Here is a 115767-nt window from a genome sequence, read left to right as displayed (position 1 = left end):
TATAGCAGATCAATAGATCTAGTGTCTAGTGACCAAAAGCCTGTTTCAGCATGATCACATAATTCCATCCAGGTCATCAAGAGGGATGAGCCAATGAACACACTCCAGATGGCAGTATGGCCCTTTTCAGCTTGTTAACAAACTCATAGAAGTAGTAGAGGAAAATGGACTACTTCAAAATGGAGATGGCCTCAATGGCGCTGCCCGTGTGCTCAGATGACATAATGGGACATAGGAATCCTTTATCATTCTCTATGGGCAGAGATCCAAGCTGCTCCTCTGTAGACTAACGTTGTTACTAGTTGTGAAGTCGTAAATACCAAATTGGATGCATTCATGTACTTTGAACTCGTTGAGAAACGCTGATTAGCTAATGGCCAACAAGCTGCGTCAACAATAAACTAAAAGTACAGCCATCATGCTTGGAAACAAATTCAAGTGTTCAAAAACCAAATGAATAGATTGCGTTTTATTAAAAAAAATTAATTTTTTGGCATTTAACTACCAAAAACGCTGTTAGAGGTTAGCGTGTGGAAGAAGCCTGAGCTCAGGGATGATAGTTGATGAACTGTAGATGGTTTTCAAACAGACTAAATAGATGTGTTGTAAATCAGTTCTGGCATATATTCATTAAGTTGTTGTAGTAATGACATTTATGAAGAAAGGGTAGGTTACATTCATTATGCATGCAGAGCTACATAAAATGGTAATACATTCCTGTTAATCATTACACAACCATTTAAAACTTGTTTTGCCTTATCCCTGATGAAATGCATAGCCACATGCGGCGGCAAAATACTGTAACTCTGCTTTCAAAAAACCTTTCCTGTTTAACCCCACCATTTCTTTTACTTTAAGGATGACATCCAATTTAAAGACTAAGGTAGCATTCATTTTATTAAAATTCAAACCCACATTACATAAAGCAGATAATTAAAAAAATATTTACAAAGTCTGAAAAACATTGGTGTATAAACATCTCAAAATAGAACACACAATGATTACACAATGATTACACCATAACATAAAAACAAAACTAAGTTTCATGTGGGAATCAGTTAATCTTTTATGACACACACACCTCCACTACTCTCCTTCCAACTCAGTCATTTCTATTCTGGCATGTTGCTTTGAGTTCCAAATGGCACCATATTCCCTTTACAGTGCACTACTTTTGACCAGGGCCCAAGTAGTGCACTATATAGGGAATATGGTGCCATTTGGGATGCATTTTTGGAGATGCCCCTCAGGGCTGCAGATCAGTGATCTTCCTCTTGCGGTAGTTGAGCACCAGGCTAGAGGCAGTGATGGTTGATGCGCGGCCCCTCTCCCAGTTCTGGAAGCTGTTGAGGCCGCTCTGCCCTGCCCTGAACAGTGCCCTCTCCAGGTAATCCAAGCGCTCCACCAGGGCTGACGTGTCTTCGTTGTAGGCATTCTGTGAGGAATCCATGGTCCGGCGGAAACGACCAATGAATGTCTGGAGGTGAAGAGGTTAAGCCAATGATTTATACTGAACAAAAATAAAAGGCAACATACAAAATGTCAAAGATTTTTTTGAGTTCTCGTTCATATAAGGAAATCAGTCAATTGAAATAAATGAATTAGGCCCTAATCTATAGGATTTCACATGACTGGGCAGCGGCGCAGCTATGGGTGGGCATAGGCCCACCCACTTGGGAGCCAGGCTTCACCAATAAATGTGTTTTTCCCCCACAAAAAGGCTTTATTAGACAGAAATACTACTCAGCACCCTGACTCCCCTCAGACGATCCCACAGGTGAAGAAGCCGGATGTGAGGGTCCTGGGCTTGAGTGGTTACAAGTGATCTGCGGTTGTAAAGCCAGTTGGACGTACTGCCAAATTATCTAAAAAGACGGAGGTGGCTTATGGTAGAGAAATCAACATTGAATTCTCTGGCAACAGATCTGGTGGACATTCCTGACAATTGTACACCACCTCAAAAGTTGAGAGATCTGTGGCATTTTAGATTGGCCTGTTACTGTCCACAGCACTGTCCACAGCACAAGGTGCACCCGTGTAATGATCAGGCTGTTTAATCAGCTTCTTGATATGCCACACCTGTCAGGTGGATGGATTATCTTGACAAAGGATAAAATGTTATCTAACGGGGATGTAAACAAATTTGTGCACAAAATTTGAGAGAAATAAGCTTTTTGTGCATATGGAACATTTCTGGGATCTTTTATTTCAGCTCACGAAACACTTTACATAGTGCGTTTCTATATTTTTGTTCAGTGTACACTACCATTCAAAAGTTTGGGGTCACTTAGAAATGTCCTTGTTTTTGAAAGAAAAGCTATTTTTTTGTCCATTAAAATAGAATAAAATTGACCAGAAACACAGTGTAGACATTGTTAATGTTGTAAATTACTATTGTAGCTGGAAACTGATTTTTTATAGAATATCTACAAAGGCGTACAAAGACCCATTATCAGCAACCATCACTGTGTTGCAATGGCACGTTGTGTTAGCTAATCCAAGTTTACCATTTTAAAAAGGCTAATTGATCATTAGAAAACCCTTTTGCAATTATGTTAGCACAGCTGAAACTGTTCTGATTTAAAGAAGCAATAAAATCTGGCCTTCTTTAAACTAGTTGAGTATCTGGAGCATCAGCATTTGTGTGTTCGATTACAGGCTCAAAAAGGCAAGAAACAAAGACCTTTCTTCTGAAACTTGTCAGTCTATTCTTGTTCTGAGAAATGAAGGCTATTCCATGCGAGAAATTGCCAAGAAACTGAAGATCTCGTACAACGCCATATACTACTCCCTTCACAGAACAGCGCAAACTGGCCCTAACCAGAATAGAAAGACGAGTGGGAGGTCCCGGTGCACAACTGAGTAAGAGGACAAGTACATTAGTGTCTAGTTTGAGAAACAGACACCTCACAAGTCCTCAACTGGCTCCAGATACTCAAGATACTCTAAAGAAGGACAGTTTTATTGCTTCTTTAAATCAAAACAGTTTTCAGCTGTGCTAACACAATTGCAAAAGGGTTTTCTACTGATCAATTACCCTTTTAAAATGATAAACTTGGATTAGCTAACACAACGTGCCATTGGAACACAGGAGTGATGGTTGCTGATAATGGGCCTATGTAGATATTCCATAAAAAAATAGTAATTTACGACAGTAACAATGTCTACACTGTATTTCTGATCAATTTGATGCTAATTTAAAATAGACAATTTTTTTTTGCTTTTCTTTCAAAAACAAGGACATTTCTAAGTGACTCCAAACTTTTGAACGGTGGTAGTCAGACAGACAAGAGACAGAGACAGAGACAGAGACAGAGACAGAGACAGAGACAGACAGAGACAGAGACAGAGACAGACAGACAGACAGACAGACAGACAGACAGACAGGTGACTGATAGGGGGAGCTGTGTTGAAGCAGTGACTCCATCTTGGCACTCACCCTCTATTGTAAAAATAAAACGAAATACAGCTACAGAATTGCATTTATCAATGTCTGTATTCGTTTTTGCCACATCTATTCTATTAGACACCTTAGAGCTGCAATATGTAACTTTTTGGACACCTGGACCAAATTCACAGAAATATAAGTTATAGGTCTGTCATTGAAAGTCTAAGACGCATTAGATCTGTTCTATTTGCGCCATTTCTATGCTTCCCGTTCTTACGTTGCATCTTTTACTTTCGGTTTTGTACACCAGCTTCAAACAGATGAAAATACAATAGTTTTGGTTAACGAAAAGACATTTAACAGTGGTTTAGATGGTACAATGGTTCTCTATGCTTGTTTTGTCAAAGTAAAATTGGGCAAACTGTTAGAATTTTAGCAACCAGGAAATGGCGACGCGATTCTTTTCAAATTGTACCTTTATTTTTTATTTTTTTTTACTTTTTACACCTTTTTTGTGATATCCAATTGGTAGTTACGGTCTTGCCCCATCACTGCAAGTCCCGTACAGACTCGGGAGAGGCAAAGGTCACGAGCCATGCTTCCTCCAAAATACGACCCTGCCAAGCCGCACTGCTTCTTGACAAATTGCTCGCTTAATCCGGAAGCCAGCCGCACCAATGTGTCGGAAGAAACACCGTACAACTGCCGACCGAAGTCAGCGTGCATGCGCACGGCCCGCCACAAGCAGTCGCTAGAGCACAATGGGACAAGGACATCCCGGCAGGCCAAACCCTCTGTAGTGATGTCTCTAGCACTGCAGTACCTTTGACCGCTGCGCCAATCGGGAGACTATTGCACATTTAAAGGCATACTTTAAAAAAATTATATTATGAGCTAAAAATAAACACATATAAAAAAAAATGGATGCCTAATGTTAGTCTCCCGACTACAAAAAATGTAAATACATGTCATTCTGTCCTTGAAACAATTAATTGAAATACTGTAGAATTCCATTGATTCCTATGGAAGGACAGCTCCTACTGGAGTGTGCCAATATGGCTGACTGGTGTCTTCAAAGCCTCTGAATGGCCAATACATAGCATCAGCAATCCAGGGTTTACAAACATCATTGGGTTAAGCCATGAGAATATAATGTTTCACATCAACACAACCAACGAGAAATACACACAACCATACCTAGAGCTCAAGAAAATACAAGAGGTGAATAAAGAGGGAGGTTAATATAAATACCACCAAAGAAAAATACACACAACCCGTATACATGCATGAAGGAGACAGAAGAGGTGAATAAAAACATTTGATGAAACTCAGTCATCCTTCATGGATGCAGTGAAGTCATTGTTTTTCAAAAGATGACTGATGTGATTTGTCAGTCTGCCCAGCAACAAAACAACACTACGCAGCCTTAGTCAATGATGACAATTCGATCATATGGCACCACCTAGTGGCTGACTATTCCCATAACACTGAATGGGTTTCTCAGCTTGTCCAACCATTTGACCTGGGTGGTGACTCACTCACAAACTTTCTACTGATATCATACATCTAAAAGGGTACAAATAGATAAAGATTAGTGAGAAATAATTTGGCTATGGTAGTAGCACCAATGAGGCAGGAGCTATGCTTAGAAGAGAGTTGGGTTTCTGCACAGGGCCAGTATGTTTAAAATTGTAGAGCCTTCAAAAACCTTTTCCCCAGAATCGGTTTGCACAATTCTCTATACGCTTCTCCCTTATATGAAATCAATGATGACGGTAAAAGAGTGATGGTACGATATCACCCCATGATTGATATGAAAGGAAAACTCCATTCAAAATCGATATTTTGGCATTTGCAAAATGCATCATACTGTGACACTTCCTGTATTTTGAAAGTTCTATATATTGAAAACTTGATTGCCAAACATTTTGGGACTGTATCAACAGCAGACTAATAAAACAATGAAGGTTAGTTGGGATATGCACAGTTTCTGGGGCTGAGTCAAAGGAAAGTTTCAGCTAGCAGCCAAAGTTAATAACACCTGAACTGCCGGCGGGGGTAGTGGAGTGAGCAGTGAGATAGTGATATCAGGGTATAAATGTTTGTGTGCTGTACTCACCTGAAGTACTGCTTGGGCAATCTCCGGATTCTCAGGGCTGTCAAAGTGCAGCAACTGGGAGCCGAGGCCATAGTAATAGGGTCCCATCTTGTGCAGGTCTACTACAGTGGGGTCTGCGTTGAACACAGTCCTCCAGCCCTCTTTGTAGACCTTAGGCAGCTCCACTGAGACAACACGCCTCTTCCTCTCATACAAACCCTTTGCCAGGAACAGGGGCATCTCCATCTTCGTACCCTGGAAAACCGGAAAAAAATATTATTTCGGTGATGGATCAAAATAACATAGCTAGCTAGATATACACTGCTCAAAAAAATAAAGGGAACACTTAAACAACACAATGTAACTCCAAGTCAATCACACTTCTGTGAAATCAAACTGTCCACTTAGGAAGCAACACTGATTGACAATAAATTTCACATGCTGTTGTGCAAATGGAATAGACAACAGGTGGAAATTATAGGCAATTAGCAAGACACCCCCAATAAAGGAGTGGTTCTGCAGGTGGTGACCACAGACCACTTCTCAGTTCCTATGCTTCCTGGCTGATGTTTTGGTCACTTTTGAATGCTGGCGGTGCTTTCACTCGTGGTAGCATGAGACGGAGTCTACAACCCACACAAGTGGCTCAGGTAGTGCAGCTCATCCAGGATGGCACATCAATGCGAGCTGTGGCAAGAAGGTTTGCTGTGTCTGTCAGCGTAGTGTCCAGAGCATGGAGGCGCTACCAGGAGACAGGCCAGTACATCAGGAGACGTGGAGGAGGCCGTAGGAGGGCAACAACCCAGCAGCAGGACCGCTACCTCCGCCTTTGTGCAAGGAGGAGCAGGAGGAGCACTGCCAGAGCCCTGCAAAATGACCTCCAGCAGGCCACAAATGTGCATGTGTCTGCTCAAACGGTCAGAAACAGACTCCATGAGGGTGGTATGAGGGCCTGACGTCCACAGGTGGGGGTTGTGCTTACAGCCCAACACCGTGCAGGACGTTTGGCATTTGCCAGAGAACACCAAGATTGGCAAATTCGCCACTGGCACCCTGTGCTCTTCACAGATGAAAGGAGGTTCACACTGAGCACATGTGACAGACGTGACAGAGTCTGGAGACGCCGTGGAGAATGTTCTGCTGCCTGCAACATCCTCCAGCATGACCGGTTTGGCGGTGGGTCAGTCATGGTGTGGGGTGGCATTTCTTTGGGGGGCCGCACAGCCCTCCATGTGCTCGCCAGAGGTAGCCTGACTGCCATTAGGTAACGAGATGAGATCCTCAGACCCCTTGTGAGACCATATGCTGGTGCGGTTGGCCCTGGGTTCCTCCTAATGCAAGACAATGCTAGACCTCATGTGGCTGGAGTGTGTCAGCAGTTTCTGCAAGAGGAAGGCATTGATGCTATGGACTGGCCCGCCCGTTCCCCAGACCTGAATCCAATTGAGCACATCATGTCTCGCTCCATCCACCAGCACCACAGACTGTCCAGGAGTTGGCGGATGCTTTAGTCCAGGTCTGGGAGGAGATCCCTCAGGAAACCATCCGCCACCTCATCAGGAGCATGCCCAGGCGTTGTAGGGAGGTCATACAGGCACGTGGAGGCCACACACACTACTGAGCCTCATTTTGAGTTGTTTTAAGGACATTACATCAAAGTTGGATCAGCCTGTAGTGTGGTTTTCCACTTTAATTTTGAGTATGACTCCAAATCCAGACCTCCATGGGTTGATAAATAGGATTTCCATTGATTATTTTTGTGTGATTTTGTTGTCAGCACATTCAACTATGTAAAGAAAAAAGTATTTAATAAGATTATTTCATTCAGATCTAGGATGTGTTATTTTAGTGTTCCCTTTATTTTTTTGAGCAGTGTATATACCCTTATTTAGGCACACCCATCAAGTACCGGGCCGGACCCACTTTGCCTCCAGAACAGACTGAATTCTTTGGGGCATGGACACATTGCTCAATTGATATCAAGAGACCTAACGTGTGCAGGAAAACAGTCCCCACACCATTACACCACCGCCACCAGCCTGTACCGTTGACAACAGGCAGGATGGGGCCATGGAGTCATGCTGCTTACGCTCAAAGTCACTCAGGTGATTGGTTCTCTAACTTCTTCTCGGGCACCCTCAGACATTTCACAATTTTGTAGTAACCCTCAACTAGCTCACCTGATTCACATAGTCAAGGGATTGATCATTAGTTGACAAGTTGAAACAGGTGTGCTAGCTCTGGAACAGATTAAATGTCTGGGCGTCCCCGAGGAGAGGTTTGAGAACCACTGGATTAGGTCACTCGTTGTGCCCATTCTGACATTCAATCGAACAGTAACTGAACTGCATCGGTGCCTGTCTGCCTGATTTATATAGCAAGCCACAGCCACATGACTCACTGTCTGTAGGAGCGAACCATTTGGTGTACCTAAAAAAACTGGCCCAGTGTATAGAGTCACAACAAACATCTCCCCAACATGCATTTCAGTTTGGCCACGCACAAGGCTCATGACTTTAACATTATATGGGTCTATAGCTACACAATTTGTGGGTGCTTATATTTGTCTCCTATTAATAATGAGAAATATAGCTGCAAGCAGCAATGCAGGGGTTCAAGCTGTGGGCCCACTGTGAGACCATTAGGAAAAAAATGGACACGTCACCCTAGAATTAGCTACTTCTGTAGTCTTTACCACGCTTGCCAAATACCAGAACATTCTTTTTTTGCTTTTGATACATCTTTGGACCATTTCTAATGATGCTAACCACTTTAAAACATCTTCTCCAGAACTGCTGGATCGCTCGCACCAAATTTGCAATATCGCGTCTATGGATGCACGTCTTCAAAACGCAATATTTTCCTAAACTCTTGCTCAAACAACAAGGCCACTACAAGCCAATGATATTGCATGAAATGTTTTCCTGTAAAACAGCTCCACCATACTTTACAACTTAGCTAGACTCATATCCCTGACAGGGTATCCATTAGCCGGCAATTGCCGGCTTTTGTCAGAAAAAATTAAAAGCTGATAAAAAAAAAAATTATCCTGTTACCGGCCAAAATGACTGGGATGAAAAAAATCCCATTGTAAAGTAATGCTTTTTATTTATTGACGGAAATACATTTGACCATCACGCTTATCGGCCTATAGGTTCATTTGCATAATTTTGTGGAATTCAATTGGCCTGTGTGTATTTGTTAGTCATCATGTATCTTATTCATCCAACACAACTATCACACACGCGCACAAAAAGCCTATTTTGAGCTGGATTTCTCCTGCAACACCTCAGCTGGTTGCTGCTGGAGTAGTTATGAGGCATGGCTTACCTTGCTTCAAAGTAGTCTATAGGCAATATCCGTTTACAATTTATCCAACCATTTCTACCATTCTGAGTGCCAGTTATGATTTTCATATGCATATTTTGTGGAATGGTTTTCATTTCAATAATAAAGCTGTAGTTTAAGTAATCATTTTCACATGGTTAATCATAAAAATAGTAATTAAAATGGGCTATGAGTTCCATGTGCTCATTTCTTTAGCCACCAATGGATCATGGTGTGTCAATGTGTCTATATGGCAGGGGCTGGTGATAGTCTTAGCTGACTTAAACATTTAAAAGTGATCATTTTATTTCCACATGACAATGATTTTGAGAAACTAAAACGTTATTATCATCATCAGCTAGGCCCATTGCCACACGCGCTGCCCAAATTGTGGGGCTTCCCAAATAGGCATAGGCCCACGTGCTTGTGATTTGGCCCAGCATCATCCGGGAGCGTCACCTGGGTTAGGATTTGGCTGGGGTAGGCCGTCATTGTAAATAAGAATTTGTTTTTAACTGACTTGCCTATTTAAATATAAGGTTAAATAAAAATGTAATAAATAAAATGTTTAGGTGAGGGCTGATGCCGCCCTGTGATAAGCAGTTCACACTTTGTCTAAGGTAGGGGCGCAAAATATTTTGCTTGTCCATTCCCAGCGCTCCTCTTCAGGGTGCTGTTCGAGAGACGCATTGCTGCGGCGCTCCACCACATAAAAATCATATAGCAGACATGGTACAGTGGTTCCTCCTTTAAAAGTTGCACCCTGTGTGCTGCTGCAGCATTCTGTGGCACGTCATTTAATTCTGTTTGACCACCAGAGGGCATCTTTGAGAAGCGTTTGATAGTATTCCATATTGGCATAGCAGAGAATTTAAAACTTTTAAAAAATAACATAGTATATGGGATTGATTTTAAGAAATTTGGCTTAATATCATGGGGTTTCCATTCAGAGAAAAATTGTCCGTTTGTAAATTCAGACCATTTCGCTCTGAGCGCGACCGGGGCGTTCGGGCCGAGGAGTAGGTTGATTTGAGCGTTCTGGCCTTATAAACGGCAGTCAAGCACCCAAGCTAACGTTGGCTAGCTACTTCCAGACACAAATGAGGCCACTGACCATTTTACTCACCCTAGCAGAGCTCCGTTTTCGTGTTAACCAGAGCGTTGGTGACTGTAAATGTGCAGCTGGAAACAATTTTGCAATGTGTATATTTAGATTTGTTTCAAGTCGGGTGTTACCGGTGTGAAATGGCTAGCTAGTTAGCGGGTGCGCGCTAATATTGTTTCAATCTGTGACGTCACTCACTCAGACCTTGAAGTAGTTGTTCCCCTTGCTCTGCAAGTCGTTTTTCCCCCCAGTTTCGTCTCACGTTAGAATAACTTACATCTGGTTCCACCGTAATGTTTTGTCAGCCATCTTTGTTGAAGGATGCCACAAGGCAAGGGTGGCTTGCGTCAAAATTCGTCATTGGAACCATTCGATATGATTGGTCATATAAAAACCTTGGGACCCAAATGCACAATGAGTGCTCTAACTCCTCCTTGTGGTGGTCTGGAGCAATGAAGCTGTGATGCTGGGTACCTCTAAGTCCCGCAGTGCAAGCTCACAACTTCTAAAGGAGGAACCACTGTAGAAAGAGTATTTGGCCTTTTCTGTAGCCTACAGGCTGGAGATATTACATTGTCATATATTTTGAGAAGGACACTTTTTACACCATGCAGGTTTCTCAGATCAAAAATAGCCTAACCTAAATGGCGTTCAACCAAAATAAAAATGCACTGGCATGTGAACAAACATCCTAAAAACAGGACAGGTCAAAGTAAAAGGGACAATTTGGAATGGACAATCACAACTGTTGTCCAGGAGTTTTACCCCATTGTTATTAGTGGTTTCAAGTTTGTATCTGTCCATTTTTGACAAATAAAATACTTTGTATTTCCCGCTGTTGTAAACACATTACAAATAGGCTCGCGATAATTCCTGATAAAGTTGGGTGGCTGATATTCGTAGCTTAAATAGGCAAATTGATTAGTCCCAGGAATCAGGACTAATAAAGCCAATGCATCGGCCTGTTATACAAATGGTGGGCATTCATAAAATTCCATTGCTGGCTACACCCCAGTGGGCTCCAGCCGATGTCTTTTGGCAATTTTTTGGTCCTGTCCGGATGTCTTTTTTTGTGTTTTCCAAATGGTAGACATACCACAGATGGGCATTTATAAAATAACATTTTAGGCAACACTGTAGGCACAGGCCTCAGTAAGCACAGATGTTTGTTTTTTTGTGTAGTCCAGACCGGCCTTGATTTCACATGCACAGACATTGTTTAAGGTGCGGTTCAGACCAAATCTGAACCAAACTACGCAGTGGCGAGCAGTAATTTTTTTTTTTTGGAGGGGGGGGTTCCTTTTTTGCATGCTATTTTGGCATTTATACGTGTCACATATCAGTTTGCAAACAATGCAAAAATATATATCATTGAGTTAAAAAAGACAAAAACATGGTCTCTTGTTTTCTTGAGGAAGGCAGCTCAAAAATCCAGGTGTTTCAGCCTAGCTCAGTGCTTTCTGTGGTGGTGGGGCAAGCCAGGAGAAAATACGGAGTGTTGCGCTGTGATCGGCTCAGTGTTCTGTCAGTCATGGGGACACCACGTCACTGCCAAGTCTAAGGGTAGAGCTAGAAAATTCGAGCCCCTTGGTTTCTGCCATAGAGTTCCATTAGAAGTGCCCAACCAAGAAGGCTCAAGGTTATTGGCCACAGATAAAATGACATCAAATCATGTTACGTGTACAGTAGCTTTGATTGGACTGATCATGTCAACATCATACTTTCAAAATCTTAGCTAGCAGTCATCATGAATCAAGTAGACAATCTACTGACAAATCCTTTTTAATCCTTGTTGCATGAAGAAAAATAATGAAAATAAATAGATAAAACGTATCGGTGCTCATCGGCCATTGGACATAAACATTCCACAAGTTACACATGGAAATCACATTACACAAGGAAATCTCAAATTCAACAATGAGTGGTTTGGAAGGATTCAGTGTGGCTAACTGTAAGTATTGCAAAGCAATGCTATTCTGTGGAGTGGCTGTGTGGTCCAACGTCTATTATTTTAAACTAGGAAAAGAGACCCTTAATCTTAAACATTCAACATTGGCCATGCTGTCAATGAAGCATGATTTGTGCTGCGCTCAAAACAACTAAGTTCGAACTGGAAAATCTGGCTTTAGTGAGTTTAAGACAACTGGAAACTCAGGAAAAACGAGCTACGACTGGGTAAATACGTTTTGAACTTTCATCCAACTTGGAATTGTAAATTCGAAACTCGGGCCTCTTTCTAGAGCTACGACCTGAAGATCACTGACGTCATCATGATTCAACCTTTTTTTCCCCCCTCTCAGAGTTCCCAGTTGTCTTGAAAGCACTATAAATTCAGAGAATTACAGACTTTGATGACAAAATTTGCCCACGAAGGACTGCTGCACCACCTTCCAGTTCAAGTGACCTGAACAAGGTGAGTCCAAAATTGTCTTGTATGCTGCTGCATAAATTATGTAGCATGCCAGGGAGATATGTATACTGTAGCTATGAAAGTAATACTAAGTGTATGTACGGAGAAAAAAAAAAGTATGGAATTAAATGTATGAAATGTATGCATTCACTAATGTAAGTTGCTCTGGATAAGAGCGTCTGCTAAATGACTAAAATGTAAATGCATGTTGTGTTGTAAGCTGTTAGTAACCCATGTGCCTCACCCTAATAATTTGGGTTATTTTCACATCTTAATTTTGCCTACTGTTCTGACTTGGTGGTGCACATGTAGCCTATAACCTGTTTGAGAAATAATTATTGAATATTGTAAGAGCTTTCATTGTCTGGTTATATGCCTCATTTATCCTACGGTTCTGACTTGGTGTACAGGCAGAACACTTTATGAACGGCCCATTTTCTGAATTCTGTCGCTGTACATTTCAAAAGTGCTAAAGAAATAGTTATATTGACTGCGTCCGTCCAAGCTTGCTCATTAATGTCTTAATCGAAATTACGGGTTCGTCGTCCCCTTATGCCATAGTTTGTACATCTAAACTGTCTGTAGAAACCACATTTGTTTAAGCAATTCAGCTAAATCAGCTGTTTTTTAAAAAGGCAGTAAATGAGGCTGAATGAACTGTTTCGCTGCCAGACAAGGCTCTGCTGGTAGCCAGGTGTAGCAGTGGTAAGAAGTTAGGACTGCTGTTGGGACAGCTTTATGTAGGCACCGTTTGTCACCGTTATAGTGCAATTAATGTATTGTTTAGTGTTTGTTGTACAGTGGCTTTGCTAGCATGCATCTCCCACTTTTTTTTTTGCCCCACCAAGATTTACATGCTAAAATCACCAGTGCACGTCTATGTTTGGTTCAGATTTTGTCGGGTATGGACGAGCCTTTTTGGCCCAAACTTAAAGGTCTATAAATTACTAATTTGTAACTTTCATTCAGAAAGTAAAATTAACCTTATTTCAACGTCCGGAAAAGACGCCTTTTCAACATCCTGGAAATATGCATTTTAAACATGAAATACCTTTCTTGCTTTCATTCAGCAACAAAATTGAAGTTAACTTCAACGCCTAGAAAATACGTATTTTTCATTTTGCTTTCCTCCAGTGACTTGTGTAATGGAACAGGGTCATGATCAAGGGCTAGTGAACGAGGTGACTGGATGACCAGCAGGAATTCCAAGCGGATGACTAAAACGATAACTAGTTAGCTAGCTAACAGCCACAGGTGACGAGATGAATGGCTACACAGTAACATTATCGGATGGATTTTTTTTTAGCTAACTCTACATTGTTTCACATGTTCGACTGACCTCTTGAATGTCTCGTGAGTCACTCGACTTCTCCAGGAATCCAAGTCGGGGAAATGTGCATTCTGTCCGACTAGGTAGCCTCTCGTGAGAAAGCAAAATGTCATCAAGAGATAAGAAATTCTCTTCCATCCCCACTCCGGGAGGCACGGGAAAGTACGAATGTGTTTCCATTAAAAACTCACAGTAGTTCAAAAGTAGATATCCGCCAAGTTTTTAGCGAGCTAGCTAACTTCTGCTGTGTGGGACTGTTTACACTTTGCTTCCCTGGTTTGGCGCGAAACTTCGAAATGACCCGACATGCGCAACAGTCCGCTTTTGAGTCAGGCGAGAGCAATCGATTTTCGTCAAAACAATCGGATAAAACAGAGCTTTTTAAACATTTAGCCTATAATTACGGTTCTTATGAGAAGAGTACATGAAAGACATATGCTTAATGCTTATTTTTCTTTGTTCTTAAAAAAAAAGAAATCTAATCTCCGTGCATTATTAGCAGACTAGCTATATGTTTCACTGATCATATAGGCTAAAATACTCTAACCTGGATCGCTGAAAACGCTAACGTTATTCAGTCTGAAGATAGACTGAACAGCATGGTTATCTGAGGTGGCATGTATTTCTTTGCAACAACAATGCAAGTTTAAGTGATGGTGAGTGATTAGTATCTTGCAATTACTAATTTAGCCAGTGGAGGTCCCAAGGTCGCCTTTGTATGAAGCAGTTAAAATATTTATCTAGTAGGTTGGTTGATGTGTATGTGTGTGTTTGGGGTGGGGTGGGGTGGGGTGGGTGGGGGGGGGGGGGGGGGGTGACAGACACCTGTCACTCCCATTTATGCCCCTGACTGTGCTGTCACTCAAACCCACACATTCAGACACATAGGCCAACCTGTATCACGTGTAGCCTAAATCAAAGAGATTGTTAACACACGCACACATTCGATGTGTGTTTCCTGGCACAGTGGCACACCCACACACAATAATAAAAGAAGGCAAAGTAAATACCTCTGACTCGTTCCGTAGGCCTATAGGCTATCCTTTGTCTTTCAACTGTGATTCCATGGAATGATACATCGTTTTCTCAGTCAGATTGCTTTTTAAGAAACACACAGTGGTCGTTTATTTTACATTCTGGCACCTTACAAATTCTTTACTGGGTTTATAAATGGTGAATAGTGTTCATTGTTTGTTTATTTATAGTTTATTTAACAGTAGGCTAATAAACAGTTTGGCAATAATTTATGCCAATAACAATTAGGACTATTTGGGGGGAAATACATCAAGGCTACCAATCATCAGGATGAGATTTAGTAGGCCTAATCCCATAATTACTCATGAGTCAATAATCTCAACAATGCAGTATATGGTGAGAAATATGAATGCTGTGCCATCTGCATGTTAACTTGGCTATGACATCAGGTCATATCTCGTCCTCTGCTCACACTGCGTTCTGATTTGGCAGCCGGGGGGCGAGCCAGACAAGAGCCATCGTTGGATTTCTAGAAGAGATAGATAACGAGGACAATCTGTTCATCAATTAATCGTGATTAAGAATATAGAGTACTGTGTATTCCCTCTTCACACTGTGTTTAAATTGATAATCCGAGTATGCGCACTGAACGTCATTGTCTGCCAGCAGCAAGAGTGAGAGCGAGCGCGCGGATATGATAGTGCAGGGGAGCGGCATACATTGACCCGAATCTCCGGGAACCGGAGAACAACTGGACTCGGACACACATCGTTGGAAAGACATACTGGCAGACAGACAGCAACAGTTGTCATTGCTATGATCAGCTGAGCCAGTCAAGGCAAAATAATAAATGTAAATGTGGTAGCCTATTGCGGAGAAGCGCGACTGTCGGATACGTTTGTTGCGCTTTGTGTTTGTCATCCCTGTTGTGATTTGGGGCAGGCTACCTGTCATTAGCTGTGAGGGAAAACGTGTTGCTTATCTTTATCGTTTTGTTTTTCTGTCATTCGTTTGACATCATACTATATATTCTAGTTTTTCTCGGTTGGTGTGAATCAAAGCATTCACTCGCTCATGTTGCGGTCAGGGAAATGGGCTGTTGCGTCTGTTAGTCAGACTTGACAACCCAGATTTTTTTTAGGTGCCGTTTTGTCTTTGGCAAAGGGCGAGAAGTCCACTGCAGACAGGCGTGTCGGGGGCGATTCCAGTGACGGCTCGACTCTCTGCGGAGCCCCCATTTCAACAACCCCCACCCATTTTGCTCGGGTGCTTTGGATGGGGGGCAAGCAAAGTACGGCAGGGCGGCCACGGGGTGCTTTTCCCGGTGTCTCGACGGATGACAGCGCAGTGCCGCCCTCGGCTCACTTTGGGCACTACCGACCGAGTGGCACTATGGGGCTACGCAGCCGCTCAGTGAGTTCAGTGGCTACGATGGGCATAGAACATAGTCCTGCGGTGCCCTTTGGGTTTTATACCCCCAGAGGAACTGACTCGGACAGGGCCGGAGGGGGTTCTGGAACTAACGCTGCCCATGGTAACGGCTACCAGGAAACAGGCGGCGGGCATCACACGGACGGTATGCTCTATCTGGGATCCCGAGGGTCGTTGGCAGACACCTTGCCCCTGCACATTGCACCCCGGTGGTTTAGCGCCCACAGTGGTAAGTGTCAACACATCCACCTCTGGCTGGCAGCATACATCACAGTTATCAGGGTGTACAGAGGGATGCATTGACATTAGGCTAGATGTCATCAGCAAACCTCCCTACCATCCATGGAACTTAGTTAATTAATTTGTGAAGTGTGTGCGACTGTGCAGTGCATGTATGTGTGTACAGCAGGCCAGTAAGTCAGGGTTTATTGAGTGTCTGACCTCCTGTATGGCAGGATGTCTCCAATACCTTGTTGTGAGAAATGACGCTAATAAGCCATGTTCCCAAATCTAGCTCAGTCAATTGGCCTATGATTAGAGAGGAAGAGGGAGGGCCCAGCATTATCATCCGCTTACCTCAGACCACAATATGTCTCACTGACTGGGCTTGTCAGGGCCTGAGCTGCAGAAAACTGAGGACACTGGCTCAGGCCCTCATTACCAAAGCCCAAACCAGCAGCCCACAGGAGGAAACAGAAAGTTAGGCATCATCCAGATTGTTTGCCTCCCTTTTATCGCTAGGCGACCCCTGATATTCATTATTATGTGACTGAGAAGCTTTCTGTGAGCAAGCCACTGGTCCAGCTTCAGGTACAGAATTTAGCCCTGTTTTCAGAACATGGACTCTTTCTTTGCTTTCTTCTGTCCACTCTGGCCGGGGGAGGGGTGTGGCTAGAGAAGGCCTAATGACAGAAAAGATAGTCAATGTATTCAGGTTTCAGATTCACAGGATATTAATGGGGATTGAAAAGTGAAGGCCATGCTAAGTAGACCAATGCCTTACACTGGTTTATTCTAGACCAACAGTATTAAAGATGTCCAATTACTCCATTCTGAGCTCCATGTCTCTGGTAGAGCATGTTTTGAGACAGAGACACCAAATCTTAAATTCTATCCATTTCAAACCCTCCAGTCTGTTGTGGTCACGCTCCTATCATAGTATGTAGTATTTTTCTGGATATTTCTTATCTCATTGGAGCATTTGTGAGACATCTTGTTGCCTTCAATTGATTAGTCAAGCTAGAAACAGTACTGGCAGTCTGCAAAGCATTTTAACACAGAGAGGCTTGAGTTGCCACCGTGGTAGACCGTTCTGCTGCAAAATAAACCATGTAATGACACAAAGTCACATTAGAGCTCTCCTATGACAATGGGATATATACTGTACTTCTCCAAGGGTTTGATCATTACAAATGGGCAATTCTATGGGAGCAGAATTACACTGGTCCAAGACAGCCCTTATCGCAATATCAAATCATTTCTGGGTAACAATTAAGTAACCTACTCTGATTGTTTTCAATTAAAATGGTCAAAAAGAATAAAATATGCTTCTTAGCAAATAGCAATTTCTCAAGCAATACTTTTGCTAGGACTGTCTGGGAGTGGTCTGAGTGGGGAGGCAGGTCACCAGGCAGGCCCAAACTCCAACCCACCAAAACACAATGTCATTATCATACATTTCACAGTATTATTCCAACCTCATAGTGTGGGAAAATCATGTTTTTGACTGCAGTGGGCCTTTACCAAACCGTACAACTTTATTCACCACGACTACTTTTAAACATTTCCACTGAAAATGTTTCAAAAACTGATTTACAGGATGAACTGTGCAGATATGTTTAGTAACAGAATAAAGCTGTGTTACCAATTCATTATGTCACCAAACTTTGCACAGTTTTTCCAGTGAATTGTTATTTTTTTACTGTGTAAATTGTTCAAAATAGTCATTTTGCATAGAGTTGTATGGTTTGTTAAACATTAAAATCAATGTTTTTTTTGTTTGGCATACATTTTAAATGGAAAAATCTGAATCTCAGTGTAATTCTGTTACAGTGGAATTGCCCAAATATCACAGAGGCCTCTGATCTTTACCAACTGGACTGTTTTGGCCTGTCCTTCTCCTCAGCCTCCGTGATACTGCATTGACACTCTATCAATAGTGTATGACAGTGCCGTAGCCATAAATTAATTTGTGGGTGGGCCAGCGGAAATTTGGGATGGACCAAAAACAGAACGGCTAACTTCCTGCATGACAAATAATGTCCCATTTGGACCACTGACAAGTAAATAGTTTGTTGTTGTTGCTCAATCTGATTGGTTGGGCCTGGCTTCCAGTGTGTCTCCGTGCCTACGCGGCTGGTGTATGACTGCCTGATAAGCTTGATCCTGGCAGGAAACCTCCTCCTGATATTCAACTGTTTGATCTAGATGCAAGCAGTGAACAACACTGAGACAATTCTCCCTCCACGGATGCAGTTCCTAAACAGAGTCCTATCTGCATTGTCACTTAGTGAGTTGTTCGTCTACTGTTGTTGTTGTTATGCACTTTCAGATGAAAGAACCCTTTAACAAGGGTCTGTGTAATATCTCCTGTGTTAGACCCACAGTGTTCAGTCACCTGTCACAGATAAGTAATCACTCACTCACCAATGTGAATGTGAGCTGAGCACTGACTGAACTCTCTTTTAGCGGAAGCCAATGTAATTGTTCTCAGATTAGAGCCATAAGCAGTCATTCACTTGTGTACACCGCCATTTTAATTGAAATGTAAATAATGACAATGATAACACACACACATGAACACACGCATTACTGTAGACCCACACACTGTTGTGGCTGGGTTTTAGTGGCAAGTCTTTTTGGAATGATGGGATTGTGGAACATATGTGCTAAACTGTCTGGCAGCGGGATTCAACAATATAGGTCACTCTCTCTCATTTTATTTCTGTTTTCCCATCCCCTCATACACTGTCTCTCTCCCTTCTCCCATTAGCTCAGCACAGTGTATACAGAGGAAGAGGGACACACACACACAGTCTACACTGGATTGCTGAGAGAGGATTTCTGTTGCTGTGACAACCATGGTGCTTGTCACTGCTGTTTTCAAGATGCACACTTGCTTGCTCCTTGCTATCCCCACAATATCCTCACACACTTGTTTCCTCAAGAGACAGAAGGCCAGGAAGGGAGAGAGGGATAGAGGGAGGAATAGAGGGAGGGAGAAAGGAAAGGAGAGAGGGAGGGAGAAAGGAAAGGAGGGAGAGAGGGATAGAGGGAGAAAGGAAGAGACTGAGGTGAGGGATAGAGGCTTGATAAGTTCCTCTAACAGACTTTCTGACACCTGTGTTTCACAGCCAGTATGTTGTTGAGTGACAGCCGACAGACCGTAGTAATAAAAGGACACCACAAATGGACGGAGCAAAGGCAAAGGCAGTGGCGACCGTTGCCATGGTGTAGGGACTAAATCCTGTCATCATACAGCAGAGACTTTCTAAAGATAAACCTTTGACATCAGTAGCAGGGGGCAATGACCCCTGTCAATCAACTACACTGATAATGCCAATGGCTAGCAAGCATCACTGATCACCGGATGCTTTCTATATCATTAAGCATCACAAACCTAAATCCCATTGTTTCTCATAACAGCCATTCTGTCTTATTCACTGTGTAATGATACCCCTTTCTCCCCGACACGATACACACCAGTGCCATTACACACCTCCCTCCTACCCAAACTCTACCCCCGTCTCACCTGTATCTAAGGCCACATTACTTCCTGCAATCAAAGAGTTTAGCTAAAACAACAATAGGTCAGTATGTCAGCTCTCACGGCCCCCTCCTCCCCCTTTCCCTCTCCAAGTCTTTGACTCTCTCATTCAGCTGTTTCCATGGAAACTGCTATTCTTTCCGGTAAGGTAAAGAGTTGTCTGAGTTGGGTTTGAGTTGGATGTGATGTAATCAAATGGCTACTATCCATGTATGGGCATAATGTCCTGTATTCTGAACATAATGTCCTGTATTCTGAACATAATGTCCTGTATTCTGGACTAAACAGGTCTCTAGACACGCTCATACACTCCTCATTTAGTACCATCATTAGAGGGACAACCAGCCCAGACACATGGAAAGAAGATGTACACAAACAAACAAGGTCACTGATTTAATAAGATAATCTATGTTGTCTTGTCTACTCTAATGACCTGTGTAGACAGTAAACAAGCTATGTCCTTGACTTGACGTTGAGAGGGCTTGAAATAGCAAGGTGTCTGCTCTCCTCAGAGACAGAGGCTTTCTGGACAGCAGGCCGGGCAGGGTATTACAAGGAGCTAGCTGTCACCTTGCCTGCTAGAGGGAGACAGACTTCCCATCTGTACCTTTTTTAATGGTGTCTTATCCCTCTCGCTGTCTGCATCCCAAACAGCACCCTATTCCCTATATAGTGCACTACTTTTGACCAGGGTCCCATCCCAAATGGCTCCCTATATAGTGCACTACTTTTGTAGGATCTTAGTTTGATCACCCTGTTGCAGGAGAACTTTTCTGCAATGCAGGAAATGTAAAACCTGTAGTATATTTGAAGTTTAATTTCCACTTTGAAATTTCAGACTTGATTTTCCCTTTAAAAATTTTTTTAGCAACCCCTACAAAAATGTCCATTAATTATAATCCACATAACAATTCACATTTCCTGTTACTGCAGGATGATTCTCCTGCTGTATCAAACTGGCTCAAATTTAAGATCCTACATCTGTATAAGGAATAGGGTGCCATTTGGGATGTGCACTCTGTCTGCTACTGTACCTCTCGGCTCTGTTCATAATGCTCCTCCTGAACCTCTGTGCTGTTTGTCTGGCTGGCTACCACAACTCCCCTGCTCCTCTCTTCCCTCCTCCATCTCTCCCTCTACATGATTCTCTGAGCAAAGACAGATTCGGTCGAATGTCATTTTGAAAACAACATGAATGTAGGGAGAGATCTACTCAGGAGAGTTCATTTTGTGTTATTTGTTTTGTGTTCATAAAATTTTACCAATGAACCAAGGGAATGCTATTAAAATATGAATCTAAATATTGATATTGTGACTTTGAAATCCAATGATCTGCTTCTGAGGTGGTCTTCTTGTTGTGAATACTCCCTTTAGATAATGTGTATGTTTGTGGAATGCTTAAGGGAACAGGTGGGTAGGCATCCTTGCATTTTAACCCCCTGAAACATACTTCTTACTTTGTTCTAATAATACACGTTGTTTAATGATATTCTGATCTATGTAAACCATCATGTATTATATACAGTGCATTCGGAAAGTATTCAGACCCCTTGACATTTTCCACATTTTGTTACGTTACAGCCTTATTCTAAAATGAATTAAATCGTTTTTCCCCCCTCATCAATCTGCACAGAATACCTCATAATGACAAAGCAAAAACACGTTTTTAGAAATGTTTGCAAATGTATAATTTTTCAAAACAGAAATCTCACATTTACAATGTATTCAGACTCTTTATTCAGTACTTTGTTGAAGCAAATTTTGGCAGCGACTACAGCCGCAAGTCTTATTGGGTATTGGCGTGACAAGCTTGGCACACGTGTATTTGGGGAGTTTCTCCCATTCTTCTCTGCAGATCCTCTCAAGCTCTGTCAGGTTGGATGGGTAGTGTCATTGCACAGCTATTTTCAGGTCTCTCCAGAGTCCGGGGTCTGGCTGGGCCACTCAGGGACATTGACACTTGTCCCAATGCCACTCCTGCATTGTCTTGGCTGTGTGCCTAGGGTCGTTGTCCTGTTTTTGAAGGTGAACCTTCGCTCCAGTCTAAGGTCCTGAGCGCCCTGGAGCAGGTTTTCATCAAGGATCTCTCTGTACTTTGCTCTGTTTATCTTTCCCGCAATCCTGACTAGTCTCCCAGTCCCTGCCGCTGAAAACATCCCCACAGCATGATGCTATCATCACCATGCTTCACCGTAGGGTTGGTGCCAGGTTTCCTCCAGACGTGACGCTTGGCATTCATCTTGGTTTCATCAGACCAGAGAATTTTGTTTTTCATTGTCTGAGAGTCCTTTAGGTGCCTTTTGGCAAACTCCAAGTGGGCTGTCATGTGCCTTTTACTGAGGAGTGGCTTCCATCTGGCGATTCTACCATAAAGGCCTGCTTGGTGGAGTGTTGCACAGATGGTAACCTTCCTTCTGGAAGGTTATACCATCTCCACAGAGGAACTCTGGAGCTCTGTCAGAGTGACCATCGGGTTCTTGGTCACCTCCCTTCTCCCCCGATTGCTCTGTTTGGCCAGGCGGCCAGCTCTAGGAAGAGTCTTGGTGGTTCCAAACTTCTTCCATTTAAGAATGATGGAAGCCGCTGTGTTTATGGAGACCTTCAATGCTGCAGAATTGTTTTGGTCCCCTTCCCCAGATCTGTGCCTTGACACAATCCTGTTTTGGAGCTCTATGGACAATTCCTTCGACCTCATGGCTTGGGTTTTGCACTGTCAACTGTGGCACCTTATATAGACAGGTGTGTGTGTGCCTTTTTCTAAATCATGTCCAATCAATTGAATTTACCAAAGGTGGACTCCAATCAAGTTATAGAAACATCTCAAGGATAATCAATGGAAACAGGATGCACCTGAGCTTAATTTTGAGTCTCCTAGCAAAGGGTCTGAATGTAAGTAAGGTATTTCTGTTTTTTATTTTTAATACATTTGCTTTAGGTTTTTAGAAATTGTCTTCGCTTTGTCATTGTGGAGTGATGAGGATTTAAAAAAGTATCTATTTTAGAATAAGGCTGTAACGTAACAATGTGGAAAAAGGCAGGGGGTCTGAATACTTAACGAATGCATTGTATAATTTATGCAGAACGCTTGAGGCGATGACAGGATTGCTTTAAGTAGAGATTAATGATTCATGAAGTGTTCAGATTCATGATTGCTTTAAAATCAATACAAGTTCAAGGTAGAAGCCAAACATTTGTCTAAATGAATTGCTACAATTTAATTAAAATAGTGGTTTGGTTTTGGGTGAGTCTTCAGAACATTTGGAAACTGAACTTTATTAATTCAAAACCAGATCTTTCCAAGTTCATCAAGCTCACAGTTTTGACCTGTGGAGGCAGGGCCGGTTCCAGGCGTAAGTGGTCGCTAGGGGGCCCCCAAGTGAAAAAATAAAAAATAATATACAGTACACTGAACAAAAACATAACCGCAACATGTAAAGTGTTGGTTTCATGAGCTGAAATAAAAGATCCCTGACATTTTCCATACGCTTATTTCTCTCAAATTTTGTACACAAATTTGTTTACATCTCTGTTAGTGAGTATTTTTTATTTGCCAAGATAGTCCATCCACCTGACAAGTGTGGCATATCAAGAAGCTGATTAAACAGCATGATCATTACATAGGTGCACCTCGTGCTGGGGACAGTAAATGTGCACTTATGTCACACAATACAATGCCACAAGTTTTGAGGGAGCGTGTAATTGACATGCTGACTGCAGGAATGTTCACCAGAGCTGTTGCCAGAGAATTTAAGGTTAATTTCTCTACCTTAAGCCGCCTCCAACATCATTTTAAAGAATTTGGCAGTATGTCCAACCGGCCTCACGACCGCAGACCACGTATAACCACGTCAGCTCAGGACCTCCACATCTGTCTTCTTCACCTCCAGGATCATCTGAGACCAGCCACCTGGACAGCTGATGAAACTGGGGTTTGCACACACAAAGAATTTCTGCACAAACTGTCAGAAACTGTCTCAGAGAAGCTCATCTGCGTGCTTGTCGACGTCACCAGGGTCTTTACCTGACCGCAGTTTGGCGTCGTAACCCACTTCAGTGGGCAAATGCTCACCTTCGATGGCCACTGGCACGCTGGAGAAGTTTTGTTCCTCACGGATGAATCCCTGTTTCAACTGTACTGGGCAGATTGCAGAGCATGTACGGCGTCGTGTGGGCGAACGGTTTGCTGATGTCAATGTTGTGAACAGGGATTATGGTATTGGCAGGCATAAGTAACGGACAACAAACACAGTTGCATTTTATCAATGGCAATTTGAATGCACAGTGATACAGTGACGAGATCCTGAGGCCCAGTGTCATGCCATTCATCCGCCGCCATCACCTCATATTTCACCATGATAATGCACGGCCCCATGTCGCAAGGAACTGTACACAATTCCTGGAAGCTGAAAATGTCCAAGTTCTTCCATGGGCTGCATACTTTCCAGACATGTCACCCATTTGAGCACGTTTGGGATGCTCTGGATCAACGTGTACGACATCCTGTTCCAGTTCCCGCCCTTATCCAGCAACTTCTCACAGCCACAATCGACAGCCTGATCAACTCTATGCGAAGGAGGTGTGTCACGCTGCAAGAGGCAAATGGTTGTCACACCAGATACGGACATGTGTTCTGATCCACACCCTACCTTTTATTTAAGGTATCTGTGACCAACAGACGCATATCTGATCTGTTTCACCTGTCCTTGTGCTTGTCTCCACCCCCCCCCTTCCAGGTGTTGCCCATTATCCCCTGGGTACTTATACCTGTGTTGCCAGTTTGTCTTGTTTGTCAAGTCAACTAGCGTTTTGGCTCAGCTCCTGCTTTTCCCCAGTCTCTCTTTTTCTCGCCCTGCTGGTTTTGACCCTTGCATGTCCTGTCTCTGAGCAAGCCTGCCTGCCTGACCTAACCCTGAGCCTGCCTGCTGTCCTGTTTCTTTGCCCCACTACTCTGGATTATCGACCCCTGCCTGCCTTGACCTGTCGTTTGCCTGCCCCTGTTGCTGTAATAAATATTGTTACTTCAACAGTCTGCATTTGGATCTTACCTGATACTGTATCTGTATTCCCAGTCGTGAAATCCATAGACTGATATTATTTCTGTTGTATTTTTATTTTTTTATTTTAGGAACTCAGTTGGGGTCTCAACTTACTATTAAGAGTAAGAATAGTAGAATACACCAAGTGCAATTTATAAATTTAGTTGTGCATTAGCAGTTTTTCTCGTTATGTCAGTCACTGACAGTCACTCAATTAGCCATGTCGGCTAACAATATCTGAATTGATAGGTAGTCTAGCCAGCGATCTAAACTTGTAGTAATCATGGCCGAATATAGACTGGGCATGCAGGGATACCCACCGGGCACATGCCTAGGGGCCCTGACCTCCAGGGGGCCCCCATTGATTTTGTTAGTCACTCTCACTCAGATATCATATTAACATGGCATAAGTCATGGGGAAATGTAGAATTGCTGGGATTTATCTTTAAAATGGCAAAAATCTTTCTCAATCCCATGGAAAAATAGGTAGATTTGCAGGAAATTAGCTGTAAAATTGCACATTTTGTGTCTCTGCTCTAGAATTGCATGACATTTTTTATAAAACTGCAACATGTTCTCTACGCCCCATCACAAAATGTGTACAATTGCAGGAAATAAACTTTAAAATGTTAGTTTTCTCTTCACCGTCAAGAGGGGGGTCACTAAAATGTTTTACTGCGAAGTGAGGGGCCCCCCAACCAAATCTCACTTATGGCCCCCAAAAGACCTGTGTGGAGGAAATTATTCTGAGGTATTTTAACTGTGCTTAAGCAGTGATGTTTGTACCACATGAGTGAAATATTGTCAGATGCATGGCCTTGCCTTTACCATCAGCATTTATCCAAAACATTTTTCTGTGTTTTTCGGTCTTCCATTTCAAACAGGCCTAGAGCCTAGATATTTATGTGAAGGTTGAATACACTTGTTACAACAATGTATTGATTCAGTCAGAGTGTGGTTTATGAAACAATTAACCTAACCGTTAATTTGATCTAAACTCATTTAGGGGGCTGATCCTATCTATCTACTTCTTTTTTTGTTTGGTGGTTTAAGTGATCCATTTCTTATGCCTAATGTTTACAATTGAGTCTTAAATCACAGTAATTCACATTTGAAGTGCTTCTTCAGAAGGGTAAATGCAGTTTGACATCATGTAAAAAACGAGATGGTTTTTCTTCTCTCACACACGGAGAGGTGGGGTTAGGTATCGAGAGGGTAATGATCCTGAGGAAGGAAGCTATCGTAATGCTGGTGGCCAGTCATGGACATTTTATGAGCTTCCGAGACATAGGTATTTTTGTAAGGTTTTGAATTCTTTATCATTGACGATGGGGAATGGGGCTGGACTGCAGCGGTATCATGAAAAATGCATGAAGCAGAGATTGAGTCAGTCGGCTCGGCTTGAGAAATGTGTCGGCTTTGTCGAGAGGCGCCTTGGGACACTTTAACAGAAGCGCAGTGTGACGGCTCTATTTCACCTACAGAAACATGGGGGCAGCACGCTGGTCAGCTTGGGCTTAGCATGCCCACTCCATAGTTACTTTAACAATGGCTTGATATCTATACAGTTGTGACAACATCTGTACTCTACATTGTTCAGGGTAAGTATACAGTGGCTGTACTATTACCTAGTAAGAATATCAAACCAAATACAATTTTAGTTGTCACATGCTTCGCAAACAACAGGTAGACTAACAGTGAAGTGCTTCCGGGTCCTTCCCAACAACGCAGAGAGAAGGAAAAACAAAAATCTATAACACAAGGAATAAATACTCAATGAGTAATGATACCTTGGCTGTATACACGGGGTATCAGTACCGAGTCAATGTGCAGCGGTACGAGGTAATTAAGGTAGATGTGTACATATACCACAGGAGATTGGTGTCACCTTAATTGGGGTGGACGGACTCATGGTAATGGTTGGAGTGGAATGGTATCAAATACATCGATGCTATTCCATTCGCTCCGTTCCGGCCATTATTATAAGCCGCCCTTCTCTCAGCAGCCTCCTGTGGCATATAATGTAGGCAGCGATAGTGACTAGGCAACAGGATAGATAATAAACAGTAACAGCAGTGTATGTGATGAGTCAAAATAGTTAGTGCCAAAAGGGTCTAGCAGTGTTATGGTTTGGGGGTAGAAGTTGTTCAGAGTCCTGTCAGTTCCAGATTTGGTGCACCGACCCGCGTAACGTGCAGTTGCAGAGAGAACAGTCTGACTTGGATGGTTGGAGTCTTTGACAATGTTTAGGGCCTTCCTCTGACACCGCCTGATATAGAGGTCCTGGATTGCAGAGAGCTTGGCCCCAGTGATGTACTGGGCCGTGCGCACTACCCTCTGTAGCGCCTTGCCAAGCATTTGCCATACCAAGCGGTGATGCATCCAGTCAAGATGCTCTCAATGGTGCAGCTGTAGAACCTTTTGAAGATCTGAGGGCCTGTGCCGAATATTTTCAGCCTCCTGAAGGGGATGAGGCATTGTCGTACCCTCTTCACGACTGTGTTGGTGTGTCTGGACCATGATAATTCATTAATGACGTGGACACAGGAACTTCAAGCTCTTGACATGCTCCACTACAGACCTGTGGATGGGGGTGTACTCGGCCATCCATTTCCTGTAGTCCACGATCAGTTCCTTTGTCTTGCGGACGTTGAGGGAGAGGTTGTTGTCATGGCACCACAATGCCAGGTCTCTGACCTCCCTGTAGGCTGTCTCGTTGTTGGTGATCAGGCCTACCACTGTGGTGTTAATGATGGTGTTGGAGTCGTGCGCGGCCACGCAGTCGTGGGTAAACAGGGAGTATAGGAGGGGACTAAGCACGCACCCCTGAGGGCCCCCTGTGTTGAGGATAAGCGTGGCGGATGTGTTGTTCCCTACCCTTACCACCTGGGGGCGACCCGTCAGGAAGGCCAGGATCCGGTTGCAGAGGGAGGTGTTTAGCCCCAGGGTCCTTAATTTAGTAATGGGCTCCCGTGTGGCGCAGCGGTCTAAGGCACTGCATCTCAGTGCTAGAGGCGTCACTACAAACACCCTGGTTTGAATCCAGGCTGTATCACAACCGGCTGGGATTGGGAGTCCTTTAGGGCGGCGCACAATTGGACCAGCGTTGTCCGGGTTTGGCCCGTGTAGGCCGTCATTGTAAATAAGAATTTGTTCTTAACTGACTTGCCTAGTTAAATAAAAAATTAGCTTGGAGGGCGCTATGGTGTTGAATGCTGAGATGTAGTCAATGAACAGCATTCTCACGTAGGTGTTCCTTTTGTCCAGGTGGGAAAGGGCAGTGTGGAGTGCAATAGAGATTGTCATCTGTGGATATGTTGGGGTGGTATGCGAATTGGAGTTGATTCAGGGTTTCTGGAATGATGGTGTTGATGTGAGCTATGACCAACATTTCAAAGCATTTCATGGCTACAGATGTGAGTGCTTTGGGGCGATAGTCATTTAGACAGGTTACATTGGTGTTCTTGGGCACAGGGACTATGGTGGTCTGCTTGTAATGTGTAGGTATTACCGACTGAGTCAGGAAGATGTTGGAAATGTCAGTGAAGACACTTGTCAGCGCATGCTCTGAGTACGCGTCCTGCTAATCCATTTGGCCCTGCGGCCTTGTGAATTTAACCTGTTTAAAGGTCTCACTTCCATTGGCTACGGAGAGCGTGATCACGCATAAGAAATCTGTTATGGTGTGCTGGTTAGTCTTAGTTTCATGTAGGTATTATTGTGTTGATTATTTGTGTTTTCTCTGCCAGTATGAAGTATGTCTTGTACGTGTGGTTTGATGAAGGGCCAGCTCTGTGTTCATGACACACACTGTGTTCACTGTAGGGAATATCTTTGTTTGCTTGTGTTTTGATGCAGTCTTGTGATTTTCTATTTGCCTCGATTTGACCTCACATTAGAGTGCTATTTCTCAGTTACAGTATGTTCTCAGAGGCTGATGTCGCCTCAGTGGATGGACACACACACTTATATTCAGTGAGAGAAAATGGGCGGAAGTCTGAACAAGATGGGGAAGGGTAAATTAGCATTGTTTCCATTCCATAATGAGGGTTGTCAAGTGAACTCTGTTTGAACACTTCTTTGATCATTGGAATGGTCATAGAGATGCTGCCATATAATGTCTGCTTTGCCATTTACAGATAGTTCCTCTCTGGCCTCTTGCCTTCTGGGAGGTGATTCATGGGCTTTCTCTGTCCATCAGATCCATCCAACCTCTGCAGAGCATCTCTCTTATAAAGTCCTCCTGCACCTCTCTTTTTTTCTCAAATTTCTTCCATCCTTCTCTCCGTCTGTCCCTAAGGAGGGGCTGAAAATAGCAGCCAGGGGAAAAGTGGGTCAGCTGCCGTGGGGGGCTGGTGGGTGGGGAGGGGGCCCTGGTTTACTGACTACATTTACTTCCCTTCTTAGTTTCTCCCTTCCTCTATCAATCCCACCTTCATCACTTTGTCATACTTATCTTCCAAGCTACTCCCTTACCTAGACTTCTACAGCTTGTCTTCATCTCTCCACCTCTTCTCCCGACTGTGCTGGTCCGTCTGCTTAATGCTTTATGCTCTCTAGGTAAATCCCAGACAGACTCATAGAAACCAGACAAGCCTCAAAGAAAGACTTTAGATCCTGACTTAACACTAAACACACATTCCGGTGCGGGAGCGTGGCGTAGCGGTAGTGCTGCAGTCTCCCAAGCACATATTGTCCATGGGCAATACGGTTACGAATCCCACCACTGACACATTTATGCTGTCCTTCCCTCTACTGAATAAAGAGAGAATACGGAAGGACATTCTGCCCACTGCTGTCCCAGCGGCATATATATATATATATATATATATATATATATATATATATATATATACCATCTCTATATATATATATATATATATATATCCATCTCTAAAACATTGCATGAATAACTAACTAGTAATGAAGAATAGCTCGGTCATATGCTACCAGTTTAAATGAATAGCAACATCTTCATGAGTGCATAGTTATAATTGTACCAAAAACACGCTGATTTTGGCACGGCTGAGCTCATTTCTGACCATGCACACACAGCACAGCGTGGTCCCTGTACCGAGGGGTTTCCTGGCCAACGTGATAATGGCCTGCTATTGTACATTTAAAACACTGGCAAGTCCAGCCCAGCGCTGTGGGATCTGGGATGGTAACTGTGTAAATAAATGTAAAGGGTTTGGTGCAGCAGCCAGCTAAACACTACTGGGTTGCGTCCCAAATGAGACCCTATATTCCAAAGTAGTGCACTATATAGGGAAAGGGTGCCATTTGGGACACTGCCCCGGTGTCTGTTTTATGGTTGCTGTGCACGTTTTAAGGTGTTGGGTGCAGCCAGCTGAACACTACTAGTGTCTGCGTTTAAGCGGTATTGAGAGCTCCTGATGCAAAACTTAACCCGTGGCTGGATAGAGAGCGACGCCAGGAATTGATATAATCTCCTGTTATGTGCTTTGCTAATGCTGTTGTATGCACAAAGCTGAAACCAAACATCGTAAGGGAGATAGCTAAAATAGGGCTTTGCAGTAAGTTATGTCTGTTATTTGAGATGGGATTTACAGTATGTGATTAATGACTCACTCTATGTGCCAGATTTGTATCAACACAGTTTGAAAAAGAGTTTAGTTTATTAGTCAGGGACAACATACTGTATATCTCACCAGATTTTCCAACACAGCTCATTTCCATCTGCAGTCCCTTTCCATATGCAGGTAAACATTCAACATTTTTACAGATGATAATTGTTGTATTACATGATTAATAGGGGACAGGTCTGTATCACATTGTCATGCAAAGGGGACTGACTAGAAAAGACAGTGATTCAGTGTGACTCCATGGTTGATGCCAATGTTTGTGGTGTCCCCATTTTAGTTTGGAACATTGGTTTGTAATAATCCAAGATCATTTGTTTCACTTATTCACTGTTGTAAATTGGATGGTTGCTTTGAGCGCCAGTGTAACTAACGTGTGTGTGTATATACTAAGGTCTAACCTCGTTCTCCACAGGGTTTAAGTGTCCTGTCTGCTCCAAGTCTGTGGCGTCCAATGAGATGGAGGTGCACTTCATCATGTGTCTAAGCAAGCCCCGCCTGTCCTATAATGGTGAGACACACTTCCTCGACCTCTCCCCAGACCCTATATCCTGCTCTTCATCTCTTCTTCTCTCCCCTCTTGTTTGTCACTTTTCCTCCTCTGAATCTTTGCATTCTTCTCATTATCCCTCTGTCTCTCTCTTGCTCACGTAGCCTCTCATCCCCGTCTCCTATGATGCTCTCTCCTCCCTATGTCGATGTTGGCTGTGACTGTGGGAATGTAGATGTGAACTCTATATGAGCCGTCTCTCTAGTACCAGAGCTGGGGGGTCACTGCGAGTGTTATTCCCTCCATCGATTCTCTCCATATTACTACTGTCTGTCTGTGGACATGCCTCGATATGAGAGTTCAGGATTGCAGACTGTAGCCATAGAATTAGAATCCTGTATTTCTATATCAATGGCTTGAGCTGCTTGTACTGAAGTAATCACAGTATCTAAACAAGAAAAACCTGATCGACATGTGCCATACATTACCCAAACACAGAGATGGTGTATGTATGCCATTAGCTCTGTAATTGGGTTTGGTTCATGTGAAGTCAGTATGCTCAAATTGTAGGAGAGACAGTTAAATGTTCAGAGTGTCAGCTAAGCACATATAAGTATGTTCAGGGAGTCAAGCCAGGTATATGTTCAGAGTCGATTCAGGTATACAATCAGCTTTCCCAGGGCATTATGGGTGCTTGTCTGCTGTTCTTTTCCCGTGACCCTGTGTGCCGGCCTGGCTCCAGGTTGTTTGATTGACAGCGTGACTAGCTGAGATGGCTGCCTGCAGCCTTGGTCAGCCCTGTGACTGACTGACTGCTACCTGTTTGAGTGACCGCTTTCCGTTCTGGTCTGGGGCTGAAGGTGACCCTGTGGGCAACGTGTCACGTATGACCAGTCTGTTTTCTGGGGCTCATTTAAAGCCAGATCTGTCAGGACGAGGATGGAGAAGGAGATAGATGAGGGGCTGAAAAAGAATGGGGGTAGAAAAAGATTGTAATTTTTATTAGGATCCCCATTAGCTAACGCCGTAACGATGGCTAATCTTCCTGGGTTCCAACACCAATTAACAAGACATTACAAACAACCGCGTTCAAGACTTCAAACATTCAACAAGTAGACAATACAGATCATCAAAATACCTGACAGGAAACACATTTAACATTCAGTTGATGCTTTCTATTTCCTGTCCAGTCATATGGTCTATCGCATAAGATGTTATTTTATTTTTTTCCTTGAAGGTGGGTTTATTTTTTTGCCTGAGAAATATGGATTGGTAAATTGTTCCATTCAGCTATGGCTCTATATAAAACTGTAGATTTAAGGCGATTTCTCCTTGGCTTGGGTTGTTTTAGCTGCCCTGAATTTGCCTGTCTGATTTGGTGGTTATGCGTGTTGCTAGTATGTACTAACTGGACTGAAAAATCTTTATTTTTATTTTTTAAATATAACATTTCTAAAGAAAATCAGACGACTAGATAGTAATTTGTTTTTAACGTGAACCCATGAGAGATTCTGACGCATTTGGATAATATTCATACGGATAGAGCAATGAAGAGGTAATCTACCAGCCCTGTTTTGAGCCATTTGGAGCTTTTTTATATCTTTCTTTGCTGCAGATGACCATATAACCGGACAGTACTCTAAGTGTGATAGAACCAGGGATTGAATCACCTGATTGAGTGTGCTAGATGTTACATACTCTGAACATTTTCTTGTGACAGCAATTCCCTTACCCATCTTAACAAAAATATTATCTATGTCATGATAAAGCTGCGTCCAACATGATGCCTAGTAGTTTAGTTTTTTTCACTTGCTCTACATGTGTTCTATTCATCAACACATTCAATTGGGGATCATCAGCAAGCATATATCTTCAACCAATTACGATACATTTAGTTTTAGAAATGTTCAACACCAATTTGTTCATATCAACCCACTGACACCATTCTTAGTTCACTGCTCAGTACATCTGTTAGCTCATTACATTCTGATGCTGCACTATACATTGTAGAGTCATCAGCATACATGACCACTCTTGCTTTGTTCATTACTGAAAGTAATGAGAAGTGGGCCTAGGCAACTTCCTTGAGGAACACCACAGTGTACATCTTTACTGGTTGAAAAGCTACCATTTAAAGAACAATTTTTGCCTTCTCCTGGATAGGTAGCTTTCCATCCAAGATAGAGCTGCAGACTTAAAACCATTACATTTGAGTTTACCTAGTAACAGTTCATGATCAATTACATCAAAAGCAGCACTGAAATCTGGCAACACAACACCAACTAACTTCCTGTCATCCATACTCTTTAACCAATAATCTGTCATTTGTGCTAAAGCAGTACTCGTAGAATGCCCTTCTTTGTATGCATGCTGGAAACCCGTTATCAGATCACTACATGAGAAATAATCCTTGATTTGTACAGATACAATAATTTACTTAACTCAGGCAGCAAACTTTATAGGACAACTATTAGGACCAGTAAATGCAGATTTTTTTTATTTTATCCTTAGGTAGTGGAATAACCTTTGACTCTTTCCAGACTTCTGGCAAACCCACTACATCAAGCACCTATTACAAATATAAGAGATTGGGGTAGATATTTGGCTAGCTGTAGCTCTAAGCAATTTGGCATCAAGATTATCTGTACCAGGCGACTTGTCATCCAAAAGAGACAACAGCATCCTTTCTACCTCTTCTTTCTATTTGATGAAATTCGAACATCCATTGCCTCTCCTTCATGATACAATCTTTTATAAGGGTATATGCCACTGAGCCATCAGTTGGAATCATAGCATTCCTCAACTTGTCCACTTTGCCTGTAAAATATTAATTGAAGTAGTTTTGCGATGTCATGTGGTTTTGTAATAAATATACCCTCTGATTCAACAAAAGAGGCAGACATGTTCGAATTCCTACCCATAATAGTGTTCAACGTTCCCCTCAGCTTTTTCCCATCACCCTTCATTAATTTTGTGCTGATCGAATCCTTTCTCCTTTCCTTTGTTTAGCAAGATTTTTTTAATTTACAATAACTCTGCTTATCAAACAGAGTGCTAGATTTATCTGCTACCTTTTTGGCATCATAACGTTGAATCATTCAATTTCTCAGCTCATCAATCCATGGGGCGCCGTTTGACCTCACAGTGCATTTTCTTAAAGGGGTGTGCTTATCAACTATACTCATAAATAATTTCATAAACAAACTTAGTGACATTTCAGGATCATCTTTACTACACACTTCTAACTGTTGCACATTCGTAATCTCATCCACAAATGAGTCCTGATTGAACCCTCTGTAGGACCTGCGGTAGATTATTTTAGGTATTTTAGTTTTCCTAGTGAGTGCAACCAAGTTATGATCACTGCAACCTTGTGCCACTGATACAGCTTTAGAAGAATTTTCAGCCATGTTAGTAAAAATGTGATCGATATAAGTTGATGATGTGATACCGGACCTATTAGTGAGCGTTCTGGTTGGTAATGTCAATTTGGGTCAGGTTACATACAGTTGAAGTCGGAAGTTTACATACCCTTAGGTTGGAGTCATTAAAACTTGTTTTCAACCACTCCACAAATTTCTTGTTAACTTGTTAACTAACTAGTTTTGGCAAGTCGGTTAGGACATCTACTTTGTGCATGACACAAGTAATTTTTCCAACAATTGTTTACAGACAGATTATTTCACATATAATTCACTGTATCACAATTCCAGTGGGTCAGAAGTTTACATACACTAAGTTGACTGTGCCTTTAAACAGCTTGGAAAATTCCAGAAAAGGATGTCATGGCTTTAGAAGCTTCTGATAGGCTAATTGACATAATTTGAGTCAACCTGTGGATGTATTTCAAGGCCTACCTTCAAACTCAGTGGCTCTTTGCTTGACATCATGGGAAAATCAAAAGAAATCAGCCAAGACCTCAGAAAAATAATTGTAGACCTCCACAAGTCTGGTTCATCCTTGCGAGCAATTTCCAAACACCTGAAGGTACCACGTTCATCTGTACAAACAATAGTACGCAAGTATAAACACCATGGGACCACGCAGCCGTCATACCGCTCAGGAAGGAGACGCGTTCTGTGTCCTAGAGATTAACATACTTTGGTGCGAAAAGTGCAAATCAATCCCAGAACAACAGCAAATGACCTTGTGAAGATGCTGGAGGAAACAGGTAGAAAAGTATCTATATCCACAGTAAAACGAGCCCTATATTGACATAACCTGAAAGGCCGCTCAGCAAGGAAGAAGCCACTGCTCCAAAACTGCCATAAAAAAGCCAGACTATGGTTTGCAACTGCACATGGGGACCAAGATCATACTTTTTGGAGAAATGTCCTCTGGTCTGATAAAACAAAAATATAACTGTTTGGCCATGATGACCATTGTTATGTTTGGAGGAAAAAGGGGGAGGCTTGCAAGCCGAAGAACACCATCCCAACCGTGAAGCACGGGGGTGGCAGCATCATGTTGTGTGGGTGCTTTGTTGCAGGAGGGACTGGTGCTCTTCACAAAACAAATGGCATCATGAGGAAGGAAAAGTATGTGGATATATTGAAGCAACATCTCAAGACATCAGTGAGGAAGTTAAAGCTTGGTCACAAATGGGTCTTCCAAATGGACAATGACCCCAAGCATACTTCCAAAGTTGTGGAAAAATGGCTAAAGGACAACAAAGTCAAGGTATTGGAGTAGCCATCACAAAGCCACGACCTCATTCCTAACGAAAATGTGTGGGCAGAACTGAAAAAGCGTGTGCGAGCAAGGAGGCCTACAAATCTGACTCAGTTACACCAGCTCAGGAGGAATGGGCCAAAATTCCCCCAACTTATTGTGGGAAGCTTGTGGAAGGCTACCTGAAACGTTTGACCGAAGTTAAACAATATAAAGGAAATGCTACCAAATACTAATTGAGTGTATGTAAACTTCTGACCCACTGGGAATATGATGAAAGAAATAAAAGCTGAAATAAAAAATTATTCTCTCTACTGTTATTCTGACATTTCACACTTTTAAAATTAAGTGGTGATCCTAACTGACCTAAGAGAGGGAATTTGTGAAAAACTGAGTTTACATACACCTTAGCCAAATACATTTAAACTTCCAACTTCAACTGTACATTCGCAACAGAAATACGTTTCTTTCTCATTGGAATATATTTCCCTATTTTCATCAGATACCTTATGCAACATTTCGCAAATTACATCAATATATTTCACATCAGCACCAGGTGGCCTATAGCAGCAACCAACTAGTTTAGGTTTCAAATGTGGTAAATCCACCGGTACCCATAGTGCCTCTAATCCATTCAACATGAAGTCCTTACGTTGTTTTGCTGGAATATGATTCTGGATGTAAACTGCAACTGCGCCCCCATATCTATTTCTGTCCCTCCTGAACAAATTGTATCCATGTACAGAGATCTCAGCATCCTCAAAAGAAGAGTCCAAGTGAGTCTCTGATATTGCCAATACATGAATATTGTTTAACTGCACTAGACAGCATATTTCATGAATTTTGTTCCTTGAACTGCATATATTCAAGTGAGCAATTAACAGACCTTTCTTTGGTAGATTTACAGTATTTATGTCCAAACATGAATCAGCAGTTGGAATCTGGTAGAGAGATACTCAGTCAATGTGTGTGTGGAGCTGGAATTACTTGTCTGTTGCTCCTCCTAACTCCTTGGGAGGTAGGGTGAACAATCAGTTTTGTCATACCTCAGATATGCTATGTCACCTCGTTCTCTTGCAGCCTTCATGGCTGGTATTAGTTCCTTTCTTCTTTGACCGACTGCATCAGAGAAATCCTCATTGATGAAGATGGACCCTTTAAGGCATTTGGCTTTTTCAAGGACTGGAAGCTTATCATTGAACTTGAGGAATTTCACTCCATTGGCACCACCAGTGACCCCTGGTTTCCCAGACCGGTGAGCACATTCCAGCTCTACCTGTTGATCCAGCTGTAGCTCCTCAGAAAACAGCTTTAGAATTTTGTCCTCAGATTCAGCCCATGTCTCACTTTGGCTCTCCTGAATACCATCTATTACGAGATGATTTCGCCTGGATTGTCCATCCAGGTAATCAGGCTTCCCAGACATGTTCTGGGGACCCTCCCTTACTGTGGTGATTTCTTTCCGCGTAGACAAACGTCCACGTCCTTCTGTGTGAACTGAAGGCTTGTTTTAATGTCTTGTATATCTTTAGTCAGGTCGTCCAGCCATTTGTTGGTAGACTCCATGATCATTTGTATGAAGCTTTTAAAGTTATTTTCCTGCTGAAGTATCATTTCCTTATAGAAAACTTTCTGCTTCTCCAAGACTTCACGTACCTGTCCAGCAGAGATGTGGGTCCTCGTCTTTTTTCGGAGGCATGATAGTAATGATAGTAGGACGAGCCCGCTATTCACTCCGTGAAATTAGAAAACTCTGGAAATAGGTGGTCCTAAAACCGAAACAAGTTGAAGTGCGGTCCTAGCCACGAGTGCTAACCGCTTAGCGTGCTTTGTATCCGGCAATAGTAGCCCAGGTTGCCTGGCTTGATAGTGAGCAGCAAAAGTAGAGTGAAACTAACTGGGATGGATGGATGGATGGATAGATGGAATAGTACAGAGTGACTGAGAAGGATGGAAGAGCATGGAGAGTGATACAGAGATAGCCGATAAAGAGTAAGAGGAGAAATCTCTCCTTTTTTGGGTTGTTTTTCAACTGCCCTGGCAAAAAAAAATAAAATCTGACACATTTGCTTTCTCTCCATGTCTTTCTGTCTGTCCTTCTCCCCCCCCCCCACACACACACCCTCTCTCTCTCGCTCTGCAATCTCCTGAGTTAGTGACACATGGGGACAGGACTGCGGCTTATCTTATTTCCCAGAATGCTCTGTGGTCCATTGTCAATCAGCTGGGCCCGCTGCCTGTCACACATCAGCAGATCTCTCTGCATGGCCAATGTACCTCCACACACACACACACACCCTGCAGCTAGAGTTGTGTGTGTCTATAATAATGACATAGAGGATCCATACAGTGTGTGTTTGTATGGGTTGGGTGAGGTGTGGGTATCTGGCCAGAAGATTGACATTGTGATATTGGTTACTGGTTAGAAATGCCACACATTTATTTGTGTGGTTGACCCAGTGGTCTTTCATTGTGCTTATACCTGGGAACTCCTGTCTATCCCAGCCAGTATTGATCCTGCTAGGAGATTAACATAGGGGTGGTGACACCCAGCTAATACAGAAATATATAAGTGCATTAATATTGGTCAAAAACAGCGCCGTACACCATCAACTGTAAGAGACAGTGTAATATCTTGACGTTATTGAATTATTCATTTATATTTCAAATAAACTATTTTCCCACTCCGTGTCATTTGCATACAGTATATTGCCAACAGAGATTTGGCATTCTTCCCAAACACATCAAATAGGATTAAAGTACTTTTCTTTTATGGCTTTCTCAAGCATGGCTTGCTTCCCTGTCTGTCTCTGTGTGTCCTCCAGACTAGCAGGCAGCCATCACCTGTGCTGTAAAAGCCAAACTCTTTCTCTCTCCTCTCTCTCCAAATCTCCTCTCTCTCTGCAAGGGCTATATTTAACCACAGGTATTAAAATATCATCATGCAATGTCGTAGCCCAAAAAAGACAGTGGTCAGCTCACGTAGACTGGCTACACCTATCCTTCAATCTCCAACTTACATTTCTACTAAAACAGTGTCACATTCAGTCACTCACTCACAAACACCCCTAGATTCCTAGAAAACACACACACATGCATACATACGCATAAAACATAAGACCTAACTAACTTCACACAAATAATAATGCATACCCACAGACACAAATATATAGACATATACAGTATACTGCACATTGCAGTGTGAAGACCTAAATCTCCCCATGTACACAACATCGCATGCACAAAAACACACTCCCCTCCCTCCCTCCCTCTGGCTGGCTGGCTGGCTGGCATAATGCAAAGCGAGCCGCTGATGCCATAGCTCCTAAGAGGATAACAAGCTAAGGAGCAGGAGGTGAGGGGGGGAGGGAGGGGGGAGGGGTGCTTATTGTTCTATCTGCAAGGGTGTGGAAAGGGAACAGCTGTGTATAAATTTACTGAGGACCAGTTTTGGAGATTGAGGATGTTGGAGGAGAGGGGGTGGGGAGAGAGGGGGAGGCAGAGGGTTGACGGGACTGGGCAGCCAGCTAAGCTGATTTACATTCAGAGCATATGTCTTCTGTCTGTCTCACTCCATCTCACGCAGTCTTCTCCTCCCTTCACCTTAGCTTCCCCACATCCCCTCTCTCATCCCTCCTCCTCCCGCTTTCCTTTGTTCCAATACTGTTTTCACCCAGTGCTCAAACCTAACCAAACATTTCATTAAGGGTAATTTAAAAATCTAACCTTTACTTCCTTAAATGCTTTGAATGGACTACCAGAGGTTCAATAATCACGTCCACCTCACCATCCCGTTTTATAAACTGGGTAGTTTGGGTCTGTGATGCTGATTGGCTAAAACAGAATGTGTATATCAGACAATATACCACGGGTATGACACAAACATACTTGTTTACTGTTCTTTCAATGGCATAGGCCAACCAGGTAAAAGCGATGATCCTTTATTGATGTCACTTGTTAATTACACTTCAATCAGTGTAGATGAAGGGAAGGAGAGAGGTTAAAGAAGGATTTTTAAGTCTTGAAATAATTGAGACATGGATTGTGTTTGTGTGCCATTCAGGGGGTGAATGGGCAAGACAAAAATAAGTGCCTTTGAACGGGGTATGGTAGTAGGTGTCAAGAACAGTAATGCTGCTGTTTTTCACGCTCAACAGTTTCCCGTGTGTATCAAGAATGGTCCACCACCCAAAGGACATCCAGCCAACTTGACACAACTGTGGGAAACATTGGAGTCAATATGGGCCAGCATCCCGGTGGAAAGCTTTCGTTACACAATATTAGGAAGGTGTTCCTAATGTTTAGTATACTCTGTGTATGTTGGTAACCAGTTTATAAAAGCAAAAATGCACTCCGCTTCACGTCGTGCATAAGAACAGCCCTTAGCCATGATATATTGGCCATACACCACAGCCCCTTGGGCCTTACTGTTTAAGTCTACCCTTTGTTCTAAAACCCCACTCTCACACAAACAAAACAGTCATGACAAGAACGATGCGCGCGTACACACACACTGGTGTTTCCAGGGAAAGTATTGAGTTGCTGTAACAGGATGTGGTCTGGTGTCCTACTCTGTTCTGGCACTGTGCAGTGCAGCATTTCCTGTCAAATTAAAACTAGGTTTTACTGGAATCCACAATCTCTTATTCTAAGAACAATAGCTGTTGCAAAATGTGTTTCAGTGACTCACTGTTGGGGTATGAGCTACCGTGTTCTATCCTGCTGATCATTACCTTGCTGAACAAATGGCTGGATGTTTCCAGTAACAGCTCACACACACACACACGCAGTCTTCTGGTTCGTGTACCGTCTTCCTGTGCACAGAGACAGTAACTGTGAGCCATGTTGGGTCTAGAAGCCAAACAATGTGTTGGCCCGGTGTAAGCCGGTAAAACCCTGCATCAGTGAGTTGTTAGAGATGCTGTGTGAGATGGTTGTGTCTCTGCCCTAAAAATAGTAGTCGTTGTCCCAAAAGGCGGGTAGGCAGGCGGTCTGCTTATCGGTCTGCTTGTCGCTGTATTCCCACGTGGACAGATTTTGACAGCAGTGGACCCTCTTGCTTCGCCTCTTCTTCTCTGGTTGTGTTGGTCCAGACCAGACTTTGCTCAATGCTGCCCCCTGCTGTTTGTTTTACACAGCAGCAACCAGACAAGGCCTAGTCCTCCCTCTCCTCTGACGCACTGACTGGATGCTCTTCCACCTGAATGGCAGAGTGCACAGCTGCGTTTCTTTTGCTCTGTTCTATTCTGGTGTACCTGTTCTATTGTTGCTTTAGTGGAATATTCTCCAGTGTTTTACTGATTTTAGTTTTGTTCTTGTGGCAGTGACACACTGCCTTAGTTTTTCATATTTGGTACAATGTGATGTGTCATTGAAACTCCCCGTTGTCTTGCTTGCTTTTGTGCGTGCATGTGTTTGTGTGTGTGCCTGATTTCCTGTGTGTGTGTGTCTGCTTGCGTGTCACAGATGACGTGCTAGCAAGGGATGCCGGGGAATGTGTGATCTGTCTGGAGGAGCTGCAGCAAGGAGACACCATCGCCAGACTGCCTTGTCTCTGCATCTATCACAAAAGGTGAGGTACGACTCAGCTCTCAGGCTGCGTCTCAAATGACATCCTATCCCCTAGATAGTGCACTACTTCTGACTAGGGCACATACGGCTCAGGTCAAAGGACATGCACCATAGGGAATAGGGTGCCATTTGACGAACCCTCTGACTCAACTCCTGGTCCGGACTGTACAGTGCATTCAGAAAGTATTCAATCAGACTACTTGACTTTTTCCACATTTTGTTATGTTACAGCCTTATTCTAAAATTGATTAAATTGATGAGGGGGAAAAACAATTTACACACAATAGCCCATAATGACAAAGCAAAAATTGTTTTTTCAAAAATTTGGCTAATTGAAAAAAAAAAAAAAATATATATATATATATATATAATACACATTTACATAAGTATTCTGACCCTTTACTCAATACTTTGTTGAAGCACCTTTGGCAGCATTACAACCTCAAGTCTTCTTGGGTATGACGCTACAAGCTTGGCACACCTGTATTTTGGGAGTTTCTTCCATTCTTCTCTGCAGATCCTCTCAAGCTCTGTCAGGTTGGATGGGGAGCGTCACTGCACAGCTATTTTCAGGTCTTTCCAGAGATGTTCAATCGGGTTCAAGTCCGGGCTCAGGCTGGGCCACTCAAGGACATTCAGACTTTCCCGAAGCCACTCCTGCGTTGTCTTGGCTGGGTGCTTAGGATTGTTGTCCTGTTCAAAGGTGAACCTTCGCCCCAGCCTGAGGTCCGGCGCGCTCTGGAGCAGGTTTTCATCAAGGATCTCTCTCTACTTTGCTTTGTTCATCTTTCTCTCGATCCTGACTAGTCTCCCAGTCCCTGCCGCTGAAAAACATCCCCACAGCATGATGCTGCCACCACCATGCTTAACCGTAGGGATGGTGCCAGGTTTACTCGAGACGTGATGCTTGGCAGTCAGGCCAAAGTGTTCAATCTTTGTTTCATCAGACCAAAGAATCTTGTTTCTCATGGTGTGAGAGTCCTTTTGGTGCCTTTTGGCAAACACCAAGTGGGATGCCATGTGCCTTTTACTGAGGAATGGCTTCCGTCTGGCCATTCTACCATAAAGGCCTGATTGGTGGAGTGTTGCATCGATGGTTGTCCTTCTGGGAGGTTCTCCCATCTTCACAGAGGAGCTCTGTCAGTGACCATCGGGTTCTTGGTCACCTCCCTTCTCCCCCGATTGCTCAGTTTGACCAAGGGCACAGCTCTAGGAAAAGTCTTGGTGGTTCCAAACTTCTTCCATTTAAGAATGATGGAGGCCACCGTGTTCTTGGGGACCTTCAATGCTGCAGACATTTTTTGGTACTCTTCCCAAGATCTGTGCCTTGACACAATCCTGTCTCGGAGCTCAAGGGAAAATTCCTTTGACCTCATGGCTTGGTTTTTGCTCTGACATGCACTGTCCAAATCATGTCTAATCAATTGAATTTACCACAGGTGGAATCCAATCAAGTTGTAGAAACATCTCAATGATGATCAATGGAAACAGAATGCACCTGAGCTCAATTTCTCATAGCGAAGGGTCTGAATACTTATGTAAATAAGGTATTTTGTTTTTTAGTTAATACATTTACAAAACATTCTAAAAACCTTTTTTTCACTTTGTAAGTATGTGTTATTGTGTGAAGATTGAGGGAATAAAAAAAGATATATTTTAGAATAAGGCTGCAACGTAACACAATGTGGAAAAAGTCAAGGGCTCTGAATACGTTCTAAAATGCACTGTACAGTAAGCACGCAGGCTCACAGGATTACCCAGCCTGAGATGACTCCACTAGATGAATTATACTCAGTGGGCAATACATTTAGGCCTCAGTGATATACCGTAACTGAGGCCAGAGATATGTGCATTCATGTAATGGTTGTTTTTTCTCCTCTCTTCCTCTCCCAGCTGTATAGACTCCTGGTTTGAGATTAATCGGTCCTGCCCTGAGCATCCTTCAGACTGACTGACCTCTGTGCTGCTAGTCCTACTACTCCTTCAAGGTGAGAGCATCCCTTCTCTTCCACACAGGAGACTGGGGACAGGAGATTCTTACAAGAATACTATGATACAAATTGGACACTCACTCAGTGTAACTAGGTGGTAGTAGTAATATGATGAGAACATACTCTTGAAATACCTCACTCACTAACATCTACACTGAGTGTACAAAACATTAAGAACACCTGCTCTTTCCATGACACAGACTGACCAGGTGAATCCAGGTAAAAGCTAGGATCCCTTATTGTCACTTGTTAAATCCACTTCAATCCAGTGTAGATGAAGGGGAGGAGCCAGGTTAAAGAGGGTGAATGGGCAAGACAAATTATTTAAGTGCCTTTGAACGGGGTAGTAGATGTCAGGCGCACCGGTTTGAGTGTGTCAAGAACTGCAACGGTGCTGTGTTTTTCATGCTCGGCAGTTTCCCGTGTGTATCAAGAATGGTCCACCACCCAAAGGACATCCAGACAACTTGACACAACTGTGGGAAGCATTGGAGTTAACATGGGCCAGAATCCCTGTGGAACGCTTTTGATACCTTGTAGAGCCCATGCCAAGACGAATTGAGCAACTCAATATTAGGAAGGTGTTCCTAATGTTTGGTATACTCAGTGTAAATGCACTGTATAATGCATACATGCGCACACATGCATGTACTGAATAAAACTAACATTCTCAGTCGGTATGAAATTATAGCATTCTGTAAGTGTGAATTATGCATTTAAATAACATCCTTAACTGTCTTTCTGTATCCACTTTGATTATTTGCTATAACCTCTCAGGGCACTTGATGGTCATACCATGGATATCTGGATACTGAAGTAACCAAAAAAATGAAACAATCAAAACAGCCAATCAATTGAGCTATCAAGAAAATTCCTAGCAAACTGAACCAAAAGAAGAAACATCAAGCCAATACTGTCACTTCCACATGCATTACAGAGTGCCCCTCCTCCCTGCCCCTTCAGCCCTAGAGACTGCCAGTCGGCCCAACCAGGCTGACCACCCCCCAGGCAAATTGCCTCACCAGGCCGCTTGTCTCCCCCCCCCAGCCAGTTGCCCCACCACATGCCCTGGCCCCCTGCTCTGCCTTCCATTCTGCCTCCAGAGTCTAGCGCTCCCTGGCTCCCTGTCACGCATCTGGATCCAGTCCTCGCATGGCCTTCACCAGAAGAGACAGGAGGAGGAGGAGGAAGAATCGGGCTGGATGCACCCTGTGTGCCAGGGAAAGGTCGACTCCCAGGACGTTGTCTGATCATCCGACAGAAGCTCCCCCCAATCACCAGAGTTACAGCACCCACCCACTCACTCATTAGCTGGAGTCACATGGGCTTCTCTTATTCTTTGCTTTGAGGTGGAGTAGTGGTGTGTGAGGTGCAGAATTGGCGGGGCAGGCAGGGTCGGTCTGTGTGGGGTGTGTGTGGGCGGTGTCAGGGTGTAGTTTATGCTTCTATATGTATTGGGGCAGTGAAGATGCCAGTCAAACTACACTTGTTCTGTGTGTGGAGGGGGTACATTGTTTATGCTTGGTGGTGTGTGAATGTGTGCTTGTGTGTTGTGGGGGACAGTTGGGGTTCGTTGGTTTACGTTCTATGTGCTGGGGCGGTGAGGATGATGTCAGTCACCGTACCCGTGGTGTGGTTGGGGTGATGATGATGATCTCTGTAGTGAGAGCCTGATTTGCTAAAGGGTCAAATAGAAGTCTGAGACAATACTGTGTGTTGGTCTGTGTTTGAAACGTTTACAATTTAGATGTCCATTTTCCCTGTGTGAATGTGTCATTTCGCTAATGTTTACAGTTACAGAAAATCGACATGACATACACTATGTACTTATTTTTGTCCGCCAGGTTTTTGCTGTGATGGGGAGACACTGATCAGAATGAGTCATTTCTTTGTAAGGGCCTTGAGTGTGTTCGTGTGTGTGATGCCTCTTGGCCTAAGAGACTGTCTGTGCCCCATATGCTTTCTGCTGAAATAGGTCATGTCCTCTGGTTGTGTTGGCTGATGTGACTTACTGTAATGGAGGTGTTCAAGACCCATCAACCCAAACATTTTAGAGCTGTTCCGGGGTTACACCTGAGCTATTCCGGGGTTACACCTGAGCTATTCCGGGGTTACACCTGAGCGGTTCCGGGGTTACACCTGAGCGGTTCCGGGGTTACACCTGAGCGGTTCCGGGGTTACACCTGTGCGGTTCCGGGGTTACACCTGAGCTGTTCCGGGGTTACACCTGAGCTGTTCCGGGGTTACACCTGAGCTGTTCCGGGGTTACACCTGAGCTGTTCCGGGTCACACCTGAGCTGTTCCGGGGTACACCTGAGCTGTTCCGGTTACACTGACTCGGTTCCGGGGTTACACCTGATCTGTTCCGGTTCCGGGGTTACACCTGATCTATTCGGTTCCGGGGTTACACCTGCTCTGTTCCGGTTCCGGGGTTACACCTGATCTGTTCCGGTTCCGGGGTTACACCTGATCTATTCCGGTTCCGGGGTTACACCTGAGCTATCCGGTTCCGGGGTTACACCTGATTTATTCACATTTAAGAAGATTCCCTCTAATGTATAAAGAATAACAGAATGATGATTCGGGGAGGAAAAAAAACAAAGCTGAACAAATGGGTGAATATTTTTTCCATTTGTGCTAAATTAAAATGTAGAGAATAGTATTTTTGCAGGGTTATCTGCTTCATACCCGTGAGTGCACTACAAAAACCATTCATTAAGCAAGCAGACAACCACCAAGCTTCTCAGACTGAACAAGGAACACAGGGGAGACAGACTACTAGTCAGTTATGATATAAACTATATAACTTATCGTCTCCTGCTAACTGTAGCCTTGCTCAACGCTCTAAAGGACCATACCTTCATTTCTTGCTTTATTTAGTTTTAATGTCTTTTGATTACTTTTTTTTCCAAGGATGTGAATGGATGCCTGTTTTGGAGGTATCGACTAATTGTCTCATGATTTTGATGTGCAATCTGTGGGATGAGTAATGATAAATATAATAATAAAAAAGTCTAAATAAACATGTTTTTCCCATGTAATTTCATTAACTAGATTCAGGCCTAAATGTTAATTTTAACAAATCTACTCATGGAATGGTGTGTAAATGCTTATCATTTAGTTACTTTGTTCACCCAATTTCAAGGCATCAGCTAAGATTGTCTTAAGAGGAACAAATCAGATTGTAAGAAGAAATCTTTAGACATAAGAGCAACTTCACCATGGCAATATGAGGGATTTTTATTAAAAAATACTTCATTGTCAATCAGAAGTGGCCAATTACAGTTTGAATACACATCAACAGGGCACACAATTTAGCAGAAACAAAACACAAAATGTTGCATTAGGTTTGTTGCAAATATTAAATAAATAATTTCAAGCTACTGTTCCATTGTAATAACATCTAAATTAGCAGCAGTTAATTCTGAGGAACTTAACATGAAAAACAGTGGACAGGCAAAAATAACACAATTTGCCCTTGGTACTCAGTCAGTTACGCTATTAAATACTATAGACTCCTGACGCCCTCTGGCAGACAAAGGTATTGTATTACACTTCATTCATTGATTCAGTGCTCTGATAAGGTCATAGCTTCAGTACCTTCAGCTACAGAACCTTCCCAGGATTCATGAGGTTCTTGGGGTCTAGGGTGGCTTTGAGGCCCTGCATGACCTCGATGGCCAGGGGTCCCATCTCCTCTCGGGAGCAACGCTCGTTTCCCCAGGCCCACCCCGTGCTCCCCCGTACATGTCCCGTCCAGGGCCAGTGCTCTCCTACAGCGTGAGAGAAACAGAACTATAAATACAGGGATAAGAGAGAATGAGTTCAATGGTCAGGAACAAGGGGGCGATAAAGGAGAAAGGAAAGAGAGACGTACCTGGCCAGTCGCTCAGTGAACTCATGAACTCTAATGACCTCATCCTGGTCATTGGGGTCCATGACCATTATACAATGGAAGTTTCCATCTCCAACATGACCCGCGATCGGACCTCAGCAGAGAAAGAATCCTCAATACACTACTGGTCACACACAAACGTGTACAGTAACATACACAAACACTGTATCCTCTGAGTGACGCCCCACGAGGGAGTCTGTGTTGATTGTTAGCTAGCCGTTACCTGTGAGTCCGTTTAGCATCAGGTCCTCCTTGGTTTCCACAATGATCTGAGGGAGACGAGAGAGAGGGACGCACACATCTGTGGAGTAGGCCTGCAGGACCAAAATGGAGTCAGCACATTTCTGTTACAACATTACAAACAATAATGCCAAAGCGATTTACATTATTTATCAATAATTATTTGAGTCGAGTCAGAGCCTTACTTACCTTGCAGCCCGGTCTGAGTGCCAGGGCAGCGTACCAGGCATCGTGTCGTGCCTTCCACAGGCGCCCGCGGGTCTCTGCATCCCGTGCCCAGCTAAAGTCTGACCCACCGTTAGCCTGCGTGATCTCCTCTGGACAGTTTCCCATCAACAAATAAGAAGAAATCTCACTCTCACAAGTCAAATTTACAGCAAACTATCGCAAGTAACGTTAACTTAACGTACAATTACATCACATTCAGTATAGCAACAACACCGTATAGCAACAAAACACACACCTGTGACGGTAACCTGCTCCTCCACACTCTTCTCAGTGCCGTGGAACTCCAGGAAGAGAGTGGGGGCCACGGGGTAGGACAGCGAGTTGAAGCTGTTACAGGCGTCAATCATCACATCATCAAGGAACTCTGGAAAGGACAGACGTGGTTGGATTAGAACAAGGCTCCAGCTCCACTGAGAAGATGGTGGTAAAACACTTGGTCAGTGTTTTAAATAGCATCAGGTCCTCCAATTAGTGTCTAAAGCCCTTGGTTACTCTAAGTAAGAATGCATAGCAGTCTCTTGCTCAGTGTCAGTTTAAGATGGACAGGCACCTTACAGTAAGAAAACAATGAACGCAGAGGTAAGTTCTGTGTTAAACTAGTGAACGGCCACCTCGTCTACTCACCGATGCGTGCGATGGGCACTCCAGTCTGGAGGACCTGCACAGTGCTGTCCACTGCTGCCTGGACAGAGGGGAAGGTGCACACAGCAGACACCATGGCTTCTGGCACCCCGTAGAGACGCAGGGTGGTCTTCGTGATCACCCCCAGAGTGCCCTCTGAACCCACAAACAGGTTGGTCAGGTTGTAGCCCGCTGACGTCTTCCTAACGGAGACGAGAGAAGGTCAAAGGTCATACATGTCCTCATTACTGGTGAAATTAGAGAGAGAGAACACCACATGGGTTGTTAATAGCTAAACACTAAAACATGTTTTAACTGTCACTTTCTGTTTCAGGCCTAGCAGTGTAACCAATGATGTATATAACCATGAATATATCCATGTCTGGGAGTGTTACCGGGGCCGGCGCCCCCTGCCTGCTGTGTGGATGATGGATCCATCTGCCAGCACCACCTCTAGGTTGAGTACGTTCTCCCGCATGGTGCCGTAGCGCACCGCATTGGTGCCTGATGCACTGGTGGCAGCCATGCCACACAGAGACGCGTCTGCACCAGGGTCTGTGTGTGCCGACAGACAGTAGAACACCTCAGTGATTTCATACCCAACACTTCAAATATCCTTCACAACTTCAGGCACAAAATGCCAGCGAGAATGACGATCATGCAATACCATTGTACATGAAAGTAGTTCATATGATTACTTATATCAGGGGTTCCCAACATTTTCCACCCATGGAGCCCTATTTGACGATAGAAAAACGTTCCACTTAATTTCACAATGATTAACTAAACTCAGGCGTGTGTATAGTGACAGGCCTATTGGCCCGTTGGAGCAGTGACATCATCGCAGGTCACGTTACTCACCGACAGGAAACCACAGGCCCGTGTCTCTCAGGTAGGAGTTGAGGCCTTTGCGTGTCACACCTGGCTCCACGCTCACATCAAAGTCCTCCTGATGGAGGTCCAACACCCTGTCCATGTTCCTCAGACTAAAACACACCCCGCCCTTACACACACACACACACACAATTGGAAGACTTCCTATAGACCCTCAATGAAACATTGTGAATACAAGGACCCACGTTATTAGAGGTCAGGGATGCACTGTACAGACGTCAGTACCAAACAGAGCAGGCAGACAACACATTGAGCCCTTTTTCAAGACCTCTTACACAGCACCCTTCATTTAGACACCTTTAGGAGATGATGACACTGCATCCTGTCTTACTGTCACACACATTCCGACTAACATTGTGCGAGAGAATCAAACTACGTCAACATTAATTATTACGGCTTTTACACAAAACAACCTTCACTCTCGTAATCTCTCTCTCTAGGGTCATTCCATGTCATTTCAACAAGCCATGACACCCAGCATCTCAGATTGTTATTGAGAAATAAAGCTGATTGATTGCACCCAAATTGGATTCACATAATATTCAACAAATTATAGTACCCAAACATCCGATTTGGTCTGAACCTTTCCTACCATTGAGTGAGACAAATGGTGAAAAGCCACCCAGGCCAATCCCACCCATCAATCAGTATCCTCATAGCCTGGTTCCTCTCTAGGTTTCTTCCTAGGTTCTGGCCTTTCTAGGGAGTTTTTCCTAGCCACTGTGCTTCTATACCTGCATTGCTTGCTGTTTGGGGTTTTAGGCTGGGTTTCTGTACAGCACTTTGTGACATCAGCTGATGTAAGAAGGGCTTTATAAATACATTTGATTGATTGAGTAGTATGGAGCTGTGGCTTAGAGTATTGCTTATTCACCATTTGTAATGTATATCCCTGTGAATCTGGTGATGGTTTTTTACCCCTGTTTAGAGAAATTAGCCATTGAAGTCGCTTGCATTACTTACCATAAATTTGTGTGAAAGTACCATGATTTGTCCACTAAATACCGCTGTTCCTGCTATTGCCACCACACCCTTTTATCCATTTTTCTGGTCTCTTGTGTTAATTAAATGAATCACAACATTTTCTTTGGAAATTGGGTCGAAAAAACCAATAGCTTTTGCTCATGATGAAAATGTATTGTGTGGTCAATTGTGTGGTCAAGCCAGTCCTCCATGAAAGCAATTCAGTTTGTCCTTCTCTTAGCAACCTAATGCTTCAACCCAGCTCTCCTTGAATAGTCCAACAAGTGGCAGCTCTCTGAGAACTATCCGTATGGTGCAATTCTCATATGAAGACTTTTCTTTCAAGCCCAAAATGTTGATGGAGAAATGGGCTATTGACTAAAATGTTATGACAACCCTTATAAAATAATAAATATAATCCATTGCATGGCAGTCATATGTTATTCAATCAAATTCTTAGAAAACATCTCTATTATGTAGTGTGACTAGTGACATTTACCATTAAACCCAACCCAATACAATTACCATTGCAAAACACTATATATACACACAGTGTGTATTTGGGACTTTAACCATTGAAGTGCTGTAGCCTAATGGTTTGCTTGTTCACCAGGAATGGTCTAACTAATCCAGACCTTTTTGAAGGGAATAAACCACATGGACAGAAATTAAGCCTACGAGAATGAAAAACGGAATTGCTTTCATGGAGGACAGGCTTGAATTGTGAGGATGACCATAAAAATCTATTTTCATCATGAGCAATAGCTATTGGTTTTCTACCCAAAGTTAAAAAGAGAATGTTGTGATGTATTTAATTAACACAAGAGACCAGCAACATGGATAAAAGGGTGTGGTGGCAGTAGCAGGAACAGCGGCATCTATTGGACAAAACGTGGTACTTTCACACTTATTTATGGTAAAAAATGCAAGTGACTTCAATGACTAATTTCTCTGAACAGGGGGAAAAACCATCACCAGATTCACAGGGAATACATTACAAAGGATGCAGAAGAAGCAATACTCCATACTACTTTTCAAACACTGATAAACGATACTGTATACTGGTTGTTGGGGTTGGATTGGCATGGGGTGTGTTGGCTCCATGGGTGGCTTTTTATGATTTATTGGATTCCTGATGTCTTACTCATTGTTAGGAAGAATTAAGTTCCAAATCGGATGTTAGGTACTATATTTATTGAAGATTATCTGAATCCTATCAATTAAAATGGCTAATTTGTGTACAATCAATTAGCTTAATCAAATTATCTATAAATTCCTCTATAAATTCAGAGAGATTAATCAAACTTTCCAGGCTGGTATTTATCTTTCTCCTTGACACAGATTGATTCGCTCTCACCTTAAGTGCACCCACTCCTCCCTCGAGGCCTGTGCCTGTGCCAAAGGGGATGATGGGAAGGTGGTGGTGGTGGCAGATCTTGGCGAGGGCACTGACCTCCTCCACACTCCGCGGCCACACCACTACGTCTGGGGGGCAACATCTGGGATGAGAACAATCACTTAGACTTATTGGGTACTCCTAGAACCACAAAGGCACACCCCGAATCCCTGTAGCTATCCATCACAAGAAACACATCAGGGTTGGGTCAATTCGAATTGAAGGCAGTCAATTCAGGAATTTATGTGAATTTAATATTCAGATTTTGATTTTTTTTTAAATAGCTTCTACTGTTCAGTTTATTGAATTTATTGAATTGTAATTTAAGTTCACTTCCTGAATTGACTGGCTTCAATTTGAATTGACCCCAACCCTGAAACACATACACAAATCGAGTGTGTGCGTATGTGTGCGTGCATGTTAGAGACAGGACACACCTGCTCGGTGCCAGATGGCTGAGCTCACCTGTGTACAGACTCGTCTCTGCCATGTTGCTCCCTGACTGCTTCACCCAAGGACACTCCATCTTCACCACACACAGAGCGGAATGCAAGGATCACCCGCTCCCACCCACCATTCTAACACAGGGTCACACAATAGTAACAGTTTAGCCATACCTGAACAAGGGGACTATACAAGAACCACATAGGCTTATTGGACTTCTGACTGAATTAATAAACTGTATACTTCTATACACAAGAAAGGCAGAAAGGTGAATAAAAAAAAAATGCACAGAAATAAATATTATTATAAGCCTTAAAAAGACATGTATACATGCTTGTAACAAGTAATAAAGCATTACTGTTCACAAGTCCCGAAAATTACAACTACAAAAAAAAAAATGACAAAAGATAAGGGTTGACAAAGAGAGCCCCTTGTTTTCAGCACCTTCTTAAGAAAGTACCCACTAAGCATTTGACGTCTTTTTTGGGTCAATCATAGACATCTATGTTTAACAAGTTTGGATGGCACAGTACAGTAAAGAAAAGTGGAGTATAGTACTGTAGAGTACAGTAAAATATAGTAGAGCACTGCTGGCTTGCCTCTGAAGCTAAGCCGGTCGGTCCTGGTTGGTCCATGGATGGGAGACCAGACGCTGCTAGAAGTGGTGTTGGAGGGCCAGTAGGAGGCACTCCTTCCTCTGGTCAAAAAAAAGAACCCAATGATTGGGATCATTGCCCTTTGTAGGGTGCAGTCTTTTGGATGGGACGTTAAACAGGTGTACTGACTCTCTATGGTTATTATAGATTGCATGGCACTTATTGTAAGGGTGTTAACCCTGCTGTCCTGGCTAAATTCCCAATCTGTCCCTCATGGCCACCTAATCAACCCTAGCTTCCAATTGGCTCATTCATCCCCCTACACTCTCCTGTAACTATTCTCCAGGTCATTGCTGTAAATGAGAATGTGTCTTCTTTTTAAGTAAAGCAAAGTATACTCTTGTGCAGGGTTTCCCAAACTCGATCCTGGCCCCCCCGGGTGCACGTTTGGTTTTTGCCCTAGCACTAGGGGCGGCAGGTAGCCTAGTGGTTAGAGCATTGGGACAGTATCCGAAAAGTTGCTGTATCTAATCCCCGAGTTGACAAAGTAAAATTCTGTCATTTTGAACAAGGCAGTTAACCTACTATTCCACGGTAGGCGGTCATTGTAAATAAGAATGTGTTCTTAACTGACTTGCCAGGATAAATAAATACACAGCTGATTCAAATAACCAACTCATCCTCAAGCTATGATTGTTTGAATCAGCTGTGTAGTGCTAGGGTAAAAACAAAACATGCACCCAATTGGGGCCCTAGGACAGAGTTTCGGAAACCTATTGTACCCTACTAAACTGTACTCTACTAAATGTATCTCTACTGTGTCGTATTCTACCGAATAAAACTCTACTGTCCTGTACTGGGCCTGGTTTCCCAAAAGCATCTTAAGGTTAAGTTCATCGATAGATATCTGAGCTGTTTCCCAAAACCATCGTTATTAACGATGCACTTATAAACGCTTATATTCTAACGCCTGTCTCAGACCACTCTTAGAACAGTTAAGTGCTTTGATAGATGCCCTTTTGCCCTTCCGTGTCACTTCATACACAGAAGAGGTTTATCTGTCTCTGTGACTGCAGATAACTTCACAACAAAGTTGACTACAAATACAATGTCTTTGAAATTGTTGCAAACAAGCAAAGGATGAAAAGATGCTTCAAATGAAAACTAAGATGACTGCATTAGATAAATAGCCTACCTACTGTACAGTATAGGCTACATAGGCCTATATACTGTATTTCAATGATATTGAAATACATTTCATGTTCATTCAATTTAGTTTTATTTGGCTCCGGTCAGTCATTTTTGCCTCAACATATTTCATGATGTGTAGCCTAACATGAGCTCAATGTTCCAAATCTGTGATTTAGTGCATTTTTATTGGATAAGATTTAGAATAAGCCACCTCAATATTTGCAGCCATGAGTGTTTATCTCTCTAGGAGCTGATTCGTCATCAGTATTGTGAAATAATTCTAATGTTAAGGTAAGATTTTGCTCTACGTTTCTTTCGACTCCATCAGTATAGACACATGCTTCAACAAAACACTTAGCGACCGTTCTATCTGTGTGGTGTTTTGTGAAACGGGTGTTACATCTTCGCCAGTTGTAGGAAAGATGCATTGTTAAAACACTCATAAGCCTAAATTCCGTCGCCATGGGGAAACCCGGGCCTGTACTGTATTCTACTATACTAAACAGTGCCGTACTTTATGATTCGTTCAGATTTAGATCTGGCTCGCACAGGCCAAATGTGTACTTGTTTGGGGGCGAAACTAATTAGCCTAATACCCATCATGCTTTGCATTACATTTAGGTCAGTCAGCAGACACTTATTCAGAGTGACTTAGTGCATTCAACTAATTTGTTTTTACATTTAGGTCTAGGTCAATCAGCAGACACTCTTATCCAGAGTGACTTAGTCAGTGCTTTCAACTAAGATAGATAAACAACATATCAGTCATAGCAAAAAATAAAAACATCTGTAACCGTTACTCTAGAATGCTATTGTAGTTGAAGTGGTCTGCAGTCTGCTCCTCTTTCCTATGAAGATATAATGCTTACTTAATTAAGAATGTATAGCAGTTGAATTTTGGCCATAGATTAAATGCCTGAAAAATACGTATTTTCCACGTCCGTAAAATACCTATTTTACCTTTCATTCAACACCTATAATGCACTGATTTCAATGTCCGGAGAAGACGTCTTTAAACATCCGGAAAAAACGTCCTATGTGACGTCTGTATAAGACGTCTTTTCATTTTCGTATAAGATGTATTTTTGACGTCCAGAACCTGAAATGCATGTTATGTACACGTCTGAAAAATACATGTTCAACGTAATTTTGCTTATTTGGTAGCCTAGATAGCTAGGCTATACTAGCTCTGGAAAACTAGGTGGCATTCTGCCTTCTCCCTACAGTTCTCAGCCAGTAGCTTCGCCCACAAATGCCACACGTGAACTACAATCCCGACGCTGTATGTTAACGTTTATAAATGGAAATCATCATCACTTGCTATATGGCTTTCGAAAAATATCGTATCTTTCATCAGTGAGAAAGAATCCTTCAAATAAAACATATACACATAATGTAGCAGTTTGCACTGATCCATTCAGCTATGGGTGCATCCATCTGACTAAACTACACCTCTCAGCTTCACATCCCGAGTTACTCTTACGCCACGTTCAAAACAACTGGGAGCTCGGAAATCTCCGACTTCCGACTTGAAATTCAAAACAACTGGGAAACACGGGAAAAACTAGCTCCGACTGGGAAAAATCGATTTGAAGGGTTATTCAACTCGGAATTCCAACTCGGGAACCCGGGCCTCTCTAGAGTTCCAACCTGACGATCACTGACTTCATGATTTGCACTGAGTTCCCTGTTGTTTTGAACGCGGCATTACACACAGGTGTTCGGAACAGTAAACAAGTGCTGTAACATAGAGAAATGGCCACACTAACCTTAACAAGGTGTGTATCAATTTAACCTTTAGTTAAAATATATATATATATATGTATATGTATATATATATATATATATATATATATATATATATATATATATATATATATATATATATATATATGTGTGTGTGTGTGAAAGATAAGCTTCTTGTGTTTCCAAAACAGTAGCGCAAGAGATGCATGTTAATGTTCAGACCGAGCGAAGGCTCTACTCGCCTACAGAATAAATGCAGTCGTGCATTTCGGTTATCTACCAGAACAAGATTATATCATGCAGCTCATTAAGCTTTTAAACATTAACTACCGGTATGATCAAAATATCAGAACAAACTGACACATTACCAAGTTAACTGAATGCTCACTTTTAAAGTGCGTTCTTTCTTGATAGTGCGACACTGCACAAAATTAGACGTTGACAGGTGAGCGTACAAGCGTCGCGTTGGTCTCAAGGCAAAGGTCATATTCACAGATCACAATGTCGGCCCGTGAAATATTTTTTATAATAAACTACTGTATACTAAATGCACTTATCTGTCGCCTGTGATTTCATAATGGACAAAGTATTCTTCCGGATCAGAAGTTTACAGTAGTGACGTCGAGACTTCTTCTTCGTTTGGTTTTCCGGTAGATCAGATGCTGTGTTGAATTGCTGCCATTCGCAGGTCAGAGTACGGATTGCACATTTTGTGACCAACAAAAAGGGAAAAACTTTAATTGCACCACCATCTAACCCTGCACCTATACACTATCCCACCACCCCATCCCACAACTTTGGCCCTAAACGAGCCTGGGAGGATAGAACCCTTTCTCTCAAAACGTCCTGTAGATCTTCTAAACTAAAAATATTTCCCACACAAATATTTATCTGCTGCTGCAACTACCACATCTATTTTCTGTGATTTCCGCTCCATTAGTGCAGTGCAATTGATCACCATGGCTATAAATGCAAGAAATCCAACCTTATTAAAACTCATCCTCGCTGGCTCTCTCTCTTCAGGCCTACTCATGGGGGTATCCCAGTCGACTCACTCATCTTTGGGCTATCTTCTACTCTCTTCACTGCCCCATAGGAAACTTTCTGCCCCACATGAACTCTGGCAATCTCAACCTGTCTCTCTCTCACGGGGCACTTCGGATCCCCAGCTGCATGGGCGCCCCCACAGTTGACTACAGTGCTTTCTCTATCCCAACTGCACACTCCCTCTGACTATACCATCCTGCACATTTCTCACATCGTGGGATCTCCCTTCTACACACTGCTGCAACATGTCCGAATCATTGGCACCTAAAGCACCGAAGCGGGTTCAGAACATAGGCCCTCACAGAATAGCAAAGCTAAACATGACAGACAGGGTATTCTCAGTCTCGCCATTGCCACCGAGTCTATGTCTTACCAAACGGCTGGTGTCACAAACACTAGGAATATACCTTTTAATTTCATCCACCTCTACACTCAACGCTATCCCACTGATCACCCTTTTTAGTGGCTCCGGAGAGAAAAGCCCACCACAGGTTGAGTCCCGAGCCACGTGACTCCAAGTGCCCACTTCCTCTAGGAGGTAGATAAACAAATCTAAACAATTAATCTTCTCGAAACTTTCACAAATATAACCAGTTTGTCCTTTACCCAGCTTGACTCAATGTATGGGTTGGCCAAAAAGCAGGAATCCACTCTTTCCAAAAATCGCACTCCTACCTGTCCAAAATCATCTCTGGTACGGTTCTCAGGGCAAACGTTGGAAGACTCTACCACACCTGTCACCACAGGTAGGCCCAATACATCCTGAACTGGTTCAACTTCAGAGCGCTCACCACTGCTGACTGACTCCATTTCGCGGTTAATCAAGGTTCTCAAGAGAGCTTGATGACCTATAGGTAAGATTACTTAGTTTGTAATTAGGAGACATAGGTATGTACACCTTGAACGAAGGTGCATACTCAGGAGACGAGTGTCTGATCTTAACAGTGCCAGTCTTACACTTTCGCATCATCGCACTTCAGATGTCGACCTCACGTCAGGTACCTGCCTAAACATTAGTCTCAACTAGCCAGACCTTGGGCAACGGCTTGTAGGCCCAGTGCAGTCAAAAACATGATTTCCCTGTGTTATATATATTTCTCCACACTGAGGTTGGAATAATATTATAAAATGTATGATGATGCCATTTTGTTGTAAAGCTGTTTGAAAAGACCTCCTGAAATTTCGGCCTGTTTTGGTGGGATGGAGTTTTGGCCAGGCGCAAAATTAGTTAATAGATCAATTACAGAGTTCCAAAGCTAGTTTTCAGTTGTCCCCTCCCACTCAGACCATTCCCAGTCAGTCCTAGCAAAATTCTTGCTTGAGAAATTGCTCTTTGCTAAGAAGCTATTTTTGTTTATTTTTTGACCATTTTAATTGAAAGCAATTACAGTAAGATACTCAGAAATGATTTTATATTGAGATAAAAACAGCTGTATTGGACCTTTTTTTAACTCTAGCATTCAAAGATTGCGGAAGTAATCCGTCTGGCTCGAGACACTACCTACACATTGAGCAGCAATATCAAGCAAAACCAATCAGGTTTCTAGTGTTTCAAATTTTAACATTAAACAGTGGTTTGTCTTGAATAACATATTTGGAATAATTTGTATAATCTACTATCCATTCGACTGTAACCAAGTTTTGTAAGACATAGCCATATCTATGAACAAAAGCCATAGCTATCAATTTGTTACTGTGAGCCTTTTAAATAAGCCAAGCTTTTTAATCAATTTGGCCAAAGTCAAAGTGACACATTGAATGGTGATGCATTTATAAAGGCAATTGTCATAGGGAAGAAGCCTATAGTGATAGCATCATTCCACTAGATGGGAGTATGGTACCACAAGTCTCCTCAAGGCTATTCTTCATCTAGTAGGCTATAGTCAGATGCAAGGGACAGTACTATTATATTTTCACTTGTTTATGTAGCTAGCCATTCTATTTAGAAAGCTCTGGTTTTTGCTCTAGTGACATGTCCGCTGGTCATATGAGACAGCAGATAATTGGAATGAGATATCTCCCTTTTTCCCAAGATGAAATCAATCAAAATATCTGGCTTCTCAGCTGTGCTGCTGGTAGGTTTTGTAGTATAGCCCCAGTACATAGTTTTGTCAATACACTTGTCAATGGTGATGATGGATTTTCACATTTCAGTGTGGGTCATTGGCCTGCAGTGAGATGGGCTCGGTTGGGGGCCCTTCAACCAGGATCAATAGAGAGAGAGGGTTATTTGAGGCAGTATCTGATACCCTTCTTATTCCACTGGTTCCAGAATAGCTTTTAGTGGACAAGCTGTCAGTCTGTGTGGCACAGGTCCCAACACCACAGACCAGAGCTCTCTGCTGCCTGGGCCAAATATGTTCAGAGACCTGATCAATGCCTCTGGGATGATAAAAATGCTCTCTCTTTCCACTTAGAACTTAAGGACTTTCCACACTGTTTGCCTCTGCTCATCGGCTTTAGTTTGTTTACAGGACTTTCTGTCCTCCTCCTTGGGTATTTACAACTGAGCTTATGTTGTGTAATATGTACTTATATTAACAAGTTGATTACATCTGTTACAGGTGTCTGAGGATAATCTCATGTCATGTATCATAGTCTACAGTAGCCATACTGACTAAAGAGAACGTGTTTTCATTATTTCTCTGCAAAGGCATTCTAAAGAATTACAATTTGTAAAAAGCCTTTGTAGTTGTGAATCATTGCTAAAGGCTACAGTAGACCTAATGTGATGTGGTTGAAAGGCCTCCACTAATAGGCCACTATGCCTCAACCCATAGAAATATGTGAGTAATGGTATTATTCCCATTGTTTCTTGCTTTCCTCAGCCTACCTAATTATAGACAGTGACACGCTGGCTGTTGCATTGCATAATAGTCTTCCTCTCTTGACTTCAGAACAGACATTTTTTCCCCCTGTATAGGCCCTCAGCCCTTCCTCTCGCGCACTGGGAGAGAACATCGGCCGCAGAGGACGCGAGTGAGCTGGAATGCTTTGACGTCAGTAGCAGGCCAGCGCTCAGAGCCGATCAGACAGTGAATGAATGCGCGAATACTGCAGAGGCGCACTCGCAGCATCGACCATCCATCCCTGTTGCCTCGTCCTTTCGGAGACATCGGGGCATACACACGCAACTGGCACAGTGAACACAACAGGACGTCGGGAAAATATTGGAAACCAATAGCTTTTCGATTCTAACTCATCAAGTAGTATTGGAATAGCAAGAAGTGCCAAGCTGTTTACAGAGGCAGGTCGCTCCACAAGCCTCAAGGATAACGCATTTTCCTCTCAATGGTAAGTTATTTTTGTAACCTGTTAAGGTAGCAATATTCTCACTCTTTTAGCAATTTTAGCATCATCATCTTTGGTTAGAATGTTATTGTCAGACCGCGGATGTTTACGACATGTCTATTTTTGTGCATTTCATCAGATGCGTAGTAGATGCGTATTTTGCGAACTCGGGACTGCAGTTGCGGAGTGGAAGTTTACCAGTCGGAAGCAAGTGTTTACGCTGGGCTGTTGTACTGCTTGAATTAATCTCCGTGGGGACAATGGGACAATTTGTTATTTGCATTTGATATCTAGCCATATGCGCTCGCAGATTTCACAGAAAATTACACTGACTAACTGATGATCGATCCATCCGCTCTAATACCCAGATTCCTATTCAAGTTTAGCTGAAACTTTTAATGCTTTAATGCATGTAAAGAACTGTTGATGTTCATGATCCCATAATGAAACATGATGATGATGAGTCAAATTATTGTTCATGTGTTCTGTGTGTGTTGTCCTTTGTTAGGGGGCTAGCAAGTCCGGTGGGATCTCACAGTGCATTGTGTGAACACTGATAACTCTGTAGCCTATTGGTCGTTACTGTAACAAGAGAGCTGGATCCTGGCCTGCACCTTGTCTTTTTATTGCCTTGGCTTCTCCAGGGAAACCATGGAGCATGGGTCAACTCTTAGTCATCACAGGACCACCAACCAGAGAGGGAGAGAGAAGGAGAGGGTGGACAGGAATACAGATGGGGTGATTGAATAGCAGAGGAAAGTTAAAGCGAACCTACAGAGTTGATAATTGAGGGAACAAACATGTGTTTGTGTGTATACAGTCAGAGTGCATGTGTGTGTGAGGTCTCGTTGGCATGTGTACAAGTTACTGCTTATGACCATCTTGTCCTCAGTTTATTTTTAAAACATTTGCGGGACGAGACAGATTGTCCTCTGCCTGCGCTGTGTCCCCTGGGTCATGGGGAGGGCCTGGGAGAGAGAGAGGGGACAGGAAAGAAGGGAGAGCAGCCAGGTCACACAGGCCCTGCAGCAGTCAGTCTCAGCACACAGCCTCTGTTAGTGCTTCGATCTGCTGCATAAGGGAACAGAGTGTGTGCTGCTCAACACATCAACTAACTATGTGTCTCGGTAGACCTTGAGAGCCATGCTGTCCTCAACTCCGCTCTCTCATTACCATGGATCGGTGAAAGGACTGGATAGGTGTCCACCATATTGATTTGACTGTCCATGACCAAACTTTGGGCCCTAGTCATGAGGGAAGGAAGACAAGGATAGACCGATATAAGGGTATTTAAGACACAACCCACTCAACACTGTACTTCCCCTCCCAATTGTATTTCTATTAATATTAAAATGCTGTTCCATACAAAGGGAGAGACAGAGGTAATGGAGGAGTTAAATATGTGATGAGTTTAAATGCTGGGAATGAGTGTGGAATTGAATCTACTTTGTTGTAATGAGTGAATTGAGAATTCAGAAGAGAGTGCTCTCTCAAGTCTCTGCTCCCCTATTCCCACGTGGACCTCACCATGTTGAATATTGCATGATGGGAACAAGTGAGATGAGATCATACCTAAGGAAACCCCACTCTGTTCCTCCATCCCCCCTCCCTCCATTTTTCCCTTCACTATCCTGACTCCATTTCCTCCTCCCTCCCTTTTCCCCTCTCCATCCCTATCCTCTCACTCTCTACTCTACCCTCTGATAAGAAACCGAATGAGTCATCCCCTTGCACCTCTCTCGTTATGCTTCTCTCACACCATAATCCTACCCAGCTGTACCATGTGTGTGTGGCAGTGCATGGATCATATTCACCCTTGTCCTTGTGTTAAAGATGCACTATCAAACTTTTGTATAATTTCAGCCAGTAGTTTTGAAAGTGGTGCTCTTGAGCCAAAATGGGTCCCCTTTTTTTGTGTGCTGTGTCATTCAATCGTGTACTACATCATCCGTTTTATTTTGCAATTCGTGTGATATGTTACGAACTCAATTTGTGCAATATGTTACAAATTTCTTGTGCTTAAGATCCCTGCGTGCATCTTTAAGTGTGGCCCTCCTATTGTTGTTTGTCTGGAATGTTCACTTAGGTAGAATGTGTTCTGTGCCTTTTCTGCTCAGCTAGCACCAGCACAATAGATATTTTCACCCATTGGCTCAAGATGTGAGATCCTTTTTGTTTGCAAAGAAATATGCTGAGTGTACTAAAATCATGGTGCCTTGGCATTGTTTATTTGTGTATGTGTGTACGTGCACCTGCAGGCGTGTGGGTGTGTGCGTGAGAGTGTATGTATGTGTTAGTTTGTCGGTGTGTGTTTTTATAACTGTAAAAGTAATCTCCCCAGCGGAAGCCTTTTCCCTGTGTGAACACTATCGGAAGGAAACAGTGTTGTTCCCTCCCTACTCCCTGTAGGAAGCAGCAGTCTGTTTAAGACCTGTTCTGCTTTGGTAACTGACAAGAGAGGCAGTGAAAGCCACAGTGAATAGGAGGATGGCCTTTTCCTTAACTCTCTCACTCTCTGTTCTCTCCTGTTCTCTTTCTCTCTCATCTCTCCCTCCTGTCTCTTTCTCTCTCTCACTCCCCCTCTCTTTTACAGTCTACCACAGCACAGCTTGTCCACTGAGTGTTGTTTAACATAACTGCTGCTGCATCTCTCAGATAGTAACATAAAAGCTCTATTCCAAGGACAGATCCTGAGGCAAGTCACACACATTGTGTTTGTGTGGCTGTGTTCATTTGAATGCACAAGTGAGTTTGCCTTTCTGTGTACAGTGATGTGTTAGTATGGGTATTCAAACTTACTTAATGAGTATATACAACATACTATATACTATTAGTTCATTTTAGTATACTGTAAACAAACGGTATCCTTTTAGTTGAGAATACTAGCGCTTTGCCTGTCTACCAGAAGTTGATGCTGTTGCTGTGCAACCTCTTGCTAGCATAGCAAGAGATTGTAACATTCTTTGTTTCACGGAAACATGGCTCACTCGGGATAGGTCATCAGAGTCAGTACAGCCACCTGGTTTCTTCACGCATCGCGCCGACAGAAACAAACATCTCTCTGGTAAGAAGGGCGGGGGTGTATGCCTTATGATTAACGAAACGTGTTGTGATCATAACAACATACAGGAACTCAAGTCCTTTTGTTCACCTGACCTAGAATTCCTTACAATCAAATGCCGACCGCATTATCTACCAAGAGAATTCTCTTCGATCATAATCACAGTCGTGTATATCCCCCCCAAAGCAGACACATCGACGGCCCTGAAAGAACTTCATTTGACTCTATGTAAACTGGAAACTACATATCCTGACGTTGCATTTATTGTAGCTGGGGATTTTAACAAGGCTAATCTGAAAACAAGGCTCCCTAAATTTTATCAGCATATCGAATGCGTGACCCGGGCTGGCAAAACCTTGGATCATTGTTATTCTAACTTCCGCGCCGCATACAAAGCCCTCCCCCACCCTCCTTTCGGAAAATCAGACCACAATTCCATTTTGTTGCTCCCAGCCTATAGACAGAAACTAAAACAGGAAGCGCCCGTGCTCAGGTCTGTTCAACGCTGGTCCGACCAATCGGATTTCACGCTTCAAGATTGCTTCGATCACATGGACTGGGATATGTTCCGCGTAGCGTCGGAAAATAACATTGATGAATACGCTGATTCGGTGAGCGAGTTTATTAGCAAGTGCGTCGGTGATGTTGTACGCACAGCGTCTATTAAAACCTTTCCCAACCAAAAACCGTGGATTGATGGCAGCATTCGCGCAAAACTGAAAGCGCGAACCACTGCTTTTAATCATGGCAAGGTGACCGGAAACATGACCGAATACAAACAGTGTAGCTATTCCCTCTGCAAGGCAATCAAACAAGCGTCAGTATAGAGACAAAGTAGAGTCGCAATTCAACGGCTCAGACACGAGAGGTATGTGGCAGGGTCAACAGTCAATCACAGACTACAAAAGAAAAACCAGCCCTGTCGCGGACCACGATGTCTTGCTCCCAGCCAAACTAAACAAGTTCTTTGCTCGCTTTGAGGACAATACAGTGCCAATGACATGGCCCGCTACCAAAACATGCGGGCTCTCCTTCACTGCAGCCAACGTGAGTAAAACATTTAAACGTGTTAACCCTCGCAAGGCTGCCGGCCCAGACGACATCCCCAGCTGCGTCCTCAGAGCATGCTCAGACCAGCTGGCTGGTGTGTTTACGGACATATTCAATCAATCCTTATCCCAGTCTGCTGTTCCCACATGCTTCAAGAGGTCCACCATTGTTCCTGTTCCCAAGAAAGCGAAGGTAACTGAGCTAAATGACTATCGTCCCGTAGCACTCACTTCCGTCATCATGAAGTGCTTTGAGAGACTAGTCAATGACCATATCACCTCCACCCTACCTGACACCCTAGACCCACTCCAATTTGCTTACCGCCCCAATAGGTCCACAGACGACGCAATCGCAATCACTCTGCACACAGCCCTAACCCATCTGGACAAGAGGAATACCTATGTAAGAATGCTGTTCATTGACTACAGCTCAGCATTTAACACCATAGTACCCTCCAAACTCGTCATTAAACTCGAGACCCTGGGTCTCGACCCTGCCCTGTGCAACTAGGTCCTGGACTTCCTGACGGGCCGCCCCCAGGTGGTGAGGGTAGGAAACAACATCTCCAACCCGCTGATCCTCAACACTGTGGCCCCACAAGGGTGCGTTCTCAGCCCTCTCCTGTACTCCCTGTTCACCCATGACTGCGTGGCCATGCACGCCTCCAACTCAATCATCAAGTTTGCAGACGACACTACAGTGGTAGGCTTGATTACCAACAACGACGAGACGGCCTACAGGGAGGAGGTGAGGGCCCTCGGAGTGTGGTGTCAGGAAAATAACCTCACACTCAGTGTCAACAAAACAAAGGAGATGATCCTGGACTTCAGGAAACAGCAGAGGGAGCAGCCACCTATCCACATCAACGGGACAGTAGTGGAGAAGGTGGAAAGTTTTAAGTTCCTCGGCGTACACATCACGGACAAACTGAAATGGTACTCCCACACAGACAGTGTGGTGAAGAAGGCGCAGCAGTGTGTGTATAAGGTAGTTGTTGTGGAATTGTTAGATTACTTGTTAGATATTACTGCATGGTCAGAACTAGAAGCACAAGCATTTCGCTACACTCGCATTAACATCTGCTAACCATGTGTATGTGACAAATAAAATTAGATTTGAATTATTCTGCGCTCTGGCACACTCAGACGAGAGTGCTCTGAAATCAGAGTAGATAACCAGAACGAATTAACAATGTCCATTGAGAACACACAACAACTATACCACTTAGCTAAGCGTGACATGAATAATCAAGTCAATCAATGTTGGGTAGTTAGTTAGCATATATTTAATATACTGGAAGGTCTGATGTATTAGTAGCCAACTAACATTACTTTAGGTAGCTAGCTAACACCGGTACATACTGCTGTAATGATATGCTATGCGGTTCGTAAGGATAGCATAGCTAACAAATTGTCAGCCAACATAACGTGTAACTTATCTGAAAAGGCATTACGTCGCTCAATGTTGTCTTAACACTGATCATAATTCGTTAAAGCAATGAATTTGTATATGCTCTCGTCGGACTTCGGCTGCATATTTTCCGCCTTTTTCTTAAAATCTGAAAACGTTGTGAGGCTACGCTCATTTTCTGAATAATTGCATTATGGGGCCTAAAAGCATGGAAATAGTGTCCACTGCTTGTATACTTCGTATTTTAGCGAATTTAGTACGACATCCGGGAACTTTTGGCATACTGATTGTATCCATACTATGACCAATAACCATACTACATACTCAATTTACTTCACAAATAGTGAGGTTAGTATGAGTATTCGAACACAGCTCTAGTGTATGTATACACAGTTCAGCTAACAATGATTGATTCTAGGCTTGGCTGGTACCTCAGTATACAGTGGGGGAAAAGTATTTAGTCAGCCACCAATTGTGCAAGTTCTCCCACTTAAAAAGATGAGAGAGGCCTGTAATTTTCATCATAGGTACACATCAACGATGACAAACAATATGAGAAAAAAAATCCAGAAAATCACCTTGTAGGATTTTTTATGAATTTATTTGCAAATTATGGTGGAAAATAAGTATTTGGTCAATAACAAAAGTCTATCTCAATACTTCGTTATATACCCTTTGTTGGCAATGACACAGGTCAAACGTTTTCTTTTAGTCTTCACAAGGTTTTCACACACTGTTGCTGGTATTTTGGCCCATTCCGCCATGCAGATCTCCTCTAGAGCAGTGATGTTTTGGGGCTGTCGCTGGGCAACACTGACTATCAACTCCCTCCAAAGATTTTCTATGGGGTTGAGATCTGGAGACTGGCTATGCCACTCCAGGACCTTGAAATGCTTCTTACGAAGCCACTCCTTTGTTGCCCGGGCGGTGTGTTTGGGATCATTGTCATGCTGAAAGACCCAGCCATGTTTCATCTTCAATGCCCTTGCTGATGGAAGGAGGTTTTCACTCAAAATCTCACGATACATGGCCCCATTCATTCTTTCCTTTACACGGATCAGTCGTCCTGGTCCCTTTGCAGAAAAACAGCCACAAAGCATGATGTTTCCACCCCCATGCTTCACAGGTATGGTGTTCTTTGGATGCAACTCAGCATTCTTTGTCCTCCAAACACAACGAGTTGAGTTTTTACCAAAAAGTTCTATTTTGGTTTCATCTGACCATATGACATTCTCCCAATCCTCTTCTGGATCATCCAAATGCTCTCTAGCAAACTTCAGACGGGCCTGGACATGTACTGGCTTAAGCAGGGGGACACGTCTGGCACTGCAGGATTTGAGTCCCTGGCGGCGTAGTGTGTTACTGATGGTAGGCTTTGTTACTTTGGTCCCAGCTCTCTGCAGATCATTCACTAGGTCCCCCCGTGTGGTTCTGGGATTTTTGCTCACCGTTCTTGTGATAATTTTGACCCCACGGGGTGAGATCTTGCGTGGAGCCCCAGATCGAGGGAGATTATCAGTGGTCTTCCATTTTCTAATAATTGCTCCCACAGTTGATTTCTTCAAACCAAGCTGCTTACCTATTGCAGATTCAGTCTTCCCAGCCTGGTGCAGGTCTACAATTTTGTTTCTGGTGTCCTTTGACAGCTCTTTGGTCTTGGCCATAGTGGAGTTTGGAGTGTGACTGTTTGAGGTTGTGGACAGGTGTCTTTTATACTGATAACAAGTTCAAACAGGTGCCATTAATACAGGTAACGAGTGGAGGACAGATGAGCCTCTTAAAGAAGAAGTTACAGGTCTGTGAGAGCCAGAAATCTTGCTTGTTTGTAGGTGACCAAATACTTATTTTCCACCATAATTTGCAAATAAATTCATTAAAAATCCTACAATGTGATTTTCTGGATTTTTTTTCTCATTTTGTCTGTCATAGCTGACGTGTACCTATGATGAAAATTACAGGCCTCTCTCATCTTTTTAAGTGGGAGAACTTGCACAATTGGTGGCTGACTAAATACTTTTTTCCCCACTGTATGGTATAAACGGTATATTTTCAATACCATTAAAAAAACACATTTTAAAATTTGGGGGCACCCGGTGGGGCATGCTACGCCACTCCTAACTATGTTAAGTATACGAAATCTAAGATGTGTCAAATAAATGATATCCAGCTCAGGCCTCCAGCTATGCATTTGGTTTGCTAAGTGGCTAGATGTCAAGATCAAGCTTCTTGTTTACAGCAGAGACATTAAATCTCCTCCTGGATCAAGATCCTTGTTGCTTAAATTGTTTTGTGCAAAAAAACAAAAGCTTTATTTGTATTCTTTTTGGGGTCGGGGACACTGCTCTTTTATAATTTTTGGTGGCACAGCACGCACTCCCACAGCTCCCGCTAGGGGGGCATGCTGCGCCACTGCTTATAAGTTAAGTATAACTATGAGAGAGCTAATAATTTTTAGGTTTTTAAAATAGCGCCCTTTGTGTGCACTTCTGGTAATAATACCACCTAACCCTAATGGATTCCCACAATGTTTCATGTAGGTTAGCTATAAGTTCAGTTGTCCAGCTTTGCAGTGGTAACAAAAATACAGTGTAAATATGAAGATCCACTGTTATGTTTCTTTAGCATTATACACAAGTTATGTTATGAGACTGTTTCTTGTTGGCTGAAGGTCTGGGTGTCTGCTATGCTGCAGAGAGAGCGAGAGTCCTGAGACTTGGCCATCAGACGCCCATCAGACTGTGGGTAGGTCAATAATTAGCAGCATTGATTTCTGCAGACAGAGCTCTGTGTCTGTCTGCACATGCTCCTCCAAGGACTCTGCACTCAGACACATGTGAGAAGGCCTGCTCTCTCTCCAACCCTTCTGCTTCTCATTAAAGGGTGACTGCACTTCCTGATTTGGCCTCGTTTTTAGATATGGTTCATTAAGAAATGTGTGTCTTGGTCTCAGCGTCTGGTTTGATGTGTGTGTTTGCAAGTGGGAAGAGTTTGCCAAATGATTTAGCTAATTAGCTTCAGCCGGCAGGTGTGCGACCGTGGCAAAGTTTGTTTGACTTTAGATAGCATTTCTCCAGGGCTAGTTAGGGACCGTCAATAAAACTACACAATGTAAATGAGGCAATATTTTCATGTTGTTTACCTTTTAGTTCTCATTAAATGCGTTCAATATTTGTATATGCATTTCTACAATTTATAGTTGGTTTGATGTTTTTAAGTCATCGAAATTTAACGCTATTGGAATTTTAACATATTGTCCCATGTATATTGTGTAATTGACCGATGGTCCCTAACTAGCCCCATAGGGATATCCAAAGTCAACCCAAATTTGAATTTACCACGGGTATCTGCACCCCGAATTGATGATTACTTGTGTGCTGCCAGCTGTGGATGTGGGCGGGATTGAACCAAACCAAACCTTAATTTACATTGTAAGGCAGTCACGATAACAAGTCTCACAAACTCTGTTTTGGATGAGACTGACTTTGACCAAAATTATCCTATTTACACTTTTGTAGTCTAATTAATGCCACATATTAATGCCACAGACTATTTTATAAATGAGAAGTTTAGGGGCAGTTGCTCTTTAACCATTCAGTAACACAGACACACACAAACGCATGCACACACACACCCCGATACACTCACACTTGCACCCACACAAACAAATTACGATATCCCATTACAGATATTGATCCATACCATTTTTTAGGATTGCTGTTATCTGACTCCCTGCCACTAATTCCCTAAACACACTCAACATCCATAGCCTTTATCCCTTCCAACCTTGTCTGTATTTGCCACCCTCCTCCATCGAGCCCTTCACCAACTCAATCTCTGTTTATTCTAGCTTTTCCTCTCTCCTGTCCTGGCTATTATCCTCACAGTTATGTGTATCTATGCCTAGAGCACTACAATAGTGACACCTGTTCTGAGCCTTCCCTGTGGCTCAGTTGGTAGAGCATGGTGTTTGCAACGCCAGCATGGTGTGCGCAACGCCAGGGTTGTGGGTTCGATTCCCACGGGGGGCCAGTACACAAAAGAAATGCATGAAATTGTATGAAATGTATGCATTCACTACTGTAAGTCGCTCTGGATAAGAGCGTCTGCTAAATGACTAAAATGTTAAATGTAAAAAAAATGTTCTGTTGTTCTTTCTGCCTCCTTTCCTGCTTCCTTCGAAAGTCCTCTGGGATTCTTGGACCGTTGCAACTTGTGAGGCACAGAAGGTTGCTTGGGTGTTTATGATGCCATTAAGGGATTTGAGATTGTTTTAATGGCATAAGGTGTCACAGAAAAAAATGTTTTAGTTGTCGTAACATGGCCTCCTCAACTGTCTGTGTTTGTCGATGAGGCTAATTCCTGCTTGATGCTTCCACTCCCTTATGTTGATAGGAACACTTCCCTAACCTGTCTGTCAGGTCACTGTGTAGCCCTACTGTACACACACGCGCACGCATGTGCACGTATAGGTTCAATGGTGGGACAGTCTGTGTGAGAAACTGGAAATGAGAATGAAGTGCAGCCAGGAAATTTTGGTAACCGTTCTGAAGCTTAAATTCTCTATTGCATAAATTGACAATGGCCACTATGACTACTAAAATTAGTTTCAAAATTGTAAAAGTAGATTCTATTCATATTGTAATATAGTTTGCACAAATGTATAGACCTCTACAATGAATAGCTTGTTGAAAGCCGTTGCATAATGTGTGTGTGTTACCGTAGCAGTACTGTAATGGCAGTCCACACAATGAGCACTCAGTCTGTACCACTGATCAGAGCACTCGCACTCGAATAAGGACCCTAGCTGCAACAGACTGCAAAGCTGAACAAATTACAATACATTGAGATAAGGCTCAAAGTATATAGGTTTTAGTTTATTTCAAACACCCCATTTCACATACGAATCTGCACTAAAATCCTCCTCCATCTTGTTTGTTATCAAGCACAACAACTGTTTCACATCTCTCTGTTTGTCCAGGTAATGCATCAGTAGAGAGAGCCTCCATAGAGCTTCAAGACCCCTCCAAGGCCCCTCATCCAGACTGAGACTGTCTCCAGCACCAACACACCACTCCCCTCACCCCGTCTCTGCCCTGCCCCACCCAGACATGGCTGCCTCCAAGAGCGGCTACGAGGGCAAGATCGCCGGCCTCTATGACCTGGATCGCACGCTGGGTAAAGGCCACTTCGCTGTTGTCAAGCTGGCACGCCACGTCTTCACAGGCCAGCTGGTGGCGGTCAAGGTGATCGACAAGACCAAGCTGGACGCCATGGCGACGGGCCACCTGCTGCAGGAGGTGCGCTGTATGAAGCTGGTGCAGCATCCCAATGTGGTGCGGCTCTACGAGGTCATCGACACTGCCAACACACTCTACCTCATCTTGGAGCTGGGCGATGGAGGAGACATGTATGACTACATCTTGCGCCACGAGGGTGGCGTGGCTGAGGACACGGCTAAAGTTCACTTCGCCCAGATTGTCCGAGGAATCTCCTACTGCCACCGGCTCCACGTGGTGCACCGAGACCTCAAGCCAGAGAACGTGGTGTTCTTCAGGCAGCAGGGGACCGTCAAGCTGACCGACTTCGGCTTCAGCAACCTCTTCAAGCCCGGGACCATGCTGATGACAAGCTGTGGCTCGCTGGCCTACTCCGCCCCAGAAATCCTGCTGGGAGAGGAGTATGACGCTCCGGCAGTAGGTAAGACAAATGGGGGACCGGGACTGGGTGGGCAGGGGGTCTGTCTGTCCATCTGGTTGTCTGTATGGCTGTTTGGCTGGCTGGCTGTTTTCTTCATAGGAAGGGTCAAGTGATGCAATGAGATAAAGAAATGTGAAGATAAAATAAATAGAACATTGTTTGCATGTGACTCATTTTGCAGACAAATACATGATTCACTGAGTTAAAAAAATGTATATTCTGCCCGTAAGACCACATATATAGATTCAGGTCCCTCTAAGGCTAAGCCATTGAGCTACACAGAATTACCATAAATCCCCTGAGACCAAGATAAAGCTGGAGAGATGAACATGGGTGTGTCTGTGGTACTGCCTGTGGGTCTATCAGTCAGGCAGGCATTCCTCTAGCTCACCCAACATACACACACAAACGTGAACAGATGGACTACTCTCTGGGCTGCATAGAATCTGGAATGGAAATGTAATTTGTGTGTGGATGGGCGGTGTGTTTGAAGCAATCCACACAGGGCTTTAATCCAGGGCAGGGACAGTGAAGCTGTGTACATGCAGGGCTTAAAGCTGGAATCCTTAATAGGGAAACAGCCATGTCTGTTTGCGATATTACAACAACAAAAGTTACTGTAAACAACGATGCACGCGCGATAGGAGAGCACAATATGTATCACACTTTATATTTTTAATTTTTTACCTCAGCTCGGCAACAATAACTACGGTGGTGGGGCGGCCAGTGGCGCTGTTTCCCCCTACTGCGAATTCCATCTTTAAAGCCTAGAGCCAGGGGGATAGTTGTCTCTGTCAGGGTAGGAGGATTGTGGTTTGCCACTTACAGTTCAGCCTGTTGGGGTTGTATCTGGATTGTTCTTCAATTAAATTAAATCAGTGGAGAGTAGTGCAGCGAGAGTAAAATGTACAATGTCTCCAGTCCTGTAGTATTCCAGACCTAAGCATGCCCCAAATACACACTCCTGGTCTGCCCCAGATATGAACACCTGCTGCACCTCATTCATCTGCTACAGGGAAATGGGCTGTTATTGTGAAAATGCACCATGACATCTTAACATGTGGAAAGTGTTATGGTGCGGTGTCATTAACACCCTAGCAGAACACTGAGCGATAGTAGAAGAGCGAGTGCAGAGTTATTCCTTGGGTTTTTAGCAGTGAGTCATCCAGTAGCCCTATTAGACCTGTTGAGTAATGGCCACTGGCCAGGGAACACCTGACAGGATCACAGTTTAGAGGGACTCAAATCAGATTCATACCTCATCTCGGCACAACACTCTTCTAGTGCGCAGATGCATGGTCATGTACATTCCTTAATCATAACTGCTGATGGGCCATGTGAAAGAATGAAGATCAGCGCTACGCAAAGTAAATAATATCCCCTATGGCTACATACTATAGAACATATAGTTGAGCCTGTTCTCAAGCAGCCATGTGACCCATGCAGGGCTGGTAATACAGACTACAGTCATACTGACTGGGCTGTATGCAGTGTGGTGCTGGGAGTGTGCCAGCCCCTAACTGGGTCAGACTCCTCTGAGATCCAGCTCCAGCTCAGCCTGCCAGGTGCCAAAAGCTAAGTGGGCTTCCCACTGCAGAGGGACCGCAGGGGTTTAGGCATGTGCACTGAAACTAAAGACACAACCACAACACAACCACCACATTCACCAGTACCTGGCTTTAACTTCCACACCTCAAATAGAGACTATTGTAGCTGGGACACTGGTGACAATCACTGGAGCTACAGTATATTCTCTGATCAGTGGAGCTACAGTATATTCTCTGATCAGTGGAGCTACAGTATATTCTCTGATCAGTGGAGCTACAGTATATTCTCTGATCACTGGAGCTACAGTATATTCTCTCATATCTGGAGCTACAGTATTTTCTCTGATCAGTGGAGCCACAGTATATTCTCTGATCACTGGAGCTACAGTATATTCTCTGATCACTGGAGCTACAGTATATTCTCTGATCAGTGGAGCTACAGTATATTCTCTGATCACTGGAGCTACAGTATATTCTCTGATCACTGGAGCTACAGTATATTCTCTGATCACTGGAGCTACAGTATATTCTCTCATATCTGGAGCTACAGTATATTCTCTGATATCTGGAGCTACAGTATATTCTCTGATCACTGGAGCTACAGTATATTCTCTGATCACTGGAGCTACAGTATATTCTCTGATCACTGGAGCTACAGTATATTCTCTGATCACTGGAGCTACAGTATATTCTCTGATATCTGGAGCTACAGTATATTCTCTGATCACTGGAGCTACAGTATATTCACTGATATCTGGAGCTACAGTATACTCTCTGATCACTGGAGCTACAGAATATTCTCTGATATCTGGAGCTACAGTATATTCTCTGATCACTGGAGCTACAGAATATTCTCTGATCACTGGAGCGACAGTATATTCTCTGATATCTGGAGCTACAGTATATTCTCTGATCAGTGGAGCTACAGTATGTTCTCTGATCACTGGAGCTACAGTATATTCTCTGATCACTGGAGCTACAGTATATTCTCTGATCAGTGGAGCCACAGTATATTCTCTGATCAGTCACTGTGTGTCACTGTGGGCATGTGCAATAATGCTTGGACAGTGCTCACCTACATTTGTAGTGGAAGCTCAAGTAAATCAGAGCAGATTTTTTTGGTTTTATCCCTCTGGTTAATACGGGCTGATTAACCTCAAACACATCTGGCACACATTTTGATAATTAGGTCAAAACAAGGTCATTGGCTTGCAAGGCAGTGGAACTACTGTAAAATCCCAAATATTTTGACCTATTGCACGTGGGTGGCCTTGGTGTTGTGTGTGCAACTGACCAGTGGCAGTCTGCCCACTGGGTTGAGGCTCACAATGGTATAATCAGATTGTGTGGCATGCTGGGCACTGCAGTGCCTGGCACAGAGAAAGGTCCCATTCCACACCCAACATACGGCACGGGTCAGGTTTGGGGCATTAACCTGGTTTGAGCCCGGTCAATGAGCCTGGGAAACAACACACACCTACCCATGTGGCTGAAGAGACCTTGTTTCTAGTATGAACTTGTCCCTGATGTTATCTGACAGGCTGTTGAAGTCAAGCTGGGACAAGGCCTGCAGTGTGTGTGTGTGTGTGTGTGTGTGTGTGTGTGTGTGTGTGTGTGTGTGTGTGTGTGTGTGTGTGTGTGTGTGTGTGTGTGTGTGTGTGTGTGTGTGTGTGCGCGATTATATTTAGTGCCTTCAGAAAGTATTCAGACCCCTTGAATTTTTCCACATTTTGTTTCAGCTTTATTCTAAAATGGATTAAATAAAATCTACACACAATGCCCCATAATGAAAAAGCATAAATAGGGTTTTAGAAATTTTTGCAAATGTAATAACAAAAAACATACCTTATTTACATAAGTATTCAGACACTTTGCTTTGAGACTCTAAATTGAGCTCAGGTGCGTCCTGTTTACATTGATTATACTTGAGATGTTTCTACTGTACAACTTGATTGGAGTCCACCTGTGGTAAATTCAATTGATTGAAGAACCCAATGGTCACTCTAACAGAGCTCTAGAGTTCCTCTATGGAGATGGTTGTCCTTCTGGAAGGTTCTCCCATGTCTGCAGCACTCCACCTATCAGGCCTTTATGGTAGTAGAGTGACCAGACGGAAGTCACTCCTCAGTAAAATACACATGACAGCCTGCTTGGAGTTTGCCAACAGGCACTTAAAGGCTCTCAGACCATGAGAAACAAGATTCTCTGGTCTGATAAATCCAAGATGTAACTCTTTGGCCTGAATGCCAAGCATCGCGTCTGGAGGATACCTGGCACCATCCCTACGGTGAAGCATGATGGTGGCATCATCATGCTGTGGGGATGTTTTTCAATGGCAGGGACTGGGAGACTAGTCAGGATCGAGGCAAAGATGAACGGAGCAAAGTACATAGAGATCCTTGATGAACACCTGCTCCAGAATGCTCAGGACCACAGACTGGAACGAAGGTTCACCTTCCAACAGGACAACAACCCTAAGCACACAGTCAAGACATTGCAGGAGTGGCTTCGGGATAAGTCTCTGAATGTCCTTGAGTGGCCCAGTCAGAGCCCGGACTTGAATCCGATCAAAAATCTCTGAAGCGATGTGAAAATAGCTGTGCAGCAACGCTCCCCATCCAACCTGAAAGAGCTTGAGAGGATCTGCAGAGAAGAATGGGAGAAACTCCCCAAATACATGTGTGCCAAGCTTTTCACGTCACACCCAAGAAGACTCGCTGCCAAAGGTGCTTCAACAAAGTACTGAGTAAAGGGTCTGAATACTTATGTAAATGTGATATTATATATATTTTGATTTTTTTTATAAATTAGCAAACATTTCTAAAAACCTGTTTGTGCTTTGCCATTTTGGGGTATTGTGTGTAGGTTGAGGGGGGAAAAAATGATTTCATACATTTAAGAATAAGGCTGTAACCTAACAAAATGTGGAAAAAGTCAAGGGGTCTGAATACTTTCCGAAGGCATTGTGTCTCTAGACCACAGATATCCTATTACTACTGGACTCTATGGTCTAGTCTCTGTGACTCAATCGTCTTCTGATGACGCCTGTAAATGCCATGGATGGAGCCTGAGTCAGTGTGATGTAGTATTTCCACAGGTTACCTGGGTGGTTGTGTACAATTACAGTATCACTTAATGAATATTCATTAGCTCAGCATGCTCTTATCCTGGTCCACTAAGCAGTTGCTGGTGTAATCTACTTATTAGGTCTTAGTGACAGAGTGCCAGCTGAGCGAGGCAGCTAGCTCACTGAGGCCCACTGCCATTATACTGCCATGCAGCCCTGTTATGATAACACAACACAGCACAACACAACACAGCAGGGTTGGGGTCAACTCCATTCACATTCAGGCAATTCAGAAAGTAAATTGAATTTCCAATGTAAGAATTTCAAATGGCTCTTCTGATAATAAATGACACCTGGAAGATTGGAGTGATTGGACAGAATGCAAATGAGGTTGACCGCAGCCTTGCAGCTCTGCGGGAACACTGCAAGGCGTGACATGTGCGTGTGAAAGAAGAGCTTAGAGATATGATACTCCATTATATCCCTCTTTCTGCACAGATGCGGGTTTATGGATAATGCTGAGTAGCTCTGAGAAAGAGATGTCCCTTCTGTACTGAGAAAAGAGATTACCTTAGGCAATGGGGATGTGAGTCATAAACTCCTTTTTATAGCACACTGTGTATCACTCATACACCTATGATGCAATATACAAACAAATGTATACAACCACGTATTAAATATTTGTACAGGGTGTACTGGTATTTTATAGGTGGGTACTGTATGAAGCTATGAATGGATCCCAAGGGCCATTAAACTGAGTGCAGCATGACTGTCTAAACACAGTGGTCATATGATGAGGCAGAGAAAATCAGAAGCCTGTGTGTGCAGAGCCACGCAGCAGTACCAGACCCAGGGCGATGGGACAGTGGCCTGTTCTGTGTCTAACACATGGCTGCTATACTGCATAAGCCAAACAAAGCAGTGTGGAGAAGAACAGTCAGATACCATCTCAGGTCTTGTCTTGTGTCCAGGGCTATGTAAGTAGAATTAGTCTGTCTCTACCTGGGTTGTGCCTAAACAGACAGTCATGGCATACTCAAAAGCAGAGGAAGTCTACATGTAGAGTTGGGGAGAGTTAGTAGCAGGCCAGTTGGTGCTCATGAATATACAACTTTGAGGTAGAGTTATGGAGAGTTGCAGCAGGTGATGCTTGTGATTATGTGCTTTCAGATAAACTATTTTCATTCATCAGTCTAAAGTGGGTGTAGTTTCCTTTCTATGATTCACCCTTACCCCATTCCATGAGGCGTCACTACATGGTGATTCAGTGGTTTAGTCTGTTCCTCTCATTCAGTCCTAGTGTGACAGATTTAGGGAGAGAGGAACAGATTGGGTGAGGTAGAGGGCTCTCATTATTTACTGTAGGACAGAGCATTTCCTCTGAGAGAGGGACTGAACACCATCTGGTAGGATATTTGACAGAACAGAGAGAGAGACCGGGAGAACTAGCTCTCCACACACACACACACACGCCGTTTAGCAAACTCCAGGCATTGACATTTTTTGGAGGACATGAAAATAGAGCTCTTTGGCCACGCACACCAGTTGTGGGTTTGGTGTCAAAATGAGAACACATGAGCATAAAATAAGCCATATCTACTTTAAAATATGGTGAATCTTTGATCTTATGGGGCTATTTGGCTTCCATTAGTCCTGGGGCCCTTAAGGTTAACGGCATCATGAACTTTACCCAGTATCAGGACGTTTTAGCCAAAAACCTGGATGCCTCTGTCAGAAGTTGATCTTCCAGCAAGACAATAACCCCAAGCACACATCAAAATTCACAAAGAAATGGTTTATTGGCCACAAAATAATTTTGCAATGGCCAGCTTAGTCACTCGACATTTAAAAACTGTGGTTTGAATTGAAGAGGGCAGTCCTTAATCTCCCGAGTGGCGCAGCGGTCTAAGGCACTGCATCTCAGTGCAAGAAACTACATTTTCTTGGCATTTCATTACTTTAACAGAACGTTTCCTAAAAATGTCCAACATGGTAAAATTTTATACAAATGTTGGTAATGTTCTAGTAATGTTCTCCAACTGGTTTGACATTGGGAATGTTCTCTAATAGTTCAGAGAACATTAAGAAACGACATTCTTCTGTGGGATTTTCAGTACTTCATCATAATGTTTCCTCATGGTTCTATTTACAGTAATGTTCTCAAATTGTTCGAAGAACATTAAGCAATTTTTCCATTAAAAACCACAAGAATGTTATTTAAAAGCATACATTCCGTTATCAGCATCAACAAAACTCAAAAAAATCGAATCAAATCTTATTGGTCACATACACATATTTAGCAAATATTATTGCGGGTGTAGCAAAATGCTTGTTTTCCTAGCTCCAACATGCAGTGGTATATAACAATACACAAATCTAAAAGTAAAAGAATGGAATTAAGAAATATGTAAATATTAGGACGAGCAATGTCGGAGTGACATTGACTAAAATACAGAGTATTCACATGAGTAAAGCAGTATGGAAACATTATTAAAGTGACTAGTGTTCCATTATTAAAATGGCCAGTGATTCCATGTCTATGTATATAGGGCAGCAGCCTCTAAGGTGCAGGGTTGAGTAACTGGGTGGTAGCTGGCTAGTGATGGCTATTTAACAGTGTAATGGCCTTGAGATAGAAGCTGTTTTTCAGTCTCTTGTCCCAGCTTTGATGCACCTGTGCTGACCTCGCCTTCTGGAGGATAACAGGGTGAACAGGCCGTCGCTCGGGTGGTTGATGTTCTTGATGATCTTTTTGGCCTCCCTGTAACATCAGGTGCTGTAGGTGTCCTGGAGGGCAGGCAGTGTGACCCTGGTCATGCGTTGGGCAGACCGCACCACCCTCTGGAGAGCCCTGTGGTTGCAGTTGCCGTACCAGGCGGTGATACAGCCTGACAGGATACTCTCAGTTGTGCATCTGCAAAGGTTTGTGATGGTCTTAGGGGCCAAGCCAAATTTGTTAAGCCTCCTGAGGTTGAAGAGGCTCCGTTGCACCTTCTTGACCACACGATCTGTGTGGGTGGACCATTTCAGATTGTCATTGATGTGTACGCCCAGGAACTTACGTACGTCCACCTTCTCCACTGTGGTCCCGTTGATGTGGATAGGGGCGTGTTCCCTCTGCTGTTTCCTGAAGTCCATGATCAGCTCCTTCGTTTTGTTGAGGGACAGGTTATTTTCCTGGCACCACTCCGCCAGGGCCCTCGCCTCCTCCCTGTAGGCTCTCGTCATTGTTGGTGTCATCTGCAAACTTGATGATTGAGTTGTAGGTGTGCGTGGCCACGCAGTCATGGGTGAACAGGAACTAGAGGAGAGGGCTGAGCACCTACCTTTGTGGGGCCCCTGTGTTGAGGATCAGTGACGTGGAGGTGTTGTTTCCTACCTTCACCACCTGCGGTTGGCCTGTCAGGAAGTCCAGGACCCAGTTGCACAGGAAAGGGTTCAGACCCAGGGCACCAAACTTAATGATGAGCTTAGAGGATACCATGGTGTTGAAGGCTGAGCTATAGTCAATGAACAGCATTCCGGCCACGGAAAACGAGAGCCCACAGTCCTTTGGAGCGGGCCACGTCGGTGGCAATGTGTTATCTTCAAAGTGGGCGAAGTAGGTGTTTAGCTTGTCTGGGAGAAAGACATCGGTGTCTGACGTGGCTGGTTTTCCGTTTGTAATCCATGATTGTCTGTAGACCCTGCCACATACGTCTTGTGTCTAAGCCGTTGAATTGCGATTCAACTTTGTCTCGGTACTGACGTTTTGCCTGTTTGATTGGCGTACAGAGGCAATAACTACAATGATTGTATTCAACCATATTCCCAGTCACCTTGCAATGGTTAAATGCAGTGGTTCACGCTTTTAGTTTTGAGCAAATGCTGCCATCTATTCATCGTTTCAGTTTTGGGTAGGTTTTAATAGTCACCATGGGAACAACATTACCTATGCACTTCCTGATGAACTCAGTCACCGTGTCCGTGTATACGTCAACGTTATTCTCAGAGGCTATCCGTAACATATCCCAGTCCGTGTGATCAAAACAATCTTGAAGCGTGGATTCCGATGGGTCAGACCAGCGTTGAATAGTCCTTAGCAGGGGTACTTCCTGTTTTGAGTTTCTGCCATATAGGAAGGGAGGACCACATGGAGTTGTGATCTCATTTGCAGGGGAGAGCCTTGTAGACATCTCGAAAATGTGAGATGCCTACGTATTGTTAAATCAAATCAAACTTTGTGTAACGGCTGTTGAATGGAGTAGACCAAGGCGCAGTGTGTAATTTAATGGAAAAAGAGAACACTTTACAAAATAAACAAAAGACAACAGCCAAACAGTTCTGTCAGGTAACAAATGACTAAACAGAAAATAACCACACACAAAACCCAAAGGAAAACAGGCTGCCTAAGTATGGCTCCCAATCAGCAACAACGATATACAGCTGTCCCTGATTGAGAGCCATACCCGGCCGAAACAAAGAAATACCAAACATAGAAAAAAGGACATAGAATGCCCACCCCAACTCACGCCCTGACCAACCAAAATAGAGACATAAAAGGGTCTCTAAGGTCAGGGCGTGACACTTTGTCACATGCGCCGAATATAAGAAGTGTAGACCTTTCTGTGAAATGCTTACTTACAAGCCCTTAACCAACAGTGCAGTTCAAAAAGAGTTAAGAAAATATTTACCAAATAAACTAAAGTAGAAAAAAATAAATAAAACTAACACAATACCATAACGAGGCTATATACATGGGGTACCGGTACCGAGTCAATGTGCGGGGGTACAGGTTAGAGTAGTTTGTACATGTAGGTAGGGGTGAAGTGACTATGCATAGATAATAAATAGTGAGTAGCAGCAGTGTACAAAACAAATGGGAGGGGGGGGGGGTTCATGTAATAGTCTGGTGGCCATTTGATTAATTGTTCAGCAGTCATATGGCTTGGGAGTAGAAGCTGTTGAGGAGCCTTTTGGTCCTAGATTTGGCGCTCTGGTACCGCTTGCTGTGCGTTAGCAGAGAAAACAGTCTATGACTTGGATGACTGGAGTCTCTGACAATTTTATGGGCTTTCCTCTGACACGACTAGTATATAGGTCCTGGATGGCAGGAAGCTTGGCCCCATGGATGTACTGGGCCGTACGCACTACCCTCTGTAGCGCCTTACGGTCAGATGCCAAGCAGTTGCCATACCAGGCGGTGATACAACTGGTCTGGATGCGCTCGATGGTGCAGCTGTAGAACTTTGAGGATCTGGGGACCCATAACAATTATTTTCAGTCTCCTGAGGGGGAAAAAGTTTTGTTGTGCCCTCTTCACGATGGTCTTGGTGTGTTTGGACCATGATAGTTTGTTGGTGATGTGGACACTCGACCTGCTCCACTACAGCCCCATTGATGTTAATGGGGGCCTGTTCGGCCCGCCTTTTCCTGTAGTCCACGATCAGCTCCTTTGTCTTGCTCACATTGAGGGAGAGGTTGTTGTCCTAACACCACACTGACAGTTTTCTGACCTCCTCCCTATAAGCTGTCTCATCATTGTCGGTGATCAGGCCTACCACTGTTGTCGTGAGCAAACATAATGATGGTGTTGGAGTTGTGTTTGGCCACGCAGTCGTGGGTGAACAGGGAGTACAGGAGGGGACTAAGTACACACCCCTGAGGGGCCCCAGTGTTGAGGAACAGCTTGGCAGATGTGTGGTTGCCTACCCTTACCACCTGAGGGCAGTCCAGGATCCAGTTGCAAAGGGAGGTGTTTAGCACCAGGGTCCTTCGCTTAGTGATGAGCTTCGTGGGCACTATGGCGTTGAATGCTGAGCTTTAGTCAATGAACAGCATTCTCACATAGGTGTTCCTTTTGTCTAGGTGGGAAAGAGCAGTGTGGAGTGCGATTGAGATTGCGTCATCTGTGGATCTGTTGGGGCGGTATGCGAATTGGAGTGGGCCTAGGGTATCCGGGAGGATGCTGTTGATGTGAGCCATGACCAGCCTTTCAAAGCACTTCATGGCTACTGATGTGAGTGCTACGGGGCGGTAATCATTTAGGCATGTTACCTTCGCTTCCTTGGGCACAGGGACTATGGTGGTCTGCTTGAAACATGTAGGTATTACAGACTCGGTCAGGGAGAGGTTGAAAATGTCAGTGAAGATACTTGCCAGTTGGTCCGCGCATGCTTTGTGTACACGTCCTGGTAATCCGTCTGGCCCGCTGGCTTTGTGAATGTTGACCTGTTTAAAGGTCTTGCTCACATCGGCTACCGAGAGCGTTATCACACAGTCATCCAGAACAGCTGGTGCTCTCTTGCATGTTTCAGTTTTGCTTGCCTAGAAGCAAGCATAAAAGGCATTTAGCTCATCTGGTAGGCTCGCGTCACTGGGCAACTCTCGTCTGGGTTTCCCTCTTTAGTCAGTAATAGTTTTCAAGCACTGCCACATCCGATGAGAGTCAGAGCCGGTGTAGTAGGATTCAATCTCAATCCTGTATTGACACTTTGCTTGTTTGATGGTTCGTCTGAGGGCATAGCGGGATTTCTTATTGGCGTCCGGATTAGTGTCCTGCTTCTTGAAAGCGGCAGCTCTAGCCTTTAGCTCGATGCGGCTGTTGCCTGTAATCCATGGCTTCAAGTTGGGATATGTACGTATGGTCACTTTGGGGACGACGTCGTCAATGCACTTATTGATGAAGCCGATGACTGAGGTGGTATACTCCTCAATGCCATTGGATGAATCCCGAAACATATTCCAGTCTGTGCTAGCAAACAGTCCTGTAGCTTAGCATCCGCGTCATCCGTATTGAGCGAGTCACTGGTACTTCCTGCTTTAGTTTTTGCTTATTAGCAGGAATCAGGAGGATAGAATTATGGTCAGATTGGCCAAATAGAGGGTGGGGAGAGCTTTGTATGCATCTTTGTGTGTGGAGTAAAGGTGGTCTAGAGTTTTTTTCCCCTCTGGTTGCACATGTGACATGCAGGTAAATATTAAAGTCCTCGGCCTCTAGGAGCGCCGCTTCTGGGTGAGAATTTTATTGTTTGCTTATGGCCTTATAGAGTTGGTTGAGTGCGGTCTTAGTGCCAGAATCGGTCTGTGGTGCTAAATAGACAGCTACGAATAATATAGATGAGAACTCTCTTGGTAGATAGTATGGTCTACAGCTTATCATAAGGTACTCTACCTCAGGCGAGAAATACCTGTAGACTTCTTTATCCGTGTTGTCATTCAGCCATGACTCGGTGAAACATAAGATATTACAGTTCTTAATGTCCCGTTGGTAGGATAATCGTAGGTCATCAATTTTATTTTCCAACAATTGCATGTTAGCAGGTAGAATTGATGGCAGTGGGAGTTTACTCGCTCTCCTACGGATTCTCAAAAGGCAGCCCGATCTGCATCCTCTTTTCCTCCGTCTTTTCTTCACGCAAATGATGGGGATCTGGACCTGAGAGCAGTATATCTTTCTCGTCGGACTCGTTAACGGAAAAGCTTCTTCTAGTTCATGGTGAGTAATCCCAGTTCTGATGTCCAGAAGTTATTTTCGGTCATAAAGATGGTAGCAGCAACATTATGTACAAAATAAGTTTTAAAAAATAAGTTACAAACAACGCAAAAAAAACTAAGAAAATAGCACAATTGGTTACGGACATGTAAAACATCAGCCATCCTCTTCGATGCCATCTTACTTAAGTGTTTTCAGGTGTGTTGGCCGCCCCCACTGATTGGCCACACCTGATATTAATGAGTGCTTGTTTTGTTTGAAATGGGGTCTGTTTGAATAGACTAAAATGAACAGCTTTGTATGCAGAAAAAAACCAAGGCATTTAAGCTCTATCCTGGTGGCACAGTGGACTAATTCCATGGATAAAGAAAAGAAGATTATAGTTTTTAATCTCATTGATGCCGTGTAATAATAAGAAAAGTGTTTGCATGGTTCATGCCTAAGGAAATACATTTTCATGTGTTCTATCTGTGCTTGGAATCCCAAAAAAGTTAACCCAAAATGAGCTAGCAGTGTCATCAAAAGTCTGTATAGGTAAAAAATAAATACAAATAATCACTGAAAGTTGTAAGGAAGTTATTCAAAAACCTCAAAATAAATGATAATTTCATTCTCAGAGCATTTAATAAAACCTCCCAGGAAAATGTTCAAGCAACCAGAGAAAAAAAAACATTCTCAAATCCTCCCTGCAACCTAAAAATAAACGTTTCCAGAACAGGCAACATTTTCACTTCTGTTCTCAGAATGTATTAAAAAGGTTATGTTTTACCGGTCAGGTATGGCTTCTTTTATTTTTTGTGAAACCAACTTCCAAGGAACCAAATGTTAGCAGTATTTGAATTATTTATTTTATACAGTCATTTTTGCTCATATTTATCAACGTTGTCAATAATTTCTGACCCCACTGTTTATAGATACAGAACAGGAGAATAATCACAGGGATTCCACATGGGTAACCTTTGCTCTTATACAGCAATCGGTGCCATGGGGCATTCTGGCTGTCGGACGTCATTAGCTGAACCTTAACTTAAAAAGGCCAGCTATTCCCGTTCTGCCCTTTGAACACACATTATTATGTGCATGTATCTCAGTGTTCAGGAGTCATCAGCAGAGAAAAGGGTAACTCCAGTTAATATGTTACGTAGTGGGCACACATACATATGATTTATTGGACAGTGCTTGATTAAATATGGCAGCTCAGCCAAGGAAGAGTTATTTGCTTTACTATCAAGTGCTCAGTGCTCATGGTTGATTTTCACTTTTCAACTTCTGTTTACTTTCCCTGGGCTCAGAGATGAGTGATGACAATAATTGTGCTTTTGACAGGGTAAAGGGTGAAGACAGTGTTTGTGCTTGTTTAGCAGAGAGCGATGTGTGTTTTGAGTGCAGCATTGCAGATCTGTCAGATCTAATGTGTGGTAAGAATATGTGTAAATCCCCAGTGGATTGAGAGAGGGAGTGTCGGATTTTGAATTTGCTGCCGTTGTATAACTGAGGTGGAGAGGGTTGTGTGTGTGTGTGCGCGTTCATGAGAGTATTTCTGTGTGAATGTTTATATATGTGGGATAGATATGGTAACGAGGCAGAAAGAGAGTGAGGGTTATTGTTTTCATTGTCAAGAGCCCTCTGGGACAATGGTAACATGCACTCAGCAGGCATCATAATCTCCTCTGTCCCAGCATGCAGCTGTGATGACGCCCACTGTCCTGTCCCAGGAGGCTGTTCTGTTCAGGCTGAGTCGTCTGACTGTCAGTCAGGGGAATGTCTCTGCTTAGACCAGCACACACTCCTCTTCTCTGGAACAATGTACAATGAACTACATTGTTTTCTACATGTGACCGACCGGCTAAATTCGGTCTTATGTAGCAAAATTTGAAATTGTGTTTTTTTACATTGGATGAAAGTAAAGACTCAGAGCTAGAAAATTGTATATAATACACTACAGTTGAGGAACAATGGGAAAGTAATTCAGCTTTGAAAGTTGATAAACTTGTAACCCCACTTTTGAGAGAATGTCCTTGAATGTTTTTGTATACATACTCTTCTTTGTCTACACCCATTCACAATCGTTCACACCCTCTTAAGCCTTAGCCCCACCCATCTTTTTAAGGATTCACGTGAGGCCATGTGCTAAACAGATTAAGGTAGTGTAGTATACAAACTAAGTTAAAGTGTTGAAAGTGGTAGCAAAAATACATTATCTACTCCTTGGCCTATATCCTTATCTGACTTTAGTGCAGGTCATGTTCTTCACATTACCGTCTCTGGTAAACACTGTATCAATTAAAATCAAAGTTTATTTCTCACAGCTAACATTAGGCTATAACTAGCAATGCAAATGGATTTCTGAGTTACGAATAATAGTACTACACAGATCACGTAACGTTAGCTAGCGAGCCAGCCAGCTAGCGTTAGCTAGCGAGCTAACGGTACGCTTTAACTTGCAATGAAAACAACTTTCTGACAAAATTAGAAACTTATATCAGAGAATGTAGATAGCTAGACTCTCTTACGATCTCCTTAGCTATTATACTCTGCTTCCACCGGGCATTACACTGATTTTAAAACTTGGTCAACTTCTTCCGTGAGCATCCTGCATGGCAGACCAATCCAAACTCATTTCTCGGCATGTCCAGCCCATCCATTATCTCAGCCAATCATGGCTAGCGGGAAGCTTCCTGACTTTTTCCGTGGCTAAACCAATTAGGCTCATAATTTACCCATTTTATCATATTTACAGATGGGATACAAGTTTGTTATTAAGGCTCATGAAAGTAAACATGTTCATGTTCTTTGCATTTCTGCAAAGAAACGCATTTTGATAAAAAATTGATGTTTACGTTCAAATGCCAATCCTGTAAATTAGTGATGTGCGACATACACCTAGTTTCCTGAAACGAGTCACATATGCCATTTGTATGAGGATAATTATCACGCTACACACAAAAAAACTTTCCTGAACCAACACTTGCTCTTGACAGATTTGTCCGTCTGACTGTCAGATGGTGAAGCGTGATTCATCACTCCAGAGAACGGGTTTCCACTGCTCCAGAGTCCAATGGTGGCGAGCTTTACAACATTGCAACTGATGCTTGGCATTGCGCATGGTGATCTTAGGCTTGTGTGCGGCTGCTCGGCCATGGAAACCCATTTCATGAAGCTCCCGACGAATAGTTCTTGTGCTGACATTGCTTCTAGAGGCAGTTTAGAACTCTGTATGAGTGTTGCAACTGAGGACAGACAATTTTTATGCACTTCAACACTCGTGTGGCCTACCACTTTGCAGTTGTGCCGCTGTTGTTCCTAGAACTTTCCACTTCACAATAACAGCACTTATAGTTGACCAGGGCAGCTATAGCAGAGCAGAAATTTGACGAAACTGACTTGTTGGAAAGATGGCATCCTAGGATTGTGCCAGGTTGAAAGTCACAGCTCTTTAGTAAGGCCACTCTACTGCCAATGTTGTCTATGGAGATTGCATATCCGATTTTAAACACCTGTCAGCAACGGGTGTGGCTGAAATAGCCAAATTCATTCATTTGAAGGGGTGTCCACATACTTTTGTATATACAGTGCATTCGGAAAGTATTCAGACCCTTTGACTTTTTCCATATTTTGTTACGTTACAGACTTATTCTAAAATGGATTAATAAAAAATCAACACACAATGCCCCATAATGAAAAGCAAAAACAGATTTTTAGAATTACAGTGCATAAATTGGTAATAAAATGTGATCTGATCTTCACAACAATAGACAAACACAGTGTGCTTAAACTAATAACACACAAATTATTGTACTTTTCTTGTCTATATTGAATAGATCATTTAAACATTCACAGTGTAGGTTGGAAAACGTATGTGAACCCCTAGGCTAATGACTTCTCCAAAAGCTAATTGGAGTCAGGAGTCAGCTAACCTGGAGTCTAATCAATGAGATGAGATTGGAGATGGTTAAAGCTGCCCTGCCCTATAAAACACACTCACACAATTTGAGTTTGATATTCACAAGAAGCAGTGCCTGATGTGAACCATACCTCGAACAAAAGAGATCCAAGAAGACCTAAGATTAGGAATTGTTGACTTGCATAAAGCTGGAAAGGGTTACAAAAGTATTTCTAAAATCCTTGATGTTCATCAGTCCACAGGAAGACAAATTGTCTATAAATGGAGAAAGTTCAGCACAGTTGCTACTCTCCCTAGGAGTGGCCATCCTGCAAAGATGACTGCAAGAGCACAGTGCAGAATGCTCAATGTTAAGAAGAATCCTAGTGTCAGCTAAAGACTTACCGAAATCTCTGGAACATGCTAACATCATCTCTGTTGACGAGTCTACGATACGTAAAACACTAAACAAGAATGGTCTTCATGGGAGGACACCACAGACGATGCCACTGCTGTCCAAAAAAAAAATGCTGCACGTCTGAAGTTTGCAAAAGAGCACCTGGATGTTCCACAGCGCTACTAGCCAAATATTCTGTGGACAGATGAAACTACAGTTGACTTGTTTGGAAGGAACACAACACTATCTGAGGAGAAAAAAAGCACAGCACACCAACATCAAAACCTCATCCCAACTGTAAACTGTAAAGTATGGTGGATGGAGCATCATGGTTTGGGGCTGCTTTGCTGCCTCAGGGCCTGGACAGTGTGCTATCAGTGACGGGAAAATGAATTCCCAAGTTTATCAAGACATTTTGCAGGAGAATGTAAGGCTATCTGTCTGCCAATTGAAGCTCAACAGAAGTTGGGTGATGCGACAGGACAACCACCCAAAACACAGAAGTAAATCAACAACAGAATGGCTTCAACAGAAGAAAATACGCCTTCTGGAGTGGCCCAGTCAGAGTCCTGACCTCAACCCGATTTTGAGAGCAGTTCACACCAGACATCCCAATATTGCTAAACTGAAACAGTTTTGTAAAGAGGAATGGTCCATAATTCCAGATCTGGGGAAGGGTACAAAACATTTCTGCAGCATTGAAGGTCCCCAAGAGTACAGTGGCCTCCATCATTCTTGAATGCCAAGCGTCACGTCTGGAGGAAACCTGGCACCATCCCTACGGTGAAGCATGGAGGTGGCAGCATTATGCTGTGGGGATTTTTCTTCAGTGGTAGGGATTGAGAGACTAGTCAGGATTGAGGGAAAGATGAACGGAGCAAAGTACAGAGAGATACTTGATGATAACCTGCTCCAGAGTGCTCAGGTCCTCAGACTGGTGCGAAGGTTCACCTTCCAACAGGGCAACAACCCCAAGCACACAGCCAAGACAACGCAGGAGTGGCTTCGGGACAAGTCTCTGAATGTCCTTGAGTGGCCCAGCCAGAGCCCGGACTTGAACCTGATTGAACATTTCTGGAGAGACCTGAAAATAGCTGTGTAGCGACCCTCCCCATCCAACCTGACAGAGCTTGAGAGGATCTGCAGAGAAGAACGGGAGAAACTCCCCAGATACAGGTGTGCGAAGCTTGTAGCGTCATACCCAAGAAGACTGAAGGTGCTTCAATAAAGTACTGAGTAAAAGGTCTGAATACTTATGTAAATGTGATGTTTCCGTCTTTAAAAAAAGATATATATAAATTTGCAAAATGTTCTAAAAAAAACGTTTTTGCTTTGTCATTAAGGGGTATTGTGTGTAGATTGAAGAGGGGGGGAACTATTTAATCCATTTTAGAATAAGGCTGTAACGTAACAAAATATGGAAAACGTCAAGGGGTCTGAATACTTTCTGAATGCACTGTATAGTTTATCTTAAGATGGATGCACTAATTGTAAGTCGCTCTGGGTAAGAGGCCATCATTTTAAATAAGAATTTGTTCTTACCTGTCTTGCCCAGTTAAATAAAGGTTAAACAACATGTAAATAAATATTGTCTGTATGTATGGTATTTGAATCAGCCCCTTTTCAGGGAATTGGGGTTACATATTCAATTTGCCATCTCTCTCACGTACTCTCTCCAGTGCTCCTTTCTCTATACACATGACTGAGAAGGAGGGAGGCTTATTTTCCTGGAGAGATATCTTGGAATGGAACCATCCCGAAAAAGATTTGCTCTTTGTGGCCAGCCCCCATGGTCCACAGCTGCTCTCTACTTGTGACAGGTCACACACTGATCTGAGTTGTTCTGGGTGCAGGATGTTCTGAAAGCGCTTCCAGAGACCTTGTGTTACCCCGGCCCTGAGGAAGGGGAGAGGGGAGGAGACAGGAAGTGCGTGCACCGTGCACTCTGAAGAATGTCACTCAATAAGAGCAGAGCCAGAAGAAGGCTCTGAGCAGGGCCTGTGTCAGTGTGGGTGAGAGGTTGCCTCTCTGTCTCTTAGTGCAAGCAATCATAGGGCCACTTACAGTGTGGGTGAGAGGTTGTCCCTGAGTGTCTCAAGGCCTGTCTGCTCGCTCCAGGTTTCAGGCTCCAGACCCAGTCTGCCTGGATGAGGGAGAGTTATGTACTCACACAGCTGTTTGGGACAAATGCCTGGCTCTGTAAACAACATCATACACTTCAGCTACTGAAACCAGCCTATTGAGGAACAAGTTATACTGTAGATGGTTGTTTGAGTGCTTATTTTCATGATCTTGTGACCTGACCATACAAATCTCTGGGCCCTGGTGATCATATAGTATGTGTGTGCGTACTCACTTTACACAAATGTGACAGGGTGTTTCTGTATTGTATCATATGATGACTGTATGCATGGTGTTTGTGTTACAGATATCTGGTCGTTGGGGGTGATCCTTTACATGCTGGTGTGTGGACAGCCCCCTTTCCAGGAGACCAATGACAGTGAGACGCTCACCATGATCATGGACTGTCGCTACACTGTCCCAGCCCACGTCTCCGCAGACTGCAAAGAGTGAGTACCACCAATCACCTACAGAGATAGGCCCCCAGCTCTCTCTCACACATCCATGCATTGACCTTAACACAGTGTCATATACAGTGACCTAAATACAATGCAGTGAGAATATGTCATATGGTTTTATTATTCTCTCAGATGCTGTGGTTATATGACAAAAATACTTACACACATAATAATCATGATGCCAGTCAGTTGTCAGCTCTCCGTGTTTACAAATACAATGCCCCAACCTGTCCTACCCCAACCTGTCCTACCCCAACCTGTCCTACCCCAACCTGTCCTACCCCAGCCTACACTGCCCCAGATCATGCCCAGAAATGATAAACCAGTGTCTCCTATCGACCAAACTCTAAACCTCACACCTATCTGACAACCTTGTACAAACAGACTTCTGGACACGGTGTACCCTGTGATCATTGGCTGTTTTTGTCAATGGGGGCAAGCCGATCACTGAATAGGGAATACAAGACTGAATGTTGATTTGAGGGGTCCAGCCAACCAGTGGGTAGAATAAAAAGCTGACTAAAGGGAAAGTTCATGTCAGGCGTTATAGAAAATTGAGTGAGTTGGCTGCAACCCATGCTGTATTGGATTGGCATGGGTGCGATCAATCCCTGCATACCTAGTCCATTCCATATCTGACCCCAGATCTCACCCCAGCTCTGGTATATATTAAAGATCAATCTTAACAAAGCTGTATTTGTTTTAAAAGTTGTGTTAGCTGAGCCCCTTGGTACCAGTGCTATTTGTGGTTGAGACTGAAGAACACCCCTGCAGCCCCTGAACCTCAGACCAGAGACCTGGCAGATGTTGTGGTTCCGAAGCAGATGATTCTGCCTCAGACATCTGGATGACTGGCTCAGGAACAGTTCCAAACATAGAACATGGGCCACATGACCAGGGCCCTGATGAAAGCTCCATTAATGGGAAGATGATTTCTTGCTAAACAGTTTAGTCCTGCGGGCAACAATCAACTGAGCGAAAGCAGAGACCTCCTCTCCCCACCCTTCATCTCTTTCACTTTCTCTCTCTCTTTTCCCAGCTATTTATTTCTCTCCCCTCTGTTGCGCTCTCTCTCTCTCAAGCTACTCTTAATTTGTATTTAGTGCTTTACTCTACAGTAGTGTTGTGAGATATGCATGGGTCAGTTAGGATGGTATGTAAATAATTAATTTCTATAAATATTTAAGTAGTTGTATGAATAGATTATACCAAACACCAACAGCATTATTGGAGGTTCAGAGAAGCATGGGTACTTGCACAGTATAGATGGATTTAACGGCAAATAGAACATTTCTGATAAGTGCATAGGCTGATTTGGTGACCCTGGTCACCATGGTTAAACCACGTAAAGACACGCGCACACACAGACAGACAAAACATTAGGAACACCTAATATTGAGTTGCATCCCCTTTGCCTTCAGAACAGCATAAATATCATCAGGGCAGGTGTTGAAAGCGTTCCACAGGGATGCTGGCCGATGTTTACTCCAATGCTTCCTACAGTTGTGTCAAGTTGGCTGGATGTCCTTTGGGTGGTGGACTATTCTTGATACAGACAGGAAACTGTTGAGCGTGAAAAACCCAGCAGCATTGCAGTTCTTTAGACACTCAAACCGGTGCACCTGTCACCTACTACCATGGCACTCATACACAATCCATGCCTCATTTGTCTCACGGCTTTAAAATCCTTATTTAACCTGTCCCCTCCCCTTCATCTACACTGATTGAAGTGGATTTAACAAGTGACATCAATAAGGGATCATAGCTTTCACCTGGATTCACCTGGCCAGTCATGTCATGGAAAGAGCTTAGTGTATACACATACACTAAGCTCCCGACTTGGGCTCCCGAGTTGGCGCAGCAGTCTAAGACACTGCATCTCAGTGCTAGAGGCGTCACTACAGACCCTGCTTCAATTCCAGGCTATATCACAACCGGCCGTGATTGGGAGTTCCATAGGGCGGTGCACAATTGGCCCAGTGTCGTTAAGGTTTGGCTGGGGTAGGCCGTCATTGTAAAATAAGAATTTTATCTTAACTGACTTGCCTAATTAAATACATAAATGTGACAGGGAGGGCGCAGTGGCACCCCCTGCTGGTAATTCAAATGAGCTTGTAGAGGCCGCTCTCAGCCTTTCACTGCAGTGCAATAAAACAGTCGCATGAACAAATAGATGTCTGATGCAGACTTTGCATACCTCTCTGCACACACACATATAAGAGAGAAATACAAAGTCCCCATCCTGTCTCAGAGCCTGCATGATGATGCCAAGAGTCAGACTATGGCATGCTTCTCAGCAAATTATCTGCCTGGCCCTGCATGGATGCACCTAAAGACTGTCTGAGGTCTGCAGGCGCTCATAAATATTGATTAACTATGAGATAGACAGTTTGATCTCATTCCCTCTCCTATCACAGATATATGGGGTTATGTGCTTTGCCTGTCAATTACTGAATCAGTGTACATGAGAACTTCACTCACTTGTACCGGTGATGAATTCTCTCTCTCTCTCTCTCTCTCTCTCTCTCTCTCTCTCTCTCAGTCTGATCTCCCATATGCTGCAGAGGGATCCATCTAGCCGTGCCTCCCTGCAGGAGATCGAGAACCACCCCTGGCTGCTAGGGGTCGACCCCTCGCCCGCGGGACACAGTACTGCCCCCCTCACCTCCCACCGTAGCCTGTCCCCAGAGGAACACGAGGTCATCCTCCAGGCCATGACCAGTGGCAACATTGCAGACCGCGACGCCATCCAAGAGTGAGGACTTCTCTACATCTCCCTTTCCTTCCCATATTCTCTCTCTCTCAATCAATCTCTATCCTCTTCCTTTGTACCCTGCCACAGATCTGTAAGTTTTTCAAGCTAGGGAGTTTGGTGTTATGCGTTATGGATGTAGTTGATTTTGATAGTTCATTATATTATTTTAAGTGGATACCAATCACTGTGTTGTACCCAGGGCTCTAGAGGCAGGCCGATACAACCACATCACAGCCACATATTACCTGCTGGGGGAGCGCATCCTGAGAGACAAGCAGGAGCAGCCCAGCGAGATGCCCAAAGTCGACAGAGCATGGGCTGAGCCACCACAACTCCAGTAAGACCTATTCACGTCCCTGACAGTCACATTACATACTAGGCCACTAACTGATCATGAACACTACTAATGTCCCTGTCTCTTCTACAGGAGGCCACTGTCTGAGCCTCTGGATCTGGAGCAGAGAGGGCTCCATGGACTGCTGCCTGGCTGTCCCCGCCGAGGGGTGTCAGAGTCTGGGGACTTCCTGGCCCACAGGCCCCTTTTGCTCCAGCCACAGCCAAGTCGCATAGAGAGCCCCTTCCCTGAGTACAGCACAGGGCCCTGCCTGGGCCTCACCCTGCACCCCCCACCCCCTGATGAACCCCTGCAGGTCAAAAGCCTGGGAGCCCTGCAGCTGATCTGTGAAGAGGATGAGGAAGAAGAAGAGGAGGAGGAAGAGGCAGTCAAACCACATGTTGGACTTCATAATATTCAAGCACTGCCTCACATAGTAGGCTTGGTATCAACCACTGGGTCTACAGAACAGTCTAGTCGCATGCTCTCAGCTCCAGAGGCTCCACAGAGGCACCCAGTCAGAGTGGTGCCAGGTCAGGGAGAGGAAACAGGCCTGTTGGCCACCTCAGTGAAGGAAGCACTGGAGACAGAGAGGGGGGAGGGGGACAGGGAGCAGCAGGACAGGGTTTCCAGCCACAACAAAGATATGGAGCCTGACCAGGTGGCAGCCAGACAGAAACAGGGTACAGTGGAGTCAGAGGAGAAGCCCATGGAGGAAGAGGACATGTCATGTGATCCACTGAGGCTAGGTAGTCATGCGACTTCAGACCAGCCAATCAATGGTTTAGAAAACCTGGTTCAGACAGTGGTAGATAGTCAACTCACTCCTAAAGCTCATCCTCCATGCCTGTCTCGCCTAGGGCGGGTGCAGTGTTGTCGGGGGCAACGAGAGCCTCCTACCCCATACCTCATGGAAGGGGAGGAAGACACTATGCTTGAAAACAACAACAACACCACAGAGTCCAAGCCTAAGCTCCTGGTGCAGGGTGGGGGTTCAACTCCAAGCGCTTCACCCCGCTCTCTGCCACGTAACCACTGTGTGGACCTGGGTCCTGACGGAGTGGAGACGACACGCAAGGTGGGTGGGCCTGGAGGAGTGTCTGAGGGGGAAACGCCAGAGGAGCTCCAGTTGGAGAGATCCCATATTGCACAACAGGGTCCTCTTGGGCTCAGAGAGGCAGGGACCGACCCTGCGGTCAGACTGGATCCTGGGAAGGGGAAGAACGTGAACTTGCGAGACCGCCTACTGCAGTTCCCCCTCTGTGAGAAGGCCTTGTCCTTCAACATACAGCCCACCTCCAAGGAGAAACTCCTGCCCTTCGCCCAGTATAACTGCTGCCACGTGCTGTAGGCGGGGCCACCTGTAGCTTTACCTCCCTATACCTCCCACATCACTCACTCACTTTATAGCCTGGCCACGGGGCACAAACTAGGGGTCCTCAGGCCCCTCAAGACAGCCTCACACCAGGCCAGAGCCTGTCACCGATCCATCTAGTTCAACACAAAACACCAGAGCAGTCTGGGTCCTGCCTGAACTAGAAGTCTGCACCTGAACTATCTTACTGTGACCTCAGACATTTTCTAGACAATTCTTGTTAGATCTGTGTAGCCCTTACCTCGTTATACTTAGCATCTACTGCTGCTTCCTTTGTGAGAAAATAACTCAACTTCTTGTGCTGCTACGTACTGAAGTTTATTAACTGCTTTTTGTGTAGTCTTCTTAGACTATCACTATATAGTATATAGCTTTGTATTGATTGCTATTTTAAAATCCCTTATATCGGAGCTCTTCATTTTGCACTAGCTTATCTCAAACTGAGCCCATTTCAGCGTATGGTATGTTGTCACTCTGAGGCCTGCTAGTACAGTGCTATAATTGGAATGTCTAGCATGAAGATCATGCATGCTGTAGAGGGGACAGCTATACTCCCTGCCTCAGCCGCCCGCCTACATTAGCTCAGCCAGCGGACTGATGAAAGGGTTGATGCTATTGACAATGTAGCTGGAAGCATGGTATCATTTAATGCTGGGGGTTGGATACGTCAGTGGTAATCTGAGAGGTGTACAGTCGCAAGGTTTGGGACCTAAACTGACTAATGCAGGGAGAGCAAAATCTGTAAACAATTGTTGGACAGGGTTTAATACAAGAGTCTTTTGAAAATGGATATGATATCGACTACGGAAATGCAGGTCTTCCAGATTGTTTGTGTGTATATGTACTTTATTTAAAAATCTTTAATGCTATTGAACCCTTTTATTTTGTCGGACAACTGTTTCTTTGACGTAGGACATATCCACAGGTGCGTGATTATAACTATTGGTTTGTGGTATCTAAGTGTGACAGAATTAATCAGTCTCATGAGTGATGAAAGATACTGTACATTAAATCCCTGTATTTAAATCTGTATTATTTACCACATATGCCTCAGTGTACTCTGGGCCGTTAAACAAACAAACCGTGTCCCTGCATATTGTTGTTGGACTTGCCTGGTGATTTGTGTATATATGTATTCTGTCTGTCTATTGTTCTGAGAGTACACCTATACATACTATTAAGAGATACCACTTGACCAAATCAGAAATCCTAATCTAGATGCGAACTAGCTATTATGCAAAGAAGAAATGTTATTGGAAAGGGTTATAGAACGAGAGTCCTCAGAAAGCTTTGTTCTTTCTCATCAGTGGAATCCCCAGAGGACTGTATGAGAGCAGAATTAATGGCATACTTTTAGCCCCCTCGCTGTGGAAGAGAAGAGTGTAGTGATGGACACAGAGCACTAACCTCAGCTGGCACACATTCATATGATATGGACACTTCAACCTCCCCTGTCTCCTTTCCTCTCCTGTCATTGGATGGGGGGATGGTCTCCATTCCACTCCGCCAACCAGCTGTCTCCTCCACACCTAGCCTGGAGTCACCTTACCTGGAAAGTGTCTGTCTGTCTGTCGGCCCATTGAACCTGATTTAAACTATGACTATAGGGCTGGATTCAATTTGTAGTGCAGAAGATCAGCGTTGTAGCGCGGTTGAAATTTGTAAGTAATTTTCCGACATGTGAAGTGTTTACCGCGGAAGCATTGCATTTAAAACGGCAATTTGCGATTGCTAGGTCCATTTTTGGACTTTTAAATTGGTGATATACCCACTCATTCTTGAAGAATATAACTTATAAAGGCCTAATGAGCTTAGTTCAACTGTTGTACCCCATCACAATACATATTTTAACCTTTTACACCTCTTTGTTTGTAAACAAACATTGTATAGCCTCCAAACATAGTTTTAACCATCATTTTAATCTCATAGCTGGTCAGTCCTTGCACCCATAGCTCAGTCTATGAATTTGAGAGCGCTTACATTTCTCCAGCCCCATCCCTCCGCTGTTTACCAAATCAGTGGTGGGGTGGCCATTGTTGTTTGAACGGCAGATTTCACCTTTAAATTTCAATCACGCTATAACGCTGATTTTAGGAGCTACGGATTGAATCCAACGCTAGGTCTCAATGAGATTTATTTATTTTTGTATTTATTTATTAAAATGGATTAAACCAGAGATATGGTGTGTGATGTGATTTAATGGTGTATATGTACTATAGAAAGGATAAACCAATGTATTATTACTCCTCTGAAACTGTCATGGGACATTGTCTTTTTTAGCAGGTCAGAGATGAAAGTCCAAGTGAATTTCAGTACATTTTGACTAGAGCATACTGTACAAATATTTTTGATGGCAAAGTAAACTATACTAAATCAAGTACAACCATCAGTCTTGCTATCTACATTCATCCAACACTGCATCAGTTCTGAAATCTTCATTTTTAAAAGATACTGATAATACATATGTAATAGATAGGCCTACATGTATTCCAACAAAAGCTCATCAATCCAAATGTTTTAAATATAGTAAACTTCAAGTAGAAGTGCACAGATATATTATGTGATATCAAGTACTCTCGTTGTATTTGTGATGTGCCTATTATAAGTTAAGCGTACAATGTAACACTGATCATGTGAAATTACATGGAACACACTGTGGGAACATTTTACAAAATGATATGCAAAATGAAAAAAAAAACTTATGCTAATGCTGTATTAACACAATGAACTTAGCTCTTCTTCTTTGCGTTTCCCTTTAATCCTTGGCCTTCTCTCTAGTATCTCCCATGACATGAGAGACCTCTCTAGTTACGACTGAAGCAGTCCTCCAGAGGGAGATACTGACAGAGTTTCTTGGGGCGGAGAGCAGGCTCTCATGGCACAGCTCCCAGACTTGTCTGTGGATCAACACCGTCTTTGTCGTGGCAGCTGGTTCTAATGAGCCCCCAGGTCCAGAGTCTCCAGAACAACACTGGAGGGGAAACATGAACACCCTCAGGGGTTCCACAGCCTTCATAGCTTCTACAGGAGTCAAAGGGAGATGTTTGTCATTGAGCTGATTGTTCCATAAGATTCAGGTCTTTTCTATATAATTAACGATTACTCTAAATCTGATCACTCTCAGCTGCTGCTCAAGACCTTGCAGAGAGTGGATTTCAATCTGTTCCCTCTTTATTCTCACCCAGTCATGCTCGTCTTGGATCATAAAGTCTAGAATCATCTTGACCAGGATCAGGACAATACCATATTGATCGATTGGGGACAAAAGCGTGAAAATTGGCACACTTGTGTAATTTTCACACTGAACAAAAGCTGATGAAGTGTAATTTAATCAAAGCCCCAGTTCGACCTGTAGCGCCTCCTATAGGTCAATGGTGAAATTGCATTTACCTGTATTGTTGTTTTGGGTCATGGCTTCCACTGTGTTGGGTCTATATAGCCCCAGGGAGCGCTACATGCTTTACACTTGGTTTTTGCTGAAATGGCACAATATCAGGTTTTGTTCAGCGTGCCAATTTTCACGCTTTTGTCCCAAATCGATCAATATGGTATTGTGCTGATATACAACGTTCCAATTTTCACTCTTCTATACCAAACCATTTTTTTTAAAATGGTGTACTGGACTAATGCTGACAAACACACACACCTATGTCAGTTGGGCAGACGATGAACAGTAACAACGTACTGTACCTCCATCAGGAAGGCTTCCCAACCCTGAACCTCTCCCTCGTACTGTACCTCGACCAGGATGGTGAAGAGTATGATGTTCTTGCCACTGATCCCTCCCTCCAGACAGAACTGCCTAACCTGAGGAGGCAGCAGCCAGCAGTTAGACATGACTGAGACAAAGCCCAGAACCTCAAACGCTGTCTGAAACATACACAGGCATACAATAATATGGTTACAGGCACATACAAGGACAGGAGCAAATACAGACATGTGCATAGTGACATAGATGGGCACGGATTTGAAAATAACATTGACCACTACATGCTGCTCACATCTATTTATTTACCAGATTTATCTACATAGCTAATTTGCAGTAAAATTTGCTCTCTGTTCACATTTTCAAATTCCTTCGCTTAATACCACCTGCCCTGCCACACTCCCATGGTGCACACAGGGGCTGAGAAGGGTTTTTGGAAGAGTTTACAAATGTTGTACGCATCTGCTCTGATCTCTGTGATGTTGTTAAGGAGCATCACAAAATGACATCACAAAATAAAAACTAATATGACATTAGTTTTATACAGATCATCTCTGACCATTCCCCACATTCTTATGTTAGAAATATTGTTCCAGTATTTGCTGTTGAACGTGTTAGAGTTTCGGCGGGAAAACTGTCTGTGAAACAAAGGTACATTCCTATGAGCATTTAAAGAGGGAGGGAGAGAGTCTTCTTCTACCTTAATTTAAGACAGGGCGTGAGGTGTCAAAACCCACCCACACCAGTTCCCTCCTCCACTCTGCGGGTGAGAGGGGGTCTGGTGGAAGTTTATTAATTGCAAACCTGATCTGCCCATTTGGATCACACAAGGACAGTCATGACAACAGCGTGTATTTAATGATGGTGTTAAATCAGGTTTTCTGGACATAACAAAGGATTGATTCTTGGTCTGGTTCTTTACACTATTTACATTAACAATCTTGGTTTATCTGTAAAAAACTTTCACCTGTTCGGAGATACTGTGGTGTCTGCTATTGCCCCCACAGCTGACCAGCCTCTGTCAGAGCTTCAATCTGCCTTTATTGCCCTGCAGAAGGCCTTTGTTGAACTGAAATACAGAGGTAAGAAAAAGCATGTGAACCCTTTGTAGTTACCTGGATTTCTGCATAAATTGGTCATCAAATTTCACAACAATAGACAAACAGTGTGCTTAAATGAATAACACAGAAATTAATTGGTTTTTCTAGTCTATATTGAAAACATTATTTAAACATTCACAAGTATGTGAACCCCTAGGCTAATGACTTCTCCAAAAGTAAATTGGAGTCAGGAGTCAGCTAACCTGGAGTCCAATCAATGAGAAAAGATTGGAGATGTTGGTTAGAGCTGTCTTGCCCTATAAAACACACTCACAAAATTTGAGTTTGCTATTCACAAGAAGCATTGCCTGATGTGAACCATGCCTCGAACAAAAGAGATCTCAGAAGACCTAAGATTAAGAATTGTTGACTTGCATAAAGCTGGAAAGGGTTACAGAAGTATCTCTTAAAACCTTGATGTTCATCAGTCCACAGGAAGACAAATTGTCTATAAATGGAGAAAGTTCAGCACTGTTGCTACTCTCCCTAGGAGTGGCCGTCTTGCAAAGATGACTGCAAGAGCACAGCGCAGAATGCTCAATGAGGTTAAGAAGAATCCTAAAGTGTCAGCTAAAGACTTACAGAAATCTCTGGAACATCTTAACATCTCTGTTGACAAGTCTACAATATGTAAAACATTAAACAAGAATGGTGTTCATGGGAGGACACCACGGACGATGCCACTGCTGTCCAAAAAAAAACACTGCTGCACATCTGAAGTTCGCAAAAGTGCACCTGGATGTTCCACAGCGCTACTGGCAAAATATTCTGTGGACAGATGAAACTACAGTTGAGTTGTTTGGAAGGAACACACAACACTATGTGTGGAGAAAAAAAGGCACTGCACACCAACATCAAAACCTCACCCCAACTGTAAAGTATGGTGTAGGGAGAATCATGGTTTGGGGCTGCTTTGCTGCCTCAGGGCCTGGACAGCTTGCTATCATCGACAGAAAAATGAATGACCAAGTTTATCAAGACATTTTGCAGGAGAATGTAAGGCTATCTGTCCGCCAATTGAAACGCAACAGAAGTTTGGTGATGCAACAGGACAACCACCCATAACACAGAAGTAAATCAACAACAGAATGGCTTCAACAGAAGAAAATACACCTTCTGGAGTGGCCCAGTCAGAGTCCTGACCTCAACCCAATTGAGATGCTGTGGCATGACCTCAAGAGAGCAGTTCACACCAGACAACCCAAGAATATTGCCGAACTGAAACAGTTTTATAAAGAGGAATGGTCCAAAACTCCTCCTGACCGTTGTGCAGGTCTGATCCGTAACTACAGAAAACGCTTGGTTGAGGTTACTGCTGCCAAAGGAGGGTCAACCAGTTATTAAATCCAAGGGTTCACATACTTTCCCACCCTGCACTGTGAATGTTTACACGGTGTGTTCAATAAAGACATGAAAATGTGTAATTGTTTGTGTGCTATTAGTTTAAGCAGACTGTGTTTGTCGATTGTTGTGGCCTAGATGAAGAGATAGATCAAATTTTATGACCAATTTATGCAGAAATCTAGGTATTTCCAAAGGGTTCACATACTTTTTCTTGCCACTGTAGGTACTTAATGCAAGTAAAACCAAGTATACTGTATGTTATTTTCCAAACCACGTAAAAATATATCTGATGATTTATGCATACGTACTTTCGATAGTGCCCTCATTGATCGTGTCCCACCGGCAAAATCTATGACGTTAAAATGCCTATTTACTCTGTTCCAGTCGACTGTGTAATCCACTGTCTCATCAGCCCAGCCAGGCAATTTATAAACTTGATCTCCACTATAAAAAACATCTAGACATTATCTCACATTTCTTTTAGACTGACATTTAGTTTTCAACAGCGGAGATTTGTATAAACCTTAATGTCTGTCTCTCCAACATTTGCAACATTGTTTCAATATTCAAATTCGATCTCCAGCTGTCGGAACGAGACAGACAGGCAGGCAGCTTTTCTCAGCCAGTCGAATTCATGAATCAGCTGGTATCATTTTTATGGATATATATAAAGAAATGTCAATTGAAAAAAGTAAAACAAAACAAAGTGCAGCTAGTTTGAAATCTTTACAGCTTCATTTTGAAGTGATTGTGTTAACTGTGTTGTTGGCTACTTCCTCTGAACAACAGTGTCCTGACGAGTGAGCACATTTTCTATGCCATCGAGGTGCGAAATTGTGCCTCATTAGCTCATTGTTATGGATGTATCCAAATAAATGTCACTAGAAAACAGCTTAAACAAATGCAAATGCAGCTACTTTGCTGTTATTCTGCAGTTTTTTACATTACTGTAAGTTAGCCGTACAGTAGTTGGCTAGCTAGCAAGCAAGGGATGAGAACGTTGCCAGCCATAATGGCAATAGGACATTTAAAACAAACTTCCATAGATACAGATCAAATAGACTGAAGGACTGGGTCGCGTCTCTGGCAAACAAACCGATAGAAAGAACGACCAGCCGGCTTGGGTAGCAACCCTAGACTTGTGTTGGGACTATATCTTGCAGAAGGATGAAATAGGATGAATAAATTAATCTTTATTTAACTGGGCAAGTCAGTTAAGAACAAATTCTTCTTTTCAATGACGGCCTAGGAACAGTGGGTTAACTGCCTGTTCAGGGGCAGAACGACAGATTTGTACCTTGGGGATTTGAACTTGCAACCTTTCGATTACTAGTCCAAAGCTCTAATCACTAGGCTACCCTGCCGCCCCATGTTTAACCAACTCTCTAACCAAAATGTCTGACCTTTGTCCCGTCATAAGAAGGTTCATGTCCATTCTAGTCCATTCTATGATGCTGAACACAGCCTGTACCATGTGATCGCTGACAGGGTCCGTCATCTTCCCCCTCCTCCATCACCCCTCCCCGCCTGCTCCGTCACCACTCCACCATCTGAACCACCTCCAGCAGAAGAAAGGTCAGGACCAGGCCTAGGAAGCCAGGGCACCAGGACTCAGGTGTAGAAGTCTTGAAAACTGAAGTAAAACGGTAAGGTGCCTGCAAAATAAGACTGGATTGCATCTTCACATGAAGAGAGAGATCCTTAGTTAGGCAAAGGAGTAAATGTTTGTGTGTGTGTGTGTTTGTGTTTACTGTATGTTGTTGTTGTTGTTGTTTAGCGAGAGGCTGTCTCCATATCGGCTTCCTAGAGTACCACCCGATGTCATTCAGTCTCTGCTGGTCATGCAGAGGGAAGGTGCACTTTATCACTCACAAATGCAGATCACAGAGCAGTGAGAGAGGACAGGAGAGAACACTGAAATGATCAGCCAGAGGTGGTGCTCTGCTCTGCTGCAGAACAGCTTAGCTAAGCAAGATCATGACATAGAAGACAGAACATGCTGAGGTAAACAGAATACAGTAGCACACACGCGCACAAACAGTACGTCGGTGTCATATGAAGCTTTACCGCTTGCTCTGTAATATGAGTGGTATTTTGATTTTAATAACACATTTCTTACATACATTTATGAATATTGAAAAATATAAACATGAATATTGAACATATAAAACATTTCTATATATTGTTGAACATAACTCTACAGGGCAAATCAAAGTTCCAGAGTGGGATCTGTGCAACATTTCAACAGGCGTAGCTCATGTGAATAAAGCAGTCACTAGATGTGTGTTAACCACTTTGAAACTAGAGACTCAACTAATTAACAAATAATCAAGCACAGGTAAATCAGATCAATCAGATTTGGTTAATACGTAATAGTACTGAGTTGGAACAAAAGAAACAACAATTGAAGAACAGTCAGACCTCTGCTCTGGTGCTGATCCTAGCTAACCTGACCTCTCACCTCCGTCTCTCTCGGATGCCTCAATCAGGGAGATGAGCCAAATCTTGGTGACAGGCTAGACGTTGTTTGACAGCTGGATGAGGACCAGGGACTCCACCCACTCAGAAACACAACAGGGACAGCTGACCTGAGTCCAGGAGCCCAACCTAGGAGGGCAGCAGTAGATCGATATAGCCTCAACAGAAACCAGGGGCCAGGCCGTCTGCAATACAGACTTGTTTGTGCTTGGCTCCAAATGCAGATAGCAACGGCTGTGTGGTTGCAGTATCTGAGCAGACAAGCAACTTCCTCTAGGCTCTGCCTCTGAATACAGAGATACAACATATAACATCAAGGCCGAGAGAAAGAAAGTGAAAGCTATAGGTTCATGGTTCCACCTGTCACCAGAGAGCGGCAGAGACCGTCCTGGTGACATTAACGTCACTCAGGTGTGTCCTATTTACTCATTATGATTTCCCTGTTAAAAGAGGTGTGTTTTCTGTTGTCATTCGCAGAAGCTTGAATTGTTTACTGTGTGCGTTCGTTTCCTGTGGTACGTTTTTGAGACTTAGTGTTTGTTGTTTTTCAAGTGTACTGTGATCCTGCGGCTACCGTTTCTCAGTACAGTATTATGTTTATCCTTAACTATTGATTACTAGTCTGGTCTCTTCTCTGCACCTGGGTCCAACCTCATCTCGTCACAGCAAGCTTCTGTCTCAACATGGACCCAGAGGAGATCACCCAGATCCAGAATGCTATAACCCACCAAGGAGCACTGCTGGGGCAGCAGCAAGAACAACTCTCCGGGCACTTACCGATTCCCTCCAACCATGACCCAACCCCAACCAAGGAGAGAAGCCAATGCCCAAGTCTCATCACCCCAGTGCTACAGGCGTTACCGTAGTTCCTCCAGGGAACCTGCACCGGGAACCCAAGATCCTAGCCCCCGAGCGGTATGACGGCCACTCGGGAGGATGCAATGGGTTACTCTGTCCGAGCTACAGTCCTCCTCATTCCACACTGATCGGGCCATGATCGCCTACATCAGGTATTCCCAAACTGGGGTATGCTTACCCCCAGGGGCACGCACAATGCTGTCGGGGGTACTCCAATTTTTTTAACAAAAAATACAAAAATAATAATTCATATTTTCAAACAGTCCATTAAGTAAGGTGCACGTCCATATAGACACATACCAGCTCTACCTGTAGTACTGCTACTACCAACAGTACTATACCTGCACCTGTCGACGACACAAGGTGTTCTGCTTTCACGAGCACATCCAATGCTAGCATCAGTAATTCTACATTTGTTGTTAGCCCAGCTAGCATGGACACTGACAGTTGTGTATCTGATGCAGCCGAAGAGCTACTGCCCCCTTCCCCGGGAAAGCATGAACAACAGACAGGGATGTTGGACCAGAAGAGGTGCAAATATGATGAGAACTACATTGAGAGCCATGCGTCCTCCAAAACACAACCCAACCACGACCAACACGACCCACTGCTTCTTGACACAATGCCCGTTTAACCCGGAAGCCAGCCACACCAATGTGTTGGAGGAAACACCGTACACCTGGTGACCGTGTCAGCATGCATGCGCCCGGCCCGCCAAAGGAGTTGCTAGAGTGCGACGGGACAAGGACATCTCTGCCTGCCAAACCCTCCCCTAATCCAGACGATGCTGGGCCAATTGTGTGCCGCCCCATGAGTTTCCCCGCCGCAGCTGACAGTGACAGAGCCTGGACTCGAACCAGGTTTGGCAATTTTTACAGGCGTTTTATAAGCAACTTTGGTGGTGGCAGCACCTCTCACAGCCCTAACCCGCATGTCCCAGAACCGTTTTTGCTGGACCCCCCGAGGCTGACAGAGCATTCGTGGAGCTCAAGGGACATTTCACCTCCGGACCCATCCTCGTCCATCCTGATCCTACCCGTCCCTTGGTGGACGCCTTGGACACTGGAGCAGGGGCGGTCCTCTCACAGCGGAACGAGGGGGATAAGAAACTCTCTCCAAGCGGTTCTCGCCAGTGGAACGCAACTATGATGTAGGCAACCGTGGGCCCTTGAGGGGTGGAGACACTGGTTGGAGGGGGCACCTCATCCTTTCGTGATCTGGACGGACCATAAGAACTTGGTCGCCATTCAACAAGCCAAGAAGTTGAACGCTCACCAGGCTAGGTGGGCTCTGTTCTTTAACAGGTTCAACTTCACGGGATCCAAGAATCAGAAAGCAGACGCCCTGTTCCGCCAATACGGTGTCTCTAACGAGGAGGGGGACTCTGAGCCCATCATCCCCAGCTTCCGCATTGTGGCCCCCTTGATATGGAGTATTGAGACCACGGTCCAACAAGCCCAGATCTGAGAACCTGACCCCGGTGAGGGTCCCACTAACAAACTTTATGTTCCACGATCAGCCCGTTCCTGAGTACTACAATGGGGAAACTCCTCTAAATTAACTTGCCGTCCAGGGGTTAATCGGACACTGGAGTTCCTGTGGCGGAAATTCTGGTGGCCCTACATGATTGAGGATGTGAGATCCTTCGTTACGGCCTGCTTCCCCTGTGCCCAAAGCAAGTCCTCACAACAGCGGCCGGCTGGGTTGCTCCAACCTTTGCCTATCCCCAGCCGGCCCTGGTCCCACCTGTCAATAGACTTTACCACAGGGTTACCCCAATCCCAAGGGCTTAACACTATCCTGGTGGTCGTCGATCGGTTTTCCAAGGCAGCCCATTTCATCGCCTTACCCAAGTTTCCCTCAGCAAAAGAGACGGCTGATCTCATGATTACCCTTGTCTTTCGACTACATGGACTTCGCCAGGACATTGTTCGTCGCACAGTATTGGAAAGCCTTCTGCTCCCTGTTGGCGCTGTCGGTGAGTCTCTCCTCGGTGTTCCACCCACAGTCAAATGGGCAAACGGAGCTGGCCAACCAGGAGCTGGAGAAGTTCCTCTGCTGTTTCGTCGTCACCCAGGCCAGCAACTGGAGCAATTTCCTCGTCTGGGCAGAGTATGCTCACAACACACTCCCGAACTCGTCCACTGGACAGTCGCCATTTGAGTGTCAGTTCGGGTTCGCCCACCCCCTGCCATTTCCTGAACAAGAGTCTGAAGCGTGCCAGCAGCCGAGAGGTTAATTCGACGATGTCGCTGCACCTGGATCCTACTTGCTGCACTCCGCTGCCTGACACCGACCCCAGGCAAACTGGCACCGAAAGCCTCTTCGGCTCCTCCGACCGGGTCAACGGGTGTGGCTGTCCACCCATGATCTTCCCTTAAGGGTGGACTCGAGGAACCTTGCTCCATGCTACATAGGACCATTCAAGATCCTGAGTTGCATCAACCCAGTCACCTATCATCTCCAGCATCCCATGTCCTTCCATGTCTACCGTCTCAAGCTGGTAAGGATTAGTCCCTTCTCTCCCCCCGCACCTGCCCCTCCGCCCCCCTCGACTTGATGGTCGCCCGGCTTACACTGCCCGGCGTCTGTTGGAGGCACCCTGCAGTACCTGGTGGACTGGGAGGGCTACGGCCCCGAGGAGCAGGCGTGGGTGCCTGCCCGGGACATCCTGGATCCGGGACATGTTCGGGACTTAAACCAACTATGGGACTCCTAGAAGGGGGGGGGGGGGTTCCACCTGTCACCCGAAGGCGGCAGAGACCGTCCTAGAGACATTAACGACCCTCGGGTGTGTCCTATTACTCGTTATGATTTTCCTGTTAGAGGGACAACGTCCGGTGAAACTGGAGGGCACGCAATTCAAATAAATGATCATAAAAATTATGTATATTAAAAGAGGTTTGTTTTCTGTTGTCTTTTACAGAAGCTTGAATTGTTGACCTTGTGCGTTCGTTTCCTGTGTGAGTTTTTGAGACTTAGTGTTTGTTGTTTTTCAAGAGCACTGTGATCCTGCGGCTACCGTTTCTCAGTAAAGTATTATGTTTATCCTTGGATTCCTTGTCTGGTCTCTTCTCTGCACCTGGGTCCAACCTCACCACGTCACACACAGAGCAGGATGGAGGAAGTCAGGGACAGAATAAGGACTACAGTACTAGGTTTAGGTCAATAGGTGTATGTGGATTGCTGGTCCACACCCCCTCCAATGTGATGTTTTAACACACACTAACATACAAACACTGTGGTCCTGAAATCAAGGTAGGGCCTGGTCAGGGGTCCTGAACACAGACCTAAACACACAAGCACTTAATGCGTCAGCATGCTTCAGTTCGGCTGGCTCTTAGTTGAACTCGGCTACCTGAATTGAACGAGTGTGCTCGCATACTACTTTAAAAGAACTTCACTTGAAAAACGAGAAAAAGCGGCAATAGTACTGGTTGTCCATTTTGAGACGCCGTAGCCAGTATACACTTCCTCAAGATATTCAAAATTTATCTAAGATAACTCAAGAAATCTATAATTAATTTGGATGTTTTGCCATAGAGATTTTAGTCACGCAATTTTGCATCTAACTAAGATGTTTGGTGCAGTGTTTAAAAAAAAAAAAAAAAAGTGCATGAAAACGAGCCGTCTCTCGTTGAATGGCAACAAAGACTGTATTGAAGAATCCCTACTGTTGACCAATCACCTATGAAGGGGCGTAGACTTTGGCTCCGAACTTCGGGTTACCTCTACAAAAACTGTTGTGTGCCCGAACAGCCGAAAAACCCTTGCCGAAGTCCAAAACAAACAGAAAGATCACAAAATGTTATCATAACAATATATATGCACGAACTCTACCGAACTGTTTCGGCTTGGAAGCATGTGGACAGGAATGCAGTGAAACTCCTCCCTCCCTTTAGGGTGTGGAGCTCTATTCACTGTCTCACAGAGCTCTGACTCACAGACCACAACCGCCACACTACTGAATACATACAGCACACAGTTATACATATTTAATTACTAAATAGATATATATTTTATATTACATTGGTGGTAAGTTAAGCTATTAAAAGAATAGTTCTCAACTAGGTTTGTGAAAATGATCAAATATAGATGCAACAATTTAGTTAGTGATAGTGACAAGCGCCATCTGTACATGGTCTCATGATGGATTATCTTAAATTATTTCCACTACTAGTTTGCTAACTTGCTTATGATGGGGCAATATGCCAGACGATGGCATGCCATAGCGCTCTGTTGTTTATGACAGCTGGAAGGTCCTCTGTTCGGCAGATCCTAGAGCATATGTATGCTGTTTGACATCAATCCTTGATTAGTGCTATTACTAAGGCAAATAATAACAGAATGATCTACAGTTCAGTACAGTACATCAACATGACTATAACATGTTTTATAGAAGGTTTAGAAGACAAAAATGGGCTGGCTCAAAAACAAAAACATGACAAGTGATCAAAAATATACAGGCATTTATTTACAGATACATAGAGTACCAGTCAAAAGTTTGGACACACTTATTCAAGGGTTTTTCTTTATTTTTACTATTTTCTACATTGTAGAATAATAGTGAATACATCAAAACTATGAAATAACACATATGGAATCATGTAGTAACCAAAAAAGTGTTAGACAAATCAAAATATATTTTATATTTGAGATTCTTCAATGTAGCCACCCTGACAGCTTTTCACACTCTTGGCATTCTCTCAACCAGCTTCACCTGGAATGCTTTTCCAACAGTTTTGAAGGAGTTTGCACATATGCTGAGCACTTGTTGGCTGCTTTTCCTTCACTCTGCGGTCCAACTCATCCCAAACCATCTCAATTGGGTTGATGTCGGGTGATTGTGGAGGCCAGGTCATCTGATGCAGCACTCCATCACTCTCCTTGGTCAAATAGCCCTTACTGTACACAGCCTGGAGGTGTCTTGGGTCATTGTCCTGTTGAAAAACAAATTATAGTCCCACTAAGTGCAAATCTGGGATGGGATGGTGTATCGCTGCAGAATGCTGTGGTAGTCATGCTGGTTAAGTGTGCCTTGAATTCTAAATAAATCACTGACAGTGTCACCAGGACAGATTTCCACTGGTCTAATGTGCATTGCTAGTGTTTCTTGGCCCAAGTAAGTCTCTTCTTCTTATTGGTGTATTTTAGTAGTGGTTTCTTTGCAGCATTTAAACATTGAAGGCCTGATTCACACAGTCTCCTCTGAACAGTTGATGTTGAGATGTGTCTGTTACTTGAACTCTGTGAAGCATTTATTTGGGATGGAAATTCTGAGGCTGCTAACTCTAATGAACGTATCCTCTGCAACAGAGGTAACTCTGGGTCTTTCTTTCCTGTGGCGGTCCTCATGAGAGCCAGTTTCATCATAGCGCTTGATGGTTTTTGTGACTGCACTTGAAGAAACTTTAAAAGTTCTTGAAATTTTCCAGATTGACTAACCTGCATGTCTTAAAGTAATGATGGACTGTTGTTTCTCTTTGCTTATTTGCGCTGTTCTTGCCATAATATGAACTTGGTCTTTTACCAAATAGGGCTATCTTCTGTATACCACCCCTACCAAATTCCATCACGAACACCATCATTGTGGGCAGCTCGATGGTGACAGATTTTGGCCTGCCTATGATCTCTGGACCGATCAAAATCCACTGTTACCCAGGAGCCCGTGTCCATGACATCAACCCCCTCCTGCCCACGGTTCTGGCCAACTACTCCAATATTGACACCATCATCACACACACAGGTTTTAACAACCTTCCTTTTTTTGCGATCTGAAGAACTGACGGAGGACTACAAACCTTTTTTAGACACACTTTCTAGCACAAGGAAGACAATAATTATCTCTAGTCCCCTTCCATGCTGACAAAGGGGTTCAGAATGTTTCAGCCGACTCTTTGACCTGAACGAGTACCTGAAGAAACTTTGCAATGACAAGAATGTATTTTTTTTGTGACAACATTGATTTGATGTAGGAGCAACCAGCACTTTTTAAAAGAGATGGGATTCACCCTAACCACAGTGGTTCCAGGATTATTTCCAGCAACATCGCAAACTGTTAGAGACTGACGGACAGGGTCTGGTAGTACTCCAGTTCTCCCTGTCAGAGTAAGCAACAGAGGACTTGGAAAACATATCATCTCCTATAGAAATGGCACTATGGTTATTGTGAGTAACCTAATTTATGTTCCATTATCTCCGCCTACTGTAACATTCTCTGTTTCACAGAAACATGGTTCTCTCGGGATATGTTGTTGGAATCGATCCAGTCACTGTGCTTTTCCATGCATCGCGCCGACAGAGATAAACACCTCTCTGGGAAGAGGAAGGGCGGGGGTGTATGCTTTATGATTAACAACACATGGTGCGATCACAACAACACACAGGAACTCAAGTCCTGCTCAACCGACCTAGAATTCCTTGCAATCAAATGCCGGCCATTCTACCTACCAAGAGAATTCTCTTCCGTTACAGTCACAGCTGTGTACATCCCCCCCTTAAGCGAACACCAAGACGGCCCTGAAGGAACATCACTCGATTCTATGTAAACTGGAAGCTATATACCCGGAGGGGGGATTTTAACAAAGAAAATTTGAGATCATTGTTACCTACATTTTATCAGCATATTGATTGCACTACACGTAGGGCTTATTTTTATTTTTATTTTATTTCACCTTTATTTAACCAGGTAGGCAAGTTGAGAACAAGTTCTCATTTACAATTGCGACCTGGCCAAGATAAAGCAAAGCAGTTCGACAACATACAAAAACACAGAGTTACACATGGAGTAAAACAACATACAATCAATGATGCAGTAGAAAAATAAAGAAATTAAAATATTTATAAAAAAATAAGACTATATACAATGTGAGCAAATGATGTGAGATAAGGGAGGTAAAGGCAAAAAAATGCCATGGTGAAAAAGTAAATAAAGTATAGCAAGAAAAACACTGGAATGGTAGATTTGTAGTTCAGAGATAAAATATAAATAATATGGTGCAAAGGAGCAAAATAAATAAAATAAATAAATACAGTAGGGGAAGAGGTAGTAGTTTGGGCTAAATTATAGATGGGCTATGTACAGGTGCAGTGATCTGTGAGCTGCTCTGACAGCTGGTGCTTAAAGCTAGTGAGGGAGATAAGTGTTTCCAGTTTCAGAGATTTTTGTAGTTCGTTCCAGTCATTGGCAGCAGAGAACTGGAAGGAGAGACGACCAAAGGAGGAGTTGGCTTTAGGGGTGACCAGAGAGATATACCTGCTGGAGCGCGTGCTACAGGTGGGTGCTGCTATGGTGACCAGTGAGCGGAGATAAGGGGGGACTTTACCTAGCAGGTTCTTGTAGATGACCTGGAGCCAATGTGTTTGGCGACGATTATGAAGCGAAGGCCAGCCAACGAGAGCGTACAGGTCGCAGTGGTGGGTAGTATATGGGGCTTTGGTGACAAAACGGATGGCACTGTGATAGACTGCATCCAGCTTGTTGAGTAGGGTATTGGAAGCTATTTTGTAAATGACATCGCCGAAGTCGAGGATTGGTAGGATGGTCAGTTTTACGAGGGTATGTTTGGCAGCATGAGTGAAGGATGCTTTGTTGCGAAATAGGAAGCCAATTCGAGATTTCACTTTGCATTGGAGATGATTGATGTGAGTCTGGAAGGAGAGTTTACAGTCTAACCAGACACCTAGGTATTTGTAGTTGTCCACAAATTCTAAGTTAGAACCGTCCAGAGAAGTGATGCTGGACAGGCGGGCAGGTGCAGGCAGCGATCGGTTGAAGAGCATGCATTTAGTTTTACTTGTGTTTAGGAGCAGTTGGAGACCACGGAAGGAGAGTTGAATGGCATTGAAGCTCGTCTGGAGGGTTGTTAACACAGTGTCCAAAGAAGGGCCAGAAGTGTACAGAATGGTGTCGTCTGCGTAGAGGTGGATCAGAGATTCACCAGCAGCAAGAGCGACATCATTTATGTATACAGAGAAAAGAGTTGGCCCAAGAATTGAACCCTGTGGTACCCCCATAGAGACTGCCAGAGGTCCAGACAGTAGGCCCTCCGATTTGACACACTGAACTCTGCTAGAGAATTAGTTGGTGAACCAGGCGACGCAATCGTTTGAGAAACCAAGGCTACTGAGTCTGCCGATGAGGATGTGGTGATTAACAAAGTCAAAAGCTTTGGCCAGGTCAATGAATACGGCAGCACAGTATTGTTTCTTATCGATGGCGGTTACGATGTCGTTTAGGACCTTGAGCGTGGCTGAGGTGCACCCATGACCAGCTCTGAAACCAGATTGCATAGCGGAGAGGGTGCGGTGGGATTCGAAATGGTCGGTAATCTGTTTGTTGACTTGGCTTTCGAAGACCTTAGAAAGGCAGGGTAGGATGGATATAGGTCTGTAGCAATTTGGGTCAAGAGTGTCACCTCCTTTGAAGAGGGGGATGACAGCAGCTGCTTTCCAATCTATGGGAATCTCAGACGACACGAAAGAGAGGTTGAACAGGCTAGTAATAGGGGTTGCAATAATTTCGGCAGATAATTTTAGAAAGAAAGGGTCCAGATTGTCAAGCCCAGCTGATTTGTAGGGGTCCAGATTTTGCAGCCCTTTCAGAACATCAGCTGAATGGATTTGGGAGAAGGAGAAATGGGGGAGGCTTGGGTGAGTAGCTGTGGGGGGTGCAGTGCTGTTGAATGCATTAGGGGTAGTTAGGTGGAAAGCATGGCCAGCCGTAGAAAAATGCTTATTGAAATTCTCAATTATAGTGGGCTTATCGGTGGTGACAGAGTTTCCTATCCTCAGTGCAGTGGGCAGTTGGGAGGAGGTGTTCTTATTCTCCATGGACTTTACAATGTCCCAGAACTTTTTAGAGTTGGAGTTGCACGCGGCGAATTTCTGTTTGAAAAAGCTAGCCTTGGCGTTTCTAACTGCCTGTGTGTATTGGTTTCTAACTTCCCTAAAAAGTTGCATATCGCGGGGGCAGTTCGATGCTAATGCAGAACGCCACAGGATATTTTTGTGTTGGTTAAGGGCAGTCAGGTCTGGGGAGAACCAAGGGCTATATCTGTTCCTGGTTCTAAATTTCTTGAAAGGGGCATGCTTATTTAAGATGGAGAGGAAGGCATTTAAAAAAAATAACCAGGCATCCTCTACTGACGGGATGAGGTCAATATCCTTCCAGGATACCAGGGCCAGGTCGAATAGAAAGGCTTGCTCGTTGAAATGTTTCAGGGAGCGTTTGACAGTGATGAGTGGAGGTCGTTTGACCGCTGACCCATTACGGGTGCAGGCAATGAGGCAGTGATCGCTGAGATCTTGGTTGAAAACAGCAGAGGTGTATTTAGAGGGCACGTTGGTTAGGATGATATCTATGAGGGTGCCAGTGTTTGCGGCTTTGGGGTTGTACCTGGTGGGTTCATTAATAATTTGTGTGAGATTGAGGGCATCAAGCTTGGATTGTAGGATGGCTGGGGTGTTAAGCATGTCCCAGTTTAGTACACCTAGTAGCACGAGCTCTGAAGATAGATGGGGGGCAATCAGTTCACATATGGTGTCCAGAGCACAACTAGGTGCCGAGGGGGGTCTATAGCAGGCGGCAACGACCACTTATACTCTCGACCACTGCTACTCTAACTTCCGCGATGCATAAAAAGCCGTCACCCGCCCTCCCTTCGGCAAATCCGACCATGACGCCATCTTGCTTGTCCCGGCTTATGGCCAGAAACTCAAACAGGATGTACCAGTGATGAGAACCATTCAACGCTGGACTGACCAATCGGAAGCCACGCTCCAAGATTGTTTTGATCACATGGGATGGAATATGTACCAGTCAGCCTCAGAGAACAACATTGATCTATATGCTGACTCGGTGAGTGCGTTTATAAATAAGTGCATTGGAGATGTCGTAACCACTGTGACTATTAAAACCTACCCTAACCAGAAACCGTGGATGGATGGCAGCATTCGCGAAAAAGTGAAAGTGTGATCCACCGCATTTAACCATGGAAAGAGGTCTGGCGATATGGCTGAATATAAACAGTGTAGTTATTCCCTCCGCAAGGCAATTAAACAAGCGAAATGCCGGTACAGGGACAAGGTGGAGTCGCAATTCAACGGCTCAGACACGAGACGTATGTGGCAGGGTCTACAGGAAATCTACAGCCACATCACAGATGCCAACGTCACGCTTCCAGACAAACTAAACACATTCTTTGCTCGCTTTGAGGATAATACAGTGCCACCGTCGCATCTCGCTAACAATGTCTGCTGTCCCCCAATCTCCTTCTCAGTGGCTGACATGAGTAAAGCATTTAAAAATGTTAACCCTCGCAAGGCTGCTGGCCCAGATGGCATCCCTAGCCACGTCCTCAGAGCATGCGCAGACCAGCTGGCTGGTGTGTTTACGGTCATATTTAATCGCTCCCTATCCCAGTCTGTTTTCCCCACATGCTTCAAGATGGCTACCATTGTTCCTGTACCCAAGAAGGCAACGATAACTAAACTAAATGACTACCGCCCCATAGCACTCAACGCTGTCATCATGAAGTGCTTTGAGAGGCTAGTCAAGGATCATATCAGTGCCACCTTACCGGCCACCCTAGACCCACTTCAGTTTGCATACCGCCCCAACAGGTCAGCAGATGACGCAATCGCCATCACACTGCACACTGCCCTAACCCATCTGGACAAAAATAATAGCTATGTAAGAATGCTGTTCATTGACTACAGCTCAGCATTCAACACCATAATACCCTCCAAGTTCATCAAGCTGGAGGCCCTGGGTCTCAACCCCTCCCTGCGCAACTGGGTCCTGGACTTTCTGACGGGCCGACCCCAGGTGGTGAAGGTAGGAAACAACAACTCCACTTCACTGACCTTCAACACTGGGGCCCCACAAAGGTGTGTGCTCAGCCCTCTCCTGTACTCCCTGTTCACCCACAACTGCACACCTCCAACTCAATCATCAAGTTTGCAGATGACACAACAGTAGTGGGCTTGATCACCAACAACAACGAGACAGCCTACAGGGAGGAGGTGAGGGCACTCGGAGTGTGGTGTCTGGAAAACATCCTCTCACTCAACGTCAACAAAACAAAGGAGATGATCGTGGACTTCAGGAAACAGCAGAGGGAGCACCCCCATATCCACATCAAAGGGTCAGCCGTGGAGAAGGTGGAAAGTTAAGTTCCTGGGCGTACACATCACAGACAAACTGAAATGGTCTGCCCACACAGACACTGTGGTGGAGAGGGCACAACAGCGCCTCTTCAATCTCAGGAGGCTGAAGAAATTTGGCCTGTCACCCAAAACCCCGACAAACTTTTACAGATGCACAATTGAGAGCATCCTGTCCGGCTGTATCACAGCCTAGCACGGCAACTGCACCGCCCTCAACCGTAAGGCTCTCCAGAGGGTGGTGCGGTCTGTACAACGCATCACCGGGGGCAAACTATCTGCCCTCCATGACACCTACAGCACCAGATGCCACTGGAAGGCCAAAAAGATAATCAAGGACAACAACCTCCTGAGCCACTGCCTGTTCACCCCATTATTATCCAGAAGGCTAGGTCAGTACAGGAAATCAAATCTGGGACCGAGAGATTGAGAAACAGTTTCTATCTCAAGGCCATCAGACTACTAAACAGCAATTTCTAACTCAGAGAGGCTGCTTCCCACATTGAGACCCGATTACTGGACACTTTAATAAATGGATCACTAGTCATTTTAAATAATGCCACTTTAAATAATGCCACATTAATAATGTTTACATATCTTACAATACTCATATCACATGTATATGCTGTATTTTATGCCATCTACTGCACCTTGCCTATGCCACTTGGCCATCGCTCATCCATATATTTATATGTACATATTCTCATTCACCCCTTTAGATTTGTGTGTATTAGGTAGTTGT

The 115767-nt window shown here is 43.8% G+C and overlaps 4 protein-coding genes across 5 annotated transcripts; 2 read left to right on the top strand and 2 right to left on the bottom strand.

The window, feature by feature from the left end:
* Positions 1-870: 870 nt before the first annotated feature.
* Positions 871-13956, bottom strand: gins3 (GINS complex subunit 3). 2 transcript variants are annotated; one of them, NM_001141179.1, is given in 4 exon segments: positions 950-1141; positions 1397-1477; positions 5508-5741; positions 13668-13933. In NM_001141179.1, coding segments are annotated over 4 exon segments (525 nt in total). In that variant the 5' UTR covers positions 13839-13933; the 3' UTR covers positions 950-1102.
* A 1115-nt stretch (positions 13957-15071) lies between these two features.
* znrf1 (zinc and ring finger 1) lies at positions 15072-44085 on the top strand. Its single transcript, XM_014124370.2, has 6 exons — positions 15072-15485; positions 15775-16293; positions 30885-30980; positions 41097-41202; positions 43095-43189; positions 43970-44085. Exons 2-5 carry the CDS (start codon positions 15909-15911, stop codon positions 43150-43152), a joined length of 645 nt encoding a protein of 214 aa, XP_013979845.1. The 5' UTR covers positions 15072-15485; positions 15775-15908; the 3' UTR covers positions 43153-43189; positions 43970-44085.
* A 2329-nt stretch (positions 44086-46414) lies between these two features.
* On the bottom strand, positions 46415-56027 carry ldhd (lactate dehydrogenase D). Its single transcript, XM_014124375.2, is given in 12 exon segments — positions 46415-46894; positions 46896-46965; positions 47070-47181; positions 47311-47401; positions 47517-47644; positions 47791-47919; positions 48180-48379; positions 48572-48731; positions 49038-49179; positions 51391-51532; positions 51895-52007; positions 55795-56027. Coding segments are annotated over 12 exon segments (1482 nt in total). The 5' UTR covers positions 55894-56027; the 3' UTR covers positions 46415-46798.
* A 3350-nt stretch (positions 56028-59377) lies between these two features.
* snrkb (SNF related kinase b) lies at positions 59378-96549 on the top strand. The gene is made up of 6 exons (XM_014124371.2): positions 59378-59747; positions 70244-70962; positions 89759-89900; positions 92452-92664; positions 92864-93001; positions 93092-96549. Exons 2-6 carry the CDS (start codon positions 70374-70376, stop codon positions 94347-94349), a joined length of 2340 nt encoding a protein of 779 aa, XP_013979846.2. The 5' UTR covers positions 59378-59747; positions 70244-70373; the 3' UTR covers positions 94350-96549.
* The last annotated feature ends 19218 nt before the right edge of the window (positions 96550-115767 follow it).

The sequence above is a fragment of the Salmo salar genome, chromosome ssa10 (assembly GCF_905237065.1).
Source record: "Salmo salar chromosome ssa10, Ssal_v3.1, whole genome shotgun sequence".
NCBI lineage: Eukaryota > Metazoa > Chordata > Actinopteri > Salmoniformes > Salmonidae > Salmo > Salmo salar.
Note: the sequence above shows the minus strand (reverse complement) of the source record. Positions and strands in the feature narration are given on the sequence as shown.

Coding starts and splice junctions, on each gene's coding strand:
- znrf1 (XM_014124370.2), top strand. CDS start 15,909: ATGGGGGGCAAGCAAAGTACGGCAGGGCGGCCACGGGGTGCTTTTCCC. Junction 16,294..30,884: donor GTGGTTTAGCGCCCACAGTG/GTAAGTGTCAAC, acceptor CGTTCTCCACAG/GGTTTAAGTGTCCTGTCTGC. Junction 41,203..43,094: donor CTCTGCATCTATCACAAAAG/GTGAGGTACGAC, acceptor TTCCTCTCCCAG/CTGTATAGACTCCTGGTTTG.
- gins3 (XM_014124084.2), bottom strand. CDS start 13,838: ATGGAAACACATTCGTACTTTCCCGTGCCTCCCGGAGTGGGGATGGAA. Junction 5,742..13,667: donor ACTCACGAGACATTCAAGAG/GTCAGTCGAACA, acceptor CCGGTTTTCCAG/GGTACGAAGATGGAGATGCC. Junction 1,478..5,507: donor TTGCCCAAGCAGTACTTCAG/GTGAGTACAGCA, acceptor CTTCACCTCCAG/ACATTCATTGGTCGTTTCCG.
- snrkb (XM_014124371.2), top strand. CDS start 70,374: ATGGCTGCCTCCAAGAGCGGCTACGAGGGCAAGATCGCCGGCCTCTAT. Junction 70,963..89,758: donor GTATGACGCTCCGGCAGTAG/GTAAGACAAATG, acceptor TTTGTGTTACAG/ATATCTGGTCGTTGGGGGTG. Junction 89,901..92,451: donor GTCTCCGCAGACTGCAAAGA/GTGAGTACCACC, acceptor TCTCTCTCTCAG/TCTGATCTCCCATATGCTGC.